Source organism: Falco biarmicus, chromosome 4 (genome assembly GCF_023638135.1).
Source record: "Falco biarmicus isolate bFalBia1 chromosome 4, bFalBia1.pri, whole genome shotgun sequence".
Taxonomy (NCBI): domain Eukaryota; kingdom Metazoa; phylum Chordata; class Aves; order Falconiformes; family Falconidae; genus Falco; species Falco biarmicus.
The window spans coordinates 48,790,492-48,934,670 of record NC_079291.1 but is presented as its reverse complement, the minus strand read 5'-3'; positions in this window follow the sequence as shown (position 1 = coordinate 48,934,670).

Genomic DNA, 144,179 nt, shown 5'->3' with positions numbered 1-144,179 from the left:
ACGTTCTTACAGCACACCTGAGTATAAAATCATATTGCTGGGAGAAAGGTGGAATGCAAATATTGAATAGCAGAATCGTTCAGTAAAATTAAAACTTCCTGCCGTTCCTTTTTTCCCTAAATATGAAATTTCTTCTGCTGTTTTGATGACCTTCGTCCAGTGCAAGGAGTTCTCAGTATGAATAGAAATATTTATTTTTCTGTAACCTCTTGATATTTGGAATGGGAGTTATGTATTGCTTGATAGTCACCTTAGCCCTAGAGAAAATCAAGAGATTAGCCTTTAGTTGTATAGCATGATTATGACAATTAAACATAGAGAAAGCCATTTTCAATTCATTCATTAGTTTTTGATGTCACCTAATACAACAGGCTTTACAGAATATTGGTTAGAAGAAAACAGTCATCCGGAACAAGTCCTCTGAATAAGGCCTTATGTTAGCAGAGAAGCATCCTTTAACAGCACAGCTTAGAATTCATTGTTTCATATTGATTTCAAAGTTTTTTAACATCTTCCTTGCCATGCATTCTGTGTGATGAACACACAGGCGAAGGATCTTACCGTTCACTAAAAGTAGCTTGTAGTCTCATTAAAATGAGTGGGAAAATGTCAAATTAATTCGGAAATCATAGAAACAGAATTTAACCTTCCCACTAATCCTATTGGGCAGTATAGAGTAGGGCTGTGAAATTTTTTTTCTTCACCTTCTCTTGATGGGGGAATTAATCCATCATATCAAGCTGATGGCATGAGTGTGGTTTTTTTATGCACAAACATTCTTTTTAAATACTTTTTATGTTAAATAGAAAGTATATTTACAGTTTATGTTTTTTCTAACTTAGTCTCATTCAGTAAAACATTTTGGTAGATGCAAAACTTCAAATGGTTGAATACTGCTATTTAAAGTCAAGTGCAGTTCACATACCTTAAAAGATATGGGTGATCTGAGATTTTTATGTGTTCTAACATGCGGAAAGGAGGTTAGTCTTCAAGACTGCACAAGTTATAAGTATTTTTCTAAGTAGGAAAATGAAAAAAGGAGAGAAGACAGCAATATTTTATAAACTAAACTTAAAAAAACCAAAACATATTGAGTTATGCCAGTCACTTTATTTTCTACTTTTGTAAAAAAGCTGTAATTTGCTTCCTGAAAACCTTGTACTATCCACATGAGGAAGTGTGAGTACATACAGAGAGCAAAGTCCCACACCTTCATGCATTACAAAGGGCATCTTCTTCAGGAACCCAAGTGGATATTTTATTTATCATTACTCCAAGGAGAACACGTATACTACACTGTCTTTGCTTCCCTGGAAGAAGGTGCTCTAGAGCCTGCAAATACAGTGGAATCTGTTGTTCAAGACTTATACAGACAAGTGGGAGAAAACAAAGAGTATAAAACCTTCAAAAAATAATAATAATAAAAAAACCCCATGATTCAGTTAAGATAAAAAAGAAAGTAATTAACTACTTACTAATGATGCAATCATCATTTGCCTAGGATAGAGGTTTCAGTCTGCATAGTCTCAAGCATTCACAGGAACTGAAGCTGCTCAGTACCACAGAGAAGCCCTTAGGCCATTGCAGAGCACATTTGCCAAACACAGACATTATCTCAGCCTTTGCTAAGCTAATTAAAGACATTCTGTCACATAAAACAATGTGAAGCTGGAAAAACCTGAAACACTGAACCCTGTTTTGAAAGAGTTGCAGTCTTTACCAATGCTTGCTTAGCACACATGATAGCTTCTTTATTCAAGGCTTTTCCATTTGTAGCATTTTATTATCTGCCTGCTCCAACTCACTTTCCTGTAGAGGCAGTACGGAAAGAGGCAACCCACGTTCTGAGAACAGAATTGGACAATACCAATGCAGCCAACTCACTGAAACTCATTATTACGACATTAGGAGCTAGATACTCGTTTAGAAAAGCTTCAAAGCTTTCTCAGCTGTGTGTTCTGGGTTAACGGCTGACTGGATGGCTGAGCCCAAAGAGTGGTACTGAATGGAGTTACATCCAGCTAGCAGCTCGTCACAAGTGGTGTTCCCCAGGGCTCAGGACTGGGGCCAGTCCTGTTCGATATCTTTATCGACAATCTGGGCAAAGGGAGTGAGTGCACCCTCAGTAAGTGTGCAGATGACACCAAGTTGAGGGGGAGGGAGTGTTGACCTGCTGGAGGGAAGGAAGGCTCTGCAGGGGGATCTGGGCAGGCTGGACTGATGGGCCAAGGCCAGTTGTATGAGGTTCAACAAGAAGTGCCAGGTCCTGCACATGGATAACACGACCCATCCCACCCCCCCCAGCACTACAGGATGGGGGAAGGGTGGCTGGAAAGCTGCCTGGAGAACAAGGAACTGTGGGTGCTGGGTGATGGCTGGCTGAACATGAGCCAGCAGTGTGCCCAGGTGGTCAAAAAGGCCAAGAGCATCCCAGCTTGTATCCGAAACAGTGTGGCCAGCAGGAAAAGGGAAATGATTGTCCCCCTGTATTGGGCACTAGTGAGTCTGCACCTTGAATCCTGTGTTCAGTTCTGGGCCCCTCACTGCAGGAGGGACGTAGAGATGCTGGAGTGTGTCCAGAGACGGGCAGCGGGGCTGGTGAAGGGTCTGGAGCACAAGTCTGATGAGGAGCAGCTGAGGGAACTGGGGTGGTTTGGTCTGGAGAAGAGGAGGCTCAGGGGGGGACCTTATTGCTCCCTACAGCTCCCTGACAGGAGGCTGTAGGCAGGTGGGGTCGGTCTCCTCCCAGGTAACAAGTGACAGGACAAGAGGCAATGGCCGCAGGTTATGCCAGGGGAGGTTTAGATTGGATATTAGGGAAAATTTCTTCACTGAGAGGGTGGTCAAGCATTGGAACAGGCTGCCCAGGGCGGTGGTGGAATCGCCATCCCTGGAGATATTTAAAAAACACATAGATGCAGCACTTAGGGACACGGTTTAGTGAAGGACTTGACAGTCCTGGGTTGATGTCTGGACTTAATGATTTCAAAGGTCTTCTCTGGCCTAAATGATTCTATGATTCTGTGATTCTAGCTACTCTGAATACGAGGTAGAAATGTCCGTTCTTGCTTTATTTTCACAACCAGCCCTTTACACTGCATTTAGAACTGACTTCAGTGGAAAAGACCTGGCCTTATTAACTCCGAGACCACTGTCCACTTTTTGTATAAAAAACAGGAGGCTGGAATGCTCCTCTGTCCATTTGGAAAGGGAATAGCAGTGTTCTTGTTAGTCTGAAGAATTTTGAATAGACATCCCAGGCAAATGTCCTCAATGTTAACAAGCAAGTAAGACTGGAGGAAGGAAGAAGGAAAAGGCAGTGTAATTTCACGAAGCTAGAAAGCTAATTTCGTTAGCCTGTAGCATAGCAGAAGATAGTCTTGTGGGAATGGGGTGATCTTAGATGTGGTCTCTGCTAGAGAGACATGTGCTTTTTTGCTAAGAAAACAATACATGAGCTGTTTAATTCCTATATTGCTGGACATTTTGAAGCCCTCTCTAAGGCACCAACCCCCTTTTCTTTAGTGTATATGGAACTGAGATTCCAGTTCAGACTTGTCAGTTCTACTACTGCAGATTTGTTTGTGGACTGCCAAAGTTAATGCTCAAGGTATATTTGGTCTTAACTTTATGTGCTTAAATCAGGTACCTGATCTGTAAACATTGTCACCTTCTATGTATTCTGTTCTCAGTGGTGAGAAACATGCACCTTCCCACAGTGGTGACAAAAGATCCACTGCAGCCACCTCCATTTCATATCTCAAGTTTTGTGGAACAGTGAGATTTGTCTCACCTAGTTTAAGACACCTAGCTTTAGGTATCTGCTAGTTAGACATCTGAACCTAATTCAGTCAATGTAAGTTCCTTTCATAGTCCAAAAAGCAAATGTATGGGTGTTGTCTGCCCCAGTTAGATGCCTATCTTAAAATGGATTGCACTATGGAAACATATGTTTTATCATTTGAATCTCAATGGTGTCTTGAGTAATTTCCTTAGATTCAGATGTTTGAGTTTTAGATGCCCAAGTTGGGTAGATGACTCACCCCTCGTGTTGACAGGCCTCCATTAGCAGTTAGTCATCCTCTGAATCTACTGAGTGACTATTTCACCTTGAGTCATGCCTATATAGTCCACTATGTGCTTTTTCTTAGAATAGGTCTTTCTCAAAAGGTGTTCTCTGACTTCATAAATGTTTCCATTTCCCTTTTAATGCCCCTAGTCAAGCAGGTTGTCTCAAGGACTCTCACTGGAGGGTGTTTTGCTGCTGTCTTTTATGTGTTCTGGATTCAAGGTTAGGGTCTATGTAGACTTCAGTTTCTAACTTTGATGTCTTTGATGTTGATGGGAAAAAAAAAAGTAATATTCCTTTCATCCTTGACTCCTGCACCCCAATCGTTCCCCTGTTTGTAGGTTCATGTAAAGACATCGCTAGCCATGTCACTTTGAAGTATACAAGGACAGAGAAAGTCTGTACATGGGAAATAACCTGTTCTCCCTGAAATGGGGTAAGCGAAAGACCTGTGGTCCTTGAGTTGATGTCTGGAATATTTTGGATGCACTGAAGTAGCTTCATAGTGCTGGAGGTGGGGGGATATCAGAATTAAGTGATACATCGAAGCAGGCATAAAGACTCTGAGTAGTATCCTTGAACAGCATCACTGCAGGACAAAACATGAGTTATGCCCCCTCCTTCTCTTTCCACCAGAATCTGTCCCCTTGTGAAAGACTTTCTGTTACTACTGAATTGCAAAGATAGAAGGACCTGATTGTCAGAAATCTTATCTTTTGTATATGTCTTTATATTTATTTCCATTTGGTGCTGTGTTCAGTACTTCCAGGAGCTATGCTGCCGAGTCCAAACCAAATTAATGTATTGATTAACTGGTTCCTCCCAGCTGACATCCCAAATAAAAAGGTAAGGAGTGACTCTATCCATTAAAAAAAAAGTATTTTTCTGTCTTTATTGGTAGAGATAAAGGAAGGGATTCCAAAATATGTTGAAATCCCGACACATGCAAAAATGTGAATGAAGAAGAGTGGGGGAGACAGAGGACAAATAGCAGTAGTTTTTAGTATCTACCCTTCTTTTCAGCACCTAATTAACTTACTATGTAACTTGCCAAGAGATTCTGAAAACTCCCAGTCAAGGGGCAGTGTGGGTCAATGAGATGGATACACAAATAATAGCAAGGGTTGATTTGGAAAAAAACATAAAACTTGGTTAATTTACTGCACAAATTACAAGGCTGAAGAAATACGAACTGATTACCAGAACATATATTTCTGGTTTACACCTGAAAAAAACCCACTTTTAAAGCATAAGATGACTTTTCTATCTCTTTTTCTTTTTCTTCCTCTTAAGACACCAAATTTCTTCATAAGTCATACATTTTTGATGAATGGGAGTTACATTAGTCAAGACATTGTTTGTTCTGTTACATATGCATTAATGAACCAAATGGAGAAACTTGCATGACTGGTAACAGATATGAGTGTGATACAATAGGAAGAGTAGATGAGTTTGGCAAACTAAGATGAGGAAGAGATTTAAGATGACACTCTAAAGAAAAAAAACACTAACAACAACAAAACAAAGGAAAGATTGCTTGACACATTAATTATCCAGCTATCTGCAAACAAATAAATTATAATATAGATGAAGTAAACCAGGTTAGATTCAAGGATGGAAAAAAGGCTGGAATTCTGCTATAGCTTCCTTAACTCTCCCTGTTACCCTTGTTACATATAAAGACATATCTGTAGTGAGATGACTCTCATCACAAACTTTAATTACTTAAAATAATTATCTATTAACATAATTGACTTCACAGTATAAACTAGAGAACAAATTATACTGTTAAAAGTAGATCCAGCATATTTCTTGCTGTGATAGTTGTCAGATTTCTCCACCAGTTAGTCACTGAGAAAATGCAAGGGTTAGTGCTGTTTTATGTATAGTTGTAGTAAGCAGCAGGATCATGTAGAAGAAAGCTACTTCGAGAAATAAAAGAACCTTCTTCTGAAAAAGCATGGATTGCCTGTGTTTAAACGTGTGAAATGCTAAACACAAAATAAGTTTGTAAACAATGTTTTCAATATTAAGAGACTGAAAAAGTAAGGATAACTGACTAATGAGAAAAAGGGTCGAGCCTTCATGAAAGTGAAAACCTTAAAAAGGCTATTGGAAAATCTAGTGGGAAATCAGAATAGATAGTTACATGCTAAAGGTCTTGAAAACAATAGGATAAAGTAAAAATGTCTTTTAGACCTTGCAAAGAAATTATCACAAATTATAAAGAGGTCTTTAACCACAGAAATTAAAAAGAAGGCCATGTGGAATTGGCAATGCAGGGAGTAAGACAAAAGATAAAGTTAACTTTTTAAGAGCACAGAATCATATGAATAATTTTTGTCTTAGGCAAGGATGCAGATCATGGATCAGAAGGTTAGATGACTGATGGAGATGTGCAAATCAACATAGAAATTACTATTATCCAGACAATGCCAAAATGTAAATGCTGTGCTGATAAAGATGTAATTCTGGGATTGATCCTCGTCCATCAGACAACATGCTGAAAAGTTGCTTGTCGTTACATAGTTCAGAGCTACTTAATCCAGAGCAGACTGGCTGTGTACACATTTTGTAATACTTCACCTAAACTGCTTCCGAGGCACATCTGGCAGCCCTAAAACATATTTTTTTTTGATCAAAGAGCATAAATGTTGTAAATGCTGTGCCATGATAGGACTTTTAGATCATGCTGTTGAGGGGGTGTCACAGATGCACTGGGCATTGGTATGAGGTTATATAGAACATGTAGGAGAGGAATATATGAAGATCAAAGGTGTTTCAGAATAATGGTAAATGACTATGAGAAAAAGCATTTTTGAAGGAACTAAGGCCAGCACAGCCCACACTGCCTATAATGCCCCTCCTTCTCTGAGCTACATCCATAACCTCATCTGGCTTTCATCTTTAAAAAAAAATAAATATCCATGCAGAAACCCCAGGAGTGATCCAACACTGGATCACTTATGGATAATCAGAAAGTCATTTAGTTGACAGTATGAATATACTCAGATGATTGTATGCATGCAGGTTAAGGGGCCTGTTAACATTCGTGTTCTGAATGTAAGAAGAAATTTGAAAGATATAAGTAAATATTAATGATTGGATCAGATTTTTAGAATAGAACCATATCTATCCCTTCAGAATAACCATTATAAGATCTGTTTAAGTAAGCAAGGAAAACAGCACAAAAACGAAAGTTCTTGCATGTAATAATAACTAGTACAAATATGTTATTAGAAATAGTGAAGACATATGATCTAGAGGCATCAGTAAACCATTGATGAGATGTGGTCATGCAGAAACAATTGCTCCTGTAGTACCTATTAGGCAAGGAGCTGCCAAAGAAATAGAGTAAATGTAACAAAGCCACTGGTAAGATCTTTTATGCAGTGCCATGCACAATTATAGTTTACTGTGTTCAAGAGAAGAGCATTCATACTGGATGAGGTTACAGAGGGGAACTTCCAAACTGAACAAAGTGGAAGACCTGTTTTACAAAGGGAAATTAAAAAAGCATGGCTTTTTTTTTTCTTTCTTTCTTTTTTTTTTTAACTTAAGGAAAATGTGTTAAAACAAATTGATATTCATAAATACCTTGATGTTATAAAACACCAAGTTGGAAGAAGACATATATAAAGTAAGTGGTGGGACAAGAATAAATTAGCTTAACCTGGCTCTGGCACAGAAACAAAAGTTTCCTAATTTTCTGAAGCATGAGGCCTGTCTTAGTTACCCCAACTGGCTTCAAAGTCCTAGGAAACTGAATATATGACAAAATTTCCTGACACAGCAGTATCTGGGTATGGACTATGTAACGTCCACATCTTTTCCAATCTCTTTTAATCCTATTTCCTGTTATTTTAATTTAGGGATAAAGAATATGGCTTTTTTTTCCATATACTTGCTGACTGTAAAGGCATTGTGTAGATGGTGCAATGTAAAGAATTGGACTGTGGATTGATGTTATGAGGCATGTGACGTCATTAATGAGCCACTTTTCCATTTATCATTGAGACCGTAGCTAAGTAGATTCATAGATATTTATATATCACACAGACATACATAACACATACACATATGGAATGTGCATAATATTATCAGAAATAATTTCAATAAATTTGATAATCTAAAAGATTACTGTTTATATTTAGAAAGAAGGTGATAAAGGAATATGTAATGTTAAATAAGAGAATGTTGAAAGAAACTGTGATGACAAAACTGATCATTTTGAAAAAGAACATAGCTTTTTTGCTGATTTGCAGGTTCAGGCACATTTTATAAGTAATTTGGAAGATATCAGAAGCAAGATTTAGGAATCTAGACATATCCTTCAAAAGTTAAATTGTATTCTTGATATCTTACTTTATCTTCCATTTCCAGTTCTTGTTACATCATATATCCACATATCTAAGTAATATTAACACATAATACATTTCTCCTTCTATTTTTTTATATATGTAAATAGAAGATTGATTTGTATTAATGAGTTTTCCTTGTTATTTTACTGAAAAGGAATTGGCTTAAAATTATTTCAGTCTTCTCACACAAAAATTTCTTCACATAGTTTTTAGCATATGTAGGATTAAATCTCATTGTGTTGACTTCATGTTCCTGGAAGAAAGAAATCCTAGGAAGACTTCTTACTTTTCACCTGTATTTCCATATCAATAGTCTGGTCCAGTTACTAACAAAGTGAATGTGATATTTGTGATTTATCTCAAAGGCAGTAGAATCTGTTATCTGAGTCTGACACTTTCTTAAGAATTAATTCACTGCTTTTCTTATGTCTTTGCAAGAATTCAAATGCATTGATTTTATGATACAACTACATCAGCAACCACCTAAATAAACTAATATTTCAGTAATCCCTATGATCAAATGCACTTGCTTCTTCCTAGGAATCATCTAAGGATGTGTTATGGAATCGTAAGTGCTGTATTCATATCCTTGTACCCTAAGCTACACATGAATCTATCCCGTGAATGTTGGGGGTTTTCACCACTATGCACTATCCTTGTAAACACATCGCACAGATGATGCTCATGAATGCCTACTATTCATCAGCCCTAAATGGTGTCTAAGTAGTTAATAAAAAAAAATAAATCTGAAATAAGTCATCAAAAACTGAAATAACACTTTCATGGATAATGGAAAAAAATAGCTGTCTGGTCTATATTGGAGTTTACTGACTAGAAGAATTATTAGGTTACTGTTGTCAAATTTAATATGACTTAAACTAGACTGATGTTTGGTGCTTCTCTGTCACTGTGGTTGTTCACTAACAATATTCCCAGCTGAATACCTCACAATCTCTTTGAAAAGCCTTTGAAACATCATCCATACAAAGATCATTTTTAAAAAGGGAAGCAGAAGTAGGAAAGATGTGGAAGATCTTTAAAGTTAGATTTAGGGAATGTGATTAAAGTTTGGGCCAGAAATGTGAAGGAAATTCCAGGCAAAAAGGGTTAATAACATGTCTGTAATAATTTTTTGCAAGTAAATATGTTGTCTGGATACAACTTCCAGGGTGGATGTAGACCCGCTGAAAAGAAAACTTAAATAGCACAGTGTAATCGTTAGGAGTTTTGATCTCCTGAGCTGGAATTTCCAGATGGCCTAACTAAATTAAGATCTCAAACCCTGCAGAAGGTCTCCAGTACGCTCAAGAAGTGCTTTTGAAAATATCATCTTTGGATTTTATGCAGTAAGAAGATATTTTAGAACAACTATAATATAAAACATTTTATTATTAGAAAGGTACACAATCTTAAAAAAGAAAGGTGAAACCTTCACTTGTCTCATTCATTTATCCTTAATGACGTTTTGGTGCACCCTGTGTTAGGTTTGTTTGAAGTATTATTGCTTAGTGTCATACTTCAAGTATGTGAACATCCCTAAAAGCCTGTTTCACATTTTAAAAATTGTGTTTCTTTCCTACAACTACTTTCTTTAACTCCAGAAACTGCTAAGAGTAAGTGAAGCTGTCTTGCATGATCTCTGGAAACACCACAGAGGAGTAAGGCAGATTCCTCAAATGCTTTAGATGGAATCAAGTGGTAATAACCGGATTGGGCTGTAAATTTCCAGTTTCAGCATTGGTCTGTCAGAAATGGCTGAGTCGACAAAGCAAAGACATTTCACGAAAATGTGCTGCTTTCGAAAATACTTCTGACATAGCTCTGCTCTATTTTGTGCTAGCTCACCCCAGCCAGAAGGGTATCAGGCTCTGGGGTGTTTTTATTTTCAGCATAGGGTACCCGGCCTCTCAGTACCCAAAGTCTTCCAGGTAAATTGTCATCCCCATTCTAATAATGTAGGTGAAAGCAGAAAAAAACCCTCCAGGCCAGCACTGAGATAAATTTTGGCACCTTTGGGGTCTAGGCACTTAGCAGTCTATTCAACAGAACTGTTCCAGAATAATGGACTTTAAAAACCTGAGGGAGCTGCTCAACAGATCTATTAATCCAGGCAAAAATCAGGTTCAGTTCACATCCATGAGAAGGGAATTTCAGTCAGGGCTTCTTAAATGAATGATTTATAACATTTCACAGCATTTTTTTCTTCAAGTATGAATTCCAAACCCTGGCAAACAGATACTGATAGTTTGGAAATGTTTATAAACTAGAACTTTCAGCTGTTTGGGGTTTTTTTCCCTTGACTCTAGATTTTATTATTTATTTGAATTTTTCCTTCTCATATTTCTTTATTTTGATCAGATTTACAATTTAAAAGATGATGATGACAATAACATCCTTTCCAGAAAAAAAATGTATTAAAAATATGTATTGTCAGAAATGCATGGGAGATAGCTAATTTACATACAGCCCATTGTCACCTGATCTGGATACAATATTTATTTTAATCTTTCTACATTTTTTCAGTTGTTATGTGAAATACTGCATTTGGAAATGGCTACTGCTCTATCTCATGCAAATTTTAGCCTGTGCAGTTCTTCCTCATTATTATTTTAGTGATCATCAATATTTCATGACCAAAAAAAATAAGTGTTTGCATTGGCTAATGAAGGTGGATGCCATGCCCTTCTCTACATAAAAATCAGCATTTATAAGTTGTCCATTATCGATATTTTCTTGTTTCAGGTTTTACATCTAATACTAAGAACGTACTTAACAGATGATGGGCACTTTTAGTCTACCTGGATGATTAAAATAATACAGCAAAAGGACACACTTCATATTTGCAAACTGGAAATCAGTTCTGGAGTCAGTGCTAATGAGTTTATTGTATGTATCTGTTCTACTATCCAGTACTTTTTTTTTGTCTTAAAGAAACAGAATTCAGCAGCATGGGCAGTTTATATTTGTTTTCTTTAGTACACATTACTGAGCTGAAAAAGGGAGATATTGTAATTAATAAAACAAATTATAATTTGGAGAGCTTATAATACAATCATAACAAGATTAAGTAAAATAAATCAAAGCCAATTTGTGCTTGGTGGTTTTGGGAATAACATTCCTGTCAAGTTGTTGAAGAGTAATCATTAAAACATGGGAATAATCCACCTCCTAATTAAACAACAATAAACAATTGTCAATGGCACATAATTGTTAAAAGTCAACAAAGGAAGCATTAGTGTAAAAAAAGATTAGACATAGTTCTTGAAAATGAGAATGGGAATGTTATTTAATGCCTGACAGAACAAACTAGACACAATAAATATTTGCAGTACTGGAGTAGCAAGTACCTCCATCAATATCATTTAGATAGTAGAGAAGCTGAGTAGTCTGTTGATAACACAAGGAATATCTTGCATGGTTTTTCTCCCATATTTACTTATCCTTGGAAATGTTGTTACATTCTTGTTACATAGCTTGTTTGTCTGTGTTTTTTCATACCTCCTAGTCTTCAGGCATATTTTCAAAATATGTTTTAGGTCAAATCATTCCATGCTACCAACAGCTATTTCAGAAGCCACACACTATTTAGTGAGGGACTGAGATTAATTCACCAGACCTTGAATCTCTCTATTCAATTCCCAACTAAGCTGCTAAGTTATAAGCTCATCTAAGGACACATACACCCCCCATAAACCACATATGTACACATACATAAATATGTATGCAAATATATATATATATATATATATATGTATGTATATATGTATATGTTAAGCACTGAAGACTAGCCCTGCAGTGGTGTCCAGGTTCCTGACACGTACGTCTTTAATAATAAAGAATCTAAAAAATCTTGTTTCAATGCAATTTAGAGATAACCCAGATTCCACAGATGCCTCTCAGTGCAGGCACAGAGATGAGCTGACAGAGGGTAGGTTGCAGTAGGAAATTTCAGAACTCCTGGGAACTCTGCTGTAATTGCTTGTGCATGTAGTCTTACTTTGTGAGTTTACCTACCATGTGCTTTGCTGGAAGCAGTTCTCACAGAAGAGCTGAAGTACCTGAAGTTTTAATTTATCATGTGGAAATTTGCACCTGTATCTGTATCCATCTAAGACCAAACCTCTCCTCAGGTCCTCATTTGTATGAGTAAGTTTGTATATGACCCTGCCAATTTTGAGGTCACTTAGTAGACAGAAAGCTGCACTAAATTCAACACTGCACATTTCTCAGCTCTCACCTGCACAGGCTGGAGTCTTATTTTGCTGAATCTGCAATCAGCACTGCAGAGAGTTTCCATACTCTGAAAAGGGGGCTGGTGTAAATAAATGTACAATTGAGCCTTGAATTGCAAAACCTTTCTCAGCTTTATGCGATTGTTGTCAATGGCATGGTGAACTAAGCCCTCACTATGCCATGAAAAACAGCTCCTTGGGTTTTAAAAGTTTTTTCTGGTGGGGCACATCTCATTTTGAGTTTGGTTTCCTTCAGATCTGTGAACAGGAGGGAACAACTATTAAGGACTTAGGACTAAAAGCAGGTAATGAAAAGATACACCAAGTGTAAATCTAATAATATCCTAAAAAATCTTTCATGCTTTATTCACATACAAAGACCCCTTTTATTATTGTTGTAACTCTACTGACTTAGCAGTGTTTTGGTACTAGTGAGTCTGACCCAGCAGCATTTTTTTTTTTTTTTTTTTAAACAACACCCGTGGGGAGAAATCAAGCCAAATCCAAGCAACTCTGGGATCAGATCCCCAGGATACAATACATACACTGCCCTCAGCTAATGTTCTAGTCTGTAATATTTATAAACATATACATTAACATACCCAGGAAATAAAAGGCCTAAAAGAAGTTAGAAAACATTGCAAATATGAGTTTAGGATGTTCTAGTGACTTCTTGTTTACGAATGAGTCATGAATTTTCTTTGGCTCTTTCATTATTGAAGTTTTATTCATAATCTTCCAGATTTCCCCAGATGGTAAACACAGTAATTTACATCACTGTAGTTCACTTTACATCCCATGCAATCTGTCCAAAGGAGAGGTGATGTAGTGTAATGTCACTGGAAGCTTTTTTATATCTTCATTATTAAAGCTTTGTGGTTTTGTTAGCATACCAATACTTTCAAGGAAACTGTTAGGGACTCCATAACAGTGTCATTACTATGTCAGTTGAGGTCGGCTAATCTTGTCTATAAGCATCATATATATTGTATGTATCATTCTGCACAAATCCAAAAGGAAACATAAATGTTAATTTTCCATATGCTAGATGCTATTACTGTTTTCAAAATCAGTTTTCATGTTTATGTTCTTTAGGGGGCAATTATAGAAATATACATGTATATAAAGGTACTCAATCAAGAAAAATCTATAGGGAAACCAGAATTATGGTATTAATGATACAACAGTTCTAGTAGTGATACTTTTGTTAAAGAAACTGATTTGTGTTTTAAATAGAAAAGCTTAAATAACCACCAGTTTGAAAGCTGCCATCTGGATAGACTGTTGATTGGTATTAGATTAAAATTAAGGGCATTGATGACCTGTTTAAAAGCACAGATTTTTAAACTGCTGCAGAAAAATTGTTTTTCAACAATGAAAAGAATTAATGGTCAAGGATTCAACTTACATATTTGCTGATGTGGGTGCTCTTCCTGTATCAGACAAGAAAATGCATTCTCAGTTTGTATACTGTATAATCTTCAGTTTATAGGGTCTTGATTAGGATCTCCTTTGAGCAATGGATTTATACTTGAGTTCAGTGGAGCTATTTAAAAATTGTTATTCAGCATGTGTAGGTGTGGCAGAACCTGGCCTAATGCCATTTCCAATTTCTGCGCTTTCCCTTAAAAAAAAAAGTAATTATCACCCATCCCCTTCACATGTGATATCTTGGAGTTCTTCCAGGGATAGTTATGTGTCTCTTTAGACACTTGGTGAACCTTTTTCTTTTAATTAAAAAACATAAAGATTTTTATCTTTTTTTATTTAGTCATTTAATGTTTTAATTAAGGAGATGTGATCCTGTTATTCAGAGATTAATTCAAGTGTATCATTGAAAGGGCAGCAGATGTGATAATATGCAACAAATTTAGGGGCTTCATAGATGTAATTCCCTGGCATAATGATTAGTGCAATCCACTAATGAATTTGTCTCAGTAATTTTTTTGGAAGGTAAAACTTAAGGAGTCGTTATTTTTCTTTTGCTTTCCTGTGAGTGGAAGGCTTTTTCAGAAGTAAATGGGGACATCCGAGTGTTCTGAAAGCCACTGACAAATCCCTCACTGACCCCTACAGGAGAAGGGTCCCTGATCTAATTAGCCCTTCTTCAAGAGATTGACAGAATGCCCTTCTAACCTAAATTATTCTATGAATCTATGTTTTCTATGCAGGAAGATAACATAATTTTCTTAAGAAAAACAGTGCATGAAATCTACTGCCTCATTCAAACCCAGCTGAGGCTGGTACATAAATACCTTGTAATTGAGTTTGTGTGTTCTGATTTGGGACCTTCTTCCTCTCTCTTACCAACTTTAAGGTGAAATGGAGCTTATGGAATTCTTTGGGTCAATATACATAGCAGGACTTGACCTGGCCCAGCTCACGTTAACCTCATAATCAGAAAATGTTTGGGGACATGATACAAGCATATAAAACCAGTAGTGTATCACTTTTATTCTGAGGCAGCACTGTCATATTCTCTGCAAGAAGGAATGCAGGGTCTGCTGGGTTGGTGGTTTTGAGCCTGGGGTTCTTTGCACTATGTCTAATTCTTAGAAAACTACATGTCTTTTGGGAAGCTAGTTCCTGAGAATTTCACCCATTAAGCCACAATTTTCACCTGTGTAATTAAAATACTTATGTTATTTAGTTATTTAATTTATTTTTATTTTATTTTTAAATTTTATTTTAAATTTTGCATGCTGAATAGAGTGTTGACTAAAACCAGAACTGCATAAAGACTTCCAAAGTTGATTTCATGTGATACTGAAGAGCTCATATGCAATCATATTCATTTGGGTTTGGACACAAAATGGAATGTGTAAAATACTCAAGTGACATTTGGTTGTGTAAACTGTAAAAGAAGTATTTCTCATGCTAATGCAGACAATATACATATATAAAAATATATGGATCTATATTAGATTTAAATCCAGATTCTGGATGAAAGAGCAAACGCTTCTACAGTTTAATATTTCTGATTACAATTCCTATATATCTTCCCACTTGTAATAACATTGGAACCCAATTCAATTGTCCAGACACAGGTATCTATAACATCTAAGCTAATGTAGGGTTTATAAGGTGTAGAGCTAGTAGATGTGACAAAGCATCTTCAGGATACAGGAGTAATTTTGAAGAATCAATTGGAAACCAGAGAAGATATCTGGGATATTTTAAATGTCATGAAATGTCTTGTGTAGCAAAGAGGGTCAGATCCCTCTGAGCAACCACTTCTGTCCCTCTCTGGTCTGGTCTAGACATTACACATCCTAATGGATTTATGTCTAATTGTATTACCTAACAGTTACCCTATGCTTCTAAATTCTTGTTAAAATGGCATTATGAAAGGATTAAGTTAGAAGCTATAACCTTTAAGAAAGGGTTACTTCAGATATGGATGGACACTGCTCTGGATAACCTGAAGGGAAGCAATGGAACTACAACTATCTTCAGAATCTGAGAATGATGGATTCAAAAAGCTACATATCTTTTTTCCCATTAATGCTTCCACTTCCCTTTTCTCATATTGTATTTTGGTGAAAAAAAAAATAGTTTATTTTTATAGATAAAATCATAATATTTCTTTTTTTCTTTTCCCTTTTCTTCAACTCAGTCTCTGAAGTCAATAAGAATATTTCAATTGATTGGCCACCGCAAGCATTATTATAATTGACAATATGGTTAGTGCTTTTGACATTCTGGTGAAGATGTTAGTGCTATATAATACTAATACAGTGTATATTAAAGAGATTAAAAAATAACTAATACATTGGAAAAAATCCCCAGTTATCCATGGGGATTAATCATCAAATGGGATGCACATAATGTGGACACACATAACAGTCATATTATATAGCATTCAATAATTTCATCAATGACCTGGAAATAAACATAAAATTACCATTGACAAAATATGTCAACCACATAAAGGTCAGCTATGGTGAGGACAAAATAGTTACCATATGCATCACAAATTTCTTATTTAGCCTAACCCCTTGAAATTAAATGTGATTTAATTTTTAATTGCTTAGTCAAATACAGTCTGTTGGGTCCAATGGGAGGGATAACTTCTGAGATGTGGTAGCTCATGATATGGACCAGGTCAGTCTACCTGGCTGAATTCTACAGCTGCAACTTAGCAGCTTGTTAATGATTTACATTAACTATTTTCTTCAAGAGAAAAATACACATACATGACATAACATTTAGAATGAAAATTGAACAATTTTTTTTCCTATGAATATGCAAGAACAATATAAGTTTGTGCAATGCAATTCCCAGCACCACAATTTTGCAGGGATACTAGAGGTAGTATTAATATTTTCACAAAGCCATTATGAGATATTAAGTGATAGTACATGACCAGGACCTTTATCATCTTATAAGAAAATGCATTGCTATAAAACATGACATTGGCTCTCTGGCTATTAGAAGTCATCCTACTGATTCATCGGTATTTCTCCCTGTAGCACTTGATTCTTTTCTTGGAGATCTTCAATCAAAACATTGAGCTCAGATGAACCCAATTAACCCATAAAATCTAAAGAGAATAAAATCACAAAGTAGGGAAGTTGCAGAAAGTGCTATTAAAATGGATTAAATGTGTTTGGGAACACAAACATTTAGATAGTAGAAACTACATTGTCAGCTGCTTCCAAATGTGCTGGAAAGATCACAGAGATCAGTCTGTAGAGATAAACTGTGTTGCAAAAAATTTTTTGCATACAGTGAGAACAACCACATGGAAATGAAGCTTCCCATGCCAGACAATGAGTTTATGGAAATGAGAAGAAAGTAGATCAGATAATATTATGCTACGCGTAAATCTTTTCATTAACTCCTCCTTCACCTAATAACAAAATTCAGGTTTTCAAAATCAGTTAGGAATCCCCATTGACTTTCTCTTTAAAATGCTACTGTGACTTCATACGTGATTTTTTCTTCACTTACAAAGCACTTCACTTATATTTCACTATTTCATTTATATCTCACTTATAAAGGAAGTCAGGCACCCCCTTTCTCTTCTCTTTTCAGTGTATATAGAACTAAAATTTGAAACACGCTGATGGATTGGTGGAAGAGCCGTAACCAAATAGGCTGCCTTACTGTGTTTATGAGTGTGTGTTAGAAGGTTACATAACAAAGCTGGGGCTATATATATTACCATAATAAGGCTGTGTAACAGGCTGGTAAACCACAGAAGTTTGCTGCCAGATGAGGAGAGCACTTCCAGTCAGGCTTTGCTGCAATCTGTCCCAAAGCCTTTTCAGAGTAGTATGTTTCTTAATGACTCAGATGGAGCAATTGGTACACTTGTAAAACTGGAAGCTCAGAGGAACTGAGAGAGGTTGTGAGCACTCCAGGGCACTTCCCAGAATTCAAAAGACTCCTCAAAAATTGACAGTTTGAAAATTAAGTAAAAGCAAATGCTACATCTACTCCTACCTATGGCTTTAAAGCCAGTGAATGTAGTAATACATTTTCTTTCCTGCAACAGCTCACCATAGTTCACTGTGAGCATTTGCTACGTCTGTGGAACAAACAACATAAATTCAGTAATCTGGTGCAGGACTTGAATCTTTCATCCATTTTGTAAGTAAAGATTCAAGATAAATTTTGAATGGCACAACAGAAGTAGTGTTTTTAAAATTTCAAGGACTTTAAGATTAGCATTTGCATTGCTGCACAAAAACCTGTAATGCTTTAGGAGAAATCAATTTCTCAAATAGACACCGGGGAAGATGTGGGAGGCATCAGCACTGCAGAAAAAGATTCAAGTGGTATAGTGCATTTCCAGCAAACATGAGTCAATACAGTGGTGTTATTTCAAAAAGTGCAGATTTCATTTGGGATGTGTTAATAGAAGTCTCATATATCAGACAAGGGAGTAATTATTCCACCCCTTTTGGAACTGATGAAGTTTCAGAAGGGGCGTTTTGAGCACCGAATCTCAGAAAAGATGTAGACAAGCCAGAGACAGTCTACAGAATAATACTGGCAAAGATGAAAGACTTATTAATTTCCTTTAAGGAATGTCTGGAAGAATCGGTTTGGTTGGTTGGTTTTTGTGTTTGGTTTTTTTTTGTTGTTTGTTTTAAAACTGAGAAATAGAGATCTCAAGTGGCAGAGGGGAAATGCAGAGGGAGCAACGGTCACAGTAACAACCTTCCAGCGTGTACAAAAGTTGCATGCAAAACGTGTAGAGCTCTATCAGCTCTGTTTTCTCTGGGGGTGGCAAGAAGAACTTGTCCTGTTGCTGCAGAGGTGATTTCAGCAAAATATTGCAGGAGATCAAGACCACCACAAACTACCATGTGGAATCATGTAAATCTTTGTAAGTTTTCAAGAACAGGCTGGACAAATATTTGTATGTAGTGGTATAAATATAAGTCATCCTGCACCAGCTCAGGCCAATTAGTTAGACCAATGCTTTCCAACATTTTTAAATATGCCTGTCTCCTGCCTCTCAGCTTTTTGGAAACAAAACACAACATAACACAATGTCCTCTGTAGCACTGCTACAGTGGTTTTCTTTAAGTTCAAAAAAAAGGCAAAACAACCTTTGTATACTTGTCACCTGTACTTCCCTTTTCTTGTTTTTGTTTGCTTGCTCCTAGGCATTGGAATCTATAGATATATTTGAAGGGCTTTTTTCCTGTAACGTTTTTGCAAGTTGTTTTCTGATATCTGAAGACCCCAGGCTGTCAAACATTATGTTCCTCCTCAAGCTTCCTGGATTTCTTTCAGTGTTCTATGGTCAATATGTAGTTATAGAGGTGATGACACTATGGATGATGTAGAAGCCTTTTGGTCCTGCCAGCAGTCATGTAATATTTTCAATTCTGGTTCAGACGTGGCAGAACTAAATGAAACAGAGAACAAGAGAGCAATTGAAAACAAGTGTTGCACACCTTTGCATATTATGTATGGTAACTCATGCCGAAGACTGAATTTCTTATTTATGCTCCCTCCCTTTAAACCTCTTCTCCCCTCCTCTCTCCTGGTTTACTTTCTCTGTTGCTCATAAAGCCCTATGGCTGGTTTGAGGCAGGCACTTTTCATTCCCCTCTCTATTGTAGCATAACTGCTGTAATCAAGATTTTAGAGCATGAAAGCTGAACGGGGGAGTTCTAAACCTTAAGCACCAGATGTGAAAGGCCAGTACTGCAACAACCCATATAACCTTTCAAAACAGGCAGAAAAAGTTAATGAGTTACTCCACAAACACTGTTCACAATGTTTTGCTCCAGTCTCTTAACTATCAAAACCTCATGTTATTCATTTTCCCATGTCTGAACTTTTTTAGTGGAGTGCACTTGCTTTTGAAAGATTTCAGCCTCTAGCACTCTGTGTTCTCTTCTGAGAAATATATTAGTCTTTTCTTCCCCCTGAGGCTGAGGTTTGGATTTTTTTTATGGTTTTTTTTTTTTTTTTGTTGGTGTTGGGTTTTTTTTATTTGGCACTTTGTAATTTACTACATTCCTTTCCTGCATGTACATGCACCTTGGCATTATGCTGCTTTAATGTGAAGACTGGGAACTCATGATACAACAGGTTTCCAAGGACTGGCAAACATGCATTTGCGCAGAATATCTCAACAGATATCTGGCATTTACTATATATGGAGAAATTGCTAAAAACAACTTTGGGGAATGAATATGAAGAAATACTTTCATTATCTTCCAAACCAGATGTTCACATGTACATATATAGAAAGTGGGACAGCAGACAAACATGTTGATTCGCCTGTAATGCTCTTTTGAACCTGGCATGCAGCAAAAGTAAAAATGTCACCTAAAAAGAGATCCATCTGCCCTGGTTTAGGCATCTAACATGGTAACTAAGTTGCAAAGCAACTAAGACGGTTACTACACTCTCTCTTAATAGTCAATGGAGAAAAATACCATCTCCAGATGGCAATTCATCTTTTTCTAAGATAGGTGTCTAAGACAGATCAGATAAACTGCCCTCTAGGGAAGCCTGTGTCTCTTTACTGACTGCTAGGGGAATGAGAATAGCTTGGACTTGGATATTCGACTAGATTTCTGAAATGTAATAAATTTCATCCTGATATGGCCAAAGAACTGGCACAAAATCATTGCATTGATAAAAAAAAAAATAAAAATCCATTCCAGTTAAATACTACAAATTTTATACCCAAGAGTATGAGTCAATGAAAATTTAAGAATATTACAGTGATTTTTACTTGTTATCTAAATTAATTTTCTTGATGGCACCATCAGCTTTTCTCATGCTAATTTGTAATACATCTTTTACAGGAAAGCAGTAATTTACAACATAGGTAAGGTTTCCATATGAGACTATAAAGGTCTGGAAAAAAAGTAGAAGTATTACAGCAGCCTTTAATGTTTACAATAATTGCTATTAGGTATAACTAAGATATCTAATTAAAGGGTAATATATTAAAAAAAAATATCAAAGGTATCTAAGAGATGTAGGAACCAAGTAATGAATTTTGATTGGTTTTAGGTACATAAGTGCTTCAGGCTGTCTTAAAATCCTGCCTTAGTAGTGTACATAGTCATATGATCATATATCTTCAAATCTATCTCATGTAAAACAGTCCTATTGTGTCTGAATGTTGACTTCAAGGCTGCCATTCACATGAGAAGTAATCACAGGGTCAAGATCAAACAATAATGCTTTCAGGAAATGTTCTTTTCTGAGATCATATTTTCTTCCAGGAATTTGTAAAATAGTATTTTCTTGTCAGGTGTAAACAAGAGAAGCTGTTGACAAAGGCTTAGCTACTCTTTTGTCTATGAAACCTCAAAGAGCACAAACAATACAATGCTGCTCTTGATGGTAAAAAGAAATGTGTATAAGAAGGGCTGGAAAATGAGGGATGCACTGTACTTGTGACAGAAGGCCATACTGGCAACTTGTCAGGAGTTTTGGGTAAATGCGTGGTGTTTTTATCATTAATTTTAGAAAAGAGCTTCTAGGTGTAGATGCCCAAACAAGATGTTTTCAGAGCTGTGAAAAAAAGGTCATCAGTGAGAAGAAAATATCACAACAGCTTTAAACAGCTGCTACTTTTTACATATTTTTACCTCTGAGGTGGTGATGCATACTATAGAGCTCAGCTCTGGATCTGGTAAATAATTGCTGCATTCTGATTCACAAGGAAAAGAAGCATGTTATTCTTCAATGGCATAAGAGCCAATACTGTAAAACAGAAGTCCCTTCTAATAATTTTGGATTGGACTTGGTCTAAAATTTATTGGTGATATGTGTTTTTTATCAATAAAAAATAATTGCCTAGGATTAGGTACAGAAAGATGTATCCATTTTCATTAAAAAAATCATAAGAAAATGAAATTTTGTCTTCGGAGGAAGAAGGGATGTTGGAATTTTGTTTTAGAATTCTAGAATTTTAATAGAGTACTGTTTCATGGTTTTTAGTTTTGCATTCCCATTTAATATGACTTCTTAATATGTCAGAACAATGATAACTTGAGATAAAATAATATGGAACTCAAACTAAAGTTCTAAAGTAAAAATAAGAAAACTTTCACAAGAATAAAATAGATCAGAAAATATAACGGCTCAAAATGTTAATTATATATGAAACAGTTTAAAGAATTTTGATTTCAAATGAAAACAAATTTAGGGAATGCTGAAGTTTCCTTTTAGCCTAAGTAATCATAAATGTGGGCAACTATGAGTCAGAGACATCTGATAGCATATCATAAATTTAATCTTTTTTTTCTTTTTCTTTTAAATTGGCAAGAGTAAGAGAGACAGCAGGGGTTTTGGGGGCCACTGTGACTCATCACCTATGGACTTAGCTGTACCTGTGAACCTAGCTCTGCCACAAGGAGGACTGAAACAGTCACTCTCCCCCCTGTGCAGACAATATTTTTTGATAAAAATAACTTTATATGGCCCATACAGCTAAGAAGTTGGGCATGGTATATTGATTGACATCAGTTTGTATTGGCCCCATTTTCTTTGCATTCCTTTGGGAAACAGGTCTCAAAATGTCATTCCCATTTTACAGCAGCTGAACCATTTTCCTAAACATTTTTTTGTGGGAAAGTGGATGAAACAGGGGAAAAGAATGTAGTTTCAGGATCTGAAGGAGGCAGTTTAGCATCTCCTGGTTTTCTCTATACCTACCTTTCCCTGACTGAATTAGTTGAGCAACCCTCCTTCCCATGCCTTGCTCTTCTCCTCCACCTCCTGCTTTTAGTTTCTCACGTTTGGTCACTGTCCTATTCAACACACGGTATACTTTTTGGGTGTGTTTGGATAATGCCTAATAGAACGACATTTTGACTGCTACTGGGACCTCCAGTGGTTCTAGAAATACAATTACAGGTCTAATTAAGAGTAAGGAAGGGAAGACCTGGATAACAAACATCTCCTGTGGATGTGGAAGATGGAGGGGAGAGGCAGAAAGTTCAGAAAGGGAGACTGGGAACTGCCGTGGACAGTGGAGAGGAAAAAGGATAGAGAAGGTGTGTACGGAAAGGTGAGTAGCTGGGCGAAGGTGGTTCCCCTGTGTTTTACCTCTAAACATCAATCCAGTTATGCTGATGGAAAATGCTGTTTTCTTTATTTGGAAGCCTGTTCAGCTCTCAGTCTCTCCCCACACATCTTTCACGTTGCCAGTGAGAGCTTTCTTAACACCTGCCATGTAAAGGGGGTGCAATCTGCATCTGCCACTGAGGATCGAAACATCTCAGCAGCCAGTCATGAAGTTGTATTTCTCAGTCAGACTTCTTTTGGCAAATGTACTTGTTTATACCATGGATTAGCACTTCTCAGTTATCTCCTTCATATTCACCATTTCCAATTAGTTCAGCCATTCCCCTAGGGACTGATCAAACAATTTCTCTGCAGAATAACAAATACCAGCCTTCTAGAGCATCACTTTCTTCCTCAGGTTGCATTTGAGTCCTCTAACATTATGAAAAGCTTATTAAAGAAAGACTCATCATAATTCTCAAGGTGTTAGAAAATCAGGTATTTATATGGAATTTAGATCAGTGAACACAGTATGTGGGTTATTTTGGCAACAGGATAAAATAAGACAATATTATCTCAAATAGGAAGTCCATTATGGCTAAATCATAAAGTTTGTCTGTTAATTAAATCAAGCCTGCTTTGGAGGCCATTTGTTAGAGACTATGAACCTACTGAATCTCTCTTAATGGTTAATGAGGTAAATGAATGAGAAATGTAGCTGATGAAGAAAGGTAAGATTGGTGGATTTAGCTGTAGGACTTGATTGCATTAAGCCAGAAAGCACTATCTATTGTTTTTTTTATTTTTCATTTCCCTGTCCTTGAAGGGATGTTTTTTTCCCTATTGATCTCTGTTTCCACCCTTTTGTGGCTGTTTCTTATGGTTTCAGTCCTTTTAGCTAAGTATTTTTGCCTCTTTCTTTATTTTCAATAAAGATCTTTTGTACTTCCAGTTTGTAAAATGTTTTCCTGTAGATATTTTCTGAGCTGCTTGCCTTTCTTCTCTAGGATGATCATATTGCTAAGGATCAGAGGGGAAATATTTTGGTAACAGATATAGAAGTATGTAAATGTTAGCTTTTCTAGTAACTTAAGCATGGCTAAGCAAAGCTGCAGATACCCATATTCTTTATGCACAAATAATACCTCCAGAGGTATTTACGCTGTATTTTTAGAGCAGGTAAGCGTCAATAATTTAAGAGAAATATTCTGCTGTCAAAGCTGGAGATTGAGGAGAGCATGTCTCTCTATATAGGATCTCTGTGTGGAAACTGCACAGTAAAACATCTGTGAATATAGACTGATGCATGCAGATGGGTGGGAGAAAGATCCACGGGACATATTTAAGAGGAAAAGTTTTCTCTGAAAACTCCCCAGAACATTAGGGAAAGGCTTGAAAGAGACGGGGCCTCACATACTGCTCATGAGAAGTGATTGGCCATATAAAGAACTGTGAACCCTCTTCCATAATTTCTCAAGGCACAAATGAGCTCTTATGATTCCTCTTACATAGGGATATTGCTACATAGCTAAAGAAATTGGGTAAGCTGATCTGTAACACTTAGAGCCAGGTATCTTTTTTACATAGTTTGATGTGTCTCTTGTTCTCTGATACTAATTTGATGTATTTACTCAGTTGTAGCTAGGTGATGGGTAATTCCCATAATAGGTTGTCATATTTTTCCTGTAGGGCATGGAAGGATTCTACCTCATTTGTACCATTATATACAACTGAAGAGAGTTCTGTGTATGTGGTGAGAAGGGTATTCACAAGTTTGATCATGAGTTGTTCTTTTGGCTGCTCCGGTTAAAGAATGTGTTCATACTAAACCAGATTTCTTTAGCAGAAAAAAATTGTAAACATTCTTTGTCTTTTCTGTTTTAAAATAGGACTAAATCCAGGTAGGCTTCTTTTATACTAAAAGACATTAGAAATCTATCAGATCATTATGTGCTATTTGAATACAGAAAAGAAACGGCCTGCAGAAAACTTCCTTAAAAATTATTAAATCAGTTGCAGGTGCAACCAGAAAAGTTAACAAATTATGTTAGACTAATGGTGGCCACCGGTTTGCATCCTTTCCCTTCCTAAAAACAGCTTCTGTACTGAATGATATGGGACATCCAAGCGAAAATTAATAAGTAGTTCTGATACATGTTATATCATATTATATGTCATGACTGTGAACACCTTCCAGAGGTGACATACCTGACCTTATTTTTCAGAAATCAGAGGGCCAGCATGCAGATAGAAGCTCATCTGGGAGCTGAGAGGCCTCTTCTTAAAAAGCAGTGTGTTACTGCTGTAATATTGATCTTCCAGCTGGGAGGGTTGCTGGATGGGGTGCTGAGAGGCTCCGGGAAGCACCGTGTCCCCCAGCTGCATTGAACAAGGTGCTGCGGCTCCAGGCCCTGGATTTGCTGGGTACCAGCACTAGGGATCAGGGATCCCGGGAGTGGTGCTTCTCAGCTCCCTCTCCTTTCTCCCCAGCCTTCATGGCAACTGAGGAGCCCCTAGCCCAATTTGAGGGTGGAGGAAGTCCAGGAAGGATATCCCCTTGTTTCTTCTTCCTCTTTTACGTTGTTCTCCATGTTTCTGAGTTTGGTGCATTATCAGCTCCGGTGGATGCCTCCTCTACTTTTGCTGTTATACTTCGGATTTTTTTGTGGAACAAAAGCAGGAGAGAGGAAATGGTGGTTTGTAACCACTTATTATCAGTAAAACCTGAGTATAGTTTCACATTACAGTTTTCGGAGACATTGATATTTGGAGTAGGGAACTCCCTCAGGCAAGATATTAATTTTGTGACTTTTTATTTGGCTGTGAAATTTTCCTCAGCTTTCACTGGTAACCAAAACTTTAAAAAGGTCCCATGAATTTTCATTAGATTGCCTTCTGGAAGGAGTTTCTACTTTCTCCTACTGTAATTTCGCTTACCTTAAAAACAGACCCCTAGATTTTCTGCTGAGGCAGTGTTTCAGAGATCTATGGTAAGTTTTAGGGCTTCCTAATATATTAAAATCCATCTTAGGTAAGAGTGGGATTTAATTGTTTTGACTCTAGGTTGACAGTTTGATCCTTGACTTACTGCATGCATCTGGGACAGATTCAAATATTTTTACCATATATTTCCCAAACAGGTTTTTTCCTTGTTCTGCTTGGTGTTGGAGGATAGGATTGGGAAGCAACAGCTCTGGCTTTTCCTCATCTTTGACTCACATGTGGGTTGGGGAACTCATTTCATGGAAAGTGCTCTGCTATCACACATGGAGAGGTGAGCAGCTCCTTGCTATTCTGCAGATTATTTTGACTTTAGTAAATGATCTTCTAATATTTCAAAATAAATTCCCTTGGACTACATTAGATGATTTAAGCATATCTTCCTATTTTCAGTACAAGCTTGTTTTAATTTTTTTTTTTTTTTTTTTTTTAGATGAAACTTTATTTTAACACGAACAGTCTCTCCCTCAGGTCTGAAAGCTTATGCCAGGCACACCAGGGTACTGAAGCAATTCACTGCAGATGGACTCTTTTCTCTTGGTAACTAAAACTTTGCGATTGCAAAATTGTCACCCTGATCAACTCCTTTTAGAAAGCATGTGAGGGACTTTGGTGGGAAGAAAATGTGATTGAATACAGACATAGTTGATTCAGGGGTGAAGTGAAAGCATGTTAATTGTGCAGTGCTGAACAGATAAACTATGTGACCTGACATTCCCAGTACATGAGTTGCTGCCATAAGTTTTACCTTATGATAACTTCTTGACTTGCAAGTAAAGATGCAGCTTTGAAAAACAAAGAGCTCTGCTTCCAGCCATTGGTGGGATCCCACATTTCAGCACTGTTACCTTCTCAGGTACCTTTTGGGCAATCCCTATTATTTATAGACATAAAGAGTATTACAGTTTCACTGACATCCATTTGAGTTTCTTAAAACTTCAATATAAATCATATCAGAATCCAGCTTAATATTCTGAACAATACCAAACTAACATTTTTACTCGTTATGACAACTCTGGATTTCACTTGTATTCAGGACTCTGACACTATCCCACTTAGTAGGTCTATTTGATATCAGCTATAACAACAAAGCTTCAGTTTTCCAGTAAAGAAGGATTTGGTTTGTCCTTTTTATTACCTGATAAATACTAGATGAGTTTCAGTACAATGACAAACCATAAAAACCAGAACAGGGATAAGAATAAAATTCTATTGTTTTAGCAACAAACCGGTTCCCCTTTACCTTTCCAATACGACACAGAAGCTTGCATTTCTTTCAGCACTGGAAAGCATCTAACTTTAATTGTAATCACTAGGAATTCATCTTTCACTTTACTTTTTTCTGAGAATATAAATATTACTAACATTGAAAAAGGGAACAAAACTTTTTATATAGCTGACTGAATATTATATGTGGATAATGCTCCTGATTTTCAGATGGGGGGCTATTATTTTTTAATATTCTGTTTATAACATGATCAGAAATAACATAGCTGAGAGAGGGAACCGATACTGTAACAGTTATGCTAATGTAACAATTTATCAAAATGACTTCTTGTGAGGCAAAGATAGCTAAAGAACCCATTAGCGCTTGTTCCGCAGTTATTAAATAGTTGTTGATTACACATCATCCCCAGATATGGAAACCAAGTTTTAGCCCAATTCCCTGGTTTCTTGACTATAAAGAAAAGATGGGCACCATGTGACCCTGAAAAGCTACCATCAGTGTCATGGATAAAGTCAGTGACTAAATGAGTGTTAAAACTCTCAGTTGAATTCAGAGCTTTTCACTTCCAGATATATGTTAATTTTCTTTCCTCTAAACATTTTTCAAAGCCACATATTTTCACCCAGATGGTCCAGATCTCTTATTTTCCTGCCATATTGCTTTCATTGCAGTTACTGTTGAGTCTGTATTCCCAAGATAAATCACTGCATGTATTGAGCTTACATCTTTGCTAAAAAAATGTATTCTAAACAAACATGGACTGGGGGAGGATTCATACAAGTTCTCAGTGTGGGAAGGGAAAGGTGCTTTAACATGGCTTTATATTGTATGGAAGTATCTATAGACTATGTGACAGTGAATGGCGCTATAAAGTTTTATTGTCATAACTTTGGAAGGATCATTACACAAGGGTAGGCTATCCTGTTTTTCTAAGCAAGAAGCTATAAAACCCTAGCTGCTCTTGCTGTGTGGTATTTTGTTTATACCACAACCATTTTTATTTAAATTTCTTTAATTTGTAACTTCTCATTTTGTTTTTCACCAAATTTCTGTCTTCTTAGAAGTACAGACTCATAAGAAATGAGAAAAAATATGTCACTATCACAGATTAATCTTGATCCAACACGTCCTGAAGATTCATCTCTCCTCAAGTCATCTACCTAAAATTCCCCTATCACTCTCTAGAGTCAGTACAGAAAAAGGCAGCTACTTCTAGAAAGTGAGTAATTCTACCAGACTTTGTTATCCATCTTCAGATGACCCTCATAAACTGATGACTTCTCTCTACTAATCTTATAATGTGCTTAGAAAAATAGCTTTGGCTAGATGCATCAGATTAAATTAATCTCATGCTAAGAATCTCCTTTGTCTTCAGTAAGAAATACTTGGGTCTGTGGCTTGTTTAGAATTCTGAAATGTAACATGAAATCAGTGCTCATACTCTTCAGTGGTTTACTTAGATGATTAAGCCAGACATATGCAAGAAAATGGAAAGATTAAAGTTATGTCTGTTTTCATGGACTGTTCTAGGAGAACAAAAGTTTGCAGAATCTGCTCAACAGAGGATGAATAATATTTTTTGCTGTTGAATTTTATTCATGTTTCCTTATCTGTCTTCCTTTGTATATGCATCTTTTATGTTACATGTAAAGTGTAAGTATTAAGTAATACCTATTATTTCTACTGTAATAGCACCTAACATTAAATTAAGAACTGTTTTTTATTACAACAAGTATTGCAAAACCAAACATGCCACAGGTAGTTCCCAGTCTGGAAAAAGCTCACTCTCTTGGGTGTAAGTTTCTATTTTTGTTTCTATTTACATGTTTCTTTTTTTTTTACTCATATAGTAACCACATTAACGATGAGTATTTTTGTTGCCAATTTAGACCAGAAATCGAATTTAGCTTTGTTTTATTCATGAATTTAGGAAATATACCCATTTTTGATAATAAACAGAATTATATTCATGACTTCAGAAATTAAAAGTTGGGAAAGCCTTTCATTGGGCTGCCTGGCTTTCATGTTATTAATGTTTGGTTTCTCCATTCCTAAACCATCTAGTTTTGTTGCAGTAGTGATTGCTGTATTTAAGGACATGTTTATTCATCAACCCATACATAAATTGCTGCTCTGAATATGAGACAAAACAATACTAAATAGGTGATGTCATTAAAATTAATATGAAAATTCTTGCTGTAATGTTTTTTCTTACACTCACATCAGAATTTAGAGGCAAGTTAGTTTAAGCATTAACTCTGCACATCTACTCAGTGTAGGCAACCCGCTTAATTTTTTGTATTTTGTTACTTTCCATGTCTGCAGTAGCTTACATCTTATAGAACATGCTGTAATTGTAAAAAGGAAAACACAAGAGCTATTTTGGTTCAGGATGTCTAGATCAAATAACTATCATCTGATTAAAGAACAAGGACTGCTTAAACTATGAAAGAATGTTTGTTGTTGTTTCAGGACGTGCCTTGCAGGAATCATATGATAAGACACTGATACGGAAAAAGTTTCTCTTTCGGACATCCCTGAATCAGCTGTTCTAATCTTGTTTTGGCATACTGTAGGAAGAAGCAATCAGGCGAGCTACAATATGCTAACCCTGCTTCATCTCATGATTCCTGTGACTGTAGTGACTGCAGTGACTGCTTATACTTCTGCAAGCTCAAGAAGAGGCTTTTTAGCTGCTTTCTATTGCCTAAAGTTTACAGAGCTCCATTTAGGAAAACAAATTCTAAATTTAATATAAAAAAAAAGGATAAAAATTTTAAAATTAAAAAAAAAGTATTATTTCCCTCCAATATTATTAATTAATAATTAAGATACCTAAAAAGACTTTTTTTCTCAAGAAAGACCTGACTGGGAAGTGCTTGGTTTTGCTGCATCATTTTGATACAAAGGAGGAATGCTGATTTACAGAAGTGAACTGAATGAAATCCAAGAAGAACCAAGATGAGATATGGATGAAGTTCAGGGAGCTCACAGGAAAATATTGCCAAAAATAATTACTTCCATTTTCTTAGGTGTATTTTGGACAGAGAGGATGATAAAGAGGGAACTACAGGAATGATGTGCAAAATTCCTATTGCTTACAGTGGAACAGAATGTTATCTGAAGGAATTAGCGTAAAATATGTAAAAGCAGTGCCATGGTGTTCAAAATGGCAGCTGAGATAATTTAAGTTGTGTTTAAATGTAATATTTCTCACTGACCTCTGCAATTGTCTTCAGAAAGGGATGGCTGCATTTGGTGTCAGTATAGGGAAAGGCAAAGAGGCAAGAGAAGCAGTTATTCTCCAAGGGATGACATGGTTGCTATGTGATATTCATTGTTGGAGATGCATAAATCTCATCTGGAAAAGTCCACAAGGAACCTGATCTCCTGTGGAAGTTAGCCCTGCTTTGAGCAGTGGGTTGGGCCAGACAACCTCCTGAGACTGTTTCCAACCTATATTATCCTATGGTTCTACGGCACTATCAAAAGTATTTTTATTTTTATTAGAAAGTGATATGCAAATCAGGGCAATGACATGAGCTGAACACAGTAGCACAACACTACTCAAAATTTCATACAACAATATCATAAAACAATGTGAACATAGAATAAAATTGTTCATGAAGCTGTATTTTGAAATTACCACAAAAAAAATACTCGCTATAAATCCAGCAGGATAAAAAGCCCGAAGCAGCTTCAACTAGATTTTTTGCACATATGCACAATTCCAATTACCAAGAAACACTTTTTCAACAAAAATCATTGAGACAAATCATATGTCAGTAAGATCTACATGTATTTGGTATATGTTTCCCATCTAACTGATCAATACCAGTGCTATTTCTCAGTTTAGAAGGTTTATTCTTTAACTGGAGTTTTCAACCCTGAGACACAGCTAAATTTAACTTAACAGAGGCCACAGTATTAGTAAAAACTATTTGTCAAACATGTGCTTACATACCCAAAGCTGCAGTCAATATAGCCTTTGGAACCGGATTCTGAGACATTTGGGCAGATTTGTAGCAGCAGCAGTTACAATATGAGCACACTGGAACTGTGCAAAGAGTTTTCCTTTAATATCCAGCAAAACAAAATACAAACAAGACAGCATTTTCTGTTGCCACGGAAACACGTCCACTGCAAATTATCTTGAAAGCTATTTACTGTACCAGTTTAAACGACTGTTCTAAAATACCATATTGTTTTCACAGAGAGGCAAAACCCCTACTGTTCTGAAGTTTAGTACTTTATGAAAACAGATACATAAATACTGGCTGGACCACCAGCCAGAGACTTTCTAAATTGGAACTTTTTCACATTTTCTTTCTTTGAGTAATAGGAAGTGACTAAGCTTTGAGTGCTGAAAATCCCCTTATTGTTGGAAACTCTGCTATTGTTTTAGGCTAGAGACTCATAAGGAAAACAAGTTATGCAGAAGGGAAATCCACAGGACTGGATCACTAAGAGGGTTCCCCAGCCTGTGCAGGGAAGCACAGAATCTCACATCAGTGTGGTAAGATCTTTTCTAAACTTTACAGCCAACTGTTCAGCTAAGGGCTGGACCTACAGATCAGCCCTTTCTGAAACAAATAGGTCTATATCACAGCTGATGTTAGACTCCAGAGCCCTCAAACAGACCCTGAGGTGTGACGTGTTCTCTGCCTACCAGGCTTCCAGAACCTTTGCAGTTATTCCTAACGTGTGTTTGCTGGATCTCCCTTACACCACCCCCAGCTAGGACCATGGGCAGTCATCCTGGATGAGTCATGTAAACAGAAAGGAGATTTGCATTCTTAGAGGCTTCTGTAAAATTCCAGATGCTTGAAACCAGTCAAATAGTCACAGAAACACACACAGGGTCCTGAAGAACTATGCCCTTGGGGTGAAACCTGGAGAAAGATGCCCTTACATAGCTGTCATTAAGTAGATGTTGCACATGCTAGGTGTTGCACAGCTCAGCCATGCCCCAGCACACACGGGTTTGAATGGATTGCTCAGCAGGAGGGGATGCAGGAAACATCACGTCTCCTGAAATACCCGATAACTCAGAGGAAAAGCAACATTCTTTCCCTTCCCAGGGTTTCTAATGGCTACATAGAGTATCAGGGTAGGGCGAAGGGCAGATGTAGCTCCCTTATAAAAATTGAGGAGAAAGGAGTAAAATCCTCCAAACATAAAGCCTGTAGCATCTGTGAATTAGGCTGGAGTGGAGAGGGGAGTCAAGGATCTTATTTGTCTCTGCTAACCTCACCATGTGAGGCCCAGTTTGATTTTGATCCCCAGATTTACATGGAACAACTCTCATAAATAATTTTATTAAAGTCCACAGTCAGCAGCTCATCCAGTGTCCGATTCAAACGTTCCCACCAGTTGTAACTGACTAGCACAAGGTTTTCCTGAAGTTTATGGAAATTACTTTGCAGCCTTCTAAATGCCAGCGTATGAAATGCAAATAAATCATTAATGCATATTGTTGACTTTTTATGGCAGCTTTCCCCTTCCTTGGTCGCATACCTCACTGAACCACAGATTCTGTCCAGGCAGTACAGTGCAGGTCTTCGCTGATATTAAAAATATCAGTGTTGTTCCATTTAGAAACCTTTATTTAGTAAATGATTTATAAGTACAACAGATTAAACAAGAAAAAAGCAGCAACATTGACATAGTGTTCATGTGATGCAAGGCACAGCACCAAATTTCCATGGAGCACTTCTATGTTTTCATGGTAAACAGCTTTTGAGACTTGACAAACATTGTCTTGGGTTGCCTCAGGGAGTCAACTCATCTGCACATGCTCTGATAATGTCAGATGATGGTTGGGGCTTTTAAACATCACATGAACGAACGTCAGAGCTACCTGAAGGCTCTTGAGCAGTGTGGGCTAAACTGAATTTTTCTACCTTGGAGATGAGGGGCTAGAACCTTGTTCAGCTTCTTGTTAAGGAAAGGAGATCTGAGAAGGAAGAAGCAGCAGAGCTGGAATGGAGAGTCAGAGGGAAAATTGATGTGAGAGGGGAGGACAGGGATAGGAAATCCTGAATAATGTTGTCAGTTACTGCTGCTCCATCCTTCCTCTCATCCTAGCAGAAACCTTCCATGCTTTTGCAGCAATGGCAGAGGATGCCCTGGATTTCCAACCCTCAGCTGCAGGCAATGGTGCCAGCAAGGTCATGGCCCTTTTACCCCTCCTTTTGCCTGCTTTTTCCTCAAACTGCCTTATAACTTGTTGCCTCTGGCTTTTTCATGACAGCATTCACTCTCCTTGGTCACACATCTCACAGGGCCACAGATCCTGCCCAGGCAGCACAGCACAGATCATGCTGCTATGGCAAACAGCACCACCATTCCACCTAGAAACCTTTATTCAGTAGATTATTTATAAGCATGGCAGATTAGACAAGAATAACAGGTGGCTTAATTTACATACACTTGGGTCTGGTTGTGATGAACATTAAGGAGTAACATGGATGAGCAGTAAATAATACTATTCTTCTGACCCCATACCAAAATTGTAGCCACGGAGCTTGCCAGTGCCTCCCCAGATAAACCACAACTATTGCTTTCTAAAGAAACCATCTCCACCCTAAACTTTAGGGATTTTATGATCACAAAGACTTTTTACCCAAATTTTGAACTTTCAATTGTTTTTCTGTGCACAGCCTAGTTTTTCTTGTGAGAGCTGGATTTGCTCTTAGATGTACAGTTGGATGTATGTTATGACTCAGCACCCTGCCCCAAGTCCCTGTCATCACTGGCATGGTTACAGCGGTGAAATGTTAATGTGTTGTACAGTTACATTGTTAGGGCTGAAGTGAACCCAGAAGAAGCTTTTAATCTTTAGGCCAGAGACTAAACAGGTAGCATGATAAATTCACAAGCATCTGGACTGTGCAGTGGCTTTCAGACTTGATGGCAACCTGAGGCTGCAGAGTGAATAACTGATGAAAACCTCAAAATGGGCTGGGGGTAGGGGAGAAGTGTGAAAGAGAGCAGCTACAGGCACATATTTTAGACAGGAAAAATTCCATCTGTTAATAACAGTTCCATGAGAGCACTATGGCAGATTATATATCTAATTGTCCACATGGACGCATTGGTGCAACTCAGGTGTAGCACCAGGGAGGTCAAAACCGCTGAAAGATCAGGCTTGGGCTGAGGCTGCACCTCTCCACTGTGTGAAAATAGAAGGGATCATATACGACTGCTGAAATCACGGACTCATTTGGGTACCATCAATACCTGTAATTAATTCAACATGCCTAGTGCCTGGAATAGTGGCGTAGGCGTTTAGACAACATGTTCCTCTGAAAAAATAGACAGTGAGACAAAGCCTTGCACAGCCCTGCTTACCATAGCTTGTACTTAGTGGCTTATGGACCTCCAAGAAGATGGGGCTCACTGGGAGTGTTGTAGCTCCAAAGAGGGATGTAAATGAGTGTACCCAGACACCTAGGAAATAGCTGAGTGAGTCGAAACCAGTCCAGGTTCAGGCCACTTGTCTGAGTGTGGCTGTGTGTGTGACTGTGAAGCAACATGAGACACTGAGGACAGTCCAGCCAGCGCAACACGAGCACATGCAACACAAAGCTTCAAAGGTCACCTCAAAGTTAGCCTTAAATATGGGTAAATCCAAGCAGAGCATCCAAGGCAAAAATACAACTCAGGACTGCCTTAGGCATCCTGTGCACATTCTTGGGAGCAAAGCAGACCTGACCGTGTTTGGGTGCCACCTGCAAGGAGAAACGCACTCCCACTGCTGCTTGCTCAGGGGAGTAGTTCATTTACAGTCACTGTCTCATTCTCAGTGATCTCTGTGCTGAAGCATGTTAGCGCCTACAAAAACCAGGAAAGCTGTGGGCTACTGACCTATATCTTCACGAAGTTTCAAATTAATCTTCTACTCCTGCTCTCTTCCATCCTCAGTGATGACTGAAAATAAGAGAGAACAGTGATTAGATTACTTTACTAATCTTTATCCTATTTATTAAATCAGGACGTTTCATCCCCCATTGTATTGCATAACTATACTACTGAGAAGTGTATTATGATCCATTTTTCTTTCAAAATACTGAATAAAAGGCACGTTCATGACACATTTCAGAGGAAATTAGACAATGATATTCTTGTACTCAGAAATGAGATGTGTTTTTATCTCACCATGCTTAATATTCATGCTAATTCACTGCACTTTTTTACTGTTATCAAAGAAGCATATTCTTTAGGTGTAAATTTGATCTACTGCCTGCTAAGGATTACATGAACATGGCTTTTGGCCCACTTCTCTTAGTATTCTCTTTGCATACTACCATGCAGTGCAAGACAATACGAGTATAAAGATTTTTCCTGCATTTTTTCCCCCTAATATTTTTAAACTCACAGAAAATCCCAGTTTGATGTAGGGAGATGACATGGACTTATTACTCCATTCTCTTCTATCACAGATGGATCTGAAACTCTTTTTACTCAAAGAAGTTCCAGCTTGGTTTACACTTATTTATTTATTAATTTCATAATGTTTTGTTCTACTGAACTTTTAATGACTCAAAATCTAGTAAGAAAGCCATTCCCATGGCTGAAATAGAACATTTTGCAGTTCCCCTCCCACTTATCATATCAGGCATGTTCAAGACTATCCAAACCTCTTTCTAGCTCGGTTTAGGGATTTGTGTATACCTCTAAATCATATAACTCTCCCATCACATTGTTTTTTTTAAAAAACCTGCAAATCCTGTGAGCTTTCCTTTAACAGCCAACAGCTAGATGAAGTATTTCTATCAGGATTTTAGGGAACTGTACACACAAGAGATTTAATGTGCAAGCTTTTTGAAAAATTGGGGTTATTTATTGTTAATCAACTGGCCTGATAGTTGCCTGCTGGATAAGGTTTATTTCTTAAAAAGAAGAAAAGAAAGAAAATTTAATCTCTCTAGTTGATGTTCAGCTATCTTTTTTTACAGGAGCTGTATCTAACCACCACCTTAGCCACAGCTGAAGAGGTAATTACTCTTTCCATTACTGTTTTCTGAGTTGCTGTTGTGTGTGTTTTGTCTCCCTGGCTGCAGATTTCAGCTGGATTTCCAAAGATGGACCTTGCCCAAGCACATGGACACTACATGTACAAAATGAAGCACTTCCCATAGTAGATGTTTTAGTAGTAGCAAATACAATAAGCTGGTGAGACAACGAAATATACCTGTTGCAGACCAGTTGTCCTGGTTTCAGCTGGGATAGAGTTAATTTTCTTCTTAGTAGCTGGTACAGTGCTATGGTTTGTATTTAATATGAGAATATTGTTAAAATACACACTGATGTTTTAGTTGTTGCTAAGTAATACTTACTCTAAATCAAGGACTTTTCAGTTTTCCATGCTCTGCCAGTGAAGGAGGTGCGCAAGAAGCCAGGAGTGAGCAGCGCCAGGACAGCCGACCCAAACTAGCCAAAGGGATATTCGATAGCACAGAACATCACAATCGGTGTATAAACTGCAGGGAGCTGGTCAGGGCCAGCCAATCGCTGCTCGGGGACTGACTGAGCATTGGTCGGTAGATGCTGAGCAATTGTAGCACGAATTTCTTGTTTTCTTCTTTTGGGTTTTATTCCTTTCTCCTTCTCTCTGCTTTTCATTGCTACTACTAACACTACTACTACTACTGTAGAAGAATTATAGAGGAATGAAGGCAGGTTAATTAACATTGATAATATACAGCTGTGGGCTGGCTTCAGGGGTGTGGGTTGGCTGATGTGGATAACATGCAGCTGTGGCTGGTTCCTGCTAAGTAATAGCTCTAAGGACTGAATGAAGAGGAGTAGTGGATGAAGGGAGATCTAAAAGAAGCAGAGGTAGAAGAGTGAGTGCCTCAGATGAAGGAGAGGTCCCAGGAGAAGAAGGGGGCCTGGATGAGGAGAAGTTGGCTGGAAGAGGAGCCTGTAGAAGAGAGAATCTAGACACATCAGAGGCAAGAAGCAGGGTGGACTGGCCTGAAGAGGATGAAGAAACAGCACAGACAGTAGATGAACTTTTGAAACCTTGTAAAGGATTGGTGTGTGTGCTGGGGCAAGGTGTGGGAACTACTTATTGAAGTTAACCTGGTATGGGATGGTAAAAGCCTTGTTGCAGCTTGCTAGGTTGGATAGTGCTGTGACATACTACTAGTATTATTATTTCATTTATTAAATTGTTCTTATCTAACCCATGAGTTTCACATTTTTCCTGATTTGTTCCCCCATCCCACCGCTGGGGGGTAGCGAGCACATGGCTGCATGGTGGGTAGTTGCTGGCTGGTTAACCTAGTTAAACACTAGTGGGCATGTGCTGCTTCTAACATACTGATGACCCTCTCAACAGAGTACAAAAAAAAAGGCTCTTTCTTCAGCTGTCCTATGTGATAACACCTGTCTATTAATCAAACTTGAAACTAAAGAATGGCAGATATACTTAACCCAAAAGATGCCTATGAATGACACAACAGAAAATTTCTCACCAGCTGAAAAATGATTGCATTCAGTGATTAAATATGTAATGTCTGTGTGCTGCATACCGGTGATATATGCAATATGAGAATCCTCTCCAGGCAGGAACTCTTTTTCTGGAGATCATCACCACCATTCATAAGGGCTAGAACCTGTAGAACAGAAGGCTTTGATAAAGCATCTCTCTATCACCCTGTCTTTGGTGTAATTTTTAGCCTGCTATGTTACAGAAACAAGTGCCTACTAATTAGCTCTCCTCAGTTTAGGTACTGAATAGCATAGTTCATCTTACTTCACACATTTAAATAAAATATCCATTTTTACATTTGGAAAACTGGAAATAAATGAAAACTATTTGAATTTTCCAGTGCTAATTCAGCAGTTCTGCATTTAAGCCCACATATATGCATTGGCTTTTTCAGTAACTTATCACTTTAATTGCATTAACTCTGAAGCGTCAGAAATGGGTAACATTATTGTACCAATTATCCAAAGTCCATATGAGCAGAATAGTAATATATTTTTGTCTACCTATATATTTTCATAAATGATTCAAAATGTGAATGACCAGAATAAAAAACAATATAGCTTACAATATGGACATTCTGATTGAAAATGTTATTTTTTTTTTTTAGAAATAGCTTTAACATTAATCACCAATTCTGAATATTAACGACTTTAATGACTCTTCTTTTACCCAGGCAGATTTTAATACTTATTCTGTTTGAAGTCCACTCAAAAGAGGTAGGGAAAAGTCAGGGTGAAATCTGTTTTCTTTGTTCAGATAGAACTAAATATTTGGAAAAACAATGTGGATATGCAGTGGTCTGAGAATCACAAGCAAAATTCTCCAAAATTTTTCTTATCCCTTTCCCACTGTCTAAGTGGCAGCTGACAAGAAGCAGATGTTTTGACAATTGTGAGATCCTTGTCTTTCATTCTAATGCACAGTTCCTTATGACAAATTGGTATCACCTGTGTCTTGCAGTGGTGCTGAAATAGGTGCTGCACTACCAGTAATCCTGATTTCTATTGGCATCCTTCAACATTTATTTTGCAGTATTGCTCAGGTATCATATGCTTCCAGGTAATGGGGAGGGGGGGGGGCAAAGGCAAGTCCATTACTTTTTCTTTTTTTTTTTTTTTTTTAGGTCATTGGCATTTTGTAGTGGGAAAATTCACTATCGTAAGACTTTGCCAGTAAATCAGGCAAACTGATTATGTAAAGCCAAATGCTTGGAAACATGGTCAGCTGATTAAGGCATTGGGCTGTGACTCAGGAGATCTGAATTCAGTTCCTGGCACTTACTGCATCACCTTGGGCAAATCACTTTACTGGTTTTACCCTTGCAATTCCAAATATGGAAGAAAAATCTTGGCAACATTTCTTTTGCCCTCTCCCTCCCTCCCTCCACCATGGGCTACCCGTGCACCTTACTAGCTGTACACAGCGGGGAGAATGGGGTTTGTGTTCAGCATGAACCTTCCTGGCATCAGCTGAAATGAAATGTAGATGTATGTAAGAAATCCTGCTTTGCTGCCTTAAAGGCACTCTGAGGTGGCCCTACAAGTAAACAAACTGTGAAGTGAAAAACTAAATTTGTCCTTCAGAAAACCAGCTATGTGCCCCTCCTTATTTCCATCGATGCCTCTCTGGCAATGAAAGACAGACATGTATTGTTAGTAGAGGCAGTAATGGAGCTATTACTAGCTGCTTTTGCTGATCAATATTACTGCTGCCAAAGCACCTCCAATGCCAGCCTTCAGGAGGGTGCCATGCACACACCTGCCAAGCATGGCTCCCGTGTTCTTGAGGGTGCTTGGCTCTGGACTGGACTCCAGAGCAGCAATGTTTCCTTGTGGAGGCTGTGCATGCTTCAGCATCCATCCATTTGTGGATATGCTCCTTTCCAAACTGTCAGCAGTGAGAAGCAAAGGAATCACTTTTCAACCTCTGATCTCCCAAGTATTCTTAATGGGCGTGCATCCAGACATTCTCATTAATGTAAGTAGCAGCTAACTAAACTGGCTAATAAGTTGTCTCTGTTTTTCACTCATTTTCAATCAACATAACTAATCAACATGCCAGAGAATGCAAAATACTGTACAAGCCCTTGAGAAGAGAAGCATTTTTAATCATCGTGATTGTTCATCTGTTGATAAAAAAGTGTTCTTAAAATTAATATAATGATAGCTTGCAATGCTGAATCTTTAATGGCATATGGAAGGCACATTCAATACAGGGTGGAAAAGGGCATTATGGGATATGCTCTGAATCACAAATGTGGTAATGTGAACATTCAGGGCGATCAAAGCACAGTGATGGACAGTTAAATATCCCATTTAGGTAGAAAGAAGAGATGAACAGGGGTCAAAATTCACATTGAGTTGAAAATGTCTATGAATAGGTGACAGTAATAAAGAGGAATAACATAGCTAATAATGTTTGGCATCTGTATCCTTTTGAGTTTTTCAAGCACTTCATAAATCTGAATTAATAAAGGCAAACCAGGTCATAATGAGATTAATCGTATAATTCACATTTTACATATGGAAGTGCTGACATACAGAGAAATTAAAACCAATATGACCAAAAGACACCAGCTTTAAAAAGTCATTGTGATGCTCAAAATCATAGAATCATGGAATGGTTTGGGTTGGAAGGGACCTTAAAGATCATTTAGTTCCAACCCCCCTGCCATGAGCAGGGACACCTGCCACTACACCAGGTTGCCCAAAGCCCCGTCCAGCCTGGCCTTGAGCACTGCCAGGGACGGGGCATCCATAGCTTCTCTGGGCAACCTCTGCCAGTGCCTCACCACCCTCACAATGCATAAAGTCTACCCTCTTTCAGTTTGAAGCCATTACTCATTGTCCTATCACTACAGGCCCTTGTAAAAAGTCCCTCTCTGGCTTTCTTGCAGGCCCCTTTAGGTACTGAAAGGATGCTATAAGGTGTCCCTGGAACCTTTTTTTCTCCAGGCTGAACTACCCCAACTCTTTCAGTCTGTCTTCATAGGAGAGGTGTTCCAGCCCTCTGATCATCTTTGTGGCCCTCCTCTGGACTCACTCCAACAGGTCCATGTCCTTATGCTGGTGGCCCCACAGGTGAACACAGTACTCCAGGCGAGGTCTCATGAGAGTGGAGTAGGGGGCAGAATTGCCTCCCTCAACCAGCTGGTCATGCTTCTTTTGATGCAGCCCAGCTGTCTGGGGTGCAAGGGCACATCGCAGATCACGTTGAGCTTCTCCTCAACCAACATCCCTAAGTCCTTCTTCTCAGGGCTGCTCTCAATCCATTCTCTGCCAAGCCTGTATTTGTGCCTGGGACTTGGCCTTGTTGAACTTCATGAGGTTTGCATGGGTTCACTTTTCAAGCCTGTCAAGATCCTTCTGGATGGCATCCCTCCCCTCCAGCATGTTGACCACACCACACAGCTTGGTGTCATCGGCAAATTTGTCGAGGGTGCACTCAATCCCACTGCCCATGTCACCAACAAAGGTGTTAACAGCGCTGGTCCAATGCTGACCCCCGAAGAATGCCACTCACCACTGGTCTCCACTTGGACATCGAGCTGTTGACCACAAGTCTTTGAGTGCAGCCATCCAGTCAATTCCTTACCCACCAAGTGGTCCACCCCTCAAATCCATGTCTTTCCATGGATGAGATGTTGTAAAGACGGGGACGTTGTGTGAGGCAATGCCAAATGCTTTACACAAGTCCAGGTAGATGACATCTATTGTTCTTCCTTTATCCACCAATACTGTAACCCTGTCACAGAAGGCCAGCAAATATGTCAGGCATGATTTTCCCTTAGTGAAACCATGCTGGCTGTCACCAATCACCTCCTTCTTTTCCATGTGCCTTAGTATAGTTTCTAGGAGGATCTGCTCCATGATCTTGCTGGGCAAAGAGGTGAGACTGATGGGCTTGTAGCTCCCCAGGTCTCCTTTCTTCCCTTTTTTAAAATGGGGGCTACATTTCCCCTTTTCCAGTCAGTGGGAACTTCACCAGACTGCCACAACCTCTCAGGTATGATGGACAGTGGCTTAGCCACTTCATCTGCCAGTTCCCTCAGGATGCGTGGATGCATCTCATCAGGTCCCATTACGTTGTGCACCTTCATGTTTCTTAGATGGCCTTGAATCTGATCTCCTACTGTGGGTGTTTATTCATTCTTCCAGTCCCTGCCTTTGCCTTCTGCAACTTGGCAGAACTTGTCTGTTCTTCACTGAGAAGTCAAGGTTCCCGTAACCCTGGAAAAAGAATTAATTTTGGAGTTCTTAACTCTCAAAAAATATAATTATCCATATGTATGCAGCAAACCTTTGCAAAATTGGTAATGGAAACAATAATGATTCCACCATATCAGGTGGTGCTCTTGAGCTCAATTGTCTAAGACAGTCACCATGGACATCCGTTAAAGGAATTTTCATTAGTACTGCCAATGGAGTCTAAGGTATGATTCATCACATCTTAAAGTGACTGTTTTAAACAAGCCAGATGAATTACATCTTATAAATGCATGTTTGTCTACATTAATTATAAAGTGAACCTGGCATGACTAGAGCATCTGTAGATGCTGCAGACAGTTCTGGAGCTCTGAAAATGCTCAGTGTCAATGGATTGCTTTTGTAACATACTGTCTTAGATTCAAAGCCAGGAGCAGATAAATCCTATGCACATAGAATCATTTCTGTTTTCTAAAACTTATTCTGATAAAATTCCTTACATCTATTAGCCAGTATCATAAGTATTTGCTAAAGTTTCTAGAGAAATACACATGCTTCCATGAAGTACACATATTTATATGATCATTCATGACAATTTATTAGTGTTGGCATTCTTAAAATTATACAGCTGAGAATCTGATCTGTAGTCTATTTGGTCAAATTTCTTTTTTAGCCAAAGGAAGGATAAGTGTGTCGTTAGCACTGTTTGTGTTCAGTGGAGGCATTTGCTTTCATAAGGATTGAAAACCCTGCTGTATTTGCAAAGGCCATCTAGAAATCAATTCCACAACTTCGTTGCAGAACAAGCCTCACTAACCTAGGTTATCTTTTTAATTATGATGAATTATCCTGTCAGCTGATATGAAAGACATTAATAAAAATACAATTTGGGAAGTGCTCACAGAGAAGTTCTTCTGTTGTTCCAAACCTTTTTCTGTTGAAAGTGTTACTCCTTGTACAGGGATGAACTCTTGCTTTTTACCTATGGGACTTCATGTGCACCCAGGACCTTTTGAAAGACATTTCATCCTTGTCATACTTTGCAGCATTCAGCTGCAAGACAGCTTTGATCTAAAGGCTGCATAGCTAAATTATAATGAAATTATGGCAGACCCATAAGCCCAGCTGAGCAACTGGCTTACTGTTTTGTGTTCACTTTTGTACTAAAATGATTAAATAACATCCAGATTGAAACTAGATTTTGTGTAGATAGTTCCACAGCATAAGTTAACTGGTTCAGATATATATGCAAAAGAAAAATGCAGCAGACTTACCCAAGATTTGTATCATGAGACAACCAAGAAGAACCTTGTGCTGTGCTCAAACTTGAGTTGATCTCAGGTACCTTTCTACCTGTGTAGGCTTGAACCTTTGTGTTATGGAGGTGTTCTAGGCGTTTCTATCTGAGGTTTGCTTCCTGTCAGGTTCATTGCTTTTTAATTACAAACTAGACTACAAGGGGAAGAAGGACAGGAGAGATTGACTATATAGTCCTTTACTTGCAGAAGTCTTACAGGAATTGGAACACTGCTTTTTGCGAATGAGGACAACGTCCCATTATCAGTAAGTCTCATTTGCATACAAGACTTAACTGCAGTCTCCCATAGGTCATTCATCTGTTACACAGGTAGGAATAGAAAAGAAGAACCTGTCCATACAGCACAACCAACCTGTCTTGGTTATGCTACATATAGCCCCTGATGCTGAACTGAGGCCTGTGGAGGAAGTGTATGTACCTGTCACCATGCTAAGGCTTGCAGGACAGAGAGAAACTGGTCAGCTCAGTGCTCTCAAGATTTCAACAGTTCAACACACATTCACTCTGAACAATACAGACAGAAATTATGAACTTACAGATCTTTTAATCTTAATTGTGATACAGCCAGAAAATCCCATTTTCTAGCTTAAGATCTGTCTAAAAAGGAGTATTATGATAGAATATTACAAGAGAATAAAAATTAAATTTTATCATCTGGAAGGTCAAAAGCTCTAATGAGCAGTAAATTAGTGCAATGGCAAAAAACAGGTTGGAATACGTGCATACATATGCGTGTGTGTGTGTTTATACCACAGAATGTGCTTTGTGTGTTGACATACACGCTGCGGCCAATTAGCACAACAGACTGGCAGAATCCAAGGCTGTTCATTGTCTTCGGTGTTGGCAAGTGTTTGTGCATGTTTGGTAGCCCAAAACTGAAAGAATGACCTTGTCATGGTTCTGCTGCTAACACTTTGCTTTTCCTGGCAATTAAATATATTAGCTATTGATATTTGTACTGCTGATTCTAGAAGCAGAGCAAAGGTAGCAGAGGACAGGAGAACAGGAAGGTATTATTTGTTCATGGCAAATCTGAATGTGAGTTTAATGAAGGAATCGACACCTTGTGAGTGTGAGTTTAATATGAATAAGAGAAGGGTCAGATTAAGAGATTTGCTGTTCTCAGATGAGTGGGTATGGTTCTGAAATATTATTTGCAGAATGATTCTGAACAGTTTTATCCTTTCTTCTCTTTCAGGCAAGTGAGAACAGCCAAAGAAGCCATGAGCTGGTAAACAGTTAAAAATATTCCTTACTGAAAACAAATGCTATAATTTGTGACTTCTTAGATACTTTAAAACCAGGGAAGGGAAAATAAAATAAAATAAAATAAAGTAACAACAAAAGCTTCTGTATTAGCACCCTTGCAAGTTTCAGCTGTGGTTCACTAACTCAGATTTATACTGGATTCTCCACTGAATTCAGATGAATGACTTCCTATTTAAGATGGCAGTATGTAGCTTTAGAAACCCTTAGGATTTTATCTGGTTTGATCACAGATTAATTCTCCCCTCAAGCTACTCCAAGAAGCTGCTCAAAAGGTCATCTAAATCAATGGAAAGGTATGAGTGCATTTCCAAAAGCTTTACATCAGTCCCTAAAAGGCAGGAGAGTTGAAAGTATTTGTAAACAATATTTCAGTCAATAAAATGTGTTTATATTGTTTTTGTTAAACATTCCAGGAATTTTTGGCACTCAGATAAAAGGTGCACTGGAGAAAAATCTATAGCCTTATGAGTAACATGTTCTCTTGGAAATAAATTCCCTATCACTAGAGTAAATGTCTACAAATAAATGAATATATGAAAAGGGAATGGAAGTTTCTTCTCTTGGTTGTTCTGGAAATGTGAAAGTCATGTTATAAAGTCATCTGCTGTACTAAGTCCAGTGGTGAGTTTCTCAGATGGAGATATTTAAAGTGAATACCTCTAGAATTCAGGCATGGAATCTTTACGTGCTTTGGGAAGACTCCTTATCTAAGCATTGATGTACTTCAAAATTTGCAATTGAGTTTATATGAATTTTGCCTTTTAATTTTTGTGGGTGGTAGGGGTTTTTTGTTTGGTTGTTTTTATTTTGGTTTTGGTTTTGTTTTTTTCTTTTTAACTTTGTGTTAAGATACAAAAATTGGACAAGAAATAATAGTAACAATAGGAATTATGTTAGTTTCTGATTGGGTATTGCACATCAGAATTTTCCTATTATTGTAATTTGTCTCTTTTATTCTGGGAGAAACATATGCAGACACCAGATGAATTATTTTAGCATCACAGTCCAACTCCTTCTTTTGGTCTTCACTGAATTGTATTGCAGTAATGACCCTGCACAAAGCAAAACAGTGATATGGGTTCATGCTACCAAACTTTATACATTCAGCTGCAGTGATTAAATTAGGAACTTGTATATTCTGCGCTCCCATGAGGTAGATGAAAAGAGACATGCATCAACACAGGGCTGTTTAGCCTCTCTGTTATCTGAATTGCCTTTCTCTCTTGGTCTAGGACAGTGATAAAGATTAATTGGTACCAGTGATGTGTTGGGCTTCTATCAGCAACTTCCCTGGCACCAAGAACAATTAGCTATAATGTTTCAAAAATTGCCACCAGACTCCTAAACGTGTCATTTCTTCTATAGAAAGAACCTTGAAAGATTTGACTGCAAGCCTAATTAAAAGTTTCAGAATCTGAATTTTTGTTCATACTGAGCAACTAAAGGCTGGGTCGTGTCTAGAACTTAGCTTACTATTTTTGAAAAAAGTGTGGATGAAACTGTAATTATACATTCTTTGGTACATATAGTGGTAAATGAGATAGAAACACAGCCCTTTTTAAAAGAGCAGGTGAGTGAACCAGCTCGTGCAAATCTTTCTACGGACTTTAATGGTTGCTGGTTTGGACTTTGTTGCAGTGGCAAATATTTTATACTACAAGTAGAAGAAGTAATTTGAATTATACATCTATGTTTGAGTTGGAAATTAACTGCAAGCACTTGAAAGAAAATCCTAGAACAACCAATGAAAATATTTGCATGTGCAGCAGCAGTCAGAAATTCTTACGTAATGTAGCATGGTCAGAACAAATACAGGAGTGTTGAGAAGACACTAAATAAAATAATTGTAGATTTCCAGCCTGGGTAGGGCTCTAGCCACCTGATCTCAAAATATATAGCAGAAACAGAACTGAATCAAAGACAAGAAACAAATTAAATCTGTAGAAAAAAAAATTACATGAAAGGAAATGGAAAATTTGGGGATTGTTCAAATTTAGTAACAGTAAATATTGGATGAAAATCTTATAAGAAATAATGAATGAAGTATAGACAGTAAAGCAGATGTTCTCCTATAATTTGTCCCATAATACAAGAAGGGGAAATTATCAATAAAGATTTGAAGTGGTGCATTGCACACTGCTCAGCAGAAGTAAATTTGAACATAACACCCAATTAGCTTTTAAATGTAATAATTGCAAGATGTCCTTGCTATCCAAAAATTTGAAAAAGATGAACAGAACTCTCACTTTTACCATCAATATATGTAAAAATGGAACAAGTCTATGCAAGTCTATAACAATATAAATTTCTATATTTTATGATGTAAATATTTATGGAAAGTTCTCATTGTTATTACCCTCATGGGGTTATTACACCTTGTTATAAGCGATCTGTTGCCAGTCAGCTTCTAAAGAAGAATGAAAATGAGATGGTCTGCTGGCTAGGTGAATATTGGAAATCTTTGCATCCTTTTTATATTTCACTTTGTAATTCTGACCTCATGAATAGAGAGCTCCATGGGTTTGATGTTCAACGAAATGATAATTGATATAGTTACTCTTCCAATTTATAGGGCAGATATATTCTAGTAGCATATACTACTAGAAACAGAGCCAGCAGTGACATCTAATCACTGTGAGAAAGCTCATTCTAACTTTGCTGCCAACAATTTAGGTTAGATAACAGACGTGCATTGACTTGATAGCAGGTGGATAAAAGGGTATAAACTGTGTTTTGTGCCTTCTGTCTGTATTACTTATAGATTAGCTGATTTTAGGAATTCAAGAGAGATTGTGTTATACAAATTTAGTTTCTGTGAGGGCTGAGTATTTGTGAAAGATGGCAGATTGGTAGCTTTCGATTTGAAATTCTCCAATTAACCATAAGACTGATGGATATGTGAAGATGGTCACACGTCTGTCAAAGATTTATAATGTGTAGGATGAAGGGGTAACCAAAGAGCACAAAAGATTGTCTTCAACTCTTGTCTTTTTGTTCCAAAAATATTAGTATCTGTAGTTTCTTCTTATTTTTATTTTTTGGTTCCCAAACATTACTGCTAATTAGACAAAGAAGAGCTGTATGTCATTTCATGCCTTTACTGGTTGGGGAGCTCATGAATCAGCAACTGCTCAGAGAAGGGATGACAGCATTTGCAGTGAGGAGAGGAAGAACGGGGAGATACTGTTTCTACCAGGTTCTTGCTGTTCATAGTTGTTTCTGTTTTGATATGTGCTTTGAAATAAAACTTATTGTCACACCACTGAAAAGCACAGTGATTTAGAAACCAAACCTGCCATTCAGGTTATTCCAGTGTAATATAGGCAATAGCAAAGGAAACTTCCCAGACTAGCATTAGCAAAATGTTCCAGCCTTAATTTAGAAGTAAGGCCTAAAAATGAAAATATAGTTCATTCCATTAATTCTCTAGCCTTCTTGTCAACATTTTCAAATGCACAGGACCTAACAGTATTACTTTTGGTTTATGCACATCTTTGACCACTCAAAATTGGATTGAGTCCAACAAATCTGCCAGAAAAACTCTTATCACATGGCAAAATCTTTCATTACTGCACAATCCAGAGAAAATCTGAAGCAGCAGCTTAATTAGTGTTTGTGTGTTTGTGGTTTGTTATTGAGTTTAAAAAAGGGTAAAATTCGGATGGTTTACAGAGATGTTCTTAAGAAGGCAAGGTCAATTATATGAAGTCACAGAATTTCTGGGATGCAGATTTGTATTTTTTCTCTGGGTGGAGAATGGCTCAGAAATGTCAGACAAAGGGAGCAAATGTAGGAATTAAAGAAGTCAATCCAGAAGGTCTAAAGCTCACAGCTTCAACTATGTCACATTTCCAGATGGTCTCACTGCTTGGGGTGGACAGGAACAAAAGAGGCTCTTTAATAACCCTCTGCTGGACCATAGCTCTGACTGTGTCTGGTACCCACCTGACAGTCAGGTGCCTGAAATGACTTTGTTCTTGCCTCTCTTGCCATGTATCTGATTGTTCTCTCATCACTATTGAAGAACCTATACACACTCGAACAATGTGGAAAGTGAAGCAATATGTTATGGCAACAAATGTATTAAGGTACTAATGGTTTTTTTTTAATATAAAAGGCCAAAGAATTAGAAGCCATTCACATCTTCTAGGACTTCACGCAATTTCTTGTTATAACCAGAGAGCAACTTCCACTTCACTTCCTTCATAGAATGGGGTGAACAATGTGCTTAATCTGGCAGAACTTCACAAAAACAAGATAAGCCTTCATCACACAGTTTCTCAGCTGAAGGGATAACATGCAGACTATGACAACGAACCAGAATTTATCACTCCCTGGGAAGAGCAAAGAATAAATTCCAAGTATTTTGTTTTCCTGTGTACATTTTATGAACACTAAATTAAAAATTACAAATGTAAAAAAGAAATGATCTTTTGGTATGAACCATACAAGAGACAGCTTTCATTAGATCATAACTTTATATTGTCACTTACATAATTATTAAATTACATTCTTAAGGAATTGCCTTTATTTAATATGCTACATAAAGATAACACACTTGTTTTATGTCTGGACAGTTTCCATCATGTCAGGTGAAACTACTATTACTTCAGTTATTGTTATCGGAACTCATGCACTGAATGATTTCTAGAATGTAGCACTTTGAAAGAAACAGGATGACAGGGATTTTTGGGGGCAGTTATTAAAGTCATAACCGAAAGCCTATATTCTGAATGAAAAGTATTGAGAATAATCAAAAGCAAACTAATTGGTGAAAAATAAGTAGATATCAATTCAGCATCACACAAAAAATAAAAAAAAGAAAAAAGAAAAGACTTCTGAGAATATAATGTTTAGGAAAAGAAAGAGCTTAAGGAACATTGGAAGTCTTCCGTTTTACCTTTACATTGTTACCTTTAAACAATGAAATGCTTTAATGCCACAATACTATTTTTGGCAGTTTCTAATTACTAATACTTAGTTTCTAGTTGCCATTGGTACACATAACAAGAGAGACAGGGTTAGTTTATGAAATACAGTCAAATGCACTGGGACACCTTTTATATCTTTTTATTCAATTACTTTTTTATTACCCCAAATCCTAGTTTTCTATTGAAAGCTGAGGGTCAATTTTACATAAGGAAAACACTCCCTACAAAATATTCTATGAGAGGAAACCACTACCATCAATACACTTGCATGTATGTATGATATTCTGAAAAATCATATTGGGGCATTAGCTGGGCACCTCCTTAAACCTATGGACAAATTTCAGTAGGTTTTACCAGGAACAGGTTTTCATCATTTGTCTTGTCTTTAACTTTGACTGGATATTTTTTTTCCAGGGAAGGTAAAGCATCCTTGTTGAACCAGATCCAGACCTGTATAACTGGACTGGGTTCAGTGGCACTACAAGCCGGATGGATTGACCCAATGTATTCTGAAATGGATGCCACACTCTCAGCTTTTAAATATTACTGTTACTAATAAATAGGGCAATGCATACTCTATTTATTAAACTCTCTAAAACCCTAACAGCAGTTGTAGAAAAAGAAAGATTTATCTACCAATAAAACCCCAAAGATTACATTTACCAAATCCCCATTCTTTATTGCAATGAAATTTGTCTTTGTTTTAAAATGCCTTTATAGAGCCAGAAATGTATTCTAGTCCACTGTCTTTGAGATGAATAACCACATTATTACTTGCCTGTCAAATCTAAGTAGGGTTGTTAATAATACACAGACAGCTACTAAAAATTCAAAACATGGGAGGTTTCCTTTGGAGAAAAATGCACTTTTAACCTCTGATTTCCCTTCTGAATCAATTACTTACTTTCATATACACCTTGCAATGCCTGATCTCCAATCAGAAGTGAAAATGGTTCAAATAAATCAAAAAATTTTGAGCAAACTTATGGTAACACACTGACAGAGTTTTATAATTCTACAATCTTTAATCTCAGAATGCGTTTCATCTGCACGTTAACTAGTAAGCACAGGAGAAGACTAATTTGACAGAAGTATAGCATTTAAAGGTATTTTGTAATCTTGTACTTCAAACATTGTTTTCCCCTTAATCTATGTTTGCAGTCAGAAAACTGAACATCTAAACCAAGATTCTTTGCTGATGGTGTTTTTTAACAGTTTTACTTTACTGCCTTTCATTAAATGAACAGAAAGAAAGATACTCCACACTTACGACAAATACAAGTGAAAGCCACCTAACCTTAAAAGTAACAATATAGGGTTTTTTCCTGGTGTGAACTGTGTGTTGATACATTCAACACGTCCTACTGGAAATTCTGCTAGTTCAAAACTTCTCCAGAGTTAAAAGAACACTTTTCCATTGCTTCTGTCAATAAATAACTTAAAAGAAATCAACTCAATTTAGGACTTTAATTTCAGTTCAGTGTGACTATTTCATTTACCTCTGGAACCCCTCTGTGCCTTGGGCAGTGATAGATCTGCTGCCCTGTATCTCTGTCCTATTTTCTGGAGTCTCCCAACTGGGTGATCTTATTCTGTCATGCACCACAGACTTGTGATTCCTAGAATGCACTGTGGAACTTTTATGAGTTATGTAGATGTGAGTGAGCAGCCCAGGCCATAGAACAGAGTGAACAAATAGTGTCCTTCATATGGCACCCATGTATCACGATTTTTTCCTGCAGACTTTAGTTGGACATCCTCATTAAACCAGGCTGATAATCAACCAAGGAAGTGCTGGAACAAAATCTTCTCCTGCTGAGCAGATTTATTTCTAGTTTTAGGTTTTGGAAGATCTGGTCATCTGAGGAGAAAGATCAAAATCAAGCTGTATAATTCAGCTCATTCATTCATCATTTCTTCATCATCACTGTTTCTTCTTGTAGCAGTAGAAAAGTATTATTAGGCTCTGCTCCAACGCTATTGCAGTTAAAGACTCAAGCTAAATCAGCATGTGGATTTTGCTGTGGAGGATCTAGTGAAGTTAAAGATTTCATGGGCATGAGATCTGTAGGGATCCCACCACAGAAGAAATGAGATGTGAACTCACAACAAAGATGGTGCTAATACCACTCTGTAGAATAGGTAAAGATTGCACAAGCATGTAAAAAGGGTTTCAGGGTTTACTGAAGGGGTTAAGAAATTTACTTTGAAAATTTTTTATTATTATTTATCAAGTCTGAGTTAAAAAAAAAAAAATTGATTACATTTTTCTGATGGGAAAAATGAAACATTTGTATAAAATATAATTTTTCCAATAAGGCAACAAGAACATTACTAGCAGGCTACCTTTTCATCCTTATTCAGCAACTTAGTAGTCCTAACCCACACTCACATTCATTCAATTTAACATCATGTGCTAAATCAACCAAATGTATATCTCACATCTGAGGTGTTTCATCACTATGTTTAAAAAAAAAGGTCCCAAGAGTTTCTGCTCATTATTAAAAATTGCACTGATATGGTCCTCATGTGTCTGTCTCCTCACCTATGCATTTGCCAGCTCTGGAAAACCTAATCACAGTGCACTGCCAACTCTCCTTTCAAGAAAGTCAACAGATAATTATGCAATCTGTTCATGCAGTGCAAATAACTTGGCATTCTGGGAGCCAACCAGTGCAATGGGAAATAGTCTGTACTTTGTGAGGATGCAAACACCTTAAGTGAACTAAAATCCTGTGCTCTTCTAATGCCACCATATGAGGCAGCAATGGCAACATGCAAATATTTTTAAAATTATGGAGCTGGCTTTGAGGCTGGATTATTATTTTTGACAGCTCTTTCCTTTCAGATTTCACACTCGGTAAAGCCCAGTGTTCATCTGCATGACATGCTGCTTTTCAAACAAAAGCATCTGCCTTCTGTGCTATCATATGTTTCTGAGAAAACTGCTGCTTGAAAAGTCTAAAGTTCTCTCACCCTACCCCATCAACTCCCCTCATTACAGTCAAATTCCTTAAAGTGTATAATGTTGTTTATTTTTCCCCTAAGGCTGTTGTATGGTAGCTTTGGGGGGAGGAAAAAAAAAAAAAAAGTCACTCTAGTCACTCCTGTGATGCAATGTATGTGTTTTCAGTTGTATAGCTGTATTTTTTATTATTTCATTTCATATCTATCAAATAAGGAGACATCTACATTCTACAAATTCCAGATGAACACAGAGGCAATGTCTGTGGTTAATCAAAGACATTCTATGAAAATTCTGAGTCTGATTGATAGTTACAAGTGGACAGGCTGACAAATACAGCAAAAAAGAGTGCAGTTGCTTTGTCACTTGGCTCTGGAGAAAGAAAAGCAAACTTTCCACAGATATCCAACTCTTGGAGTATCTTTTCAATTAGCCATGTAAAGAAATAATTTATTGTACTTGGCAATCTATGCTTGCATACATAGGATTTGTATTTCACGCGTGCACTCACTTCTTCAGGCATGACAAGAAGAAATACATTTTAACCTGCAGGGAATAATGTGGGAAGCAATGTTAAAACATCAAGGGACATAGAAAAATTGTGGTGTAAGACAGTCTTAACCTCATACAAGATTAATTTGAATAAATGTAATTTTCTATAGCTACAATGTCATGATGACTCATCATTCTCCCATAATTAATTTACAGTAATAAAATCAAGATAAGACTAGGTTTATGAGGAACAGAAGTACATTTCCTTCTTAGAAGAAGAACAGTTATAGAGAATCTTATGAACATAAGCAAGATGCATCATGACCTCAGGAAATAATATTACTTGAAAGTACAAAACGGGGGTAAATGCAGAAGAGGATTAGGCATGTTGCTTATAGTATGAAAAGATTGTGGTTAATTATCCAACAACAAAAAAAAAATACAGCCACAAAAATAGCATACTGTAGGTACGGTGGAAAAAAATGAGAATAACCTTGAGCCAGTCTTGCAATAGCACTGCCAAAGGTCTATCAACACCTTCTTATTAGAGTTGTAGCAATAACTCTCCAGAGATTTAAGCCCCTCTAAATCTGAGAGCTCACTGAAATCACCAGTAAGATCCACACTGATGAGGGAGCATGAAATTGTACCACTGGGCGGCTAATTCACCAGACACTTTCAAAGTGCTCAAGGCAGAAAAGCTAAACAAGCTGATGAAAACAGATGCTATACAAAAGATTGCTGTATTGAAGCATCCTAAAATCAAAATGTGATTCCTTTTGGCTGAAGACCACAGAGAAGTCCAGAGAGTAACAGATGAGAACCGGGAGTGAGGAGGTGAATATGTGATTTGGATAAGCCCAAGAAGAGCTTAAGCTTTCTTTCTTTCATTCTTGATGTAAATATGCTGTTTAGGAAGGATACTGAAGAAAACACTGGAAACTAAATGCCTTCTTATTTCTGAGGAAGAGCTAAGGTCTACCTAATGCTGCTTGCATCCACAGAAATCTGTTTGAGTGTAAAAAAATCACCTAAATGGTTGGAAAAAGCAACTGATGAAAAATACTTTAAATTAATAATTAAATTAATACATTAAAATCTGGCTAATATTTCTTTATCAAAATTTCAATGTTTTGCAAAATTTTTCTGTGTAGAGCAAAATTATTTATAGCTGAATTATTTTTTAATGACTCCTCAAATCATTGGAGATAAATAAGCAGTTCTAGGACTCAACTTCTATAATCTTAAAAGATACAACTAAAACAGCTCAGTCAAACCCTATGTGCTTGTTTCTTCCCATTAGATGCAAAGATTTTGATAGTAACAAACTTATACATAAATGCCTGCAAGATGGCTGTTTAAAGGTAAGCAAGGTACCATCCTATCCATCAGAACAGACCAGAAGAATTTCTTTTCCTCTTTATCACAATAAATACTGTAAAGTCAGAATTTACCACTGCTGTGGCAAAAATGGTGCAGCAGCTTAAGAAAGTCTTACTCTGTGGCTTTTGTTATGTACATTCAGCATAAAAGAAGAGGAATTAACACTTTTAATAAAGTGGCATTTTAAACAGAACATCTTTATACACAGTACCACTGTTACAAATGCTTCTGAAATCTTCCACTGTCACTATATTTAAGCCCACCAAGCTCAACATGGTCTAAATTAGAGGAATAATTTTAATCTTCTACTGTGGATTGATCAACAGGGAAGCTATCTTCTCTCTGGTCTTTCTGGGCAAAATTGCTTTCAGAATTTGCTTTCTGTACAATGAATGCTATTGTGCTGCTCTGAAGAAGTGACATGAAACCACTAAACAACTGGATAGAAAAATCTTTAGGCTACTTCAGATCCAGGTATGTTTCTGAACATCTCTCCACCTAGCTACCCTTCCCATACTTGAAATTTTCATTGGGTACAATGAGAAACATGGACATATCTTTGGCAAAGAAGATGGGAATAACTTATTCATAAATAGAAAAGGTATTTTATATCTATCAGCATGCAGTAAGGATATAAAAGGTTCTAATATCCCTTGGTGCAAGATTTCAAGGAAAAGTTAATTATTTTAGTCATGCTTCCTAAAGAAATTAGGCTTGTGTGATCATGCAGTCTGTCCATCTGTCTGTCTGTTGTTGCCATCCCTGGAGTCTGTTGTCTGACAGAGGTATAATCTCAAAGATTAGAAGTACCCACTCATTTTACATGAATGAGTTCCTGGTTATAGCAATGCCCCTGATTAGTATTCTCTTGAAGGAAGAGACATTGCAATCCAGTACTTTTGTTTCAGGAGGAAACAGCCAGCTGGCTGGTCAGCACACATGTATGTTTGGACAGTCAGCACACGTGCAGCCGTAAATCTGTTGCAGCATATGCTGCCGCTCGCCCAGCCAAATACATGGAAGATGCAGGAGGAGCAAACATGGCAAAGAGTATGTGGGAAAGACCTGCAAGTATTGCACAGCAGGTTAAGGAAAGGTAGAAACAAGCCTTCATCATTTCTGTTGCTGATGAAATAGTCATATATTTTTTTCATGTGTTTTCACCACTGAAGCTTTCCATGCCACAGGTTCTACATTGCTTATTTTTCACATCCTTTGCATTGCTGGTCTTCTCATGAAACTATGTCTGCTAAGGTTTGTGAGTGGGAATTTGAAAGCTTGGTTGTGACAAAAAGGAGGAAGTATGTATTCGCATTATCATGAAAACATTATAGAGAAGCATATGCAGAATCCAGCTGACATCACACTTCCTCATAGAGGGCAGTGCACTTGAATAGTCTAAGTGCTTAAAATGCATGAAGTGAATACATAAATTATTTGAAAAGAGATTATATTTTATCGCCAGACACATGATAGAGGTTGCTTCAGAAAGGGTTGCTTAAAAAAGAATAGGTTCGAAGACAAACGTCTTTCATCTTTTTTAATAAGCTGTTTTAGACAAAGCTGATAGTCACAGGGTGAAGGGGAAGACTTTCTGCATTGCAAAGAAATAAGCCACAATCCTGGATATTCAATAGGAAGGCCAGCTTGTCAGGCTGTCATAGAGGCACCAGACTGTGCATGCAGCCAGTTAGCCTTCATGTAAGCTGCTTAACTACCTACTCTGCACTGCTGTACATTTGAGATTAATGGTAGGCACAGGAAACTTAAAGGGAAGATTTACCAATGAACTGAAATGCTGAATGAATTATCCCATAAACAAAACGATATTCTCTAAAGCTCCAAATTCCTGGAAGGCCTACACTAATGCCAGGGAGAAAAAGAATCAAAACAAGCAGCCAAGAAAATAATTGCATTCTTTCATAAGTAATTTCTCAATCAACAGAACATTTAACTTTTATATGTGTTAAGTCAAAAATGAAAACAGTTTTTCAGTTGAGGAAAATAGTAACAGAGATTTTTAAAAACCACTAAAACCTTTCCATGATGAAAAGCAATCTTTTTCTGCAAGACTAAAAGTCAAGGCCTAAAAATTTCCGTAACCCAGATGAAATAATTCAAAGCTACAGCTTGCCAAAACATTAGCTTGGCTAACAACCTGTGTCCTTTTATGTAAGTAGGTGCAAAGTCTTAGTCCTTAAGCTTCTGGCTGCCTCTGCAATCACTCAAAAAGCTTGAAGCCAGATATATGACAATGTTTAGGAAACTAACTCCCACTTAATTTTTAAAAGTCAGATAGTAAAGTGTCTTTCTTGGATCTGACCTAAACTTCCACCAAGTGGAATTGCTGAACACTTGCTTGTCCATGTGTGGAATTGTCCATTAGGCGATACAGAACATCTAGGTTCCTTTCTTCTTTGTAAATCCTGTTTCTTCACTGATCTTTCCTGGAAGTCCTCATCATATCAGTGTACTTTGCTTACACCAAGAGATGCAAACTGAAGAGAGAGGAAAACCTCCTTTATTTCTTCATGTGTTAGTGTTTAGCATATTCAGCTAGGAAAAGGGGAATCAAGTCCATCCTTTGAGCAGATTTAACAGAAAAATACCACTCTTTAGGCCATTCTGATATTTGACTTTATCATTCCAATGGATGCCATCCCATTTTACATAAAGAAAATGCAGTATTTAAAAATTCCCTGATGTATGATGTTTAGAAAGTTTAATGAAGAGGTGAGGTCACGTTTTCTTGGTCAGTAGAAAGCATCAAACATGGTCTTCTTTCCTCCTGGATGTTACAACCCTTGAAAGAAGACAATGAGCACTATTTAAGGGGAAAGGGCAGACTAGACATGAAAAGTGACTCAGGAGGGAGAGTGAAGAAAGCCCTGAGCTAGCACTGACACTGTCTGCAAGATCCACACAGCACACTGTATCGCTATCTGGAGACAGGAGGTGGAGATAGCAAGCCCGAGGAGATCCTGCGTACACAAGCATTACAAACCGCACAGCTATGTTATCTTACTGGTGGTATATCACATATGTTTTATTGTTCCTTTCTACTGTTGCTCTAAAGTATGCCATAACATATGTTAAGGACTGACATTGTATTCTTTAGTCACTAGCTGCTCGTTCTATTTTTAATACAACATTACTTGTGTTACAATATTTAATGCAGTAGTCAATGGAACTTGATAAAAGGTAATCACTCTGTGTAAGGATTTGTGCTGAGGCAGCTCTATCAGTTCTGGTTCCAGAGCACCCCTGTCAGCAGCAGGATGGTGTTTCAGCCCTTGGCGTAGCAATACCTCAGACACTTGAACCAGGGGGAAGCTTCATGGCAGGAATACCTGCCTCTGGGTCTGTCCTCCAATGCCTACACAGCTTTTCTGGAGAGCCAGAGCCGTAATCAGAAGGCTAGTTGAACTTCTGCTGATCCTTCATGTTAAGTGACATCTAAAGATGCATGCTCTGCGTAGGCAGCTCAGGCATTTTGTTGGAAACTGCAATGCATGGCAAGTGCCAAATTACCTTTATCATTTGTGGTTTTTAGGTCTCTGTTTTGACTCAGTAGCCTGTGTTTCATCTAGAACCTGCAAAAGCAGTGGCCAATGAATAGGTTTTCACCTCTGTATTTCTTGGTAGTGTTTGCGTTTTTGGGCTTTCAGCTGTAATATTAACATCATCATAATTTAAAACATAGCAGCTGAAAAGTGTACGGAGTACAGTGCAAAAAGACTCAAAACTTTAGAGAAAGTAACATCTCCAAAATATATGTGAGATTGTATCCAGACAATAAAAAAACCCCCTCATTTGCTTATAAAGACACATTTTTTGTGCTTGAGGAATTATGTATTGAATGAAGTTTTTTCTACAGTGATGACAAGCACAAACACTTTAAATGTGTCAGATGCTGGTTTACACTTGATTTCTTGACACCGTTGGTGATGGCCCTCTGCTCTGCTGGGGAACAGCTTCATGAAATACTTACAAGATTAAACGTTGTCTAAGTATAAATAAATACATTATTTTTTCATTTACTTTTGCATTTTCCAAAGTAGCATTCAGGTTTCCCTGAAGATTTTAGAGAATAGTCATGAGTTCATGAAATATTGGGTGAAACTTTATCAATTTTGGGCTACTCTTCCCAATTAAAATTACATCTTTTCCTGCACAACAGAAATAGTAAATGAACCAGTATTGAAAGTTTCGTGTTGATATGAATCATTTGGAAGATAAAAGATTATGAGTAAGACTCCCTGAATGTACCCTCTCATATTCTGCATAGAGAAGCATTGCAGAGAAGCATATGTAAAATGGTGTCACCCTACCAACTGCATAGCAAACATCCTACAGTTGTACACTATCCAGAGGAATAAACTGAATCATGCTTCACTAATTCTACAATTCACTTTTTCTAAATGCAGTAATATATGCAATGTGAATCTGAAAGGCTTTGTTTTTTAAAATACTAGGAAAGAATAAACAAAAAAAAAAAGTAATCGCTCTTTCAGGTTGGCAGTACCGCAGATTAGGATGCTTTTCACTGATTTTGCCCTTGAATGTTAAGGCTTTCTTGATCTCTCTGTATTGTGGGAACAGATCACATTACATGGATTTATGGTGAAATCAATGGAGAGTACATGGATGTAAGTCACATGGTTAGGTTTTTTATTACTGTTCATTAATTCAGAGGATTTTACTAACTAATTATGTAATCAGTACCTCACTAGAATTGAGTAATTTGTACTGAATTTACATGGGAAAACATTTTTATTATATAACATAATTTCAAATATAATAGCAGGTTTTGTGTCTTTAAAATTAATTTAGGATTTGTGACAATTTTAAATTCAGTGAAATTGTAATGATCATGGAAAACTTTTCAGCCACCTGTAAAGACATCAGAAGTTTCCACTTCTACTAAATCTTGTTAGAATTTTTTTGGCAAAATGCATGCTTGTTTTTTTTAATTAATAGGCTTACTGACAAGAAAGAAACTTATTATAATGATTGATTTGACTTATTGACTTTAATGCCCCATACAAAAAGTGGTAAAGCAAACGCATTTTTTCCAACTTTTGTGGTGCAGTTTTTATAATAAACATATCCAAGTTCATCAGAGCATTTGTTTATGCTAATTATAGTAAAGGAAGAAGTGCCCTAACTTCAAAGTCAATGTTTCAAAACTGTCAAAACAAAATATTTGGGGTAAACTGAATTGATATTTTCTTTGAATTTTGGCTTGCAAAAACTGTGATGCTTCAATGTTTCAGGAAAGGACCATTTTTAACTTTTCAGTCTGGATATAATTTTCCAACCTAGTGCTCCTGATGAATTATCAGAAGTGACGAGCAAGACAGATGCTTCACAGGCATCAGAAATCTGTGCAGGAATAGTGCAGAGAACCCAAGTTCTTTACGCTGAAGGCATGTGCATGACGCAACCCAGGACTGCATTCTCCTTGCCTGATGGCCACATCAGAGCAAAAAGCTAGCTCTGGCCTTAGACGGTAGCTGCTCACATGGCAACTGCTCATACCCTTTGTTCCCTTGCTCATGTGTCTCATTTTGCTGACATATATGAAATTACTGTCCCAGGTGAGACAAAACATTGACTGTATTCAGCCTCTACATTAATGAAAAGTCCTTATGGCTCACACCTCAATGCAGCTTTAATGGTGTGTCAGTAGAAAGTCCCTTCATTTCATGGACTTTGATCTCAGAATCATAGAATTGTTTTTGTTGGAAAGGACTTTAAGGTCACAGTCCAACCATTAACCTAGCACTGCCAAGTCCACCACTAAACCATGTCCCTAAGCACCACATCTACATGTCTTTTCATCACCTCCAGGGATGGTGACTCAACCACTTCCCCAGGCAGCCTGTTTCAATGCTTGACAACACTTTTGGTGAAGAAATTTTTCCCAATATCCAATCTAAACCTCCCCTGGTATGACTTGAGGTGGTTTCCTCTTGTCCTATTGCTTGTTACCTGGGAGAAAATCCCGACACCCACCCCACCATAGCCTCCTGTCAGGGAGTTGTAGAGAGCAATAAGGTCCCCCCTGAGTCTTCTCCAGGCTAAACAATCCGAGTTCTTCAGCCGCTCCTCCTAAGACTTGTGCTCCAGACCCTTCACCAGCTCCGTTGCCTGTCTCTGGACATGCTCCAGCACCTCTACATCCCTCCTGCAGTGAGGGGCCCAAAAGTGAACACAATATTCAAGGTGCGGCCTCAGCAGTGCTGAGTACAGGGGGACAATCACTGCCCTTGTCCTGCTGGGCACACTGTTTTGGATACAGGCCAGGACTGTCCTTCATGGACTACTTCAGGACTGCCTCCAAGGGACTCTGTCAACCAGTTTCTTCAACCAGCCAAAGCCTGCCCCTCAGAAGACGAAGGCTACAGTTCTGCTCACTCTCCTTCTAACTTCTCTGAGAACTGAGAACCCTATTGTTTCATGATTACTGTGGCCAAGACAGCCTCCAAACATCACATCACCCACCAGTCCTTCTCTGTTCACAGGTCCAGTGGGATGCTTTCCCTAGTTAGCTCACTCATCAGCTGTGTCAGGAAGTTATCTTCCACACATTCCAGGAACCTCCTAGACTGTTTCCTCTCTGCTATGTTTTAATTCTGGCAGACATCTGGAAAGTTGAAGTCCCCCCAAGAGTAAAGGTTAGCAATTGTGAGACTTCTCCCAGCTGCTTGTAGAATATTTCATCTGCCTCTTTATCCTGGTTGGGTGGTCTATAACAGACTCCCACCATGATATCTGCCTTGTTGGCCTTCCCCCTGATTCTTACCAATAAACATGTCACCGTATTATCACCATCATTAAGCTCTAGACAATCAAAATACTCCCTGACACACAAGGCTACCCCACTGCCTTTGCTTCCCTGCCTGTCCCTTCTGAAGAGTTTACAGCCTTCCATTGCAGCATGCCAGTTGTGTGAGCCATCCCACCATGTTTCCATGATGACAACTATGTCATAGTTTTCCCGCTACACAATGGCTTCCGACTCCTCCTGTTTATGCGCCATGCATTGGTATAGATGTAATTCAGTTGGACTATTGATCCCACCATCTTTTGGGGGGAAGAAGCCCTAATTTCTACATGAATATTCTCAGGTGCTTTTGTGGTTTCTAACACAGCTTAGAGAAGTAATATATTTTTGCTGGGTAGGCACCATTGTTCTGTGGCCAAGCTTTCAGGGCTTCAGCACCCTTCCTGCATGCCTTTCCATGTCAACTGCTGTATAAAATGTTACACCATACCCTTGCTGATGCCCCACACCCTGTTTGCTTGTGGTCCCTAAGGATTTCTTTTATAGGTGTTGAGGGGCTTGGCCACCACTGCTCCTGACCCCACTGAGGTCCTGTCAGCCGCTGCTACCAAGCTGTGGGCTCCTGATGGGTCTCTCAGCTCCCCCAGAGGTGCCCCCAATCCAGGAAACCACCAGTGCACCACGCTGGAGTGCTCTGCTGCAGATTCTGCTGGCGATCTGAGCTGCTTGCCCTGGCAACTGATCTTTTATCTAAATCCAATATCTAATACTGAGGCTTTTTTTCTGATTTGAGATCTAAATATTTTATACCATTAAGGAAAGTTAAATAAATCAACATTGCTGAAGTAAGTTACAGAAAATTCTTATCAAGTATTTTATTTTTCACTTTTTTTAAATTAAAATCCATAATTTCTTTCTTCTGTTAGACGTCATATATATTTCAAGAAAAAAAGATAAATATCAAAATCAATGGTCTACTTAATACAGTCCTCTCAGGTTCCCTTAGCTAACTACTGAAAGAAATCCCGAAGCATCCTGATATGTATACAAATAAGAAACTGATAATATACTAAGTGCACTATGGCTTAGACACTGAAAATAAGCCAGCACACTATTCTCAAAGCTAGCATGCAGTATGCGTACACTAAGTACACTTTTCACTGGGAGATGACAACATCTAGCGCCTGTTTTTTTCTTTAGTGTCTCCAAGGTGTTCAACAGCACAGCTGCAACTTTCTCAGGTACGGGGGAAAGCCTCTGGCTCTACCTTCCAAGGTTCAAGTCAGTAAATATTTTAAATTGGCTATTATTAGTTTCTTAAATCTTTCTGGTCATGTGCTTCTTCACTATGGGACCTCAGAATAAATGTCAGGAATAATTAGCCGACATTTGGTGAAAATCCCTAAAGAAAGAAATGTTATTCTGTAAACCTCACAGAATGAATTTTAGAAATATTTCGTTGTAGTGCCCTTTTATTGCATACAACTGAGACACTGACACTATTCTGCCTCAAACTGAGGTCCCTGGATTTCTTTCCTTTCCTTTCCTTTCCTTTCCTTTCCTTTCCTTTCCTTTCCTTTCCTTTCCTTTCCTTTCCTTTCCTTTCCTTTCCTTTCCTTTCCTTTCCTTTCCTTTCCTTTCCTTTCCTTTCCTTTCCTTTCCTTTCCTTTCCTTTCCTTTCCTTTCCTTTCCTTTCCTTTCCTTTCCTTTCCTTTCCTTTCCCTTTCCTTTCCCTTTCCTTTCCCTTTCTTTCCTTTCCTTTCCCTTTCCTTTCCCTTTCCTTTCCCTTTCCCCTCCATTCCCCCTTCCCTTTGTTTTTTCTCCCCTCCCCTCTCCCTTTCTGTTTCCTTTATAAAATTACATTTTGTTGATGTTTTAATTTATTTTGTTCTGAGAATGGACCAGTCTCTCTTCCTACAAAAGTCATCGCCCGATGAGCATTGTTTTCTAAGGACAGACAGGCTGAACTGGATCAACTAGTCAGCCTTTGTAGCCGATTTCCATTCTGTGTGAAAACCAATCTTCTGTCTTCAACACGAGCACACCTAAACAAAAAGATCCTTTATAGTTATTTCTTCAGTGACTGAAAATGCAGAATAAGAAAAGCAAAAAAAATAATGAAAATTAAATTAAATGAAGGTTCATATCCCATGACTGTGTGCTTTTTACGTTGATGCTGATCATGAGACTAATCCAAATTCCTTGACCAATGGAGGAGTCAAAAATCACAGTGGAGATGCAAGATCAAGGCTCAGATCTATATGTAGGGAGTCAAACCTAAACATCTCATAACATAGCCTAGGCAGAACCCAGCAACCGCTCAATGCTTTTCTGGAAAGAAACAGTTTCATTTGTTTGGGTTGGTATAGTTCCAATGTATACAAAGAATTAAACACAGCTTGGAGGAGAGATTAAAAATCCTCCCAGGTAAGTGGCCTGAATATCAACCTTATTGTTTTGCACGCATCCAGCACTCACCCTTATTGTTTAAATGCCAAACCACTCCGCTTGGTGCTGGGCAAGCCTGGCAACCCAGACCTCCAGCAAACATCAAGACACAGGTGAAAGTGACTCTCCAGACTGGTATTTCAGCATGGTTTTGAATAGTGAAAGCTCTTGGTCTGAGGCTTGTTTTGGAAAGAAAACAACAGGGAATGAGCAAATATGTTACTATGTAAAGGGGAGACTTCTCTGGTAGCTTTATAAACCATTTTTTTGACTTCTTCAGTTTTTTTTTAACAAGTAGCTGGCATGAAACAGTTTATTCTGAAATTCACCTTGTATCTACTAGTTTGGGAAGAAAAGTATTGTTTAGATCATGCCATGTTCATTATTATATTGATATTTGTTTTTGATCCAGTTCCGAATTCCCCACATTATTTACACAGCCCTATCTCATTCTCCATAAAATTAAACATATGAGGTTTAACATATGCCTTGTGCTTATCAGGCCTTTGCATGGAAGTGAATTTCACCAACAGTCAAAGTGAAAATGCAAATTATGTAAAGGCCCACTCTTGGTCAGCACACAGAGATAAAAAAGAAGGGTATAAAATCTAAAATTAACAATATTAACAGCATCATAGAAAATCATTCTAGAAGATAGTAATCTAGTTCCAGAGGAAAAAGAAAATATCTGTGACATTATAAGCTTTAAATTATTCACTTAGCTCAAATGTTAATGCTTTTCTTAAATGTATGAAACTTTACCTTTTGTAGAGATACAGGTATATGGTTATATAAACCAAATGTATCAGTTTTTAGACACTTTGGGTAGCTCCAAAATCTGACTTGTTTTTGACATTCTATAAAATGATAACATCCCTTGGAAACACGTGATTCTAGAAATGAGCTGCAATTGTTTGCTGCAGAGTCATGAATTACAAAATACCCATCCTGAACAGGACAGCCAGCAGCCTTATTCCCACATCTGTTTCAGGCATTAATGTTCAGTCAGAAGCAAAACTTTAATACCTGGTTATGTGCTCAAGTTAGGATGCTATTTATGAGGGGTTTTTTGGGTTGGGTGGGGTTTTTTTGGTTTTTTTTTTTCCAAGTATGTATTTCTCTCTTTCTCTGTGACGTATTTCGTATTTTCTATAACTGTGACTACAGAAATTCTCTACTGTGTTAATATTCATGAGTGTATTCATCAGACAGCGACTGTGCTAGGAAATCATTGATAGGCAGCTATGACAAGAAATAACACTGACCATTCACTATCTGCCTGTAATGCAGTGCACTGTGGAAATGCAGAAGGGAACTTGGTATGGGCTAATACCAAGGTCTACATTGCCTGAGAAGAAATGAAATTTTCACCTTTGCATTTATTTTGACCTCTCTCAGAAAGCTGCAAAGGCCAACATTTACAATAAAGGGGGGGTGGGGGGTGGGGGTGTTGCGGGGAAATACCTGCAACAAATCTCTGCTAGATTTATGAAATGCCTGGTTTGCGACAGGGATACAAATGATACACTTACCTCTTTCAGGTTGCTATTTTTATTTTATTCTATTTTCTTCAGATTAGCGTCCTCTTCCTGCATCTGCAATTGCAAGCTTACGGTTGTTATCACAGTTCAGGAATTCCGCAGGAAAATATTTTAAAAAACTGTTAGGTGGGTGCAAGGCATTGTCCAAATGACACTTTTTTCTAGTCTCCAGTGAATGATGCAGAATCCAGGTCTGCTGGGAGAAAATGAGGCTGGTAGTGCTCTCCTGGGTCACCATGGCCAAATATGGTCAAAATGGGAACCACACCTGATGTGGAAATTCAGTGCAGGTGATGTGGCAATATCAGTTGTGTCAGTAACACACTAAGAAAAGATTTCTGCTTCTCTGAGAGCTGCCACTACCCGTTGCAGGGAGGCTCTTGCCCTGCACTCAGCTGTGGTGCAGGGCTGGGTTATTTCTTGTTTCTGCTACTCTGGGGTTTTCTCAACCACTCAGTGCTCTGAAGAGCCAGAACACAACCTCATTCCTTCAACAAGACTTCACATTTAGTTTTTGGATTCCAAACTGGATCCACATAGGTTAGATGCATTTTGAACTCAAATGGTACTTCAGGTTTGAGCACTCCCAAAGCCAACCTAGGGAAGAGCTCAGATCTTTGTGAAAATATGAAGTCTATCAGTAAGACCTAGTTAATTTCTTGACTTTTTTTGGGGGGTGTATGTGTGTTTTTAAAATATAGCACTCAACCCTCCCAATTTTCATGCTGTGTAGTGTATGACAGCATAGTGTGAATTATGTATTGTTATGTGAATACGTTCCCGTATGCAAGATTATTCCTTCTTCCAACCAGAATAAAAAAGGAAAAATCCTCCCCTGCCATCACTGTCACAGATCTGAACTGAGTTATGACAAAAAAAGTACTGATGTGAAAATCTCATTCAAATTCTTTGTTTTGATCTTTCCAGTGTGTATGTGTGGAAATTTTCATTCCAGATGATGAGGCAAGAGACTGAAGTTTCAAGCTGTCCCAAACACAAACACTCCTAAATGATTTGCCAGTACCTGTTCAAGCTTTATACATATCTGATGTTATTTATCTATTAGTGATTGTGAACATGTTCACTGGATAATGTTCTACTTCAGCCACACATGGTATAATACAATTACATTGCCTCTTCTACTCACTGACCTGCTTAAAGAATTTACAGAATAAATGGAATAAGATACATTCAGATAAATCTGGACTTCAAAGACTTTTATTTTTGTAAGAAAAAAATGTAAACAAAGAAAGCAAATACTCATTTCTATTATTTTTATTGATATAAATGAGACACAATTAAGTGCCAAAACTTTCAATATTTTAGCAAATACTGCAATATCAAGCAAAAATTTTTTTTAAAAAAAATCATCTTAATTTAAACAGCTTAGGGAAAGAAAGAAAAAGAGACAAATGTTGAAGGAAATAAAAAATACAGCATATCTGAATTTTTCTCTAAGAATGAATAGTCTACAGAATGATAACCTAAGTGTTAGTCTCTTTCCTGTGTTATTTTAAATGACAAGTACCATGGAAAAAGTGGGGAAAAGAAAAAAAAAAAAAAGGTGTATAAAATGGGAACTCTGAAAGTACTCTGATTTTCCACAGTGTAGTTATAAGAATGTTCAAGTAACCAACCTGGCAAGAGGAAGAGTTATGTGTGATGCCAGAGATCATGCTAAGTAAGCAAAGCCATACTTGAAACTCTGCAAAAAAAAAAATCATGACAGAGTCAGCATACTTTCCCTTCTGTAACTTTTCATGAGTAGTTCCAGGATGCTCTGGTATTTCTCACAGAAGGCAATCTGACAGCTGTAGGTGTCTATAAAGCAGGATATTATGGTGGAAAACAACAAAATGACCACAAAGAAATGAAGCAAATTGAAAGGCTGTAACTGGCTCATCCTCTCAATCAGACAATGGAAAATTAGAAAGGAGGAAAATCCCACCAATTTAAAGATGTTATGAAATGTTCCTAAAGGTGTTCTAAATAAGGAATCTAATATCTGTAATGAGGTTGGACATTTACAAAGTGCGTAATTGTAGGCGTATAAAAAGGCAAAACTCAGTAACACATCTTAGCCATTTTCCTTGTATTTTGGATCCTGAAGTACCAGGATCCCATGAGATGTGTGCTTTCCTTGATCCCTGGTCTCAGCTCTACTGTGCATGTTTCATAATACACGTCCATTTTTTCTAGCAGGAAATTTTTGAGGGTTTTATCTGTTTCCTTGACTTTTCCAGATGGTCATAAGTTGTGTAAGATCTATATCTCCACTTAGGCTGCCAGAGAAATCCTGGCTTTTCTTCCCCACACACACGCAGATCAGCTCTACAGTAAGCGAGTCTGATAGTTGCACATCCAACCCACCCTGCATGCCCTATGAATTCACAGTAAAGCTGATGATTTTTTTTGTACATTAGGCTTACTTTTTCATGCACAGATTAATTATATAACACATTGCTTTAGGTCCAACACGTTCTGGATGCAGCTGACCTTCTGTGAATGTTTTACACAAAAAGATTTATGTGTGTGTAAAGTAAGTCCAAGATACTTGGCACATATCAGATGGACTGCAGTTCTGCTCAGCATGGACATAGAAAGTACAATATGTCATGTTGTCTCTAAATTCATCAGAAACACCTTTTCACTTCTTTCAGAAAGATGGTTCTTCTTCAGTGGTCCCACAGACTCCTGCTTTTACACTATGCCATGAGTTTTTTGTGAAGGTATAGTCAGGATGAGATTGGTCAACAAATCTAAAATTGACATTTCTAATGTATCCTGAGAAGTATCGCGGTAATTTTTAACTTTCCTTAGCAGCTATCCACAATCTGGAGCAAATCTTAGTAATGAAATAAAACCAGAAATATTCTGATTAGGAACTGAGCTGAAGAGGAAGAGCTGAATGGGGTGTGTGCGTGTGCATCCCGAAAGAGGTGAGTGGTGGTGTGAAGGTCCCTGTAGGATGCAGGGAATGGATCTAGATCACACGAGGCAGTTACGGCTCTAATTCTATTTAAAATGCAATCTCATAGAGTGCTCCTCTTACTCAAGCTTCCTTTAGTGTCACTTCTTGGTTGAGTAACACCAAGAAGTGATGATGCAGTCATCAGTGTCACTATGTGGTGCTCAGACTGGGAATTTCAAAAAGCCTAAAGGAATTAGAGGCCTCTGAACTAAGTTAGCTCCCTTAGGCTCTACTGAAAACCTCAGGCTTAATCTTTTGTTTTATTTCTTTCTTTAATCACGTCTGTATTTTTCCCCCTCACTTGCATACATCAAAAGTATTCCCTGCCTCTAGTCCAGAAAACTGACAAATTTTAGTCACTGGTGGAATAAAAATTGTTCTTAAACTCACCTCGTGGGAGCACCTGTTCATTTGGAGCACCATATGCACTTAACTGACGGCTGTCATCTACTGTCATTTGCATTGGAGAAATACCGATATTACATGCAAACACTTGAATGTGAAAGCTTACCAGGTACTTAGCTTGGCATCCTTTTTTTGGTCTGCCAGCACTCATGTGTGCTGTTTATGTCTAACAACTATATTATTATGGTTATTGAGCAAAACAGCTGCAGAAATGAATGTTCATTTATTTCCCATTGGGTTTCTAGAGATCAGGTGATGCTAAATTGCAATGTCTGTAGCTTTGATCTTAGTGCAAAATCTAGCATAATTTTAAACCTATAATTTTTTTTTTTATTTATTTGAATTTTGCCTCTATAGAAAACCAGCCCAAAGATGGAAACTGATACAGAGTACAATACTGTTAATTGGCAAAGTGAAGAATCACCTTATGCTCTAAGTTTAATTAAATTTTCAAGGACAGGACTAAATATGTTAGACTGATCATCTGGGTTTACAGTCATTTGCCGCAGAAACCAGGAGACTAGAGGAGGGGTTCACAAATCATGCTCGGAAACATTTCTGTCTAAGTGTTTTATAGAGTCACAAACAGAGGCCCTTTATAGATTCCTCCAGTTTGCAGTCATCATCTGAACCAGTTCAGTTTGTTTCCTGGTGGCCTGAGGCGGTTCATCTGGCAGATTTCTTTATAGTGGATCCAAAAGGGATTATCATGCATTCACCTCCCAAGTGCATGCCTAAAGGCACCAGCAGACACTGTGGGATCAGTGAGATCTGCTCTCCTATTTTACCTCTGGCTTCCCTCTACTGGCATCAAATCCAGCCCTGCCATATTTGTGTCACATTTAGCCTTTAGGTACCTGCCCAATATTAATTACTGATGCGTATGTCCTGAGCGGAGGAATTAAGAAAACCTGGTTTCCCGTAGCTTTGTGTCTTGCAGCTGGATTCCTTGGGGCTGGAGGAAAAATAAGATAGGAATAAGCAGTGCTGCTCTGAACGTGGGATCTCCAAAGGAGATCTCAGAAGTGTGTTCTGTAGTGACTGGTGATGAGTAAAAGCCAACTCTGCAGAGGAAAGACCACTAAAAAATCCTTTTCCTTTTGCTTGACCTTTGTTTTTATGAAATCTGGAGGAATGAGAGCTCTGCTCTTGTTATAAATTGATCAATAGGTAAAGTTATTAATTGGCGATAGGAAAATTGGCAAATTGACACATACAAATGCATACACAGAGCAGCATGCTGGAAGCTTCATTCCAAAAAAGAAAACACAGTTTAAAAAAAGCAATTAGAATGAAAATTTTGTTTGTGGGTGGGGAACAGACTTTCTTATTGACTTTTCCTGCCCCTCCATCTATCGCCCCCTCATCATCTCCTGCAACTACTTTGCAATTTTTAAAGGTCAAACTAAATCTCAACATATGCTTTTAATTCGAGGTCTCAAAGAAGCATTTCCCAAACTAGGAAATCTGGAAGCAAGCCTGGAAGTGCAAATGGAAGTATTCGTGAATGGAAAAGTTTGGCAACTGTGGTATAAAACTTACTCACCACTCAACCAGATTTTCAGCAAGATGTAAGCATTCAGTTTACAACTGAATTAAGTAGCTCCTTGCATAAATGGTCTTCAGAAAAAGGCAGCTTGTAGAGCTATAATGCCTGTTATGCTCTTCAGGTTGAGCCATTGCTTTAAAACTCAAATATTTTAAGCAATATATATTATTTTTTTTCCTGTGCGGCAGAATTTTTAACTTAATCTTTGTGGAAATTCTGCTATAAGAAGAAACATACTACTACTCCCTTCCCTCTTCTGCCCTGTGAGTACCAGGTCTTCCACAAAATGGCCTCATATATAAAGACAAGTTCAAGGCTTTTGCTGTGTGATCTGACTAAAGGATGGAGCCCTACTGCTGGTGATGTTGAAATTATCTTGTAATTATTGGCTGCAATCCTGCCCTTGCAAGCAATGGCAAAAATTCCCTGGCAGACTGTGTGGGAGACAGGGTTTCCTCTGTTGCCATAGGCTGTGGAAGGTCAGTTTCTCAGTGTGAGGGTGTTTGTCATTAGCATTGCTTCAGTTGTATTGTGCATGGTTCTAAGAAACTCCCCACCACCATACTTCAGTTTAATTAATAAAATTAGCTCCTTGGTTGTAACTCAGTCTTCTCATCAGTGGTTGTATGATTTTCTGTGAGCATCAAAGCAGAAGAGCTTGGCAGGGATTTGTGTGAGTAAAAGGAAGGACGTAAAAATGGCCTATGGACTAATCCAGGGAGTGTTATATGTGTAAACTTTCTTTTTTACATTTATTTGTTATGTATTTGCCTTGCTCTGTTTGTTTGGGGGTTTCTATTTTTTTTCGGTTTTATTTTTTTTATGTTTACTCACATTTACCTCCATTGGGAACTGTCCTCATAGAAAAGAAAAAAGGAAAAGAAAAAAAAAAGATGCCTGTTGTATTTAAGTGGACTAGGAGTAAATGACTGATATGCTCAAGAGATTTTGAGACCTTTATCATAACACTGTCTACTGTTCTGACATTTAAGTCTTGAACGGTCCCATTTTCAATCACGCATCCAATTTGCAACGTTTCTATACTGCTGCTGTACACAGAGATCCTGTGGATAATTATTATAATCACCTCACATTTGTGAATTCTCTTTGGGGACTTGAACCCAGGTCTCTTGCTCTATTACAGGGGAAGCAGAAGGAGCAACTCCCCTAGTTCACAACAGCATTGGCAAGGAGTAGTTAACCTGAACCCTCAATTAAGTGTAGAAAATCTGCACATCCTGCCCAATTAAGATTTCTTTTTCCCATGGAGCAGGTTCTAAATTTTTAAATAGTTTGATTGGAATTCTAAAAACAGCAAGAGAGGAGATTAATCTTGTTAATAATTAGAAAGCTGAATGCTAACATTTTCCCCCTATAGGAGCTGCCTCAACGTTATTACTCTCACAGTTAACAGCAGTTGTAGTCTGTGTGTAAAGAACCTGATATACATGTAAATTGACCAACAGTTAAATTGAAAATTTAAATCTAAGTTTAAAGTGAAGAGTTTAATTGTGTCTGCCTCTTGATTTGCACTACAAAAAGGAAGGATGTAGGGGAAAGATAAATTGATTGCTCCCGTGACTAACATGGTCAACCTACCTCTTTGCTTTCCTTCAGTTAAAAGGAAATATTGCTTCTAACTAAGCCAGATCCTCTTGCAAGCCAATACAGGGAATCATGTGCAACACTGCTGGTAACTCAGGATTCATGAGATGCTGTTCAAACACTCCTTTTGCACTCTCTGGATAAGTCTGTCTATCACTGCTCAGTGCAGGCAGAGCATCCCAGAGCACGAGGCAAAAGCTGCTTTTAATGTCTTCCTCCAGTAAGGCAGCTCCCAAATAAACTTCATTTGTTAGGATCACTTTTTGTCTTCCCCATGGTCTTTGGCATAGGTCTGCCACTGGCCTTCTACATAGCAATTGCCATCTAAATATCTGTTTAAAAGTATAATTTTTAGATCTACAGTAATGGGGATCCTGTAACTTGTTACAGCCTTGGCAGAGTAGCAAGAAAGCAGAATAGGGGATGACTGCAAGACTAGTGGTCAGACTGTGACTTCATGACCATTTATTCAGAGCAGAAATTTGAACCAAGGTCTTCCTCTTCACTTGTGATCATGCTGATCACTATTAAGAATTGATGCTTCTTTTTTGTTCTCTCCACTATAAGTTTTTTATTAATTATACAAGGAAACAACACTGCCAACACAAATGGCTGGCAGAGAAAATATACCCATCCGCCTTTGCTGCCACCATATGCAATGAATGAGACAGGAGTTCAGGGATCATTTCTAAAGTGAAGATATAAAAAAGCCCTGTGCAGAAGGGAGATTATAATGATTGCACACTAACAATAACTTGGTTATTTCTTTTCATTTCTCTGCTTTACTTAACAAACTCAGTAATGGTATATAAGTATACATCACTAAGCATGTGTGGTTTATATGTGTATATTAATTTTTTACTTTCCTGTGACTATTTAAAGGTGTATTCAAAACTAATTCTGGAAAAAGTATTATTTTCCCGACTACGGAAGACTTCTAAAAACCAAAAAACCATCTACCAGACTTCCCCCTCATTTAAAAGCCATGTGGTTCACTATTCAGGTCCAATAGCACACATGAGGTAAATACATTTATTTCTCCTCCGGAAGTACAACTATATGAATCAAAGGATTCTGAACTGAGATTATTAGTTTTATTCCCCACTTTTTGACCAATTTATACTTTAAAAGCTATAAATTTGAAAATGAAGTCATAAACCCAGATTTTGTTTTTAATCTTTTTTGATAAATACTTAACTTCTGTCCTATATTATGAGTGAATAAATTAATCACACCCGATCATCTAATTGTTTTTCCCCAGAAACTGGACTTTTCAAAAAAGATAAAAGATTGTTTCTTTTCAAAATTTCAGAACTACTTACTAAACATTAAAACAATTTAGAGTTGTGTAATATCCTAACCATCATCAATATAATCTCTTTGCACCATCAGTGGAGTTTGAATTTTGAAACATTAGTATTGCAGTAAAATATTTCTGATGAGCAGTAAGATACAGCAGAAGGAAAACCCAAAGAAACCTGACAAAGAAACTCTTCCATCTTGAGGCCTTAGTCATTCTTGTACCTAAAGAGGGGAAAATTTTTGATGTAAATTTCTTTCTGAGATAATATACAGATAAACTTCACTGATAAAAGTGAAGGAGAGAGTCTAAATGCTATTAAAGCCCTGCTTACCTGTATCTCTTTTTCTGTTCTATGTATCTCTTCCAGAATGGAGAAAGATAATGAGTCATACAATAAGTTTCAGAGAAACTTGCATAATGTGGTCTAGAAGTTTCCTATTTTTCCTAACTTTTCCCATAGGTCAGATGTGGTTTCTGTAGTTACAACTGAACATGAGCTCAGTCTTAGCTTTTCATCTTGCATTAAATAGTTCTTTAGGCAAACTTTTTCTTTTTAGTAAAACCAGCACAATGACTGAATCGATGGCATTTTTTCTAATTTCAACATCAAAAGATAGAAGCAAAAAGTCTCTGTAGCCTGACAGTATTTCTGTCCACCGAGTACCAAGACCCTTTTTATTGAAAACAATTTCCATATGAGTGCTTCTTGAGAAAAAAATATCCAAAATATTTTAAAAAGACTGTTACATTTTATATAGTTTAGTTACAGATGGGCAGACCTGAGAAGAGTTACATAAACAATCAGTCATGGTGATCATGACAGGACAATAAGCCTTACATCAGCATTTATTTCTTAAACTTATATAGAAGATTTTAATATCTAGCAGTTGCCATACTGTATTTCAAAAATGTAACAAAAATGGTAATTATGAATTGCCATCATCAAATATAATTGTACACCATTTCTATCAAAGCACTGCAAATTAATGTCTCATATTAACAGTTAATCACATACTTTAAATGGGTCCATGATGGATTTTTATAAACTCTTTAATGTGCATTGGTGAAGAATGCAAATTGTGGAAGTGGAAGGAACTTTAACAAAACCATTTTTGGTGTTAATTTTGACACAGGAAACTGGAAAGCTGAAAGTGCTCAGGGCATTTAAACAGACTCAACATCCACTAGAGTACAGAGATTTTTTTCGAGATTGGATGCTGCACATTACAAAGAAAAGTGCTTCAAAAGCTGCCAGAACAGCAAGGTGGGAAATTCAAAACTTATGTGGAAATAGTTTCAGGGTAACAATTCATGAGACATGTCATGAAAGAACATAAGACATTTTTCACATAGAAATTTGTAACTTCAATAGGTGATTATTATACTGTGTGTCTTTTTACAGTCTTTGTAACCAAGGTTCAAAGATTGAAAGGGGAGCAAGACAATTTACTTCAGTACTGCAGAAGTGGCAATTTCACAGCTGACTTTATTTTTTGTCTTTAATCAAAAAAACCCAGTTTGTGTGTGTGTGCATGTGTGTATTTGTGTTTATACATATATACATCTATAGATACATATATAAGTATGTATTTATTTTTTGTACAAGAAATGGAGAATTTTGAAATAATTTTTTTAGAATAAGAGATACAAAAAAATATTGTCATTTTTAAAGTGGATTAGACAGTGTAATTAACCCAGGTGGATGTGCTGGAGGAGGACAGAGCTGTACAGGCCTTGGGCTGCAGGTAGGGATGGTGTCAGGGCCAAGGCTGGGGCAACAGTAGCCTCATCTACTGTAGCTGTGATCTGGGGACATTAGTAGACCACCTAGTCAGTGGGCTGAGAGAGGAGAGCAGATCATGTCACAGCAGGGACAACAACTTGGAGGCCAATAGTTTATTTGCAAAGACCCTGTAAGGGCAAGAATCCCAGCCTCATGTTGCCCAGAAGGAAGGACAGCCAGTGGCTGTGCTCGAGTGGGGGGAGAACAAGGGCTCCATCAACAATGAGAGCTGGAAGATAGTGACTTCTGCCAGAAAAAAATATGTGTTTCTCCTTAGAGGTGTTTGGTTGGAAAAATGGGGTCTGGAGGAGAAGGAATGTTCACTGCTGAGGAGGCACCCAGACTGGTCATGCCTAACCCAGGTGATGGAGCCAGGGACTCAGAGAGTAATGATGGTCTTTCTGTAAAGGATGGTGAAAGCCATCCACCAACTGGATTTGTTGTCTTGGGAAACTTTCTGCTCATCTGCGCCCCAGAACTGGAATACTGTGGAGACTTTTCCAAGGTTCATCCAGGGCTTGGGCTGCTACTGATTCCTGCTTGTCTGTGTGGGTATGAGTGACACTGGCAATGGAGACCTTGAGTCTGTCAAGGGTCACTACATGGTCCTTGGGGTTAGAATGAAGGGCAAAGTTTTCAACCCTGCTGGTCAAGGGGAGGCAGTCAGGGAGCAGCTGTGGATCCTGTGGACCAACAACTGGCTGTATGGCTGGTGTTGCTGGCAGGGATCGGTATTCTGTGGCCATGGGCGTTTTCTAATGACTAGAAAAGACCAAATTTAGCTATTTTCAAAACAGGCAAGATGAAGGATCCAGGGAACAACAGGCCAATCAGACTCAAATCACTCCTGGGATGACTACGGAAAGAGTCCTCCTGAAAGCCATTTCCAGACACGTGAAGGACAAGAAGGTGACTGAGAGAAACCAGAAAATTATGCTGAATTTCTGAAACAAGGTAACGAGGGCAAATTACATCTGATCAAACTGGTTGCCTTCTATGATGAAATGACTGGCTCAGTGAGTGAGAGCGGAGGGTCTTTGACCTTAGCAAGGCTTTTGACAAGATGTCTCATGGCATCCTTGTAGCCAAATTGAGAGATATGGACTAGATGGTGGACTGTAAAGTGAATGGAAGACTGGCTGTACTACAGTGTTTGAAGTGTTGATAAATGATTCAAAGTATGACCAGCAGACAAGTATGAGAGGCATTCCTCAGGAGCTGATACTGTGACAGTTAGTGTTTAATATCTTCAACAACAGGCTGGATGATGGAATGGGTTACTCCTTCAGATTCACATTACTGCCACTCAGAGGGACTTTGACAAACTGGAGTAGCAAGCTGCAGAAAACTTATGAGGTTGAATGAGAACTAATACAAAGCCTATAGGGACTGACTGACTAGGAAGCATCTCTGCAAGGAGTCCTGGAGGACTGTGATTGAACATAAGACAATGGTATGACATTGCAGAAATGAAGAATAAGTGTGTACTTGGACATGCTAATAAGCAATTAGTATCCAGCAGGCCAAAAGGGTAGATTATCACCCTCTACAAAGCTTTCATGAGCCTTCATCTGGAGCATTGCACCCAGTTTTGGCACCTTCCCCAAGTATTATAGCTACATTGATGAATTGGAGAAAGTCCAGCAGAGGTCGAAAGAAGTGGACACATGCCTGAAGCACAGGGCATATGAGGAAAGGCTGAAGGTCCCAGCTTTTTTTAGCCTGGAGAAGAAAAACCTGAAAGGAATCTAATTTCTTTCTTTAATAACTTTGTGATCTGCCAGACTCTTCTCTGAGATGTGCAGTGAAAGGATAAGAGGCAACATTCATAATTTGTAGCAATGGAAATTCTGACTAGATATAAGGAAAAAAATGTAATGAGAGTGGTTAAGCACCAGAACATGTTGCCCAGAGAGACTGTGGGATCTGCAGCTTTGGAAATATTCAACTTGACTGGAAAAAGCACTGAGCAATTTGATTTGACTTTGAGGCTACACCTGCTTTTAGTAGTGTTGCACTGAACAGCCTCCAAAGGTCCCTTCCAGCAACAATTATATTATTCTATATTCAATTTATGGTAGCACACTCCTGGAAGTGGAGGATATTTTATACACTTCTCCAGCCTAGGAATGAAATTCATGGCCACAAATAATTAGTGCTCCAATTAGGATGAAAGAGCTTTCTGCATCTGAGTCTCTCTCAGACTTGTTGACTAGCAGATAGTGTTATGTGTATGAGAGAATCCTCTTATGCATGAAAGCTTCCAGTAATGCAAATGTTTATGATCCTGATACTGAGAAACCATATGTAGGCAGATGAATCATGAGATTCAGGCTTCTGTTTCCTGTTTCAATCATGTCTGATTTATTAAAAGTAAATAGTGGATCCAAACCCATCCTAGTTGTCAGTGGTCCTTGTGAGGCAGTAAATATCATGAATTTCAAACTGTTTAAAAATCTTTCAAAACTGCTCAGCATGCAACTGCTTTTATAGTTACATGAGCCTTTAAAATGCACATTTCCTGAAAGGCAAGCAAGTGGGAATAATTACTATTCATTTTTTTCCCCTCAGCTTAGAGAGTTAAATTGTACTCAACAGTTATTTCTCCCTAGTGCATGATACAGCAGAAATCCTTCCAGAGCAAATGCACTGCAATCACAGAGTTGGCTTCAACAGCAGAAGCACTAAAAGAAGTAATACAGATTAATGAATGGATGATGTAGATACACTTTGTCAGCACTGTTTGCTACAGGGATCTCCTTAAGCTCTGGAAATTAAGACTTCCTCTGGAAAGTTTGTTTGCTCAGCCTGTGGTAGGTACTGAGGATCTGTCCTTTTTAGCACCCTTTTTCTCCCCACTCCACTGATTTGAGAAAGCTTGTGTTTTCTTTTCGAACACGAAAAGGCTGGCCATTGCAAATAATAAAACTCAAGCGTCAAATTACGTCTTTCTTCACTGTCAGCAAGAAGCTTGTGATGTTTTCTCAAGGATCAACCCACACATTCATCTGTCTTTAATAAAAGCAGATCTGCTGGCCGTATCAGCTGATTTGCTGTGCTTGCCTTGGAGTAAGTATCATTTGTTGTTTTTTTTTCAGTGGGAGGGATTTCAGGATTTATGGGTGTGCTGAGAAAACATGGGAGGAATCTGCCTGGAGGGCTGATGGCTCTCTGTGGAGTGAAAAATGTACTCAATGAAGTGCATTTATACATACTGTCCTTGGCTTGCAGTATTGCTTTCCAAGGGTAAGCCTCACCCAGCCTCTTGAGAAACAACCTATTTAGTAGTTGTCTTCTCCATGTGATTTGTTAATTTATGGGAACAGAAATGTTGAGGCTTGTTGCAGAAACACAAGTCATCCTATTAATGAAAGTTGCTCTGAAACAGGATTGTGGGAAACAAGATCTTGAAGTTGTGAAACATATATTTATATAGTGTAAAATACTTAAGCTTTCCGGATTTTAAGTAAGGTGTTATAAGAAGGTCCTACATATTTTTATACAAATTCTTGAGAAATATAACAAGAAAATCGCATTTTACAAAAGTTCAGACTAAATAGGCACAGAAAACAAATTCTGGATAGAAGATGGCACTAACAATTTGATTTAGGAAAAAAAAGAAAAACCTAACTGGATCACAAAGAATAGTTCAGCATAATGTAACCAAACAGCTGGTTAACCAGGAGCCATAGTTCCTGGAACTGAACTATGAAGTAAGTGAATGTTCTGCTAGGAGAGAGCTTGAAATGACTTTTTTTTTTTTTTTGTCCCATCATGCCTGCCTTCCTCTTGCCCTCTGGCCTCAATAATCTAGTAATTAGTACAGCCATTTAAGACCTATATGACATATATTCAAATCTCTTCTGTCATGCAAAGTAGCAGAGATTTAACCTCTGAGCTACCAACCTTCTACACTGGATTAGAAAGTAGTCTAGCTTCATTTTTCCCTCTTAAATATCCTGTATTTACATAAAATGTTAAGACTTTCACTAAAGGAAGAAAGAATGAGAGCTACTAACATCACTGATATGACTAAAGATCTTATATTTTTCCTACATAAGGATTTTGTACCTTGACTTACGGTTCCAGTCACCAGAAATCATCACATCCTTATCACTCTTGATGAAGGCACCTTTCTACTCCTAAAGTTTTTGGAGAGGCTGAGAGTCAGATGACATAGCTAAAGTCATTCCTACGTACAAAGCAATTCACTGCCATAAATAGCTGCATTTAACTATAGTTTTATTAGGCCTGAACCATCAGTTTCAAGTGAAAATTTTTAGAGGCTATCTAGCCAAACTAGGAAATCTGATGTTTGCAGGACTGAAGATCACTGCTGATAGCTCTGCAGTTAGCAGCAGAAATGGCAGCTATGGCTTTAGGAAGCTTCAGTTTCTAGAAGCACTGCTAGGAAATTTAGGGCCAAATAAACCAATAAACTGGGGATCAGGCTTAGTCACACAGCTGAAACAGGATTTAACCTCGTCCTGGCTATTACAATATCATTTACAATGCTTAATAGCATATAACACAGATTCTGTGCAGACAAAGCATATGATAATGGGCATATTTAGTTCTGCATGTGTCAGGAAGGAAAACAAATTGGATTATGACATTAATTACAATCCCTTTCCCACCTAAATTAGTCTTCTTTAATCTTCATTTATTCTATCGTTCTTTCCTTTCTACATGTATAGATGAATGCCTACCTGCAATTGTCATTTTACCTAGTCTCCAGCTGTAAAGCTCATGTCTTAACACTTCATTTTGTAGCTTTATTTTATAGCCTTTCTAGTTGCGCTGTAATTAGACAGCACACAGGAAAACCTTTAAGCTATAAATTCCCTCGGTATGTATTAGTAAGGGTACTGCACCTGTTTTGATATAAGCCAGCCTTTTAAAATAGGCAAGTTATTGACCTTATTGACTTAAGCAACATATACACTAAAACTACTGCTAAATAAAAAAGCTGAAAAAAACATGTAAGATAAAAACTAGATCTTTATGATAAAAGGGTTTAGCTAAGGGTTTGCTGTCTGAAACTGATATTCAGTGTTAGTGGAAGGGAAAGTCAGTCTTTCAATCTAAGCTGTATGTAGGATATCTCCGTATGTCAGTGGCATGGTGACCCACCAGTATCATGTTCATAAAGGAACAGGGAGTCTACTTATGAGTTTGGTAAACTGTACAGGTTGTGAAACAGTGTCTGCTTACAGCATTAGTGAACCCTGGTTCTAACTCAAATTAAGGATAAATTCAGTTGTGCATATTCCTGCGGAACAAAACTTAGCATTTTGATCAGTGACAGTGCAATGACAAAGTGCAGCTCAGACATGCCTGAGAAATTGAATATAGCCAAATCTGTATGAGAGCCAGCAACAGCTTCAGGTCCTTCACGTAGCAGTATATAACGCTACACAACCAGCAGAGGATGGTTACAAAATCTCTTGAGAAAGCTACAGTGTGAGGTTTTGCATACATCTCCAAACAGGATTGGCATCTTTTAAGGAAAATATTGAACTTCAAGAAGCATCGTACAGGGATCATAATATGGAGGGAAACAGCTAGATGTTTAACACAGAAGAATTTGAAAATTGTAAGTACCTGCTGTGCTTTGATAGCTGACTCTTGTAAGCTAATTCTCTCATAGCATTCTTTTATTTTGATGGTTCTTGTCCAAGCAGTGTTCAACTAATTTTAAAGTGTGCACTGACACTGGTTTCTGATTGCTTATGGTTGGTGTACACAGGTTAGCAGCCTCCAGGATGACAGCCCAGAGGTTCTCAGCTGACTTAGCTTTAGCATTTTCTGAAGCCAATGGCCAATATAATGCCAGCCAGAAATACAGACTTTTGTACTTCATTCTAGACAGTGGGAAAATGGTTGGGGATAGTCATTTAGCACAGGCACAGAGGAAGGAGAGAGGGAAAACTAAATAAGTGCCAGCTACTAACTCTCAAATTCAATAGGAGGAAGCACGGCTTCCTGGGTTTACCCAAGTCAACCATAATCTGGTGCTAAGCTTTCAAGCAGTGGCTTGTTGCACATTCTGATTACTTTTATCTGCTTAGAAAAAATGCACTAACCCTAGTCTCTACTGAAGTGTAATCTCTTTGAAGGCCTGACACAAGGTAACATTAGTGCCAAGATATGTCAGACTAAAAAGTCAAAGAATATTCCAATGGTGCTTTTAATTGTCTCCATTGTGACCCTGTTGTCCCTAATACAATATTTCATTCCATAACATGCTGAGAAGATGCATACAAAACGATTAATCTCTGTCAAAAATATGAGTTTAAATAGACAAGGCAGGCAAAGACAGAAAATGTTCTTCTAGTGCATTCAGATATTTCAGATCATCTAGTTTGAACTCTTCTATAACACTGGTGGATGTATACCCCACACATGCCCCATAAAGGGGCATAAACCTTGAGGGTTTTATGAAAACACACTGCATGGGAAGGCAGCTAGTCTCAATGTGAAGCAAATGACTTCCACTATTCCTTTATGTTCACTTCTGCTCTCTTACGGCACTACTTAAAGGACTTAAAAGAAAGGAGGAGGAGGGACCAGACCTGTTGAGAGTTAAAAAGCTGTTTAAATGGATGATTATTAATTTCCTAATGGACAAGGACATTCATTTCTCTCACTGTAAGGGGCAATATAGAGTCCAAGACAAATTTTTCAAACCCCTGTAAGAATAAATCTTCAGAGCATAAGAAATCTGACCATTTCACAGAAAGATACTCAACACTGTCACAAATATGCAAAATTAAAAGATCATCCAATTTAAGAGAAAGAGGTTTGCCAGTTCTCATAGGCTTTGGATCAGCCTCTAGTCTTTGAAGTAGCCACTGAACATGCAGGGATGAGGCAGATATCAGATTTTTCAGACACCCACAGGGAATGGAAGGGTTGAGATCAGTATTTTCATGCCCACACCTCCTCTCAAGAACCCTTGTATGTTAGTGCATGTGCTATAAAAACAAATGTATTAGCAGACAATTATCATTCTACATGTGGTAGATACTGTACACATGAAACCCTCTCTATTTTGCAATTGCAGGAGTACAGAAAGAGATAATTTACTCTGGATAATTTTTCTCTGAAAGAAAATCTCCTTAGAGAACATTTCACACATTTCAAATTTGCACATTATTTTATTTTTTTTTATTTTTTTTTTTTTTTTTTTTAGCTAACATGTTCCTCATCTTGTTGGTGAACGTCTAGGGAAGAAGTAAGATCCAACCAGTCTGACATTTAAAACCAAATGTCTCAAGGTAAGCATAAGAACAGCTGTCAGTATGAATTAGCAGGAGCCAGCACTTGAGATGAGGTTGGTATTTGACAGAGTTCATGAATACTACATTTCACACTGAAGATGTTACCTTTCAAACTTTAGGTTTCCCTTTTCTTTTTAAGTGATATCTGGCCTTACTCACTCTTTTAATGTTATGAAGTGGTACAATATTTTATATATGACAAGCATGAGGGAAGAACCCTATTATCATTCTCTCGTGTACGTGTTGTAACATGAATTAATGTAAGGAGGGAAATATTCATCCATTTCATGAGGACGGCTGAAACATTTGCTGCCAAAATTCCTTGCCTGTCATTTATTACTGACATTGAGAACATTTTTTATGCACTTGTGAAAGAGCTTTTGAAAAAACCCTGAAGTTTATGAATTGCTTGCAAATTTGCAGCTGATAAAGTTGAATTTTCAGTACCTTGCAGGGCTTATGTTACTCTGTGTTTTTGGAAGTAACTGTCTGTACATTTAAATTGCCTTACATGGCAATTTGGATTTGCCCATAATGTGTAACATGCTCAGCGACGTTTTACTGGTGTTATTATTACAGCTAGCAGTTATGTTGGTACGTACTTATGCCTCCTGCAGAGTGACTCAGCTCAGGAAGGGGAAACCCTTTGAAATTCAGCAAGGTTTCCAAAATCCTTTTGTAAGAGGAGTAAATATTCTGTGGATCTCTAATGCAGCCTACTGTTAAAGTACAGGGAAAGCTTGTCAGATCACAGTATAATTACCATAATCATGGCTGTAACTACTTCTGCAGCGCACAAAACTATTTTGACAAATTTTCTCTGACTCAAAGGGAAACTGAGGATCTTCTTAATTTTCTCAGGGTTGCTTAGTAGCCTACAGAATTGAGCTCATTGCAAAGCAGTTGCTGGAATAAGCCTAGAATAATGAAAATACTGACTGTACAGTGTGTTCAGTGTCTTATTATTTTGAAACTGTGTTAGGCAAATAAATAAATACTTTAGAAAACTGAAATAAAAACTTTGATTAATCTTTATTTCTAAAGGGTTTTAAATAAACTTGTAACAGGAAAAAAAACATGCAAAACATCAGTGATGGATGAAGTAGTAAAAATGTATTTATGTCAGAAAGAAAATCAAAACGGAATGTTGTCTTTGAAGGAGGAGAACTTCAGTAAAAAGTGCCCAGCTGCAAAAGGAAGACTTATCATAACTGAGGCATTCTAAGCAAACATCTCAAATCTGACAAAACTATCACATTTAAATGTTTCTTAGGTTCAGGATAGTACTTCTTCTGGTCAAAGTCAGAGAGAAAGAGAGAGAGAGACACATGCTGTGAACTAGTATAACCAAGAACATCTCCTACCCCTGAAGAGCAAGTGCATGGCTTATTACCATCTAGTCAGTCTTCCCTGAAAACAGCAAGGTGCCTCCAATCTATCTGTTGGACACCAAATTGTGCCTGGGCACTGTCTGAAAGAGTAACAATTATCACAAACAAAACCAATGTGGTGAGTGTCCTATTAATTGAACAGTAAAGATGATCATGGGTGTCTTGCTGTTATTAGATTAAAAGGAATTACCTATATTCAGAATATATTCTATATTTTATTCACAATCACCATGTAAATGTTGTTTTCTGTGTGTGCGCCTCACTGTAGGAACATGGTTTTTAGCTCTTAACAGTGTGAATGAGAGAAAAATAAAATGCAAAACTGCGCGTCTCTAGGTCTTTCGTTCCCTTTCTTTTCACAATATTTCCCATTTTCTAAGCACTACACTTGGCTTTTGTCCTGTCTTGGTGTCACCAAATGGCTATTTGATATGAAAGAGCTAGACAATTACGGTAAAACCAGAACTATATTGGAATTTATTGAATGTGATGCAAATTTCTTACTCTTTTCCCAAAGTACCTCAGAGTCAGTACTGCTGTACCAGTCTGTGGCTTTTTCACACAGACCTCAAGGGAGCAAAGACTCAGAGACACATGTATGCACGTCCCCAAGTACTTCCAACTGTATCCACCCTTGTTAGTGTATTGCTCTTTACAACTATTTGTTCCTTGTCTTCTTTATTCTGGCACAGTTTCTGTCAGATAAAAATGTCTACTGCAATTGGTTCTTTCTCACTTCTGTATTTTCTCACCTTTCAGCTTTTTCTTCTCACTGGCAGCTGTGTGTAGCTACTCAGACAGTTTTTTGTGTGCTCCAAAGTGTTATTTGAGAATTTCAGTTGAAAGTGATGGGAAAGGTGGGTCCCAGGGATGCCAGGGAGTGCTACCTTAGTGACAATAGGAAAGTGAAGAGTGCATGTTGGTATTGTTTTAAATAAATACTAATTTTCATGTGTTATTTAACAGAAATTCATATTCTGATCCAGTAGCAGTAAAGCAACAATCTGTTTTGGTAAAACCCAATATCAGCCAAGTAGCTCAGTTCATCTTAGCCACTGAGTGCGTACACCTGTATTCTGCGTGACTAATGCATATCCTCAAAGTTCAGCTATGACCGAAATACTTAGCTGAAATAAGATCAGGTTTATTCTGCTGAATAAGTCTGTTATAGCAGGCCAGTCAGAAGCAAATCTGTTTTACACAGATTTAAAAAAACCCAACATTTTCTATTTAATTCATTTAGTATTTACAGGCACATTTAACGGTGCTGTGCTTAGCTGAGAAATAAGGATATACTATACTTCCTTTGAACCTTAAAATACCTTCTGGAATTAAGGCCTAAATACCTAATTTCACATTTTCCTAGGACATTCTGCATTTACTAGTTTCTGTGACTGTAATAAGATGATATGAAAAATTAAGATGCTCTTGCTTCCTTCTCTGACCGAGGTCTGACCAGTACTTTTCTGCTTCCAACTAACAGTTTGCTGCCCCTTCAGCTGTGATGTGACAAAAGTTTTGCGAGGGAAGGATGCTGTAGATAGGACCATCAAAACTTCTGAGTTAACCTTCTAGGAACAATAAGAGAAATAGATAAGGAATGTGATATGTTGGCCTTGCATAAAAGTTACTGTCTCTTGAAAAAATATTTATACTCAAATAAATAAGAAGATAAGTACATATTGGACAGATAATGCTCCCAGGCTTATTAAGGATAGCTAGTATGTTTAAATACATTTAGGGTATAAAAGCAACCAGATTTTTTGAATATTAAGTTCTGTATAATATGTGGAGTCTACGAATCAAAAAAGAAGAAAAGATTTGTGAAATCTCTACTTCCCATTCTTTTTTAAGGTCATATCCTCCCTTAAAGTTGAAAGATATACAGAAATATTCTTACAAAACCATTTTCTAAATAAGCTATGTCATTTTTTTGCCATTGTAAGTGTTTTTCAAGGTGAAAGTGATATGCTTATACATTTTCAACAGGAAAATGAAATGAACTGTAAACATGTGCTTTACTGAGTGCAGCATAAGCATAACTTCTACAGTGATTTCTGATAAGAATATACATCAGCGCATATTTGAGATCACTGTAGCTTCAAATATTTAAGTAACCCTCTGGGAAAGTTCATGGTTTTCCAAAACACAAATCCAGAACTCCCTCTCATGCTCACAGCAACAGCAAATACTCCTCAATAGATGTTTTGGTTTCCCCTTCTCTCTCTCATCCCTTTAGCCATTTACAGGAAATTAAATAGCCTCATGGTTGTTATGGCAGTATTTATGTTCTTCCAGTTTGCCACAGTTACATGGCTGGAAAAGGGGAAGTCAGCTTGCAGCAGTGTATCTCCAGCTTGCCGAGCATCAGGCACTTCTGCAGCGCCGTGGCCCCATCCTGAGCACTGCTGGTTGCTATGGAAGCAGCACAGCACAGCACTCTGAAGGACTGGGAGATGCTGGGGGGACTATTCATCATTTGACAGAGATGTACTGGTGCTCTCTTGCAAACTTATACCACGCACAGTTGCACTGGGGCTGAGTGGTCATATATACTTTGCTCTCTGGAAACCATGACGATTATGATTTCTCCTTCCTAAGAGGGTGTGCAAAGAAGAAGAGATTTTTGTACATCTCGATCCATTTCCTTCTGAGCTTCACTGTTCCATACCCTTGGGGTTCTTTTGTATGTAGTGGGACAATATTTCTCAACATGCTTTGTCATGTATTCTGGCGGGAGGTAAGAGAAGGAAAAGGTGGGTGAGCTGGATGTCCCCCTGCTGAACCTTCCAAACAGTCCCCAAAATCATCTCCTGCCTGGTAGGCTGGCAACCCAGGAGTGACACGTACCCGTGGCCAGACTGGGACGCTGCTTCAGCTCAGTTGCTGCAATCTTTCAGAGCAGGAGAGACCAAGCACATGCTGATGCATCATTACAGTGACAAGGCACTTTTCAGTCCATTGCAGTGGTCATATCTTGAAGGGGACCAAATCTGCTGCATCCTAATCCTTTAGTAAGTATCCTAAACTCTGCTTTCCAAAAGAAGATTGTAGACAGCTTAAGCTTGTTAAAAAATCTCCTTAAAAACCTACACATGTAAAAGTAAGAAATTATTTTCTTGACGTCATAGGTAGGGTTTATATGTGACACAGGTACCTGAGCGATATTCGTTGAAGATCTCAGGCATATCCTTTCCCAAAGCTATAAAGATCAAAAATAAATAAGTATTCTGCCTGTGATTCATTTATCTAGAATTTGTTAATTAGCACTTTTCAACCGAAATCATCTCATTCAATTATATCTATCTAAAATTATATCTATTTAGTTCAAGATTCTTTTTGGAATTGCTGGAGAGAACTCATTCTCAACCAGAACCAAAATACAATATTCCTAGAGTGTGATCCTACTTTCTTCGGATGTATTTTCTTGATGGGACAGTTGATCTCTGAAGGATCCTATCTCACATCCTTGATTACATACAGATGAAGTATGATGACTAGTGTCAACAGGAGTGTTTCATTTTTTTGTGTAAATGAACCTGACCAGCAGCCTGGATATTTCCTCGTAATAGCTATCAAGACAGAAAAAGTTAGGTGATCAGTGTTACCAGCCTTCTGTATAAAAGCTATTCCATTTAGGTTCTTCTGCAGAGGTTACTAGCTTATACCATGGGAGGAAATCCAACACGATGTTCCTTGCAGTTAAAAAAATAACATTATGCTGCACTTGTATGTCTATACATTACTAGTTTGAAAGACTGAGAAACAAGTGACATTTTAGTTTGTAAGCAGGTAAAATCATTTGCATGAAATCAGTAATTCATTTCCTTTGCCTACAGAATGATACCCCATCATTCAGTGTCAAAATAGCTGCTTCTGTAGAGTAGAGGTGATTTACAGCTGACAAATTCCTCTTGGAGCACCCGCCACAGAATGAGATTTCATGGGGAGTCATTCACATACAAAACTGGCGTAAAGCCAGAACAGTTGGAATCTCTGGTTCTTGTTGAAAACTGGATTGGATTTCTTGGTAGTTTTTATTTCTGGCTTTCAGAAGAGACTTCCAGCAGAAATGAAATCTGGAATTGCTTGAGTTCTCAGCATCTAGATGTTTCCCAAAATAAAAAGAGCATCTGTTTGTAGCATATCCTTTTACAATTTTTTTTTATTATTATTATTGCAACACTTGTGTGTGGACTTACTCATGCATTGAATGTATTTTTTTGTGTTGTGGCACAGCACGTGACTATTAAAAAAATAAAAAAAAATTAGTTGTATGGAAACTGTGAATCTTTGGCAAGTAAACTACAATTTCTGCATTTTCTTTTTTGGAAGATTAAGATTTCATGTAATCTCACACCCTTGAGCAGATGCTATCTGTTTTTCCTTCCAGAGCTTTAGGTTGTAACCAACAAAAGACAAAAAGGAGGCTGAGAAAACTGCGAGACCTCAAGGCTTTCTTAACATACTATTGTACAAAAAATCAGAAGGTGGCCCACCTCTGCACTAGCTAAAATGGTAGAAATTATTATAAACATGCAGAATTGAATTTTAATGCAAATTGCTGAATAATTTCCTCTTAGAAGAAAGGACAACAATATTTACTTTTTGCCTTCTCAGCTGTGTGCATTAGTCTTGCTGAGACTATATATTTTTCATCATTGTGGCATGTCTATTATAATTGATGATAATGACATTGTTATTTCTGTGGTACAAATCGATTGTAGTGGATGCATAAGTGAATGTGTTTGCCTGTGTGCATGCTTGCTTATATCATACTAATAAATCTGTAACTATATGTGTAAACAACTTATTTTTTCCATGGCTTCTTATATTCCTCTTTATGTAATGAGTTGAGGGTGAAAACCTGTGTCAAGGTTTTATTAGAAGGCCAGTGCTGTAAGAATTAGAAAAAAAAAGGCTTTAAACAGCAGTTGAAACATTTAATTTCAGAAGACATGACGGAAGTTATAAAGAAAACAAAAGGGTTGATACAAAGAAATATCAACAAAGGGAGAAAAATTTCCTATGAAGCTTTCTACGTGAGGAACTCATTTAGGGAAGGTTTAATGCTCAGTTCTTCCTCCTGACAGAGGTGTATGCAAACACAACCCTTAGAAAATATGTCCAAAATATTAAAAGAGAGGAAAATCAAGGACAGCATAAAATACTGGTTTGAGTATTTCCATTTGATGCTGTTTATTTCACGTGAGCAATTACATATTTGAACGATGCTCCCCAGGTTTCTTCTTCTCGTGCAAAAGTCTATGCATAAGCCAACAATGCAGTTAAGACCTTATTTTCTCCACTGGAAAGTGTATTTCAAGTGTGAAAGCTCCAACAGAAGAAAGAGAGGGAAACCCATCAGAAAATGACTGGTGATCTGATGATTCAAATATTCAGCTAAGGAAGATCATACAGTTTGAATCTCCTGGTTGCAGCAGTAAGAGGACATTTACAGCCATGTTCTCCTTCTCCAGTGAGTGTCCTAAGCATTCTAGTGAGTTATTTATGCTCTGGCTTAATTAAAATGTAAATATTTTATACACAGGGGAACAGCTCCCACAGGAAGGACAACAGTTTTCCTGTTGCAGTGAAGGAGATGAAAGTCCACTTTATTTTAGCCAGAGACACAGGTAAAGCTGAGTCTTCAGTGTCAGAATGCTTGTCTGCTTGAGATAACAGGATGATGAACATCTATTTAAATATTTTCTCCAAGTGGTGCTGGCTCTAACTGATTTACCAGTGAATTCAACCAGAATTTAAAAATACTTTGTGAATAATCAAAATAATATTTTTCATTAAATATAATTTTATTGAAACATTTAAATAATTTTACTAATAAGTGAAGCAACTATGTCATGAAAAATTATTCTAGAAGTGGTTATCATCAGCCTAATATACTCTCCACGACTTCAGTTTGTTCTTTGAGGAGAAATGCAGCCTTACCTACTGATATTATGACAGTGAACTGATGAACTGAGGCCTGTAGGATGTGATTTATACAAAGAGTGATCCTGAAACCCTCACTACTACTTGCCACAATGCTTTAGATGTTTTTTGCTTTTGACATGACTAAAGTGTGTTTTTCTTTTCCTGAAGACCTCATATATTCTTTCATTTATCTCAAACCTTTCATAAGTGAAACCTACTTAGCTGAAAGAAGTCTTGTGAGCTTAAACTTGGTGAAACACATTATCTGCATATCAACAGATATTTTTTTTACTCAAAGAAAACTCGTGTTTGAGTAATCTGTTGGTTCATTCTGCTTATTACTTACAACCTGATGCCAGACCTCATGGTAAGAATGCATATGTGCATTCTTCAAAGTTTATATCATTTTTTCACTTAAAGAGAGCTGAGAAATTGTATATTTATATATACACACATTCATATATATATTTATTTATATTTATATATTTATATTTGTAATTATATTTCTATTTGTATTTATATGTATATGTATATTTATATAGTATATTTATAATAAACTTTTGTCTACTGTGTATTCAAAAGGATGTATAATTCCTGTAATATACAAAAAATCAAAAATAATCTATACTCTGTTTTGGCTGCATTGAGGTCTGTTTTCATTATCTGTTTCATTTCATGAATACATAGTCATTATGTTTTATTCAAAGATTTAATCTTTCTCCTTATTTTGTGATGAAAGAACTTTTTCATAATCTGCTACACTAATATTAAATGATACATCCTAACTTTTGGAAGTCAAAATAAGCTGCAGAAATGTACATTCAAATACCAAGAACTAGCCTGCATGCTTTGGAACTGCAAGACCTCATCTGAAGTCCACAGGGTCACTCTCATCTCATCCACCACTAAAGTCAGCAGAAGTTTTGTCCTAGGTTTCAGTTGGAGTATGAAAGAGAGCTGTGGGGAAAAGTTGTATTGAAATACGTTTCATACTCATTCCCTTTTCAGTGCAACAGAGACTGATTATGTGAATTTAGGTCAGGAGGTGTCTTTAGTATTTCCATCAGACAATTCCATAAACCTGTACAGTTCTGTGATGACATAAAATATATTCCACCCATTGCTTAACAATAGAATTAAGATTGCATGTGCTGATTTAACTTCTAGCCTACATGAAAGCCAGTATCACTTGGTGAAAAACAGGACACCTTTTTTTCTCAAAAAGAGCATTTATGATTTCTTCTAATGTTTAATAGTTACTTTAAGAATAAGATTAAATGAATAAAGGTATTCAGGGGCAGTCAAAATATCACTGAAATTAAGAAATTCGAATAAGAACATTGAATAAAATAATCATCATACGATTAGCTATAATAACAATGTAGTAATAAGGAAATGTGATCCAATAATAGAATACACCAAAGGAAGATATAGTCCTTAAAATGAAGGATTTATTCTCTCTCTTCTTTTACTTTCATACCTCAAATATTCCATTTAAGCAATATAATGACACGATTAGTCACGTGTTCTTTCAATGATATTGTAAGAATTTAGGTATAAGCATGGGATGATAACCAATGTAGTGATTTTTATTTTCACATGGGAAAATTGTAGTACATATTATTAGATTTATTATGAGATCCACTGATGAAATTCTTGCCTCATTAAAATAAGTAGACTATTTGCTAGTGACTGCAGTAGAGCCACAGTTTCAGCCCACATCTTCAGCTCATAATTCAGTATGTCTCCACTGAGTTCATTGATTCCAAGCCAAATCACACATCCTAAAGTTCCCAGGCACTATTTTTGAAACATCTTCCAAATGCAAGATATAATACCTTCCAAATATCACATAGATAGTTACTTCCTTACATATTTCACAGGACTATGACATGACTTTCTAAGGCATGTATCATCCACACAGATGCGTATAGAGGATGTCCTTAATTAATCCTTGGTAAATTAACTAACTTATGCTGTTTTTCACCAGTTCTAACTGTTTTAGAAAGTTTGGACTTGGCCAGTTCTTGGAAGCCCACCAGGAAAACACATGGTATACAGCAAACAATGTTGACACCAGGCTAGTAGTCCTTGTCCCTGTTAGCCTGAGTTTAACAGTGGTCCCTTTCTCAGATATTTGGGTGCACTCTGTTCTAGAAGCTGTTCTCCACATGAAAATTAATACTAAAACTCTGGCTGGTCTCTATTACAGAGGAGCAAGGATTATAATTCTAGCTGGTTTGGCTGAATTCCAGTTTGAATAGCTTCATTCTGCCCACACAAGAAATTCTGCTATAACTTCATGAATGGTGTTTTGTGTCCTGCATTAGAAATGTTCTGGGCAATAGCTGTGTTTTGGTGCATTACTCTATGAAATGCTTTAGTTCTCATTGCAGACAGAAGATACTGCGGATGTGTACACACTGAAGCTCAGATATGAAGCTATCAAGTTCCCTCATTTTAATTTTTTCTGCTTTTGTTTTTGTTTAAGTCTCTCCTCACCTCTCCCAGTTTTTAACTTCCTGATGAACTCTTGCTGGCAATCACTGCATTTCACTTCCAGCTGGCAGATCAAACAAACACCTTCTTTGAGAGCTGATGCTAATGCACAAGCAGACCAGAAGTTGTGTGATGTTATGTAGCAGCCCAGCCAGCTTCCCTTTGCTTCCCTCTCTCTGCCCTCCTCAATGCTTATTAAAACTGCATTCCTACAAAAGACTGGACAGGTAATCCAACCCCGAACCTCTCACATGGCAACAGTCTATAATGTTTTGTGCCAAATCATCTGTTATGTTCCCAATGAGCATCTATTTTCCAGGATGTTGATCTATCTCAGCTTGAATTTAGAAGACACTGTTGTTTTCTCCCTCTCTGAATCCCTCTCTAACCTAGTGGACATCAGTTTATAAGACACTTGTTCTGTATGAAGAAAAAGTCAACAATCACACTAATCTTTGAGCTAGTTAAAGATCAAAATCCTTAACTAGCTCAATCAATTTGCTTAAAAGAAACTTCTACCTTCTAAGTAATGGGCTTTCTGTTGGGGCCTTCCTAGCTGGAAAAATTGAGCTAACTCCCTTTTGGCCACAGCAGAATAAGTCTCTGGCCTCTTTGTGGAGCAGAGACTGTCACTGCTGCCAGCGGTTATGGATGTTAGGTAGGAAAGACTATAGTCAGGGTTGGTCCACTTGATGGTTACAATTGTGAGAAATGTGCTTCACAGAATGTCACTGTAGGGCTAGCTTGTTTCAACAGGACCTGTGCTTCACTCATGAGGCAGGACAAGCATGCAGAGGACAAAAATAAAGTTGCCTGGGCAATATAATATATCCAGAGTTTAAAGTAAATTATCTGTGCACCAAATGAGCTGGATCTTGTTGAAATGCAATCAAGTCATCTAAGTAATACTATTTTAATGTGGCTTTTTTATAAGCCTATTAGCTATACATCCTACTGAATTATATGAGCGTGTGCTCAAGGACAATAAATTTCAGAGCCCATCCAATCATCATATCCATCTAGTAAAGCACACTTTTTAATGTACATTTAACAAAATAATGATTTGAACAGTTGACTATTTCATTTTCACCAGATAGACTGATGTGTCTATATTTCTTACAAATAAGAAAAAGCTCGGCTCCGGGAGGTAAATGTACATCTCTTCAAGAGGAGTGATTTGTTCTAAAGGCAATTCCTCTCCAGGATGCTCACAGACCAGCACTGTGACCTATTGTACATTGTTTTCTCTGCAGCATTTTGCTGGCTTCATATGTTTTAATTTCAGAGCTAATGCCTTTCAATGTTCTTTCTATTGGAAGTAGTGCAGCGCTAATGAACCAGTGTTCAAGCCAAGAGGCAATGAAACATAGTTTTGTTTTATCTTTGCAAAAATAATGCTATAGGCCAAATGGATGGTTTACTAATACCTTGAAATGTCCTTTTAATGGAAAAGGTTGTTTTTTTAAAAATAATAAATAGTAAAGTATTGACCACCATGTAATTAGCAACAGGCCTTTACAAGGTCCTTTTCAGGTCTGATTGACAGTACGTACTGTAAAAGGTGTTTGGTAGATACATTTTAGAAGAAAGACTGATTTATTTTTGTAATTCTATCAGAAAGCCATTGGCTCCAGTGTTATGTCACTTAATAGTTACAAATTCAAGGAAACTGTGATACATAGCCCAATCAAAGAGTTGTTATGTGACTGCTGCTAACAGGACAGGTGTGCCCTTGGCCCTTCCTGTTTGTTTCGTTCTTTTTTTTCCCCAGTGTCTGTTACTCACCAAGTGTCCATTAATCACGTCTCCTGTCCTGCACAGATTGCAGTGCAGATATGGGCAGCTGCTACAAGATAGTTACACTGTGAGTGGACATGAGCTCAGCAGGCTGCTGGGGTCAAACATCTTAGCTTAAAAGGGCTCACAGAGGCCAGAAATTAAGTAGGAAAAAATTTTTTAAAAAGGAAGAGAGGGTGAAGACAGGGGTACTGAATACAAGGACTGTGACCACCAACCACTTCTCTAATAAGAGTTTATTGCTTTACAGCCTGTTTGAAAATTCAAATGGAGGAACACTAAGGCGACATCATTACAGGATGGTTTAATGCTTGCAAAAATTTCTCAGCAACTCTGGAAGATGCATTACAGAGTCACTCTCTCAGTGAGACCAATCAGTCCAGACAGAATGTGGTGCTAATGCAGATACTCTGCTTCAGGTTGGTTTTTCAGAAATGGTTTTCAGGTTGGTTTTTCAGAAATGGTTTCAGCTCCAGCTAGCACAGCTATCTATGTGTTGACATACCCATAAGAGCCTCCAGAAAAGAAGTAAGACTCTCAGCGCTATGAATCAATACATGATATTGATCAAAAGCAAAATAAAACAACAAAGCATAGAAATGTGGAACAAATATTTAAAATAAAAGTGCTGTAGGGGAACCACTTCCACTCTACACAGACCTTTAAGTGGTTGCATTTAAAAGCTCTGTAACAGATGAAACTGGCAAAAATAAAGGGAAAAACATGGGCTGGCAAGAGGAGACAAGCTATTAATATCTTTTAGCAAAATATGCTTGGAGAGAGGACATATTTTCTCTCTGAAGCTTTGGTGTGCTATGAGATAGAAGAATAGCAGATGGACAGCCATTTGTGAGTATAGGAACCGCTGTTTTGCTCCCTGTTTCTTCACTTCAACAAGGGAAAAGGCCAGCCAACAGAGCTCAGTAATGTTATGTAAAAAGGAATTATTTACCACATAATAAGAGAGAAAAGGAAGAAAATGAAAGTGAGCTGACATTCAGTGTGGGAGTATGAAACATATAATAAGCAATATCAAGATTTTATCCAAGCTTTGCTTGAATTTTCACGTTATGTTATGTGATGGGTGTGTGATATAAGTGTAAGAGTGACAGTAGAGTCATGTCCTGTCCCTTCAATTTATGTTATTTATCAGATTAAACAGTGAAATGCTACCTTAATAGAGGTCATTTTTATGGGGAGATGTTAAAGGATACACTTTGTTTTCTGGTATATTAGGCTTGGAAACTCCAAAGACCATCAACTGGACAAATCTATGAACAAACTAATTGTACTTGGACTCTTCCTGAGCATCTTCATAGGAGACTGCAAAAGCACACTGCATGTTCTCTTCTTGCAAACCAAAACTGGTCTAGTGCTTTTGCAAGTAGGTGGATTTAAATCCCTTCCAAGACACTGTAAGGCTTAATTCCTTATTTGTCCAGGTGACCCCCTATATTCCTCTGATGTACTAACCAGCTTATACAGACTAATATTTTTTTTTTTTTCTTTTTAATGCCCATTTATTTGGTAATATGATTTGGTAATAGTCTTTCCAAATATTTTGAGATCATGCTACTGTCGAGTGAGTGAGTCAGTCTATCCTGACAAGTCTTTAGTAACAGTAGATGGGATTTCTCAATATAATTCAGGTGACCCAGAAAGTAAAGTACAGAAGACTCTATTTTGTCAGGGAAATAATGGAAGATTTCTTCTGGATCTTTCTCTATGTTTGTTCCTGCTCCCTTTGTTATCTATAGTAAAATACCCATTGACTTCCATGGCAAGAAATTAAGTGTTACATGCTACTCACACCACTTCTGACCCCAGAAGTCAGTGGGGAATTTGCCAGTGCGTTTCTCTTGCCAACATACTGCATAGAAGATAAAGATGGGGAATGGAAGCCAGGAGAAGCCAAATCCTGACCTCAGAATATACTACTACAAATATATTAGAACAACAGTTTTCACTTGGAAAATACTGATACAGTAAAAATAAAACTTTTTTTTCTTTTTCAGGTACATAATAGAATTTGAGCTTTGTTTGTCTCTTTCAAGGTTTTCAGATCTTGAAAGGAATTTCTGGTCACAGCAAAAGCTGAAAAATTGGAAACTACCTGATGGCCAAGTTACCTGATGGTCACCTGGTAAAGCAGGAGGAAGATCAGGTTTGCATTACATTTAAAGAAACTTCCTGTTTACCACCCTCTGTGCTATTTCAGTATGGGTTACTCACTATTTGAATATTCCCAGTTTCATCGTGATGGTGGAAGGTAAAATATTTTTATTATCAAAGGTTCATTTGGTATAAATAGTTGCCTTTGTGGCTTGAGTGCTTGTATCTCTTTCCTGAGCTGAATAAATATATATGTTAATCAGATGGTTTGTAAGTAACTTGGGAGTTTCCGAATCTTACAAGAAAATCTATTTAAAGACATCATGGAGGCATCAGATGATACCAGATGATGAGCTCTCCCACTTTTTAAAATGTGTTCCTCATCATTTTTTTGTTCCTCATTTTTTTCTTATAATTTTATTTTGTCTTCATTGGATAGCATAGACTGACTGTAAACTGGAAAAAAAGTACACTTCTAAAATTTAATAATCTTTTAAAAATGGTGTTTTCTAAAGATTAAAAATTAAACTCCAATTTCTAAATTATTTACCAGACTCAAAGTTTCATCTATCCCACCTCTATTTTTAATCTTATGGTACATCAATGTAAAGGAGTGGTTGTTAGGTAACAAAGTAATGAATAGATTAGGCCACAGGAAACTTTGGTTGGAGCAGATAGAGTTAAATCTCTTTTATCAACTGCATACATGCTTTAGAGAAATTCTGAGAGCACATGCAAAACAGTAGGGACTTAGAAGAGAAAAAGCCAGATGAAATGCTACTCTACATCTTCCTTTATATATGAAAAAGATTAAATTGTATACGAATCAGGCATCCATGAAGCAGGTAAAAAATTAGGAAGCATGCAAAATACAGCGAAAAATGGTTGTTAAAAGGTTATAGCCTTTTAAAACTGTCAAGGCTCCTTGGCCAGATTACACATACTAGGAGTGCTGAAGGAAGTGGGGGATGAAACTGGCAAAGCATTAGCAGCACTTTCACAAGTTCACTCAATTTTTATTCACTTCAAGAGCCAGAGACAGATCTGAAGATTGGGAAAATGGGTCACACTGCTTCTTTGCTTCAAAAAGATGAAGAAGAGGAAGGGATACATACATGATAAAGTTGATTCAGTCTTTTTGATGCTGTTGTAGGAAGAATGAAAAATGTTATGAAGGCTTGAAAAAAACAGAGATTTAAAGTATAGCAAAGGGTAAAATGTCACTCTGTTTGTTCAGCACTGTTCAATCAAGGTCATCTCGTATGTCTCCAGAGGAAAGCATTTCTCTGTGCTTAAACATATTCATATTCTTTGGGATGATACTATCATGGTAGATAGGGAACATCAAAGAAGAATAATCTGTACACACCCTGCTAATTTCTTCACATCAAAATTACGTATACCTTAGAAGCTCCTTCAAGAGCATCCCACTTTGAAGTCCTGGACAGACAGGCACAAAATATGAGGTACCTTTCTGTAGTTCCAATTCCTTCATCAAATTCAAAGACGCTAAGCCTTTAAAAAAAGAATACACAAAATAAAAGGCAAAAATAGGAATTCCAATATACTATATCAGGATGTGATTTTTTTTTTAACCTTTCACAGTGAATTGTAGCTTAGGTCTGTTTTATGCTTTCAGCCGTAAACAACACAATTTACCTGCAGCTCTGAGAACTCTTTCAGAAATCCTACATACACAATAGACTTTTTAATTGGTGAAAGTACATATTCTACTCCTGTTACATGAAAGTCATGATTCCTTGAAGAGCTGACAAGATTATGGTTTGCCTAATTCTTGACTAGCTGCAAATTTTGTTAATCTTTCTAAACGGTTTAAATACTGGACTGTGAAATTGCCTATTTTGAAAGTTAGAGTAATGTGTGTATAGAGTCAGTGATAGTGGTCAATACAACCTGCAGCCATGACCACTTGGAATCTTTAAATGCTTGTTAGCAAACCTCGTATAAGTAGAGCTCCCTGCATTTTTGTTTTAAGAGCTGATGCAGAAATCCTGCCTTCCTCTTCTGTGTGGGCATCACAGTTCAGCCCCACCGTGCTTGTTCGCTCTGGCATTGCTGGTGAGTGCAACCTTCTGCCACTGGAAAACGGGGAAGGTGTGACTTCATGCTACCTGGTGGCTGCATGGTAAAGCCAAAAAGGGTGTGATGGAGCAATGCTAATGCTTTTGAATTGGTTGTTGGTTGTTTGGGTTTTTTTTCAGAAGAGCTCAGGAATTATAAGTCTACAGAATCACTGTGCCCCAAACTAGGCATTATATGTTTAAAGACTACATTTATCTATTCTTAAAATACAACCCCAGAGAACAATGAATAAAAGATAAGATGAACAGAGGTTGTATTGCTATATGTTACAATCTAATTAAGTGATACACCACTGTAGCATTTTGCTTGGTCTTCTTAATATATTTTCTATGGCATCAGGGCTTACTTCAAGTGACAAAGCGTTGCAGCATCATACCTAGGGTGGCCATATGGAATGTGGCCAATAAACCACACTTGTAGAGCAGTGTCAAAAATGGAAGCATCTACTTTTCCCCAAAAATGTTTTTTTCTCTAGTGTATTGAAGAAAATCAAACAACTTTTGGCTGTCTATAATAAAAACTAAATTGCAGCTGAACAGGAAAATCTAACTATGGAATCAGTATTAACCAAATCCTTATTAAAAGAATAGGTATCTTATTACTGGTTTTAGTGTGTCATATTCTTTTACTCATAGGCAAGAAAATTCCCCAGATACCACATACAGTGCTTTTATAACTTGTCTGCAAAGTCAAGAGCACATTTTGAAGGGTCCTTATTCCACTCTATAATTTTACTATAGCTATTAGAACAGTTTCTATCTGTTAAGAATACAGCACAGAGAAAAAAAATATTTTGTGCTCAAAAACTGTAAGAAAAAATTGATTTTTTTTTCCAGTTTCTAACAGCTCCTACAGCTCTGAAACTAGTCAATTGGCATCACAAAATTTATATTTTGGCATCACAAATTTATATTAGTTACAACCTTTAGTCCAGTTTACAAGCCCATATTGTGAAGTTTTCATATGACCAGAACACAAGACTTGCACGCTAATTTCAGACAGCAAAAATAAGGGAACACTCCATAGTCAAGTGTCAGTGGTTCCCCAGGAGACTGAGGAGTGATGCAAAAGATGTATCACTCTCTCTCTCTCATAGCTGGGGATTCAGATTACTCAGTAAGAGTTCTGTGGCTCTGATTAAATTTTCATTTGTGAAATACATGCATTTGGAAAGGTTTATGTTACCAACCTTGTTACAGAGTGCTCTTCAGTTCTGACTTTCAGAAGAACAAAAGAAACTCACATACTCTTCATCAGAAGTGATTTGATTTATGAAAGAATGTGGAATAACCAAAAATGTGCAGATAGATTACATAAAGTCCTCTCGTAGTATCATAAAACTAGAAACATAACCTGATGTAAGTAGCCTATCTCATCTAACACTTCTGATTTTCCATTAAACTGAACAGAATGATAATGTCTTGCATTTAAATAACCGCTTTTAAAGGAAAGATAATGATGTGGTTTGGGGTTGTCTTCTGACAGTCATCTGACACCAGCTGTCATCTAACCTAACTTCAGGCACTTAAAAATTTGATACCCCATGTGGGATAGATCTATAGTTTTGTTATGTAGTCCATGGAGATAGGCACTTCCAAGATGATTCACACAACTTGGGTGGGAAGTTTTACTCTTGGATGTGGCATATAATGATAATGAGTCACCAACTTGAGGTCCTTACATCACTCACTGGAAGTTCCCCCATTATCTATAAAGGGATCAGTCAACTGTTTAAACCAGGAGCACCCAGTTTAGATGCATTAATGAAATGAACCTTACCCATGAAATAATGAATAGAATTTGACAAGTAGCTCCTTTGGAACAACTGGCTATTTTCTAAAACAAAATCTTTTTTCTCATTGCTGATTTCATCAGGTAGGTCCTGGAAACAACAGGGATCAGTTTTTTGTATGAAGGGATTATGGTAACTGTCTGAGGAAAAAATGCAATAATGTGAAAAAATTAACTTTAAATCCTTGTCTAACAGTGGAGGTAACCATAACTCTTACAGTTATATCTGTACAAGAAATAAATAAATTGTAAAGATGGAGGAAAAAATGGGAAAAAAATATTTCTATTTTTTTTTAATTAGAATTTTAATTAATTCTAAAGGAATTGTAAATAATGTCAAAAAACCTGAGAGGGGAATATTTACCTATGGACATGAAATGTCTTCTTGTCTTTCAACCTAACAAAAACAAACAAAAACAAAACCAAAAACAAACCAGCAACAATCAATATTCAGACTAAGATGACAGTCATTTTCTGTCTGTTCTTTCCTGAAGAGTGCTGCATTTTTAATGCTATCTCTTATCCAGTAATTACTCAGCAAGGCTAAGAAATCCATTTAAAACTGTGGTACATTATACATATATCTACAGTAATGTTTTTAGTCACTAATTATCTCATTTGTTTTTAACAAATTGTCTAAATGATAATTCAATAGCCTATTACAAATATTTTTTCCATAGAGACATTGCTACTTTTCCAGCTTAAGTACCACCTTTATTTGTGACCACCTCTATTTAAAAGAGGTTATTGGAATTTACCTATGTGCTTCTCAAAACCATTACTTTTAATGACAAATTCGTAAAAGGAAGAAGAAAAAGCAGTAGCAATGATCTTTAATTTAACCTGGAACTGTCAATCTCTGTTATTTCCTCAGGGATTAAACTGAAGCAAGACTGGAAGGTTGTGCTGATTATTATACAATATGGGATTTTTACAAATACAAATCCAGTCTGGAATACTCATAATCTTCCCATCTCTTCTAGCTGGGATTAGAGCTGTATCTCCCATTTCCTATTCCTTCCCTCCCCCTCAGAAATATTTTCTTCTTTCGCAGAACCTTAAAACCTCTCAATAAATCCATTACTGAAAAATGAAGATGAGTTATTAATATTTTATGAGACCGATGAATAACTCTCACCACTGTGGCAAGATAAAATAAAAATTAATGTTTATTGTATAATAATTAGCAATTTTGGAAATTATTCAAAACCAGATGTAGGTAAGTCTTGACTAGAGAGATCAAAAAAAAAAAAAAAAAAAAGGAAAAGAGACCTCTGTTCCAGACTGACAGGAAGCCATGGTTGTCACATATTAGATCTATGAATATTTAATGCAGTGTGGAAATTAATATTTAATGTACTTAAGTTTATATGACACAAATACTTGACACATTTCTTTCAAAATTAAATAATAAAAATGTTTAACTACATTCTATGAGCTTGACCCTGAAACCTTTACATTTTGCCATTCTGAAAGAATGCCAAGCTCTGTCCTACACCATTAGTACAATAAATCCAGAAGTTGCACATGTAAATCTACATGCCAACAAGAAAATAAAAACAAACTACCTTTCAAAGCTGTTATGATACATGGAATCCATCCATGTATTGACCATTAACTGAAGAAGAATTTATTACAGAAACGATCTTAAAAGGACAAACACAAGCAACAATGATGCCAACGGTTTGATTCTCACTTTATTTTTTCTTTACTTAGGATTATACACAATAAATCAAACAGCTAATAATGAATAATTTATGATAATAATAATAATATGACAACAATGACACTAAAAAGCATTTGCAATTATTAGCTCCTGAGGTCAGTGCAGAGGTGGTCCAAGAAAGCCTTGATAAATCAGATTTAAAGTGAGTATTGTGAGTTTTAACGACCCGATTACCTTTTTCAGCAGGGAACTAGATTCATTGATCCAGAAGGCTTTTTGCCGGCCTGCGTTCATAACTGGCTGCCAAATTTATTACTTCACTCTATCATCAGACACGTTATTTTACACATGTAAAAGGTGCAGATTACATGAACTTGTTCTCTGATTAAATTACCATTTGTTTACCGAGCAAATAGATGAGGATTGGCTTGTGTCAAGGCAAGGGCAGGCAGCACAGCTGGCTCAGTCTCTTTCAACCTTGCTTTGGTGGGACCTGTTCAAAACAGGTGAAGTGAATTTGATTCTCCTTCTGTGCCCAGTGAAAATTAGACAAAACATTTGCAGGCCAACTAATGTCTGAATTTGTCATGAAAACTCCAATCAGACAATATCTTTTCTTTCAGTAATTTTAAAAGTGCTAATTTAAATCTCTAGTATATGTCACTTCAACACTCCAGAATTATTTCACCAAGCCGAAAACTGATTAGCCTTAATACCCTACATGCATGTTAGAGAATAAGAATGTTCTCTATTCTTAGTTTAAGTAGTTCATTTCATTAAATCATATATTGTTGAACACTTTGTACAGATTTTAGGTCCTGGTAAACACTTACAAGAGATGTTTTAAGTACCTTTTTTCACTTATATTCAGTATTAACTGTCATACAATTTTTATTGTGCATTCTAATAATCAGCTTAATTTCATTACTGAGTGGGAAGAATTATGCACATTTTTAAATATGCCTGCAATGTTTTTAAAACCAAGACAAAATGTGAATCAGAAGGAGAGGCTAAATAATTATTTATTTACTTAAATGTATTCTATCACCTCGCCCTAAGAAAAATGAATAGGGGAATTCTTTTTTGCTGTAATTGTATCAGTGGTTTTGTTGTATTAAGCAATTTATTTAAACATTAGAAAGTGATATTTAATACTAAATCCCCAGATACAGTTCTGAATTTCATATGAAATTTCAAAATAAATCAAAAGATAATTAGTTAATAACTGACATTTTTTCAAGCAGAATAATTTCTTAGCTATTAATAATTCCTTCAAAATAAACATTTTTAAAATGCATCATATTGGTTACAGTTTGTGATCCATTTATTAAAACATGTAATTGCCCTATTTTTTGGCTTTTTTTTTTTTTTTAAATTTGGATAAATGTAGAATCTGGGAATAGGTGTCTATTCTGAAAATTAAGCCTTTCCAATAATGTAAAATGCAGTGAGGATGATAACTAAAACACAGGCGACATTCTTTAGCAATTTGGAGAACTCAGAGGCTTGAACAGCAATTCCTTCTTAATCAATCACCTCAATTCCTATTTAAGGACTTCCGGCTTATTAAACTAAGCAGAAGTTTGTTCATTTGTCCTAAGTTCTCTTATTATACAATATTTTTTTTTGGCCAAACTCCTATTTCTTCTATTCCAAACACGTATTTTGTTGCCTTACTTAAAGAACTAAAAGTCATTTAAATCCATCTGAAAAGTTAAAAGAGATGTTGTTGGAAAATAATATGACCTAAATTTGAATTCCTTTGGTCTCCTGTTTTGATATCTTAGAATCTGGTAAAGTGATTCTTCAGAAAGAACTTATCAAGCTGAACATCAGCAAAGTTGTCTTTTTCCATTACTGAGCAATCAAAAAATTCCTCAAAGATCACATCATGGAAGCAGATAGTGGGAAGAATTGGACCATTTCTCATGCAGTCAGCAACAGAACATTGCTAACAAGCATTTAAAACATGAGAGATCAAAGCCATGCATGCATTCATTCCAGAATATTTATCACCACCCTTCTTTAATAGGTTCATAAATCAACAGGTGAGGTAGACTTTCTTGTATTCAAATAATTTTGTAAACAAAGACAACATCATTATGAATTGTCTATTATAAACTTTTCTACAGAAAAGTTCTTTTATGTTCTTGTTTTATTTAACATCTTTATGCATATTATCTTCATTAAATGCCACATCTGCATGATCAGGCAATACTAGAGGGTAATAAGTAAAAGACATGAACTTCACAAAACTTTTACAATTCATATTGAATTTAGAAAGCCATGTCAGGTTTAAAAATAGCACTTTTGTCCTTTTTTTCAGCAGTTGCCTGGTATTTTGCTTGCTTTCCTTCATATCCTAAGATGCAAGTTTGTTTGTACATCTTTAATGTTAGCCTAACTATAAACTTACTAAACTATGTCAATTTAAATTATTGATAGTGTAGATCTTTAAAAATGCTCCAATAGTTTTCCCTCATAAGGAGTTAAATTCAATAGCATCTGTTAACTTATATTTCTGTATCTTTCTCAGTGATGGAAATTGCATGCTACAAGAACTTTATAGACAATTTTATTGGCTTTAAATATTTTTTGTTCAATGTTTTTCCATTAAAAAAGATTTAATGACATTTTAGGCGCCTTTGAGTAAATCCCACCTTGTCAAGAAGCATTTTCAAAGTTATTCAAACTATTTCAGAATTTGTTACAAAAATTAGATAAAATATAAATATTTCCACATGTGCATGAGGGATGCTGTGCAGTTTCCATCCATGGAGATATTCAAAAACCCTGGTCCTGGATAACAGGCTGTAAATGGTCCTACTTGAGCAGGGAAGTTGGACCAGATGGCCTCCAGAGGTCCCTTTCAGCCTCACCATTCTGTGACCCTATGATTCTGTGACCTGTAGGGAGGTAAGGATTATGGTCAACACTGAGCCCAGCTTTCTGGCCACGGTCAGAAGAGATAAATTTCATTGCATGTCTTATGCCATTTCAATCACGTGGCATGTGGAAAAAATATGGTCTTACTCTATCAGTGATCAAGCTGACTAGATGGGAGCTTCCAGCTTTGGATTGTGGAAACAGTGCGGTAACGTGCCCAGGGTAACATACTGCCCCTCTCTGCAGGGCGTTTTAGGTATGTTGGCAGAGTGACACTTAGCAATGTGCAGTGTTCACATCAAAGAAGGCTGGCTTCTGCTCAGGATACATTGAGTCCTGTTTGTGCTGCATGTCTTGTTTTACTGTTAGGTAGGCAGAATTATTCCTTTCATGTCTGTGTAAAATCCATTTATTTAAGCTTGTAAAATTAGTCTTTGCAAAGGGCCAATTTTCACTTGCAGGCTTTTTCACTGCAAAAACTGCAGACATAAATTAGAAAGCTGCTTCCTTAATTATTTTGCAGGGCTCTTTCTTGGGAAACAGGAGACCTAAGCTGTGAGTTTCATCTCATTCTTGTGGTTAATTGTGTCCTGTGAGTTTGTCTACTGAACACTGGGTGCTTTTTTTTATTATTTTTCTTTAATGAACAATAAAGATATTTCCAAAAAGCAGCAAACAGCACCTTGAAATGTAAAATGTGTGTAAAAGTTCTTTAATTTATTCATGTTAGAGAAAAAACCAAGGGGGACGTGTGATAATTTAGTTGGCTCCAGAAGGCTTTTTATACTGCCAGTAAGGATCAGCCCCTTGAACTATAAACAACTTTCTGCCCACTCAAAATCTGCAAATACAAAAAGCAGGAATCCGCTGGGTGGACTAGTGCCAGTATTCTCACAATGGTGCAAATTGCTTTGTCAGTATCAGCCTGGCTGCACTGGGTAACTTCTGCCAGAGTTTAATACAAAAAGCTTCCTGAGCCAGGAAGATAGGCCAGTCTGTGAAAGCTTGAATCAACGTTTTGGTAGCTTCATGTTACTGGTTTGCTTTTGTGTTACTATGCATCTGCTTTACTCATTTCCCAATTTCCAACTTCGTTTTTCTAAATCCGTTCTGATCAGATTACATACAATCAAATTACTTCAGTGAACAAATCATGTTCATAAATTTGTCTTATTGATTGTCCAGAACACAGTGCTTCAAGAACCCAGTGTGCTGCATGGCTCCTGTACAGCTCTGCAAGACAATAAAATGATTTATTCTAATGGATGACCTATTTATGCTGGAAAAACAAATCTAATTTCAATTACTGTTCTAATTAGGATGACTCATGAAAACTGGAACTTATGTTTTAGTATAGGTCAAAAAAACAATGAAGAATGATTATTATTTGTTAACCAGACTCCTTCTATTGGCTATTTACCAATTTAAATAATATATTTCAGTTTATGTTTTTGTTGACACTAAATTTTCAAGAGAGAAACGATCTGTAAGCTGCTTTTGTTATTCTTTTAGAGGTGCCTGCAAAAAGGCATCAATATGGTGACTGATAATAATACATTATATAGACATTTATAGTGAAGAAAAGGTAATCTGCTACATCAGGTTTCTGTTTATTGGAAGTATTTTTCAGTGGAGTAAAGATCAAAGAGGAAGCAGCAAGGCCAGCACTGCTGGAGCAGGAGTGGTTCACTGTCTGCTCTGTCATTGCTGTCTGCGTGTGATTTCCAGAAAAGCCAGACTTGGACATGCAGGCATTCAGTAAGTGGTGGTGGTGGTAGTAGAATACAGCAAGCGTTGCTCCTAATAACATGCCCACTCCTTCCACATCAGAAAAGGCAGATATACAGCTCCACAAGAACACATTGCTGACTGCCTGAGCTTTATAGCCTAGGTCCACCCCGTTTCCATCCATCCTTCTCTATGAAACTTCTAGCTCTGGTTACATCCCAGTCTGTGATCCTTGATGTGATCCTTGATTGCTTCAAATTCTTGACGTTGCTCTGAAAAGCAGAAAGAGATTTATAAGCTTGAGCTGTTGTAGTCATTCAAGACCCTAGTGAAAACAGCATCTTTCATGAAATAAGGACAGTTCACCTAGTCAGTATGAACTGCATGAACCTCCAGGGTGGATCCTGATAACACTGTGCCCTATTAATGACAGATGTTGAGAACAAATCTCACAAAACAGGTCAACATAGAAAATCATCGGATCTGTAGCCTCTGATAATATATTAGTACCAATATTAAGGTTATTGTTTTATTTTGCAGTAAATATTCAAAGACTCCTTGGGAATTTTGAGTGTCTGTTGTATAGACAAGCAAATTCTGAAGGAAGAAAATTTTTCTTAAAAATGCCTTTCTGTCACAATTCACTGACAAATGTATACTTTCCTAGTAAAGAATATATTACATGAGGCCTTATTTTACTGCTCAAAAAAGATTTGAAAGCCCTCCAAGATGTTAATGTGCATTTTCAGTTCTTCTCAATATTGGTTTGAAGAGAAGAAATATCTGGCAATTTGGTTTTGTATCCTCAGATTAGCTCCTTCTTTAGTGCCAATCTCTGGACAAAACACTTCAAGATATGTGAATTCCCAGAGGAAACTTATGTATATTGAAGGGTTGAAGTGTCAGGGGACAATCTCTGACAAGCGATGCCTCCCCAAATTTAATGACAGTGATGCAAATCAACCCAACCCTTAATTCAGCACTGTGTCTAGAAGCCTTATATAAAGACACTTTTTTTCCAAGTGAAAGGGAATAAATAAAACCTTTAAGCAGTGGAGCAGCAACGGGGAAAACACATCAAAGTCAGATGGCACATCCTTTATGAAAACAGTCTTACAAATATGCTGGTCAGGTCAGTGAGATGAGGGGTGGGCGGGGGGAAAAAACAAGTACTTTCTTTTCTCCAGCTCTTTTAAGTGAACTATCATAAATACACTCAGAACATGACTCTTTACCCAGCAGAAAATACAAGAGTTAACATATACTTCTTTACTGCTAAATATTAAAAATCCTTACATAGAACATACATCTTAGTCGAAGAGATTGCATATAATTGTATAGTCAGAATAAATTCCAATTCCATGAATTCCAGTGAGTGTGCAGTACTTCAGTTAGCAGACAAATCCAAACCAGGCCTCTCAGATATATTAAGAAATCAGTTTACTCAAAGGCTGGTGTTTTTAAAACTGGGGTTTGAAATGTTAGTTCTTTTATTTTGCTGATTTGGTTGATTCTGTTTGGGTTTGTTTGGTTGGGGATTTTTTTGAACAAAAATGGAAGTAAAGGACTGAAACAGCATAAGAAACTAATTTCTGCTATATTTCTAGTTTTTATGAGTCATCTTGTAGGATTTCCAAGTTTCTAAGCCATAGAAGTATGACTATATTAGGATAACTAATTTAAAACAGAATTTTCTGAGACGTTGTTTGAAAACTCATCAAAGTCAATGGTAGTCTGCCTAATAATTATGGTGGGGAAAACTCCTAATTATTCTGAAGTGATCAGGATTTGGCAGAAGATCTCAAAGGACTGGAATTAAGGATAAAAAACTAATGACACCCTACAAGCATAGTACAGTAATGTATACCAGAACTTACAGTAAGACCATTTTTTTTCTAAAGGGACTCCTTGTGTGTGTCTGCGTCACCACAGATTTCTAATAACTTCTCTTCCAAGTGTTAGTAAATCTCAGGAACGTTCAGTGTCTAAGATCCAAAGTGACAGCACTGAACACATTCCAATGTCTATAGAGAATAAGAATGTTTACAACAAGTATAAAATAATATATTTAATATATAAAACAGAAATAAACTGCTATTGTCATTTATTTAGAAAAAAAAAAACCACAAAACTTAGATATCTGGCTTCTGGAATCACAATTAAACTGCAGTTAATTTAATCATGAACATGATGTGTGGTGCAGTAGTTCATAACAGTGAGATCTGATGTTTTTTTGATGTGAGAAATTCCATTTGATATCACTGGGAGAGCTACATGTCTTCAGATGAACTCAAAAATGGATGTGAATGTCTAAGATTAGTTTTGTCTGTAGAGAAGTTTGTTTTCAAATAAAGGTATTTTCATTATCAGACTTCCAGTATACTTGGACATACCCTCTATATTACTTTGTAAAATTAAACATGTGACTGTCATGCTGGCCATACCCGTTACAAAGCCATGGTAAATAATTTGCATGACTGGTTAACAAGAGCTAAGCTATAGGCAATTTGGCATTCAATTATGGGTTTCAGTGCTGAAGAAATATCCCTGGCTTAGTTCACTGGAAACTATTAATTTCTTATCAACTTTGAAACACCATTCAGCCTTTGGTCAGTTAGAGATTTAATTTTAACCCTTGTAGAATATTATTTGTTTTACTGCCTTATTTTCTGGTCTCCAAATGACTGATTCACTGAAGGTACTTATCTGGTGCTGATACCTTTTACATTTGTCAAGACACTCTCCCTCTTATTGCTGGCCCCGCTGTTGTCTGGGCACAGATTCATCTTATGCTGGAAATATTTTGCCCTTTTAGAGATACTCTAACATATACCTCTTTATTTTTTTCTTTAAAAAAAAAATAAATAAATAAAATCATCCTTTCAGAAATGTGACAATGTACTCAAATCAGTTCAGCCCTCAAGGACTGTAAGGATTATAATTTCAGAAGACACTTGTCTGAACTAAGTGTGTGGGAACCAATTCATCAGTGCATTTTTTCAGTATTAGTCTGGAACTCTACAAGGGTGTAAAATTGTAGCGGAGAATGGGTGCATGTCAAAAATGGATGGAAAGTGTCCTTGTGTTGTGACTAATGCTCGACTTCTGCTTTCACACTTTGCTGCAGCTTTGATAGAAGTCAACATGTTATTCCACTGAGTTCGATGGGAATGGTCTAAGTTTTCTGTTACCCACTGATAGCGGCCTCTGAATTTGACATAAAAAAGCAGTTTCAGTCCTGTTAGTCACATTTGCATTTCCACATAGCAAAAAACAAAATTCCAACCTGTTCTCAAGGGACCGAGACTTGGCTTAGACCACTGCTAAGACTTCAGTACTAAGAACTTCAGTATAAACATGAATACAGCGGTAGAAAAGATAATGGCACATAATTTTAAAGTGTTTAACTAGCTGACTGTCAGCAGATAGTTAAAATGAAATTTTTGCCCCCCACTTTAATCAGGACTGATTATTTTCAAGTGTAGTTGTGACAGTTTATGCCTCTGACATCTACCATATAACTGTATGCAGTGTCATTTCTACAGCTGCATAAATCCTGGAGAAATGAAAGTACAACACAGAAGAAGAAGACAGACTATCCTGGGCCCTGTTTCAAAGCTGTTAATCACTGAAGTGCAGGAACAGTTTTCCAGGTCATATTGAGTTTAGAACAAGCATATTTTTTCTAAAGTGTTAATGACCATCAGTTCTACATAAGAGAAATGGAGCACTAGCTCTAGTGTCAAAAAACTAATTTCTCAGGAGTTTATTTTTTTACTTTTTCCTCCTTCCTGGTCCACGATGTTTACTTGTAGGTTGCCATTGGAACTGAGGAAGATGCTTAGGCTCCCAAAAGCACAATGCTGCTGAACTGCAAGACACTTAACACAGTGCACTGAACTTAAATTTACCTGAAAAAAGAGAAACAAAAGATTAGCCTGCCTGTCTTAAGGGCCACACTCTGTAATATTAAGATGCACGTCAGTTCCTTTTAAAGTAGATGTGGGTTTTTTTCCCCAACTACTTAATGGATATTTATCGTGGTCTTCAAAACTTTTCATTCTAAATAAGTTTTATTAGTACCTAAAATAGAGATGTTGGGTAGGTAATTATGCAATGCCTTCATCAAATCATAACTTTATCAGCAGCTGAGGTGATAATTACGTTAAATCGAGTTTTTGCGCAATATTCCCCATGCATGTAACCCATATTAACGCATACACTAGCAACATAAACAGAAGTCAGGCACGGTGACATGTACCATTTATCTGGAATCATTTAAGGGGAAAAAGACATTATGGAAAGACAGATCATTCCTTACAGGTCTACCCAGAACCAGATCGTTACAGAATCCTCCCTAAATTCTCACAGCTTGCTTATAGTTACTATTACACATTCATGCTGGCTGTACTGCTCAGACAATGCGGGTTTGGAGGAATGGTAGCATGAATCCTTTCCCTTTGGGCCAATGTGTTGCTGGAGAGAAGACTGAGATAAGTCTTCATCTTCCAGTGAACACCTGAGTCTGAAGTCAGAAAGAGGGTAGAAAAGTTATTTGGTCCTCTTTATCTTGCCGATCACTTTACATTCATGTGCTGATGGAGGTATATGTGGTCTTAACAGGAAGAATTCTTGCCTATGCACATATTTTTATTTAATTTTAATTGTTTGCTATTGTCTCAAGAAATGGTTTTCAGCCAGCATGATTAACATTTTTCAATACACAAAATCATTTTGATTAACACCAGGTAAACCATTAATCCAAAATCATTTAGCTGTGCCTTTTCCTTTCTGCAAAATTTAATGATTTTTTTTTTTCTTTGGGTTGTTTTTTGGTGTTTTTTTTTTCCTTCATTATTTGCTGGACTTTAGTTCAATTTTGGTTTCATGAACTCAGGCAATTTTCTTGAGCATGGCCTACATCTTATTATGCTGTGCATATTTATTACAACTGAAAGTATTTAAAAGACATAACCACAGTCACCAAAGTTAGTAAATTGATAAGTAGTTTCCAGCATTACCTTTCTGTTCTTTTAATTTACCTCTTGGTTTCTCAGCTTGTAACATTGTGCCTAGATAATATTTTCCAGCTTTTGTCTCCTAAAGTTATTTTCAAATTCCTTATATTCAGACAAACTTATCTGGGATTTTAAAAACTTACATAGTCTCCAATGAAGAATTATTAATACATCATCAAGGGTTTGATTTGCAGACAAAAGAATTTTTCCGCTGTTCATTTGCTGCAAAATAAAGCACACAATGAGCAGACTTGAGTGGACTTTAATTCTCCCAGCTTGCTTTCAGTTTTGTCATTTGCTTTGTCTAGTGGTCAGAGTGAGCTTCTTCAAGGAAGATGCTTGGTGATTCTTTAAAGAAAAACTAGCCTGGAAGACATTTCAAAGGTCATCTAATCCATACCCTACTCTCAAAGAAGGCCAGCATTCCCAAGAGATATTTGCCTAACCTTTTCTTAAGACCGTCTTCTATGTGATAAACCAGATAATATGTCCTGGTAGTTAACTTGCCTTACCGTCAGATCCTCTTCTCCTTGATGTTAATTTTCTCTCTCCCACTTCGATTTCTGCTTATCTTTTAACTTTTCATGTGTTGGGATTCTTTCTTCAAAAATGGCAAGTGTAATTCCTTTCTTCTTTCTTTCAGGTCATTTTTTGTAGGAGATTGACCATTCCACAGTGCTCATCTGAACTCTTCTGGATTCTTACCTTTGAATGCACTGCTCAGTGCTGGACACTGCTTCAGCTGGAGCTCTTCCAATGCTTTGTAAAGGCAGTTGATTCCTTATAGGTCCTACTCCTGTTTGCACATACCTATTGATATTGCCTGTCATTGCACAAGCATAAACGTTACTTTTATTCTGTTTGTGCTCTCTTATATCCCCAGATGATTTAATGCAAAAATGCCATCTAAATCACTTCTTCATTCTAAACTTGTGCTGACGACTTCTTACCTAACTTTAGATCTTTGCACTCTTCCTTACAGAACTGCATCCTGTTTCATCTTTTCAGAGCAATTCTCCAATCTGTTACTATAATGCCAATCCAGTACATTAATATAACACCATATATTTGTCATCTGTAATTTAAATGAGTAGAATTTTTATTCTGATATCCTATTAATTATTGAAAACAGCAGCACCAAATACAAAATTGACCCCAGAAGAAGTCTACAAAAATGAGCCAATATTAGGCAGCCTCTAAGTACAATCTTCTCATTTGCCTGTATCTGACTGTAGATGCAAATCAGCAAATTTTTAGTCTGATTTTTAAAAGATCATACAGGACATTTTGAAAATCTTCCTCTGGCTGAGATACATGAAAACTACAGTTTCTCCTTTGCCCACATGATTTGTCAGTTGATATATGCAAAATTTTTAAACTTTTTATTCTTGAGAATTGGTGTTTGCTATTTCAAATTTCCTGTTATTTTCTAGAATAATTGCTTACAAATAATTCTAGTATTTTACCTAGTATTTTTCTGTAACTGAAAACAAAATGAATGGTCTATAGTTGCACAACTCCTCTTTTTCCTCTTTTAAAGATACATATTACAATTCAGACTCCCATCAAAATACTTTGGTCACTTATCTGTGGTACCCAAATTAAGAATCTTGACAAATTAGGCATCCCTTGTAATCACTGTAGAGAGATAGAAAACTTTTATATATTTGGATTAAATACTAAGTGTAGACAATTAACTAGTTTAGATATCTATTTTAAATGCTTAAAGTCAGGGACCAAAAAAAGCTTGTTTATTCACGGAAATACCATCCATTCTCCATGAGTTCTCAATAATTCATTAATATTTTAAAGATTGATTAGGTTACTTCTCTAATCAATCCAGAATTAAGTTCACCAAACTCAGCTGATCCAAAGACAGGCATCTGTCCTAGCTTGATTTTTTTACCCTTTACTTTTTGTTATGTTAAAATCAACGAAAACCATTTGAAATTTTACTGAAATACGGTGTAAAAATGACACTAAACTCTATGTTCTTCACATTATCATCCTTCAATAGATTTCTTTACTGGGCAGTAAATGAGGTCTCTTCCTTTTGTCAGCCTTTCACTACAGTATGCTTATTCTTTCTTGTTACACTTTATAGCCTTTTCTAGTTCCATATTATATTGTGCTTTGGTTTTCTCATTTTTGTCCCTAGAGGCTTTCTCCTGCAGTTATCTGAAGTCATTTGACCTACTTTCCTATATGTTTCCTTCAATATTTGTGATCACTGAAAAGCTGATGGTGTAGGAAAGTTAATAATTTTAAATGTCTTTCCTCTACATCAAAATGGTGGGTGTTTGTACACTATTAATATAATTTCCTTCAGGAATTGCCTGAATTATACTAATGCTGAAATGCCACCACAAAATACAAAATTAAATTAAATTAATGTTGTGGATGAGATTTTCATTTCAGTGATGTGTACCCTATAGAAGGATGGGCAAATAACAGAAAAAAAGGGTAGAGTAAAACTCCAGATCATCAAGGATTCATTTCAACAAGGCCGCTTATAGGCAAATTCAGACTTCTCACCATGAGTGGCTTCTATATATACTTAATAAATATTTCATTCCTACTGTTCAGTCTGCTCAATCCACCACTTGCTAATGAAACAGTTGTTTTTGAAAGCTTGTCTGTTTATATCCACCTGCTTCAAATGCACAAGCAGACTGCTTGATATAGAGAGATGAGGGAGACATAAATATAGATGTGCATTGATCTCATTTTGACTGCAGTTACACTTGGTATTACTAGAGTAATTCTAAATCTAAAGGTACATTAGTATAAAACCAGTGCATTTGAAATCAGTTTCAGACATGTAGTGTTATGTTGCTGACGTGTTTGTTCATCATGCAGCATTTCCTCATAAACAAAGCATTAGGAATACAGTATGCAACCTGGAAAAGAACAGTTGTTAATAGTATTTAATGTATTTTACTAAAAAATCCTTTGGCATAAGGTTTTGCTATTGCTTCAAGATTTTGGTGCATCTGTTCTTTGAAGGAGCTCTAGTGGTTAAGGATACTCTAATTTCTCTTAAACTATTCCTCTATGTATGATTTCAGACATAAAATATTACAATGTCTGAGGTACTATAATCCTTTGTCCTTGTATTACATGATCAAAGACACTATGATACCAATGATGAGAGTAAATTGATGTTTGCTTTATTTCACTTCAGTAGAGAAAATGCCTTTAAAAATGTCTGTTTACAAAGTCTGAGGAAGGTTGAGGTCAGTGTTTCTACAGTATCTTAGTTTGCAAGAAAAAAGAATTCTCCTCACTTGGCAAGAAATTATCATCTGGACCTTGACTCTCGATCTTAACACAGAAGTAAAGAGCTAAGTCTCCATTCAAAAATAAAAGAGTCTGTGTTTGACATATTTTCAAGTTTTTAAATAGAAGTACCAATCTGTTTAAAATCTCAAGCTCTATGGTGATAGACATTTCCCAGGCATTTGCAATTCTTTGGCCTGTATTAAGCAGAAAATCAGATGATAATGGTCTCTCTTAACCTTAAAATTTATTAATATAGCTTTAAAATTAGAAATAATAATGATAAAGATTATGGTCAGAACTTTTCCATGGAGTGCAATTGTAATGTAGCACTATGAAAAAAGAGAAATGCAAATGCAGATTCACAGAAACTATATAGAGTGGCGTAAACAATTCCTGGTCTAAGCCACTGAGTGTAAGTGGGCAAAAGATGAAATTTGTGCACCATTGTTACCCGTTGGAGGAAACTAGGAAATGTTTTATTTTTATTTACGTGGAAAAAAGAAATCAACTAACCAAATGGAAATAACCACAATAAAGTACACCAGGGCTTAAAACACAAAAGGGCCTCAGGTACACAAAAAGTACCTCACTGCCACTTCAGGAACCTATACTCAGCACTTAAGTCACTCATCCAAAAAACAGGGAGACCTGAGTATCGGACCATACTGTCAAGATTGCTTTACTCTGTGTTGCACTTACACTGAGTTTTGCATCAGACAATCAGCAGATGAAAGGGGTGGGGGGGGGTGGGGGGTGGGGGTGGGGGGAGGTATGAAAAAAAAACAAACCCAAGCTGTCTGCCTAACAGCTAGTCTAGTTCACTCTTTCTCTTAGTTCACTCTTTCTCCTCAAGAAAAATCTCATGCATTTGTGCACTCCCCAGTCCTACCAGGACAAGTGGAGGGCTCCTTTTTAGACTGTCCTGCACTCTGATAGCTAGGAAGATGAGGATTTCAGCAGGCTCGAGCAGATGAAGGATCATCCCAGCTGCCTTCTCAGAGTGGACTGTTTCCCCAAGGAAAGCAGCAGGAGCACCTCCTCCAGCCAGCTGTAGGCAGCACAGCACTTCTCGTTGCCAGAAACATGGCTCTGGTGAAGGCTTAGATTCTGGGAAGAACACGGATATCTGAACCCTAACTTGCCAGAACATCGGGAGGAAGAGGAGTTCAGACTCCTACACCAATTGCCCCTTCCCCAAGCCAGTACTGAGAGGTGTCTGGGGCTTGTGTGACGCTATCCAGAAGTGCCTGACTGGGCACTATGTGTGGGGTGTCCTTTACCTAACTTTAGCTGTGTGTTATGGAGAGGTCTGATGTCATCTGGTTGTCTAGCTCCCTCTATAGCCAACTGAGCTGGAGATGCTACCAAAGGGTGGGTGGCTTATCCTTCCTCAGGTAGGAAGACCTGGGGCTGGACGCTGAATCTCCTCTGGACTGGTTCTTCCCAGATGAAGAGGAACCTTGCAACTTCAACTAAATCACTAACTTTTAGATAAATTACGTGAAGTGTATTCCAGCCCAGACTTGCATATTAAAACAGGAGCTATTAATCTAATTATTGTGATATCTGAGTTGGGCATTCCCAGCTAGGTGCTCTGAATCTTAACTATCTATTCTTAACAGCACCAGTTAAAATGTCTCATAGTAACATTTTACTGACATGTGCCTGAGTTGTCAGATATATTACTTACATCTTGGATGAAAAAAACTCAAAAATTGATACTCTTATTAGATTTATATTCATCAAGTATCAGCTTTCTTTTACTGGCAGAGTCATTTAGCCCACCTGAATGCCAGACTTCTTACAGTGTGAATCTACATGCTTTGATAAGCTCAGATTTGCTCCAACATCCTTTGAAAACATAGTTAAATGATCCACAGATCACTGAGGATGCATGTTATGTACCCCAGGTTCTATTTTTTCCCATGTTCTCAATATATTTGGCTGTAAATTTAACTCCAGTAAGCAGACTTACCTTTCACTTTCGGCACATTCCCTTTATTAAACTACATACATTCCAGACTTCATTTAAATGAAAACAAACAAACAAACTTAGTTTCTTAAGATGTGTTTTGTTTTCATCGGGGAGTGTACACGTGAAACCATACAGGAAAATACCCATTTTTTTCACCTTCATGTGAACCCTTCAGAAAGCAGAAACATAATTGTTTATTTTTAAAGCCAGAGGAAAATTTTTCATGGAACCTCAGAATCTGAATGTGTTGCTCTGCAGTTAAGTGCAAAAATAAGTATGTTAGGGACCTCAGGTTAGCTAAACAGAGATTGTTTTCTTGTTTATTTGTGTATACGAGTGAGAAGGAGGGAGTTACTATATACGGTATTTCTTAGGTATTTGTGATTCAAAAATGTAGGCAAAAATCAAAAGTATTATTTACTTCCATGCCCATGGGATCAGAGCCACAAAACCAAGGAAATTGTGTGGGCCAGATCCAAGAATTTATTTAGGAGAATACAGCTGGCTTTGGTGTCTAAATAGTTTGAATGCTCAAACTTCTGAAAGGGTTTGGGACATTAAAATTTAAGTTTTATATTTACATGGTTTTAATGATCTCTGGCTTCCTTGACAGTGTCATCAGTCATCACTGATACCATTCACATATACTCTTAGAACAAGAAACAATCGATTTTGTTTTATCCACATTTATAAAGAAGATGAGAGTATCACCCTTCATCTTAAGAAAATTAGAAACTTAAATAGAAAAGCATGTATACTATTGATACTGCTAATAAATTTATAAGTTGGCCTAGTTAGAAGCTGTAACAATGCTAAGGGTGTTCAAATCCTTTGTTACTGTCTTAGTAAGGACATGACACACTTCCTACTCAAACACTTAAAAAAAGTGAACTTGAAGAAGTTGGCTATAATCTGAGTGTTTGAATCAATACATGGTTCATGTCAATGGCACCTGCTTGGAAAGCAGCTCCTGTTTCCAGCAACAGGGTTTCCAGAAATACTTGGATCCCTCTCAAATCTGCAATAAATAATTTGTGGTTGTTAAAGGAATCATCCCTTCCTTGTCCATTGTGTCATTCTATTGTGCAACGTGTCATTATCTGCCGAAACTGGTCCCAAATGTAAAGCCTTGATATAAACTAAAAAGCAGTGTGGTAATGCAAAAGACAGTTCCTTTTACAGTTTCCTAAGGACATCACATTTTTTTTCCTAAATTTTGACTATAGATCACCATGTAACAATGGAAGTAGTGTTAGAACTACAATTCACATATGCATTGGCTCCATGGGCCTGTTCATTTTCAAGTAAACAATACAAAGAGAATTGTTTAGGTTAGCAATCAGACACCTGCAAAAAAAGATATTTAGAAAGAAAAATATTTTCAGAAGCATTATGTGAATGTTTTGAAAACAACCTGAAAGACAGTAACATTGTATCTTTAAATACTGGTCTCTAAAGAGATAATTACTAGCTCAGGTAGCTGGATGGCTTGCTGAGAAGGAGAAATCTTAGATCTTCATGTAATTAAACTATGGAACATTTATAGCCTTAGCCAGTGTCATCAAGATGCTCCTTGAAACAACTTTTAGTTAAAACACAAGACTTAATGTTAAAAACTGAGTATGTTCCATTCACACCATTTTAATTGCGCTAGGAGTTAATGTCATTTGGTGACACACTGCAGTGCAGGAGGACCAGATGATCAGACCCATACAGGTCCAGTACATGATGGTCAATTCAGATGCTTCAATAAATTTGTCATTTATGTTTATTCATGAGGTGCATGAAACCACATCTTCTTAAAGTTTCTTTCCACACAGACATCAGAACTATTCCATTACCTCTGTAGTCAACTTTACCAAATGTAGTATTAGCAAGTGAGTCACTTGTGTGGATGAACACATGCACAGGAGAGAAAAAGGAAGAAATAAAGTCACTGATCTTCATTCAGGTCCCTACTCCAGACTTTCACTTCTTTTCTGTGCCAATACTTGTGTTGATATGATGCAGACAGGTGTAAGTTAAGACATTTAACTACGTGAATGAAGTTTCCTAATTATGTAATTACACTCTGCAGAATCTAACATGTTAAAAAATAGTATCTACAATTATCTGTACATTGGTGTTGCCAACTCTGCTTACCATTAAAATGCAATACACAGAGCGCAAGGTAGAGCAAAGGATGTGTATGTTGATCATTAAGTCTCAGGAAGTGCAAATTTAGATGTGTCTTTTGTCACACAAAAAATACAATCCATCAAAACAGCTTGTGATGAGCATGATGAGGCTCATTACCTGTGACAGTAATTGCTGAGTGATCTCTCCCTGTCAATATATTAGGCCAGAATCACCACACTTAAATTTAAGGACATCGAGGTCCCTAATTTAGAAGAGAAACATCATCTTCAGTCCCAGGTAGAATAAAGTAGTTGCTTATGCTGGTGTTCACACAGCATTGTCAGTTCAGGTCAGGCATATACTGTTGTAACAAATTTCACAATTGACTAGTCTTACCACCCTTCTGTTTGTATCATGGAGAAATTCTTAAATCTTGGCAATCAGACACCTTTCAGGTAGAAACTAAACCAGAAGGTGCTCTCCAGAGGGACTCACAATGATTCCCAGCTCCTAATGGGCCTATAGCTTGGAGAAGCAGACCAGAAGTAATCTGAACAGCAACCCTAGAACACATCCAGTCTAGATTTTTGAGTCTCAGTAAGAAGTTTTCTAGATCTGCTCTTGGTGCAGTGCAGTACTTGGTGGCATACATATCACTTCCCTGTGTCTGTGGGCTGAATAAGAAAAGCATTTTTATAATTAGAAGTAAAGTAACTAAAGGGACTAATTTCCTAATTTAAGCTTCACAGTGAAGTACTTACAGTCGTGTGGTTCATATGTCATGTTTTGAAGGAATCTGCAGACCATTTTAGTGATTTACTTAAATCAGAAAGGCCCTTGACTGTGTCTGGAAGCCAGTTCCTGTTGCCTGATGTATTACATTAGAGGGGGAATGTATTCTGAGCTCAACACCTATTATGGCAAATATTCCACATCCTTTATGTTATTAAGCTAGTTAGAATATGGCTGGATTGTCTGGGGAAGATAAATATTGCTGCTGCAGTACTAATATGGACCAATTTCAGATCAGCATCTTCACCAGAGAAACTGCAAATCAGAGAACAGATCTTACTTTTGTCACCCTTTAAATAGGGCCAATTACATTGATACAAAATAATGGTTTTTTAGACTGTTCATAAATACAATTTGAAAACAGAACAAAACAAAACACAAAATACTGACCTGTGTTGCTTGATCATTTTTTTAAATCGCTTCTTCAGGACCAATCCACCAGCATTTCTGATATATTATTAAAATTAAATATTAGATTTATTTTCATGTACTTTTATTCTCTTTGAAATGCATAACCCTTTTAATAATGCATGATACGCTTAGTCCCTATTTGTGCAGGAAGAGTTGTGAAATTGACACCTTTGGAGCATACACAGGTGCAAATGTATTTCACTGCCACCCTTAAAATAAACATAACCCAGACGTCTTCTGAATAAAACCTTTAATTATGCATTACTTTTTATCTCATTATTTGTTTAAACATTTGCAGTTTTTGCAGAGCTGACATTGAACCAGTGGTTTGTGTTTCTGTATCCTGAAGGCACTGGTAATTTCACAACACTTTGGAGATTTATGAACTGCAGCAGACAAGTTTTCTGAGTATCCTTCAAAGACCACACCAATTTATTAACATGCCATTATGATTTTTTAAAACTTAAGGACAAAATAATGTTTTCTCATCCATCTACTTGGACAGAAATTGCATTTTCATCATCTCTTGTGCTACTTTTTATGTCATATTCTTTTTATTGATCACAGACTGGAATTAAATGGGAGGTCTCTTAGCAGGATTTATGAAATATTCAAATAGGATATCATAATCTGTTATAAAAATCTGTTTCCTTGCTATCTTTGATTTACTGTTTTTTAATGTATACATCCTACTGTGTTGGGCCCGATCCTCATCTGATAAAAAGCAATCAACCAAAGCAATACAAAAGAAAGAAAGTAAAAGCAGTATATTTTTATGCACTGATGACCCAATCCCCTTTTCTACCATCTGAGAATTTTGCCTCATCTGCATACCTATTCCACCTGCTAGCTACGAACAGACAATTTCTCCATTAGGTTTGTTAACATGGAGTTCTTACGTTTTTTTCTGTCATCTGTGAAATATATTGCACAGGGGTGGTCTCATGAAAAAAAAAAAACAACAATTGATTAGTCTGATAATATTTTAAGAGTATTTTGGTATGATTTAATTCTGTGATCATGCCATGCACATCATCCTGGCCACAAGCATGCCTAAATATTTCAATTATTTGGGTCAAATGTGTTTGATTTCCATTCTAAATGAAGGACCAGATAAGACAGACACAGTATCATGACTAGTTTTTGTTAAATTAATTATTTTAGTATGTTCTTTATTAACTGACTAGGAAATAAACAACAAAGTGAATCCTGGCTTTCTGAAGATTATAAGAACTTTTCCATTTAGTTAATATTTTATTCTCAATTTAAAACTGTTAATAGTCCTCATTGATGAAGATTTCTAGGCTGTTGGTGTCCACGTTTCTCTGGAACTTTGGAGTCTTTTCTCCTTTCCTTTGATAGCCATTTTTGTTGTTGTCAGGTGTACACTTACATTAAGCATCTGTTTTCATCATCAGCTATTTGTGGGCTTTGCATTTGACACTGCAGTAAAATCCAAATACTAAACTGTGATTCCTTAAGAACAAGTCCATTTAATGAATTCATTGTAAGGTTGAGCAGAACAATAAAAGCTTTTCAAATATATTAAATAATTGCAAAGTACATGCAAGAAATGAGCACATAGTACATTAATTTTTATACTAAAATTTGCAGCATAGTGCAAATTCTTTTAAGGATTGATTTTAGGAATATTTTCAAAGACAGCAAGAACAGTTAGTTATCCAGTTCTTATTGAAAATTAGTGGGACTTAGGTACATTACTCTGCACTGTCAAGAGCTTCTTCAACATGGCATTGCAGTTGTCCATGTGTTTGTCAGTTTTGAGTTTCAGTTACTGTGCTGCATTTTTTCCCAACCCTGTTTCTAGAATAAGTTTATTTGTGAGCATCTGTTCCCATTAAAAAAAAAACAAACCACCAACAAAAAAACAAAAACCAACTTACTTTTTTCCCATTGTAGCCTTTTCCTGAAGGCAAGAGAAATAAAGAAAAGAGCAAATTAAACAAACCAAATAAATAACTTACAAAATATGATTGGTCTGCAACAATTTATCTTAAGTAATACCAGTGATTTTGGGAAGGCTTTCTTGATTTTCTGAATTCTCATGCTCAACCGTAATGTGGTTTTTTTTTTTTTTAAAAAAAAAAAAAAAAAGTTAAAATTGGTTTAATTTGCATGCAGCTCCTAAAGGGCTAAAGCAAGAATATCTGGGTAGATGCAGCACAAGTGGAAAATTCACATATAGATCAGTTCATACTGTTATCCCTACTAATGCAGCTGGGCAGCCTTGTAAACCTTTTGGACAGCTGGAAGACTGCCATTGTGGTTGTTTCTCCTGATACAGTGCCATAAGTAGTTTATTCTGGATATCTGTCACACAATCTCTTTTGACTGTCTTGTGACACCTGTAATAGAGATCAGTGTATTCATGTTATAGCTTTTGACAGTCTTTATTTTTTTAAATTACTTCAGTGGTCTTCCATCTCATCCCTAGCATGTCTATTTTTCCTGTTTTCTGTCAGCATGCCGTGTCAAAATATCTATCAAAACTATCACCAGTCAGACAGAAAGGCACTGCAAATGTAAAAATCCACATCTGCTACTTATGCATCTTTGGTTTCCAACACCAGGCAAAACTATCTCCTTAGCAGAAATTCTATGATCAGGTGAGAACTGGGTGCCTGAAATGAGTAGTTGTGGGTACCATCATCCAATACTTCTGCTCTCAAATATGATCAGTGACTTCAAAAAACAGATGTCTGCTTGCTTTTAGAACATTCTAAATGCACTTTTGGCAATTGTAAAGGGTGTCATTGGGCATCATATTTTCTCTGTCTGCAAGCAATTTTGAACAGCTAAGTAAATATTTGTCTGAATAACGTTGAACATTTCTCTTCTGTACCTTGTACAAATGGTCATTCACTCATTCTCACTGTATTAATGATTTTAGTTGCAGAAAAACTAGAGTAGGAAACAGAGGTCCAAGAAAGAATACCCATGTGCTGTGGATTTATCCTCAGAACACTCACCATGGTTCTCTTAAGTGTTTATATTGTGTGTCATTTGGTATTAAAAATTATTGTAGTACTTAAAGTAAAAGGAGGAAATATTTTTAAACATCAGCTTTTTCAGTATTTGAGTACAGGCATCCACACCTTCCACACCTTATTTCATTATCTTAACTAGGCTGAACACAAAAAAAGGAGTGATATGTGGGAGAGCCAGGAGGAATTCAGGGCATTTAGGATCTGGACAAGGATTTCAAGAAAAATTGCTGAGCAGTATCAGTACGTGTTGGTTTATACTGTTTGGGAATTTGCTAACTTAGGTTCGAGAGGCTCCTCTTACAATTAGCAGGGAGATAAAGGTACTTTTAGTCCATGATCCATTTGGCGTACTTTATCTGCCTATTTATAATGAACTAAATAGCACCCTGGACTTTAATGACTATTGCCTTCACAATGCTTAGATCTCCACTGACTATAAAGGCTCAGGGCGAAGAGCTCAGATATAAATGTAAATGATCATCAGTCAAATGACTCAATTCAGGTTTGGTTTATCTTGCTACATTAAACAGAAGAAGTAAGGACCTAGATTTGCAAACCAATGCATTCTTCTCACTGATTTTAGCCAACTGACAGTTACTTTCAGAACCTGATTGATCCCAACAACTCATACACCTACCTTACAATGTCATCTATGGCACTCTGGAGGTGAAGGTACTTTTCTATTGACTATAGTGGAGGTTAGGTGGTTCATTTAGACTTAGACAAATAACATTTAGGTAGCTAAAATTAAGTGAGAGGAACATCCCTCAGATGCCAAGTTTGTGGTTTTGAAATGGTTTTGGGGATACCTTTATGAAGATTTGAGCCATGTTGCTCAGTCAGAGATGTTGCCTTAAGAAGAGATGATAAACTACTTTAGAGACAAAGTCAGTATTATTTGATGATAATGTTGGTGATTTTAAGTACAAAGTGCTCAAATGGAAGGTTAGAATGTTCTGACCTTTAATTTATAGCTGTCAGTCAGCCACTGAGGTCAGTGGAAACATAACATGATATACAGCTGGAATTAAGAGATAAAGCAACTTCTGTGTAACACCAGAACTGCAATGATATACTGGCATGGACTATCTACCCTTCCTTCTTCCTTGGCCTCCTTCAACGCAGCTTTTCTCTAGCTATCACTGTATGAATCTCCATCATCTGTTCTTGGCCAGTAACAACATTTCCTTGCCAGATTGAAGTGTAGGCCCCTGGATTTGGAATAAGCTTTTCATCTTTGCCACCTTTCTGCATGGACCTGTGTAATTTCAGGAAAAGAGGCAAACAGCTGTAAGTAAAAAAAAAACAACAACAAAAAACAATGACAGAACTTTAACAATTTATCTGCAGTAGGGTTAGGATGATACTTCTGATTCGTTCAGTAATAATTTAGCCCAAATAAGAAAGACAACAGTTTATTTAAGCAAGGGACATTTCAATACCATTGGCTGCTATTTAACTTGTTGGCAACAATTACTTGGTAATTACGAAGGGAAAACATTTTGGTACATTAAACTGTTTCTGTTAAGTAGTTGTGTCCTCTATATAGTAATTTTCAGGCGAAATAGTTTTTGTAAGAAACCATTTCCATATGAAATTAATAAGAATTCTTCCTTTTGTAGGTTCCCCTAGATTTACATGTCTTGGGAAATTCCTAACTTGTTTAATCTAGGCAAACATGCTCAAAATTAACTGCAGACTTAGTTAAGGAAATGTTTGCAATAATTCTTATGATTTTCAAATCCTGTTTTGATCCCATGCAAGTTCATGAGATAGAAATTATTGGAATTTAATTAGGAAATTCTTGGATTTGTCCAATTAATTTCTTCTGTTATGTAAATGAACAATTTATATTTTCTTATTCAAATCAGGGAAATATAGACCAACTGTTAACATGTATTTACAGACCAAACAGCAACAAAATAGGAAGCAAACAGATTACCAGTTTGTGTCACTTTTTACAAAAACCTGAATGTCGAGGAAAGGGATTTGGTTTGATTTAGATTTCTTAGCTGGTTTTCATACTATTCCTTAGCTATATACATACATTTCTAGTCTAAAATCATCACACTAACATTCAATTTCATGGAAAGACAAGAAAGGAACATTTACTAGTCAATATATACTAGAAATATATACTTTGTGGAATTCTTTAAATAATATCTATTTCACTCCAAATATAAAACTTCCACAAACCAGTTTGAGTCTGATGTTGCTTACTCTTGGGACTAGATCAGCCTTTCAAGTTCTAGATGCAGTTTTCAGGGGTTTGGCCTTTATGGAAGAAGGTTACTGTTACTTTCAACGAAATTTCGGGCTTTCTCAGATTTGAGATCAGCTGTTTTTACAACCTGGAGTGTTGCCTAATAGTGGCAGTAGAGAAGGTCTAGGAGAAGGGAAAGTTCCCTAAAAGTCAAGTCAATGGTGGCTCTATTTTTACAATAAATAAAAATAGAAACATTAGTATTTTTATCTGAAAAGAAATGCTGAACTTTTAATAATAATGACAAGTGGCAGCTTTGAGGACCTTAATCCATAATGTTCTGAGGCAACAATAATATTTTAATTGACTTCAGAAAGACATTAATTCATACTTCAAATGTTATTTCAAATAATCTGATAGATAGTAATATCTTCCCTCACTCAAAGCACCACCTTACTCGTTCAAATGACATTATTAAATGGGAAGTGAGACACCTCTTAGAAGAATGTTAATCTACTGCCCATATCAGTGGTATCTGTTTCTGAGATTCTTAATTCTATCTTCAACATTTGCATACAATTATAATATTTTGTTGTGGTTTATTATGAACAATATTAAAACTAAATATGAAATATGCCACTAAGAAAAATCTCTTTTTACTTGCTTTAGAAAACACATTCAGAAAGTAATTATAGTCCAGTCCTTTGTCTTCATTACAACAGTACTGAACAGTCACTTCTCATAATGCTGCTATATTGTAAGTGCTCAGCTCTCTTGAAAAGCAAACTTCTGTTTAAATGTTTTTGTACTTTCAAAAGATTGGCTTATGTTGCTACGAAATATTTTAATTATAAAGGCTATACTAAGAACATAAAAAGCTATATATTTTTATATTGGAATAGTTAATCTCTAATCTCATATATTTCTGGTTTTAAAATTGGGTCCTGGGAAAAAATAATTTTGTTTTGCAAGAAATAATCCCCTTCATGAATTATTGACTAACCTCACCACATAAAAGCAAGACGCTCAAGGTTTTTGCAGGGGTATTACTCATAAATTAGGAACATTGCCAAAGACTGGGATAAACTAAAGAATGCAACTATAAATCTCTAGGGTCAAGTACAGGGAGTGTTTTATTTTGAACATGATTCAGATGATCTCTCAGTGTGTTTCTTTGTTCTTCAGCTCTTTAAAGCATAAGCTATCAGTAATTCCAAGTATGTGTCTAATGTGTACTTAAACCCTCTATATTCGGAAGGTGTAACAGTACATTTTCTTAGCTGTTTGAATTGTTGACACCCTAAAGCAAACAGTAAAAGTTCACATTCTTGCTCTTGTATAGAACAACTGCTAGGTGTTAAATTACCCTTAGGCATTTCTGCTTTAACAATACAATTAACAGTTGTTTTTTCCCTCTTACCAAAATAAGTTCATTATTCTTGTGATATACAGGCAGAGATGTTGCCAATATTCCTTTCCTCACATGAATACACATCTTGATAATGCACAAAGTCAAGCTGGAGTATAGAAGAAAGACCAGCTGCAAAGCTCCTAGTGCCTCGGTTTCAGAGGAGGTAGGTAGGAGCTATAGCAGTCTCTTCTTCATTCCCCACAGGTCAAGTGACACGTGCTGGGCCTCATGACAAGCTATAGCAGAGACATTCACAGTCCTTTAAAAGGAGAAAGCAAGAATTAATGTATAGTGCTTCATGGATAGAGTACTAACTGGTTCCTAAAACTCTACAGATTAGAAAGGATCCGTTCTATTTTAAGTCCAAGACCTCCTACAACATTAAGTTCTTCAATTTAAATAGCTTTTATGTTAGTGTAATAATAATAACAACAACAACAATAATAATAAGTGCAAGAGAGGAAAACATCCACATTTTTGCACGTAAAATTGATGTAGATTGAATCCTTGCTTACACGCATGTTAAGGTACAGACAGAATTGATCTACTGAATATTTCATTAAGGTGTTGACAGCTAAGCATCTGAGATACAACTGCTGAGATTATATATGAAACATGCCAACAGAGAGTAAATAACAGACTAATCAATCTTTTTCTCTAGTTTCAGTTTCTTGGCCTCTCTCTTTCTCTTTTTAAACCGCATACAGTGTAAAATCTGGCTCACATGTTTCTGCAAAGGCAAGAGTTGAGGTTCTGATTACTCTGTGAGATTACAATGCACATTATTCATACAGAACTGCCTATGCAGTTGAGAAAAAGCCCTGAATCCTAGAATTAAACACAAATAAAGTCTATGTGAAAACTAACTCAGAGAGTCTTTATTGGATCTAATGGCTTCTTTCCAGCTTTAAAAAAGTCTCACATAGAAAATAACAATCCATAGGGTAAAACGGAATCTATGGAGACAAAGTGAACAGCTGCACTCAACAAAAGCAGTAACTTGCAAGCACTGTTATTAAATAGTTTGCAACCAATAAGTCCAATAAACATTATTTACAAATTTTAATAAACAGAAATCATTCATTTCCATTAAATAATTCTGTAACTCTGTGCTACTACAAATGCATTTCTCTATTTTAGTACACCAGCCTACAGCTAGTATAACAAAATGGGGAATTAGACCTATATATTTTACAAATTAGGACTACTGTGTCTATGATTAATTAATAGGAAAAGGGCTACATTTGCAACTAAATATTTTGACAATGAATAATTTATCCAGGTTTACTTTTAGCATACTGGTACAGTGAGCTTTATTTCACATACTGCACAATAAATTCTCTGTAAAGGAATTTATGAGACCAAAAAATTGCAAACATAAAAATCAATTGCTCATTTCCGTTTAAAACTTGGAGTAGAACTATACATAGTAAACTTAGGATGTACTCCTAATATATGTAATTGTCTAGAAAGGATATGGGTTCTATTATTCACAGAAAGAAAAAAATTGTTAATTTCCCTACAAGCAAGTTCTTTGTGTTAATTTATGCATTCACATATTCCACATCCCCAAGAAAATAGGTCTTTGTGAAGAAGGAGGAAAATATATAGTAAATTAAAATTGGTGAAGTGATTTAAAGGACCAGATATCCTGTAAAGGGGTCAAAAGATAAGTTATCTTAATTTATGAACCTTACAGTCGTGAGTCATGTCCTGTTATGGTGATTTATTTATGAGGTCTAAATGACTGCTAAAATAAATAGCAGATCTATGACAATCCAAAATGCATGATAAGAATGCTACATAAAACCTTCAAAAAGATACCAAGATAACAACTACATATTTAATTTCATTTAGTCCACTCAGCTATTTTCAACAGCAATAATGATGTATACCAATATGCAATACTGATGTCACAAGAAACCTTAACTTTGACAAGCAGGGTCTAGAATTTAGAGGTATTCTTTAAATTTCAAATAATTGATGGTATTGTGTTCTCTCTTGAGACAGCAGGAACTGAGATGCCAATGCGAAGAGAGGCAGAAGGACTGACATGTTACAGACTGTTCACGGATGTGGCACTATCACCAAAAGAGGCAAGAGGAGTGAACCCTTTGTGTATCTGGCTGGTTACATAGCACAGAATATCAATCACTGATGAAAAAAATGTACCATGTTTCAAAGCAAAACTCTTTATTGTACATTAGCCATAGAAACAACAGCAGAAAATTATTTTCCATACAAAGTTAGCAAAGCTCTTTTTGCTCTAACGGCCTAATGCAAATTGACAGTGAAGTATATCCCTGGAGAACTGAAGCACTATGCTGTAAGTGAAGTAAAGACAGCACAATTCCATTATTACTGACATAAATGCCAGTTTATAGATTTCAATAAGAAGAGGAATTTTTGACACTTCTTTAGGGGTTTTAACTAGTGTAGATTCAGATTTTGATAATGGCTTCTTCTCGTTTTCCTTTTTTTTTTTTTTTTTTTTTTTTCTCTAGTAAAAACACTTAGAACATAATTGCCATGTCACATGTTTCATCACCTGAAAAGACAGAAAATAGGTGACTGATCTGAATCTGCTGCTAACGTAGACTGCTAGAGTTTTGTACGCACCTCAGCCTTTGCCATAATTGTCCATCCATTTCCACCATTCAGTGCCAGAATCTTTAAAAAGCACCACAACCACTAGTCTGGTTTATTACTGCCTTTGAAGATTGCCTGATTAGTTGTGCAGCCCTGATTTTATTGTACAGTTCTCTCATTCTCTTTGTGTCAATTGCATTATATTTTTGTAGATTTTTCAGGTTTCCACTAACTGGTAGACAAATGAGCTTTTACATGACTGCACAGTAAACTGCATATGCAAGTGCTGTGATGGTGTATGGATTCAATAATTCAAAACATGAATGAGACAGGAAGTATAAGGCATTCTTTCCAAGCTCATTATTTATTGCAAAGAAAACACAAGAAAAAAGAATTATGCTCAGCAAAGGCAATTTCCCAGCTGCTGTGCCATACTTTTAAAAGATGGAGGTGCTGTTATATTAAAAATTCTTCTGATAGCTGTGATGAAAGCATCAATTTGTAGCCCTAGACTGACTACCAGTGCTACCCAGGAACTTATTCTGCAATCAGTAGAGTGTAGTAATTATAACTGCCACCAGCACACCATGTGTGATCAAAGGAAAAGACTGACTACTTGCTACTGCTCACACTTTTTTGGCCCATTGTTTAAATCCAGTAATTAAAGTTTGACTTCTATACAGGGTTCCTATGTCTGCAACATTTACAGCACAAAATACTGCATCATCAAACTAATAAGACAGGAAATTTTGAAGTTGCTCCTATTAAGCAATTCTTTTATTGCAGTGTTCAAAACACAGTGAAAGTTTTAAACTTGTAGCAAGTCCAGTATTGTGGTAACATCTGAGCAAAGTACAAGACATACTCCAAAAGTGAAGTTTAGGGAATTTCTATTGTCTTTTGTTTAGGCATTTAGACCCAGCTTGTATTTGGAAAGCAGGAAGTATGACCGTCTCACTAAATGGATAACCTTTACATTGTGGGGGATATCAGGGGTGTTAATGATGGCCACAGCCAATCTTACTCTTCTTTTGACATGAGTTGGAAATTACAACTGCTGGAGAACTCAGTAGTCACTTTTTGCTGGAAGAAACCTACTACAACTCCTTTTACATTCTGGCACTGTGACTACTATCATTGTTCCCAGCCTCATGTGTGACCTCTAAGAGAGCTTCTTTCCATGGTTAAGTCTAATAGCCAGGGAAAATCTGAATCTGAATGATGCAGCGGTGTGACAGTACAGGGCAGGAAACCACTTCCTTAAGGTATAGGCCTTTGCTACCTGAAAAAAATGCTCTCAAAACCAAATTTGTACATGTGTTTCAATAAACCACTCACAATTCTGTCTTCACAAATGCAAAATTCTAACAATATGGAAGCGTTCTCAGGGGTTTTTTGTTGCAAAGGAGATGTAATATGATACTCTCAAATTAGAGGAAACTCAACAAGCCCTTAAATTCAACTCAGCTCAATATATAAATTGACATATTTGTTGTGGGTTCACTGTAATCATACAGCTTCACATCAACTGGCTTTACGAATACACTTGTCCTTTTATTTGTACCCACTGAGGTGCTCAGCATGAGAACTGCAGTGATTTAAAACTTTATTATTTAATTATGCCTTTAAGTTGTTATTTTGTTCCAGCTAGGAAAAGTGGCATTTCACTGAGTGATTATTTTTTTTTTTAATCCAAAATGGAGTAATTTCTGGTGGATGAAAAAAAGAAAAAAATAAACACATAAAAGAGAGCACATTTTTCCAACTTCACATATCTTAAAAACAGCTGAAAAGGGTTTTATTTCTCTTTTAACTTTACATGAAGAATACATCTGAGTTCAACAAAGTAAGAAACATCTTAGACACAAAGGGCACATTTTCATAAAATTATGAACAATCAAAAATAGAAGGCTAGGTAGACTTGTTATACACATAAGGTTTGTATAACTATCAATGGCATAAATGCCATTCTACTTTCACTAAATATGATTTCAAACATTAGCTACTGGCCTTCTGGGTTAAATATTTATTTTCTAGAAGTCCCATCTGTTTCAAGCTACCAGCCAAATGAACTGAATAATACAATGTAAAATATACACAGTCACAAGGTACAGAACAATATTTTTCAGGATGTTTGCACTTCTGTTAACAAGAACAGGAAAACAGACCCACCACTGGCCAATACACTTTTTACTGGTGCAAGTTTTATCCATTAATCTGCTGTTTGCTGTGTTAAAGAACTCCAGAAAAGCTATGTTTACATGCTGCCTCCCACTGCAACTTTCAAATGGTCAAATCTTTCTGGATTTCAATACTCTCTTTCTTGTTGTGACTGAGGTGTTGCAGTAAATAATACATGGTAATGCTGGGGCGGGGGACAGGGGTGGGGGACGGGGGTGGAGAGAAGAAAGAAAGTGAAACTATAGCCTGAAAAACAAAGATATATTCCTATCTTTTCTGTAATGAAATAACATTTTCTTAGTTCACATGGCACAGAGCAGAACTGCCTTAATAAAAAGAGTTCACAGTAAATCAAATAACCTCTTATATAAGGAAAATTGCTCTGTTTACTTTGGTTTTTTTCATTTTATTTTGTTTTGATTCTGAGATGTTATCATAGAAATCATGGTTTCCAGCAACCTATATGCAATCTATAAACCCCAGAATATTTCAGCTGTTCCAGACAACAATTTTTATGCAATTATGTATGAAGTCTTAATCCAGTAACAGTCTGAGATTAAGCTCTGGCTGTAGCATGTACGTGGCACAACTGGGAGGCTGTAGACATGCAGGTTTTATCCTCATAATTTTGACGGTTTGGAAAATGCTAGTAAAAGCAAAGGGCAAAGCAAAGCTCCAAAGGAAATTCATTTAGGTTTACACATGCACTCATGCAATCCCCTTTCCACACTGTTACAATTGCAAGATATCACAGAGAAGACCTCTTGAAACAGATTCTCTAAATAAATAGATTGCTTACAGTTTAGAAATTGTGAGAAAAAACATAATTTATAGTAGCATGCTTTATGAAACGCATTTCTTTGCAGTTTCTGTAACCTCAGTGCACTGCAGACATGAAATAACCTATAGTTATATTTCCTGGTGAGGCAAAATAGTAGTATTATATTTCTTTAGTTCATTTTTTAAAAGCATGGTTCTCCCTTTTTTGTGTTTTCCTGCTTTATCAACATCATTTAAAGACTTCTGCTTTAGTCATTTTGAGTCATAGTCACAAACTGTACTGTCTTCTGTACTTTGGCAGTGATACTGTATCTGGGTTTCCGTAGTGATCCACCAAACAGATTATTTTTTCTCCTCCCATACAGAGCACATACTTCTAATGGCATTCCTGTTGTGTGGGAGGGCAGCTCTGCTCCATTCACACACTCACAGATGTGGCCTCCTGGGTTTACTCCTGTCAGGCTTTCCAACAGCAAACAGTTGTAGCCTCAAGGCCACTCTCCAGTCTTCTAGTAAGCAGTCAGGGCATCACAGCACAGGCTTTGTTTGTTCCTTTTACTGATTTTTTTTTCTTTTTCTGTGAAGCTGAGAATTTGTCTTTGGAAGAGAGGGAGCAAGGGGGGAAGGGGAAGGGGAAGGGCAAAAGGAAGAGAAAAGGAAAGGGAAAGGAAAAAGCAAAAACAAAGGCAAAGGCAAAGGCAAGGGAAAAGGAAATGGGAGAGAGAAAGGGAAAGGGAAAGGGAAAGGGAAAGGGAAAGGGAAAGGGAAAGGGAAAGGGAAAGGGAAAGGGAAAGGGAAAGAAGGGAGTTTTGAAAAGCAATTGATTTTGGTGTTTTCTAAAACTGTCAAGGATCAAAGCACTGTTCCATTTATAACTGCTGTTTTACAACTAATTTTAGTTTACCTGGCTACAAAGTAACATGGAGTTTTAAAGTCCTTGGAATAAAATCATGCTTGAAGCCAGTGATTTGATCAAGAAATGCCACAGATTACAGTGTAATCTAATCTCTTCTTAGGCAGTTAATGGTACACATGAATGACAGAGAAGAATACATTTAAATCATCTTATTTCTTTGAGAAATGTTACCGCAGCAAGCATTTTATCATAACAGCTGTAGCTGCTGCTTCTGCCAACAGGATATTTATATGACTGTATAGATCAGCACAGGCCGTTTCCTGTGGGAATATTTTATTCCATACCTAAATTGGGAAAAAAAACACGTGGAACACAGTTAAAGGGTGTAGAGACAGTTATTTTGAACCAGAGTTTACTCCATAGTATACTTCCTGATAGCTTGCTAATGGAGCTTTCTGGTGTATTGTAACATAACGCAGGAAATGCAGTGGCCTCATGAAGGGAAAATGCAACTGTATAGCTGTGCATAGGGAGGCTGGGGAACAGATAGCCTTGGTGCTAAACTGGTACTGCAGGGAGGGAGTTGAGGTCATTGCTTCTGCTTGAAAAGTAATATGCCAAACACAAGTAACAAGTGAATCTGATTCTCCCAAAGCATCTCAACTTATTCTCTCTGCCTGGAGAAGACAAAGAGAGGGTCCATGAAGAACAGAGCTATTTCCACTTTCAACTTGACATTGTTGTCATAACAAAGCATGGGGAGAGGGAGAAATGAGAGGATTTCCCTGCATTTGATTGTGATCATACTCTCTCCACCAATAATTCCTCCTCGGTTCATAAAGATTCTTCTAAAGAGCAATTTGATTTGTCTTTGAAAAGCACTGGAGTGCATCAAATACCATCAGTTCTTTACATACGCCTACAGATTAGTGCAGGCCTGGGGCTTTGTGCAAAGTCCCTTGTCACTCCTGGCCCTCACTTTTTATTTGTAGGCTTCCAAACTAAAGTTGTCTTCTGTGTGTTTCCAGTAGCACATAGGGAGTAAAGGACTTTAACCCATTCTCTATATGAGCAGCAAGGCATAGTGGGTTATGCTTCAGGATATGGTTAAATTGCATGATTATATTTTAATGGATTTTTCCAAAGAAGGGAAATTTTGAGGCAGTAGATTGAAAACTAAACAACTAATTAAAATTATTCATATTAAATCAGTAGTATATTATCATTGGACTCTTTTTTGGGTATACTTACTTAGCTAAATCTCCCTGCTTTATACTTGCCTAACCACTAAATTCTTCAAGAAATATCTGATGGTCTCTAGCCTTAACAATTACCTTTTTCTCTTCCGTCATCCTTTCACCTACTTTTCTTCTTTCTCCCCCACTTCCATCTCACTCTTTAGGCTCTCTGGTTTTCCAGTAAGGATAATTATTCTCCTACATCTTCACCTTCTTTCTTTTATAACTTGAGTAGTGTCAGCTGTTTTTCTATACTGAATAATTCAAGCTCTGCAACTCCATCTTTAAATGTTTCTCTGTATCCATTCCCCTATGCATCTACTGAGCATTAATATGCTTTTGCATATTCCATCTTCCAGTACTTTCTTTCTCCTACATGCTCCATTAAGAAGTGGTTGCTCTGATTGCCCAAAAGGATTGATCATACAGGACTGCCTTTTTAGAAATGGTGTTACTTTTAAAGACCTGCAAAGGGAAATCTGGGTAACTGTGTCTAGTGCCAAAACTATAACCTACCTTCCCTGGGAAATGACATGCTTGTCCTGACTGGGACCAGCTTAAACCACAGACTGTTAGAGACATGTTCAGGCAGCACGTATGTTTAATATTAGACAGTTTTGTAGAAAAGTTTGCCAATCATATTGATTTGTGTCAAATAAAGTGCAATGGGATTTTTTTTTTTTTATTTTTTTTAAAAATCCCTGTGGACAGCTTAGAGGCAGGAAATTAAACAAACCTTTTTTAATAATCATCTTGGCTGAAAGTAAACCATGGTCTTAATCAGAGAAGGACAATCATGTTTTAAAAAGCTATCCCTCAGATAAGGAATGCTTGCCAAAATTAAACTCTCTGAAAAGAAACAATAAGAGAGGCAACTTCACAGGCATGATCTTGATTTTACAAACAATACTCTAAAATTAAGGGATAATTCCACACATACATCAACTTCCAATGAAGTTTCTCATCACCTTACACTATCAATTGATTATTGTTAGAGTTGTCCTATGAATCAGGGAAAGATACTGATATTAAAGAAAGACATAGCCTATTTTCATAGATTTCACAAGTCTATCAAGTCCTCACTTCACTGCCAAATACTTTAAAACACCCTTTCTAAGCTTAAAAAGCTTCTTTGTGGATTATTATTTTAAATGAGGGCAGAGCCAGCAGTAACATTGTACATAATTTGTGAAAATTACCAATTACTTCAATCAAGAAGATACTTATAAGGGTCTGCATCACAGAGCTTTTGGGACTCAAACTTGCCCCTCCTATGAAGGTGAAGACAAAGACGTTTCACCTTTAAAATACATTACTGTCAGGATTACTACTGAGAAGTGTTATGGATGACTATATTTCTCTTTTCCCTCTTCTGTAGTATCCAGTTCAGGCTTTGGCTGCTGCATGACTGATGGCTGGTTTTGATACCCAGAGCAGACAGTAGTACATCATTTGTATGAGCTCTGAAGGCTGGCAGAGTCCCCAGCTGCAGTGACTGGAGAGTGCTTGGAGGGATCTTGTCATATTAAACTCACTGGGATGTAGAACAGCAACACTTTTCACAGCCCCTCTTGTTAAGGTGACAGAAGAGGGAAGCCAAATCACAACTAAAAAAATTTTCCTATAAGAAATAGCAATAAACTTTCCCATATATCTCACTTTTCCAGGAAAAAATATAACTGGCAGAACTTTGCATGTGCTGTTGATAATTAGGAGTGACCCATGTCTGGATTTTATTTAAAAGCATATCCAAGAGAGGATAGAAAAGTCCAAGAAGTTTATCACATAAATAATCATTTACTGAAGGTGCAAAGATAAGGCACCAAGACATGCCTCAATACTTGCTGCCAAGGATTCTTCTAACCTAGCTTTACACATTTACATGCAGATGACAACAGTGTAAGCTGGTTTTATAGTAAGTTTGTTTGTAAGGCATGATTAATGTTTTTTAGGCATTTACTTTAAGAAAGTTTAATTGTGTCTTAGATGCAACTTTACTATCCTGACTTGATGTTCGAGAGCAGCAAAGACAACTTAGGGTGACTGTGTTGTAGATGTGTACATTTAGTCAGATAAATCCCACCTTGGCTTGCTGCTAAGTCACCATATATATACGGTATATATATTAATGAGAAGACGTGTCCTGCCTTCTTTTGCTGCACATGGAGTTATTGCATATTGCCACACAGTAAAAGTGAAAACTAAGAGCAGCTTCCAACACAAAATCAGTTGTGTGTGATGCGTGGCATTTCCTAAATTTCACAGTTGAAATCCTTGAGAGTTTTGGCTTTCAACCAATATGAACAGGTCTGAGAGTTTTGCTTGCCCCCACCTCCACCACCAATACACTCAGGGAAAAAAATAAAAATTCCAGAGGGACAAGGACACTTCCAAATGTTCCTTTCCTAGATGACAGACTGCTATCTCTGTCCCTGCCATCAGCAAATAACTTGTCACAATTTGTTTAGAAAGACACTGAGACATCTTGCCTTTGCACCTTAAATGCAATATTTTTTTTTAAATAATATGTGTTTTGTTGTTGTTTTTTGTGCATCACATAGAGATATAAATGACCTATTTGTGTGTGTGTGTGTACACCTGTAAAGGACTGCTTCCTATGTTGTGTTACTGAGCATTTTGCCAGATATCGTTTCAAGAACAGGATTTTCTTGCTAAATTTCAAGACACACTAGACATCTCTACTCACATTTAACCATTTTTGAAATTCTGTTTAGATGGCTATAATTAAAGGTTGTTTGGTGACATTGGTTGGTTATTGCTTTGTATATGCTTAAAAATGTTACTGCAATATACAACTGTTTTGTGTCCATTTCTGTCACCTTAAAAAATGCATACATATATATATGTGTGTGTGTGTGTATATAGATATGTATGTATAAATTTGGAATCTCATACAGTAGGTGTCATAATGCCAGAGCTTCATAGACATTCCAGATTGAGATCATCATGATTTGCCATTTAGTCCATCTTTATGTCAATATCTAGGCATGTCTCTCTGCAACAAATATCTATATTTTCTATCAATTTTCAAATATCTGTATTTTCTGATAATCCAAAATTTGTCTTGGTATGCTGGTCTTCAAGATGTATACATTTTCTTTTCCTGAAATTGATTCCTGAAAGTAATTATATCTCCACGGATTTCATTTAACATCTCAACTGATACAAGATAAGAAAACAGATTTTTCCCTGTTCTGGCCTTTTGTGAAATACATAAATCCCATTGATCATGAATCTTCCTGATGACAATATGGCATTAAAAATCTTTTAAGGAAAACTCTGCCACAAGCTAATATTTGCTAATGACACACTAATAAACCTTAGCTAGTTAGATGTCTGACTGTACTAATACACTATGAATAGACTATTATAGTCTTTAATTATTTTTTTTTTTCATTTTATACTGGTGTCCTGAGTGCCAAATGGCATTCAGTTCTCCTTGGGCTGAGTACTTCTTAAAAAGAAATAGTAGCAATAGATGGATAATGTTGAAGCTGTGCAAACTGTTTCAGAAGACCTTTGTGAAATCTGAAGACAAGTTGTCTCTACCCTGTGCTTGCGCTAGATGCCTATGCCTTTTGCTTTAAGCAAATCAGATTGGACACAGAAAACATTTTAACTCTTCAATATAAAACCATGTGCAGCCATTTAGCATTTTATCTTGCTGTAGAGAGGTGTGCCTCTTGCTCAACTCCCTAGCTGTCTGATGCAGAAATACTCCCATATTCTTCCAAATCCCATACTGGTCCTTTAATCCGACCAAAGCTAATGGCCTCCTCTGCTAAAGCACAGCCTGTCTGCTGTGTGGAGGAAAAGCCTTCATGCCACTGTTCCCAATATCAAACACAAAGTGCAGCAGAGAGGAGGATTTCTCCCTGACATCATCTTCTGTTTTAATCAAGTCCCTAACTTATTTTCTTCATAGGCTTCTTGGTAAATAAGCCCTACTAAGTATTTTCTTCAGGAAGAAAGTTTCTTTCAGAATTCTACATACAAATAAATTTTATTTAAATCCTTTACTATTTTTTTCCTTAATTTTTTGAATCATGGTCTCTCTTTTTCATTTACATCACAGGTAGATTATTTGTACTCATTTTCTAATAATTTTTATAGATATTTCAATAGAAACACTCTTGGGTTTAATCTTGAACCTCATCCAGTTCTGTACTAACACTTCAATAAGGTCAGGTCTATGCAAATGACTTCTGCTCCTAGCCCAGCTAATGCTGAGAAAGGCTAAAATACCCTACAACAGTTTCAGCACTAAGTATCTTATTTTTCACATCTACAATTTTAAACTGAGAATTTTGCTAACCAAAAACAACTTAAAGACTATTCAGGCACTTTGATCTTACCAGGTCTTGTGCTTTTACCACGAACTTAGCAGTACTTGCAGTGAAGTCAAAACTTTTGTGTTGACTTCCCCAGGGCCTACCACTTTATCTGTAGTGTTGTCATTCTTCTACAGCCCCAGATTCTGGCATTATGAACTTGTAAATGAAACTCAGCTTTCATTTTTTAATGTCAATTTTTACCGACACAATACTTGCAAAGAAATCCAAATGCCAAAACCAAATAAAACCACCCAAACAAGACAACAAAACCCCAAACAAACATCTCAAGACAAAAACAACAAACCCACTCCTCAGACAAAAACCAAAATTTATTTGTGGAGCATTAAAGTTGCACTAAATTTAGTCATTCCTATTTTTTCGAGCCTGAAAGAAAATATAGGAACATTTTTAGTTTTCAAATCTGTATTTTGAAATATGTCTTTAATCTTATATTTTATTTTATTCTCATTCTTATTTTGAAGTATATATTTCATTTTATTGATGTGCTTAAGGTATTTACTGTATCTCTCCAGCCTTTACTTTTCTAAGCAATTTTGATTTTTATTGCCTTCTTACATTTTTATTGATTTCCCTGTTCCTCTTTCCATAAATTTTTCCAGTTTATGGATGACTCTGTTCACATGACATTGGTTTATAGAGTAAAAAAGATGAGAGGTTATAACAGGGCTTTTCAGTGGTCACCTCATCTAAGCTTGTTTGCTATCGGCACAAATAGATCACTAGCAACATATTGACTGAAGTGTTTAAGCTTCAGGAGTTTTATCTTGCACCACTGACATTAATGGAAGTTTGCAACTGACACAGTAGATGCTGAATAAGACTTTGGATTGCTACCGTATCATGCCAATCTAAAATGAGCTTCAATTTCTTCTCTATTTTGTATAATCATAATTTGCTTGATTATTTTTCTGTAATGATTTAGGTATATTTTTTACAACTTCATCACATAAAAGTTTTTCTGCAATCTTTTTCCAAAGAGAGGCAAGAACCCAGTTCACACTAATCTGTATTCATCTGTTAGTTGGAATTTCCACAAATAATTGTCAGTGCACCATTAAGATGTTCTACTATGTTTTCCAAGGATTGAAATACCTATACTAGCATTTCCATGGGCACCTGCTTGGCATGTGTGTTCAGCGTGAATAACTGTGTATGTACCACTGAGAATAAGATCTAAGGTAAGCTTTTGAGTTCCTGATCGTAATTTGGTTTCTATTTTTTATATTCTTACCTAACTGGAGTATGGGTTTCCTAAAAACATACCAGTTGCTTTAAGTTGCATTCCAGATAAACAAAGAACGTTAATGGACTGTCTGCAGAAATTCAGGATACTCATATTACACTCAAGAATTCCAACAAGCAGACAGTATATGTCTCTAAGTCTTAATATATCAAGATAATCTACATCCTCACAGTAGTATATAACTCCTAGGGTCAAATTAAAACAAACAAACAAACAAAACCCTCACCTAAATGTATGTCTGCTTCAATCTTCCTTCCCAACAAACTACTAGCATCTAAATAATCACATAATAGGATTCAATTAAGAAAACTCCTTTGGCATTTCAAAAAAATGGGTGTTTTTCTGTTTTATTTCTCTGCCTACTGCAAAGATATGTTTATAATATTCACAGAAATTAATGCTTAAAAGGATAGATGAATTTGTGATGATAAGATGTACACACCTAAGTGGATTCCTTTTCTGTTTTGGATACATAGGGGCAAAGATGTGTTTATAGTGAAGAAACATTACAATCTGATGTACTTCATAAGCTGACCTTTTAAGCATAGCATCAAGTTTTCCAAGTTCAAGTAGGCACTAGTACAGTTGTGCGTCTTCCTGTCCATATATATATATATGTCTTTTACCCTTCCAATAGCTTTCTGGAAGAACCACCACTGACCTGGAGAAAAGTCATTCCTATAACATGCATGTTTCATAACACCAGTATATATTCTTCCTCCCTTTGGCAATAATATGTTGGTATCTGCTATCATGTCTCCATCCTCCTTGTGAACAATGAGCAAAATGATTAATTTTGGTCTCAAGCAAATTTCCTCTTCAATAACTTCCCTTTGCTGTCTCTTAGAAGAACAATGTTCTCATTCACTGGCTTCTTGTTCTACATATTACCGAAATATTTCCTATTATTTATCTTAATCACTTGTGTAATTATCTTATTCTCTTCTTTTTGTTTTTCTTATAATTTTTTAACTTCTTTTGCCTTGTTTCAATGACCTTTTAGTTCTTCTCCAACAAATGTGTTTATAGTTCATCTCTGCTGCCTTCTTAATTTCTTTATCATTTTTATGATGAATCATTTTATTATGAAATGTGTTTGTCTTATATGCATATACGCCATACTTTTTAATTAGGGTATGCAGGTGGCATTTTTTTTTTCTGGAATATACAGCCCTGAGAAAGAAGGAAATAGGGACTTTAAAAACTGATATGTCTTAATATATGGCTACAGCATTAATTTTACCTTCTAGATTAAAAATATATATTTCTCCAAATGCTTAAATATAAAAATGCACAAATATAAATATATATTTAAATAAAGTTTATAAATTAGCTTAGCATATGATAGGACAAAGCAAGCAGAGCCAAGAACCCAATAACTCAGATCAACCAAGCCCAGTGTTCCGGGAGCTTGCTGAAGTCTTAGTGAGTGGAGCTTGCCCACTACAGATCCACAGACAGGAAAGCCTATGATTTCCTGGGGTTTAGGTGTTACTTACGCTGCTGCAGTTCTTCTCTGAAAGTAAACAGCTGTGATCACAGATGGGATGTGCTTGTCAGAAATAGGACTCTAAACCCCATAAATCTAGAATCAATCACCTATGCAAGTGCAGGGTGGGAAAGTTCTTGGTTACTTTTGAGTTCCTTCTTGAAAAGGCTGTAGAAATATACAACAACCAAATGTCTTCTATTGACATGAAGGTAGACGTTTTTCAAAAGTGTATGTGCATACCTTTAATGGACATAAGAATCTTTGCTATGAGGCCTATAATACACCACTGAAATAAATATAGCAACATTTTAGAAGCCCTTGAAACAGATTACACAGGACATTAAACAAAGTGGCATTTTTTCCAGTGTTATTCAGTACTTGTAGACATAGGTCACTAGATTCTTTTCTAGTTGTTGGAAGCCTAACCTAATTATTAAAAGGTACAAAGAAGAGTTGAAGGAACCCTGAATATTACATAGTTGTTTTTTTTTAATTGCTCCTTCTCTTCTTTAAGATCCTGTCAGCAGGTCTATTTTCCAAAATTAATCATAACCAGATCTAAATTACTTCTAAAATCCTATCCAGTTGACTTACAGGTATCCAGCTTATTTCTGCAGAACACTGACAAAGAAACCTTTTGATGGCTCTGAGCAATCAGAAGATTGTTTAATAAAACAATAAATATTTGATGCTTGTTTAAATCCGAGATTGTAAAAAAAAAATAAATCAGTTTTTTAAAACACATGTGAGTTTATGAACCTTCTTTAGGTTAGTTAAGTATTATTCATAAATTTGAATGTACATCAACATGGTACAGAACAATAAACCAACAAGAATAAGAAGTGTCAACATGAAACAAAACGTCTGAAAGGTTTGGATCATCACAAATCCTTTCACTGAAGCCCTAATATGTGAACTTCTCATGAATTTATTCTTCCACTTCCTTCTACTCGTTCTTGCTGTCATATCCATCGTCAGCTAAGAACATATGTACTTCCACAACACAAGCAAAGACAAACCAAAATATGTATACAAATGAACTGCAATTAATAATATGTTGCTTCAATACATTTTTATTCTCAGAAACAAAGAGTGAGAGATTGTCTTGTGGTAGTCATTAAAGTTAGTATTTTTTGTAGGGGCTTATGTATATAAAGAATTAATTGTTCTGAACTACCACATGAGTTTAATTGTTATTTACTTGTGCACCCGCACCACCCCCACCCCCATTTCATTAGAGATGTGGAAGGATTCAGATCCCTTCTGTTTTGGGACTTACGTTCAATATAAGGGAAAAGGTCAACAAGACATCATGAAAAAATGTGCTGATCTGGATGGCTCTTGCAGCTGGTCATATCTTTTATTAAAAAAAAAAACAAAAAAAAAACAACACGAGACATTTCTATATTTAGAAGCTCTAAATTACTTTCTTCCTGGTCTTCAGCAATTTACTTTTCCTAGGCCTCTATTTTTCTTTCAGCTGAAAACAGCAGACTCAACTACAGTTGTTATATATTGACCTAAAATGTGATATTTTTTGTCTGCTTTTTATTTGATTCATGAATCATGCAGTTCACCTGATTGTGATTTTACTTTGCGTTCATAGATTTTCTGCTGAATATACTTGATGCAAAAGTTTCAGATTATGACCTATTAAGAACTCGTCTAACAATTGTTGCATACTGCAAGAATAACAGCACAGGCTCCAGGAGCTGTTTATGGAGGTCTGTTAGTATTTCAGATTGCTTTTTTGGCTTCCTATTTTTCCTGTTATAGTAGTGAATTATGGCCAGGTCTCTTGTTTATCAATGCACTTCAGCTTAACATTTTTATTGCTTGTCCACCAGCTTACAGTAATGGGAGAAATCAACCTTGAATAGAAAGGCATATTTTGTTTTAAACTTAAAAAAATAGGGAGGTTAAATGTAATCGCATACCTTTTTCATTACTGCCAGAAAGTTTAAATTCTGGATGTGTTATGTGTATTGTTTATTGTTTCTCCTGAATTTTTTGTATGATTTCTCTACTTTGATGTGGTTGGATTGAAACATTTTAGACCATCTCCTTTTTCTTGTGGAAGGAATCTTAAGAGAGAAATTAAACCTGTATCATTTAGTTGTTCCACTTCTGCTTCACTCACCACATTATTTGGTTTTTTTCTTCCTATTACATCATTGCTTCAGAGGAAAATTACTGGAGGATATGTTCTCCTTTTAAGCTTCCTTTGCCATGTAGTAAGAGGGTGGGTAGAGGCTGAGCAAGGAATAACAAAGAACATATTGTACCAGTAAAGAAAGTCTTATTCAGATTCCTAAAGGCACAGAGAGAATCTGGCCAAGACTCTGCTAACATTTTCCATCACTTTTTATTGACCTTAGCTTTGAATCAGAAAACATCACCTGGGTATACCATCTGCAATGTAGCCCAAAATAAACACTGCCAGTTACCACACACTCAGGGGATTCCCTTCCCTTTGTAATAGGAAGCAAAAGTAATAGCAAGTGCAGAAGAATTTATGTGGTGCTGTAAGTCTTCCATTCTGGAAGTCTGGAATCCTCACTATGATGTTACAGCCATGGTAACTGATCATCCAGTGTTTTGTAGCTAGGGCTATGACAAGCCCCAAGGCAGAGCTGTATTAGTTTTTTTCTGATTGTTATTTACGCTGACATTTCCTAACCCATTAAATATAGTCGTTGCAGACTAGATGCTATCTTTTAGCCAAAGTCCTCAGCAGGAACAGCTGGATGTCTATACAGGCCCAGAAAAAGAAGGGCAACTTCTTCAGCAGTTGTCCAGCATAACACTAAATTTAAATTTGAGAAGGTTCATAGGCAAAGATCTAGCATAGGACTTAAGCAACAGAAGTGCAACTGAGGGGAAATTCAGAGACCCACATTCAGAAGACAGCCAAATAAATGCCAAACCATTCCTAACTTCCTTAGTGTCTGAAATGGAGCAGTAACCAAACACGGAGGTAAATATTCCTTTAAATAAACAAAATTCTGCTTTATGCTTGGCCTGATCATCTAGATCTCCTGTGCTTTACTTCTGTGGGATCTTAAATAAAGTCTTTGAAAAGTCTGTGTTACTAGAAATACTTTGAGTACACCTAACTGCATGACACTGCCAACCTTTCATATAACAACGCTTCAGTCAGAGACCTCACG